Here is a 144,179-nt window from a genome sequence, read left to right as displayed (position 1 = left end):
ATGGAAATGTAAAATTTTGTTTGTTTTGTTTTGCTTAATGCAATTAATTTTTATAGTGGCTCTTACATAGTGATGTAAAACTGGAACCAAAGTTATGCCACTTCTGAAAAAAAAAAAACCCCTCATTTAAAAAAATGTGGTCAGAACACTTAACATAATATCTACTGTGGTAACAACTTTTTAAATGTTTATTGATTTTGAGAGAGATAGAGACAGTGCAAGCAAGGGAGGAGCAAGCAAGAGAGAGAGAGAGAGGGACAGAGAGAATCCCAAGCAGGTTCTATGCTGTCAGCACAGAGCCCGACATGGAACTCGACCTCAGGAACTGTGAGATCATGACCTGGCCAAAACCAAAAGTCAGGCACTTAACCAACTGAGCCACCCCAGGTGCCCCTACCCTGGTAACATTTTTTTAAGTGCATAATATAGGAGAACCATAGGCATTATGCTGAACAACAAATCCCTAGAACTTATCCATCTTATATAACTGAAACTTTATACCCAATGATTATCAGCTTCCCATTTCTTCTTCCCCCATCCCCTGGAAAACACTACTTTACTCTCAATATTTGTCCCTTCTGAAACTGGCTCATTTCACTTAGTGTACTGTCCTCAAGTTCCTACATGTTGTTGCATATAGCAAAATTTTCTTCTGTTCTAAGTCTAAATAAAATCCCATTGTCTATATATACTACATTTTCCCTATCCATTGAACTGCTGATGTACACTGAGGTTGTTTCCATAACTTGGCTATTGTGAATGATACTGAAATGAACATGATTATGTACATAATTCTTCAAGATCCAGATTTCAATTCTTTTGGATATGTGCCCAGAAATGGGATTGCTGAATCATAAGATCATTCTACTTTTAATTGTTGAGAAACCTCCATATTTTTTTCCATAGCAGTTACACCATTTTACATTCTCACCAACAGTGTACAAGTGTGAACTTTTCTCCACATCCTTGCCAACATCTGTGTTTTTGTTTTTGTTTTTGTTTTTGTTTTGATTATGGCCATTGTAACAGGTGTGAGATGATATCTCACTCTAGTTTTGATTTGCATTTCTTTGATGATTAGTGATATTGAAAATCTTTTTATGTACTTGTGGGCATTTATAGGTCTTCTCTAGAAAAATGTCCTATCCAAGTTCTTTGCTCATTTGTTAATCGGGCAATTCAGTTTTTGCTATTAAAAATGAATTTTAGGAGTTCCTTATATATTTTGGGTACTAAACCCGTATCAGATATATGGTTTGGAAATATTTTCTCCCATTCAGTAGATTGCTTTTCACTGAGTTGACAGTATCTTCTGCTATGCAGAGCTTTTTTTGTTTGATGCAGTCCCACTTACTTATTTTTGCTTTTTGTTGCTCGAGCTTTTGATATTATAGCAAAGAAATCATTGCCTAGACCGGTGCTATGAAGCTTTTCCCTTAGGTTGTCTTCTAAGGAGTTTTACAGTTTCAGATCTTAAGTTTTAATCTTTAATCCATTTTGACTTAACTCTTGTGTGTGGTGCAAGGTAAAATTCCAGCTTCATTCTTTTGCATGAAGATATTCAGTCATATACGACATCCCACCCAAAGCAGCAAAATACACATTTTTCTCAAGTATACACAGAACATCATCCAGGATAGATCACATGCTAGGTCACAAAACAAATCTTAACATATTTAAGAAGATTAAAACCATACTAGATATCTTTCCAAGCATAATGGAATGAAACCAGAAATCAATAACTTAAAACTGGAAAATTAGCAATTCACTTTAAATGATCTAATACACACTAAACTACACACTATAAAAATATTATTTTGATTACATTTTTAAGGAGAAAAGATTTTTGCCATCAAACACTTTTCTAAAGAAATATTTAAAATGTCTCTCAAACCTCTTTGTTTTTTGTTTTTTGTTTTTTGTTTTTTTTTCCATCTTGGCAAAATAAGCCATGTGGAAATAAAACCAACCTCACCCAGACAATCCAGTACCTGGGGTTTCCTAAGAAGTCTTCTTTAGGTAGAAACTTACACATCTGTTTTTCTCTTCTGTTTTACTCCTATCTTACTGGTGATTTATTCATAACTCTTTGTATTGATATCTTCTCATCTTCCTCACAACTAAATACTAGAGTATTTCAAAGTGAAGATGTTGGATTTTTCTATTTTTTTAGTCCAATTTGAGGACAAGAGAACCATAAACTCCACAAATTATAGAATTAGTGAAGAATATAATGCCTAAAGAATACATCTTGCAAAGAATAAGTCAATTATGGCCTATCTTCCATCCATCACTAACCACTATCAAGTTCCCTTCTTGCTTATAATAGCAGATAAAGTTTGATTACATTATGTTTAATGGGAAAAAAAAACTGTATATATTTACTTTCAAATTGTTCTCTTACATTATTCAATAGATGTAATTTTCTATTTGTGAAAATTGCTTGCCTAACTTTTTTGTTATGGAATGGAGAATTTTTTTTATTAAAATAAATGAAGAAAATGGGGTGCCTGTGAGGTTCAGTTGATTAAATGTTCAGTTGATTAAATGATTGGTATCGGCTCAGGTCATGATCTCACGGTTCATGAAATCAAGCCCCCGGGCAGGCTTTGCCCTGACAGCACAGAGCCTGCTTGGGATTTTCTCTCCACCACCCCTCCCCCCGCCCCTCCCTTTTCTCTCTCTCTCTCCCAAAATAAATAAACTTTAAAAAAGTGAAAATTAAAAAAAATAATGGAAAACATAAATCATTTTTTTATTTAACAACTTTTTAATTTAACATTGGTTTTCAGGAACAAATTAAAGTAATTGAAGAGTGAGTGGGCTGCATGTATAAGCATTAAGTGTGTAGATATTCATGGAAAGTTAAAAGCTTGAGCCAAAATGTATAGGTGGTAAAATACAAGCTCTATTTGGTCTTTCTTAGTTACTGCACTAACAGCTATTGCACAAAGGTCCTGTAATATAATGATGGCTATAAGATAATATAACTGCTCCATTTTAGACTTGTCAGAATCCTAAAGGCCAAGGTAAGAAATGTGAATTTTATTCTATAATCAATGCTAACATAAGGTTGAAACATAGAAAAGATGTTTGAAAAAGTTTATAATGCTAGCAAAATTTAGCAGATATTAAATATGAGCTAGAATTGGCCATATTTTATTATTTTTAATTCAGAAATATTTTTCTATGGTGTATTTTCCTTTTTATTATTTCATACTCTTTATTGATTATTTTCACAAATTATTTAATTATATATTTTTTCCAATGGTTTGCTGTTTTAGAAATGTTTTGCCAATTTATTCTGCTGCTGTCCCCAATTTTAGTCTTCTAAATAAAAAAGTAAATCTGAAACTTCAGAAGAACTTTTTCTCTCTTCATCTCAGATGTAATTAAATAGTTTTATTTTCAGCAGGAGCTCAAGTTAAATGTTCTTCCACACAATTGACAAAGCAAGTATGGTGCCTACTTCTCATTCCTTCAAAGAATCTGCTAAATTACCCTTAGCATCTCTTTGTTTAACTACATTCCCATGTATCCTATAGAGTTTATTTTCAAGGAACATTTGACAAGAAGTATTCTTTAATGTCTTGCTTGCTGCTCTTTTAGTAGTGTCAATCTTGAACTCCCACTGCCCCACAAATTGTATTTCTTCAGGCAAAGTGACTTTTTTAACTAATTCTCTTTTACTATGGAATAATTCAGGTAAGCAAAGACAGCATATAGAATGATAGGTACACTAGGTCATTAAGATATAGCGATCAACTATAAATTTGTATATATTTTAGAGAAATATATAAATAGATATGAGCAAAAGCATATTTGGGGCTATTTGGCAACTAAGATATGGCACTGAGGCTAAATTCCTAAACAAACATATATTAAAACTGATGTATTATATCTTTATTTTTTCTAGTATATTTTAGAAACTTTACAATTTATATCAGCTGTACATTTCAAAGTACTTAATGTTATATTGATATAATCTTAAAAAGCAGTATTTTTAAAGAATGCCATCATACCATCAAATGGAATGTTTAAAAAGATTTTCAGGTTAGAAAAAGAGTAGAGAGTAATAGTAAGAAAGTCTAATGCAAACATCTTTCCTATTGTATGCTTAATCAGAGGACTAGAAAGGTAACTAATCTCAAAATCAGTACTCACTCAAATTTATATTTTTTTGTTCTTTGTGATTTTTCTGAGTGAACACAAAGAACAGATTTCAATGATTGCACTTTTGTTTCTTTGTATGTTCTTTAATTCACCAAACAAAACTTTCTTAAATATATTAGATACCCTTACAGCGTTTGATAATAACTGTTACCATTAAAAATTGATATAATAGTAATAGTATAATTAATGACACATCACTGCCTTTTATCTGGTAATATAAGATATGAATATTGAACAATATAAGTTGTGGAAATTAATGGTAACTTATGTAATATGGAAGTCTCAAAAACAAAAAAAATTCTTGCTCACATCACAGTATCTTGCAGTTCAATAAGCACTCTTAGATGATTCTCTTCTCTTTTTTTAATGTTTATTTATTTCTGAGAAAGAGAGAGAGAGAGAGGGAGGAAGAGCATGCATGTGTGTGCACACAAGCGAAAAAGAGCAGGCAGAAAAGGAAACAAGGAATCCCAAGCAGGCTCCATGCTGTCAGCACAGAGACTGAGGTAGGGCTTAAACTCATGAACTGAGAGATGATGACTTGAGCTGAAACCAAGACTTGGGCCAAGAGCCATCCACGTGCCCCTAGATGATTCTCTTCTAATAGGGGTTTCAGGGCTCTTGTTCTTCGCATCATGTTACTCCACTATGTAGGAATCTTATGCTTCCAACCACAAGTGTGGAAGCATGAGCAGAATATTTCAATGTTAAGTCTTCAGGGAAGTACATCATGATCACATTTAAATGCAAGGGGGCTAGGAAATGTACTTTTCCTGTATGCTCTTGCAAAAAGTAGTGGTTTGGTGAAATCATTGTCACTTCTACAAAGTATATACTATTGTTGATATTACTCAGGCATTTTGTGTCAGGGGGTATGTGGACTCATTCTATGTATGTTCAGTACACTTTTAGTGTTCATTTATTTATATATAAACTTAACTGTATGTCTGTGCAGTCTCCTAGGAGCCAACAATGGTGGGGTGGGTGGAGACCCCTTCCAGGAACACAGAAATGAGAGCTCATGATCAGGCTATGTGACAGAAAAAGTAAGACCTAAGTAATGGTTCAAAAGGCAAGACTGGGTTAGAAGCAGAGATAAAGAAAGAGTAATATTCTACAAAAGATGCCAGTAAGGGCAGTCTTAACTGAAGGTATTTCCTGTGATTCTGAAAATTTTTAAGTCATTTTGAAGAGAAAACTGCAAACTAAAGAAAAGGACTCACTATGTAATTAGTCAGAAAGCTAAGTAAAAACAGAAAGTTACATGGCTTCTCCTATTGGAAATAAATAAGGGGACATATTTAAAAACCCTAATAATAATAATAAATATCATTATAATCAATATCTATGATTTTAGAGAAATCTTCAAGTATAATTGTATATAATAAATCCAGGAAAAAGGAGAAATGTATAGGAAATATGGAAAAAAAATAAATGGGCAAAGGGACCAATACTGAACAGTAGCACACTCTGCAAATCCTTACAGACATTTTATAAATTGCCTCTTAGGAATGATTTTTGGTAGTTATTAATTTTTTATAAGCAGATAGTAATAGTTATAATGGGTAGAGAAGGAAAAGGAGCTTTGATTTATCCAGAAATGTTTAATAATGAAACAATTGCCTAGCCATATTCTGGTAGTTTTTGGAAAACTGGGTGGATATATGAATTATTTGGTGATATAGTATTTTTGGTGCTGTATCTGTGTCTTGAAGAAATTCTTAAGGAAATAAGCAATTTTGTCTAGGTAGGTGCTCTGAATTCACACTTTAAGAAGGACTCTACTGCCCCAAGTTCATATCAGTAATAGATAGAATATTGAAAGAAATAATTGGGTTTACATCTGCTTAAATCAAGACAAATAAAAAAAAAATCACAGGCCAGAAACAGGAAGGAAACAAACAAAAAAAAAAATTAGAGGCAGGCAGGGCAACTAAAATACTTATCCTGTGGGGGGAAATGAGGACCAAGTGTGGCTATTTAGATGGAAGGCATGTGTCAGTCTTGCTAGCAAAATCCAGCTAATTTACTGAGGCTTGTTTATCCATGAAATAAACTCAGACTAGAGTAAATAAAGCTTATTTGAAGCTTCCTACTTATGGAAGAAAATGGAACCAAAGAGGTTTTCATGAAGGACCTGGACCACGTGATTATAATATGTCCAATCATATAATATGATGCATATATGATGCATCATATAATATGATCCACCAACTTAAGACTTGATTCTGCTTTTGAAATATGAGCTGTCCAGATGGACATTACTTTAAAATAAATAGTGATGGTGAAGTGAATGGAGAAGGATAGACAGAAAACAGTGAAAACAAATCAACAAGCCAATACTTGAAAGTCTTTGAGGAAATCTGATGCAGACATCATAGGCAAATATATGTATGAGGGATGAATTCATAAAAATAATAATAACAGAGTAACTTGGAATTTTCAAAGAAATAGAGAATGCCAACTCTAAAATGAATGAATATTATGAAACAATAACAAGCAAATATAAAATAAGGAGTGAACTGAAAAAGAGCTTATTTGAAGCCCTGAAAGTAATAAAACATTTATAATCATTGGGATGAAAATGCTCTAAGAAGCATAAACTGCAGACTTGACATGGCCAAACACAATTTAGGGCTCACCCAAAACTCAACTGAAAGAGAATATTGAATAAAATATACAAAATCTACGAGGTTGAAAAAAACTGATTGTTTACTATAAAGAAATAAATTCTGCTGCTAGTAACTCTCACGAGTGTAGTAGACCTAAGGATACAATGGAGTAATAGTCAAAACTCATGTAGAAATAAGTCTCCCTGGATTTCTATACCTACCTGCCTTATAAATCAGTAGTAAGGGTAAACTAAATACATTTTTCAGAAGTATACACTAATATATTTATTATTGTTTGCTAAAACTACTACCAAAGCATAAAACTCAAGATTAAAAAAAAAAGAGAGAGAGAAATGAATTTAGCAGCAGCAATGAGATGCAGGGAAAAATCAGGACACATACTGATGGAGCAAACTATAGAGGTCTGTGGAAATCAAAGATTATAATAAAAATTATTTTCTTTAGAATTATTCTGGAATTAAACTTCTAAATAAAACCAAAGTATTTTGGGAGAAAGAACCAGGTATTTATTGGGTATAATATGGTAAACTTAGTTGTTGTTGTTGTTGCTTTGTGCATAAAGAGGATTGAGATGCTAAATAGCTTATATTTGCTAGAAAAAAATATAAACATGTCCATTAATAAGTGCATTTTATACTTAATAAAAATCACTGAATTTCAAATTAGCATGTGAAGATGAGAATGTGAACATAACAGAAGAAAATAAAATGTTTTGCTATGGATATTACACTATGGAAATTTTACTCTGATTTGATGGTAAATGTAAGAAGCTCTCTACCCTAAAGATCTCCCACTGCTTTCTCAAGGAGGCTCTACAAATGATAATTCCTGGTTAGAGAACCTAGAATACTGGAAAAGGAAGGGGTTAGGGAGATAAAGGAAACAGTAAATCCTAGATGCCTCCTGAGACTAAGTGCATAGAGGACATTCTGGAACAGCCTCTACAATCTGGATACATTTAGGATGAGCTAGTTATACTGTTCTAGTCTCAAAGGTAGATTCTTAATTGATTTGAAATTTATTTTCTTTTGTAAAATATAAGATTCTAATGCTTTAAATTTCCTCCAAAACACTGCTTTGTTCTTTCATTCCTCTCCTTTTGTGACTCCAATACATGCGTAACACATACTGATAATGTTCCATAGCTTTTTTTTTTCTTTCTCCAATGTTTAAAAATTACAGTAAATACACATAACATGAAATTTATCATATTAAGCATTTTTAAGTGTACAGTTCAGTAGTATTAAATATATTCATAATGTTGTGCAACCATCACCACCACCTAACTCCAAATATCTTTTTAATTTTGTAACACTGAAATTTTATACCCATTTATAGTAACTCCCATTCCCTCCCAGTCCAGCCCCTGAAACTACCATTCTACTTGCTCTTTGATTTTGACTGCTATAACTACCTCATAAAAGTGTAATAATACAGTATTTTTTTGTGTGACTCACTTATTTCATTCAGCATAATGTCCTCAAGGTTCATCCATGTTATTACATATGTCAGAATCTTCTTCCTTTTTTAAGGCTGAATATTATCCCATTGCATTTATGTACTACATTTTGCTTATCCATTCATCTATTAATGAACACTTGAGTTGCTTCCACATTTTACCTATTTGAATAATGCTGCTATGAAAATGGGTGTAAAAATAATCTCCTTAAGACTCCATTTTCAATTATTTTATACCCAGAAGTATAATTGCTTGATCATATGCTAAGTTCTTTTTTTTTTAATTTTTAAGGAATGACCATAATGTTTTCCCATACATGCTGTACCATTTTACATTCTTCCCAACAGAGCCCAAGGGTTCCAATTTCTCTACATCCTCACCAACACTTGTTATTTTCTGATTTTTGTAATTTGAGTCTTCCTTTTTTGGTAGACTGTGTAGCTAAAAGGTTGCCAAACTTTTCAAAGAGCCAAATTTTGGTCTAATTATTTTTCTCTATTGCTTATATATTTTCTATTTTGGTTATCTCTGCTCTCATGTTTATTATTTATTTTCTTCTATTCGCTTTAGCTTTAGTACTTTTCTTTTCCTTTTTCAAATTAGGTTGTTGTTTGAAACCTTTTATGTCTTTTTAAAATAAGTGTCTATGATTATTAATCCTCCCCTTAACACTAGTTTTGCTGTTTTGCAGTTTTTGGAATGTTCTTATTTTTGTTTCCATTCATTTCTAAATATTTTCTAATTTCCCATGTGATTTCTTCTTTGATCCATTCGTTGTTAAAAAGTGTGCTATTTAATTTCCAGCAATTTGTGTATTTTCCAGTTTCACTTCTGTAATTGACTTCTAACTTCATTCTGTTGTGGTCAGAAAATATTCTTTGTATGATATCTAACTTTTTAAATCCATTGACACTAATCTATACAGGAAAATACTCCATGTGCACTTGAGAAGAATGTATATGCTACTGTTTGGGGGTAAAGTGTTCTATATATGTCTGCTAGGTAATTTATTGTCTGGTTGTTCTATCCATTTTTGACAGGGGCATTGAAGTCTCCAACTATTATTTTATTTTTAAGTTTATTTATGTATTTATTTATTTATTTATTTATTTATTTATTTATTTCGAGAGGGAGAGAGAGAGACACCAGCAGGGGAGTGGCAGAGAGAGAGAGAGAGAGAGAGAGAGAGAGAGAGAGACAGAATTCCAAGCAGGCTTTGCACTGCCACAGAGCCTGAGGCAGGCAGGGCTTGATCTCACAAACCAAGAGATCATGTCCTATGCTGGAATCAAGAATCAGATGTTTAAGAGACTGAGCCTCCCAGGCACCCCTCCAAATATTTTCAAAAACTTTTAAGTTTATTTATTTATTTTGAGAGAGAGAAAAAGAGAGAGCAGGGAAAGGGCAGAGAAAGAGGGAGAGAGAAAATCCCAAGCAGGCTCTGCACTGCTGGCACAGATGCTGATGTGGGGTTTGAACTCAAGAAACCATGAGATCATGACCTGAGCTGAAATCAAGAGTCTGACACTTAACTGACTGAGCCTCCCAGCTTCTCTCATTTAAAAAAAAATTAAACATTTATTTATTATTGAGAGACAGAGAGACACAGAGCATGAGCAGGGGAGGGGTAGAGAGAGGGGGAGACACAGAATCTGAAGTAGGCTCCAGGCTCCGAACTGTCAGCACAGAGCCTGATGCGGGGCTCGAAGTCACAAACTGAGATAATGACCTGAGCCGAAATGGGTTACTTAACTGACTGAGCCACCCAGGTGCCCCGTCATTTTTACTTCATACATTTTAATCATTTGCCACTAGGTACGTGAATGTTCATAATAGTTATATCTTCTTGGTGTGTTGACATATTTTCTTGCCCCTCCCTGGTGGCTGCAGAGCTGGCCTTTCTTTTGTGGCAGAAACCCAAGCTCAAGAATATTCCAGGTCTCTCCAAAAGAGCCTGATGACTTGTTTCTACTCCTTTACCCAAAGTAGCAGTGTATCTTTGTCTGGATACTGAGGACAGCAGAGTTTCATACTCTACTTCTTGATTCCAATAGGATTTTTAAAAATTTTCCTACCTTGACCTTAATCTTTCTCTTAGAAGTATCTTGTGGAGACCCATTGGAAAAAGCTTGAAATTGAGTGCAAATTCCTTTTGTGTGGGTGGCTCCAGCTATTCAAAATTGACATGCTTATCCATACTCAGTCCTGAAGAATTCATTAAAAACTTACCTTCTTTATTCTTACATGTTTTTTATGGTGGCCAGCACTTTCTCTCATGCCATGCCCAAAGTAAAAGTTTATATGCCCTGGCTGTCCTTGAAGGAGCTTGTCATTCTTGAGACATTAAGGTTGCCTCATAACCTGCATAACCTGAGTTTGTGATGGGCTCAAGAGACATTTTGGTTTTTTTAGAGCATTAGATTTTACCTGTTATTTCATTGGGAACAGAGTTCTTACGTGGCTTTGTATATCTGAAGAAAAGGCAGAAATACTTGTGTTTTTTTTTCTAATTAAATGAATAACAAAGGTGATTGACTAGTGGAAAAAACTTCCACTGCAAGACGAATAGTTATGAATAAGAAGGAGCTGGAAGTTACAATGTGTTATCCCACATTGGCTTCTTTAGGGTCCATGGACACTGAGTGCAAAATAGACATGACTTTCTTTATATCTTCAGTTTACCTTTTAACAACACTAAAGACATACATAAGAAGCAAAGGCAAAAAGGACTTTCTCCTCCTACAGCTTCAGGGAGAATCAATTTCAATAAGGGATGGGAAAATGTAGCATTTGATTTGATTTAAAGCAGAGCCTAAGGGGCTAACTTCAAGCCTAGTTTGAAGCCTCAAGTGATAAAGATTTATAGGAAAGCCATGAAGGTTATGAATACGCATCCATGCTATGAGAAAGTGAGATTATTTTAAAATTTTTGGCCAGTGTCAGGATGATATTGGTCCAATGTTCTATAGAAGCACAGCAGGAAATTAGATAGTACATATGCATGAGACATATCTCAAATCTGAAAAGGATCAAGTTTTTATTAATTTGCTTTGGAAGATGATCCAAAACTTGCTTTAATTTAATGGGATTAATAAGATGAGCCAGTGCTTAGAGGTAGAGGCAGAGATATGTCAAATATTTCTGTCTAGCATTTCTGGTACTATGAGCCTTGTTATTACATATATATCTATATATATCTATATATATATATATATATATATATATATATAATATATATGTGTCTATGTAAATATATTTGTGTATATATATGCATATATGTAAATATATGTGTATATATATGTATATATGTAAGATAATGTTATTGATTTAGAAATACATTTGCTAAGTTAGCAACTTTAGTAAAGAGAAGAGTTTCTATAGAAATATTTTTCTGTCTTCCCTTATACTCAATATGCATCTAAACAGGAAACAATGACCACAAGGCTTCAGTACAGTAAATGCTTTACCCTAGTTCATGTTATAAAGCGCTGATGGAACTTTCATGGTAAGAAGTTAGGCTTACCCAATATCCTCTGTGTGAGCCATGCAAAATGTTAGGATGGAAAGGAGGACAGCTAGAGTAGCTACTCTGCCAAGCTGGTGGTGGCAGTTCAGTGAAGAATAGCCAACAAAGTGACAATAAAGCACTGAACCCAGGACTAGTGGGAGGGCTTAGAATCAACCTATTACACCAGTGTAGGGCTTTCAGGAGCCTGGATATTAGTGGGGGCCAGACCCTGACCCAGGCTTCATGGTATGTTCCGCTATGGATTGGTGCCTGTAGCATGACAGAACCTCATCACATCCTGGTTCACCTCCATGCTCAGGAATTCTTTTGGTTGTACTACATAGCAATTTTAGTAGGGCATGGGGATGTCAAATCTTAGATTTTAAAGGATATCCTTTAGAACCCTCTGGAAATATAATTATATTTTGTCTTTAAAAAATTACTAAGGAAAGATGATTATGGAGATGGAAGGAGAAATCAATAAGTGAAGGAGACAATAAAAATAATTAGGTTGTAAGAATTCTGGGAAAGTTGGATAGCAGCTCTGTCCTAAATGTAGTGACTTTTGTACATATTTAGAAACTTGTGTGCCATATACATGTTTCTGATGAGGTAAAAAAAAATCTATCTTGTTTTTATTGTTGTGATTTCTAAAGCAGACTCAAAAATGCATAAAAAGACTAAATCAGTAGCAGAAACAGTAATTTTTGGCATCACAATCAAAACCACCTTGTCACCACAAGAACATATATAAGTATTCAACAAGTAAGCTGTTGGTTAGTTAAGAATGTGTTCCAATTCCTGAGTAAACCCAGTGTGAGAGAATGGATGGTAATAGACGAGCAAACATGAGGCAGCAAAGGAAGTTGAGGAACTGATTGATATTAACATCCTGATTTTCAAAAATAAGAACATAAAGTGGGAATTAGATAGAATGCTTTAGATTTTTAAAAGTAATATATAGGACAAGGCATCAAGATAGTAACAGGAAATTCTCTCTTAGAAGAAACAAGAAGGTGAATTTATTTATTTATTTTTTATTTTTCCACAATGACTCACAATTAAAAAATAATTGTTGCTGGAATCAAATGAAGAAGGTAAAATCATGTTGGAACAGAATAAGTGCATTTCTTGCAGTCCCTGTGGGACATCTATGATACTACTGCCTTGACTCTACCTACACACATGTTGAAGATATGTAATTTATTGGCAAAGTTCACCCATATGCCAATGCCAATGTAAAACACCACAGCTGTGCTCTGGAAGAAGTACATAAGACACAGTATACCAAGCATTCACCAGTTATAGGATATGGCAAAGAAAGTATTCAGCAAGCCTTATTAAAACAACTAGAGTATCTAGTTGATGTTCCAAGAAAGAATCATCTTCAACAACATTTGAGACGTAGTTCATACTGACCCAACAAACATCATGTCTTTGCATCTGGTGTTTTCAATACTTAGATTCTTTACCAAGAGGTAAAACAAAAAGAACCTCAAATTTGGAGTCCTATCAATTCTTCAGAAAAGCCAAAGGTGGTGCGGCTGGGGAAAGCTAGTAAAAGTAATGTTCTATTGAACATGATGGCAGTGAAGAAGAAGCATAACCATTGCATTACATAGAAGCCAGAATGTACTGAATTTGGCATGGTTTGTGGACCATTGCTTTTGGTGGTACTTTTGCATAGCCTGACTGTGAAAACTTGAATGTGTTCTAGCTGAAACAAGTAGTGCTGTTGTTCTTCAGTATTAAGCCTAGTTCAGAATGGATGAGTATGAAATAAATGTTAATGAGGATGTTTAGAAGTCAATAGCCATTGGAACCAGACACAAAAGCAGATCCAAGAGAGATTTGGTTCTTAAGGTAAAAACTGTTACGAGAAACAAAGTGTGAATTCTCTGATTCTAATGTTGAAGGCATAGAGGTTGTAAGAAGAAAAAAATGTAGTAGGAGAGAAAGAACCAGCCATCTTCAAAACTCCTCCAAAAGTAAATATCACTCTTGAGTTCAAGAGGAAGTAAGTTAGCCAATCAGCTCCTTCAAACAGACACTGTCGCACTTCTAACCTTATACATGGATTTTCCTTGTGTGCAATATCGTATTATCTCTACAATATAACATTAAAGGTATTGGATCTCCCTTGAACCACAAACCATGGTCAGAAGCCAGGGATTAGAATCATGCATAGTAGGCTAATCCTAGGTTAGACTGTACATATTACTTTAGCATCATATAGAAATATTCAGGTGATATCATGTGAACATTAATGTACGATGTCCAAACATAAAATGTACATTATTTTACTTCAGTTCTTTCAAGCTTTTTATTTTGAAATTATTTTAGACTTTTAAAGCTAGTTTTTTTAAAGATTTTTTTAAAGTTTATTTATTTTGAGAAAGACAGAGAATAAGTGGGGGAGGGGCAGAGAGAGAGGGAGACAGGATCTGCAGCAGACTCTGTGCTGAAAGCAGAGAGCCTGATGCGGGGCTCAAACTCGTGAACCCTGAGATCATGACCTGAGCCAAAGTCAGATGCTTAACCGACTGAGCCACCTGGCACCCCTAAAGCTGGGTTTTAATAAGATTCTTAGATTTGTTTTAAACGATGAAGATATTGCAATTACCCAGAAATCTTACTATTATGTCATTTTAGATGTGAGAAACTTATTTTATAATAAACAAACTATTAAGATAATGTACCTTTTGTAAAAAGCATTTTCCAAGTCCATGTACAATGGATCTCATATGTATAATAAACCTGTCTCACCTTTAGAAATGAAAAACATGTTTTCTTCCTTGAATTTCAGTCTTTTCCTTACATACCCATTTTTTAAGAGCAAGAAAATATTAAACTAAGAACCTATGTATTTATATATGTATGTATATATTTATTTATATTAATGTGATTTCTTCAAATGACTCTACAATCTCAGATTTTTCTGTGCATTTAGTTACATAATTGGCCGAAAAAGGAGAACAGATCCTTGGATAGAGGTACCAAAGGAGATTTTGTTCTAATTAGTTTTATATGCTGTTGGGAAAAGATAAGCTCTTGCTACTATTATTTTTCTTAAGGCAGAGAGATTAGGACACTAAACTAAAGCATCTTGTATGGTGCTATGCATCCAAACTGGTTAAACGGTGATTGGATTACACTGGAAAAAAAAAACATGAACTTTTCACACCTGTTTTCTTTTTTTCTCCTACTTTTTCCTACATATTCATTTCTTCAAGAAGCCAGAGAGCTTGCTCAAAACCTCAAGCAATTTTATTAAATTTTATATGTGACAACAATGTATAATATAACCTATCACTAGTTTTAGAGAACTGGGATCTGTTAGCAACACAACTGGAACAATTTGAGGTTTTTCAGATGTGATACAGTGATGATATGTCATGATTACATATTCTTAAAGATGTATGAGATGACAAACTCGTACTAAATTTGTTTTCTGCACCATAGTTAAATATATTTTACACATCAGACACATTTTACATAGGATTTGGAGGTTAATTTATTTAAATAGGTTTACTCCTGAAACACAGTAGCATTTTAAAATGTCAAATGTGATATGAAAAACAGCTTAGCAGTTTTCAGTGCAACATTTGCAATTTTTCTCTGAAGGAGTTATAGGTCATTAAACAGGCTTTCAGGGCCAACTGTTATTATCATTGAAAAAAAGGCATAAAATACACAGTGGTAGTACATCTCACGGTGTTAGAAATGAGGGTAATGCTACATTACTTGAGTAGATATATTTAAACAAACGTCAATCTCCATAAAACCTTATGTTCAAAGCTTCACTGGGAAAAGTATTAAGGAAGAAAACATAAGTCTTAGCATTTTACCTGTTCTGTAGTGTTAGTGATTTGATTAGTATTAAAAGTCATGCAAAAGATAAAATAATTGGATTTTTTTCTTTTTCAGAAGCACCTAAGACAGCGAGTATAGGTGTGGTCTGGGCATGAGAGGAACTCTAAAGTTTAGGATTCATTGGCAATAAATCTGCCATTAGCTGTATTTACCCCTCACCCAAATCCTCTTTATATCAGCCCAGGAAAGTGGACAGCTTTCATCCAGCTGACCAGCCATTGACTTTTACCAAGCCATTGGTAATATCTTTGGCCTCTGCTCTACCCTTCAAATTCCCTCAATACAGTTCACCTCTGTTCCCTAATTTAAATACTGTTTTAACTTCACTTTTGTGGCTTTACACTTTCAAGGTATTTTTATTTCGACCTCAATGACTAATCTTTGTCAGACACTTTGGATGATTTCTTCTCTATCTGAACTACAAATATAAGGGTCTTGGGGATTTATCCAGTACCATTCTTCCTTCTCCATCTTTATTTTCTCCCTTACTGATCCAGGCCCTTCACATGGTGTAACTAAAATTTATATGTGGATGATTCTTGAACTTTCATCTTCAGTCTCTAAATTCCAGGTTGATACATCTGTGTTCTTACCTGGTATCCCTAAGATTCATCTCAAACTTACTTTGTCTCTGGGTGACTTCTTGATAGCCTCACTCAAACATTTTTTTTCATTAGATTTGCTCTCTCATTAAATGGTTTGTTCACCTGTGAAATGAACAAACTAAATATCTAAGAGTAATCTGTCTTCTTCCTATAATCAATTCATCAATAATTTCTGTTTTGCCCCTTCCAAAATATTTTCCGATACCGCCCACTTTTCTCCACTTTCACTGTCATCCTCCCTTCCCCCAAATTCATCTTTCTTCCCTCAGGACTATTGTAACAGTGTTCTAATTGAGAACACTGTTTCTTTATTCTTCTTTTTTTAATGTTCATTTATTTATTTTTGAAAGAGAGAGAGAGAAAGAACTGGGTAAGGGCAGAGAGAGAGGGAGAATCCCAAGCAGGCTCTGTGTTGTTTGTGCAGAGCCTAGAGCAGGGCTTGATCTCACGAACTGTGAGATCATGATCTGAGTCAAAATCAAGAGCCGAATGGATGTTCAATGGACTCAGCTACCCAGGTGCCCCTAATTGAGACCCCTGTTTCATTCTTGACTGTCCTTTCCAATCCAAAATATTCTCTAAATTGAATATATCTTCTTAAGATACTCTATCAAGTGAACAAATAAACTGCATAAAACTCTTGCTTGGAAAAACACAAAGATGTCAGATATCTCAGGAAAGACAGTGCAGTGTATCCATTAGGTGAGAAACTCTAAATGGCAAAGCTGGCTGAAGACCAAGGGAAAGTGGAATGGTTAGTGAAAGATGCAGCATTAATCTCTACTATCGCTTTATGAATGGTTACAGAAACTAGGGCTATGATATCTACCTGTATGTCTAGATTGCTGGGTCACATTTAATTATATGTTTTAACTAGCTTTTTAAAAATTTTCTTGTTTCTTTAAATTCTAAAGAGTTCATTAATATTGGTAAAGTAACAATTTATTTGATAGGTTATCATAGAATGACATGTACTTTTGATAAAATAGAAAGAGACAGTAAAATAAAAATCCTGTATTCAAGCCAGATACAATAACACACTTTGCTTTATGTTATTTTCCTTTGGTCAGAGGGAATCATCTTTTTTTTGAATAATATATAATTACTGTATTGGTCTGTTAGGAGGAAACAGCATCCACACTCTGTTCCAGGAGTGCTTTAAAAAAGGGACTGTTTGTCAAAGAAATGACAAAATGTAGGGAACTCACAAGGGATAGTACTGTTAAGTATTTTGGGGCTACAACACCACCAGAGACAAAGGAAAGGGGGGAAAAAGGCAGCAATGACTGGAATACAGAAGGAAAAAATTGAGTTAAATTAGAGTTTCAAATGCAGAGTCAACTTTCAAATGAAAGATGGATCCAGCCTGGGGCCACCCCACAGGGAGGAGCAAGGAGAAGAAACATCTACTACCTCAGGCTCCTTCCCTTTGGCCTCCTGCCAGGACTCCCTGTTCAAGCAAACCTGAAATCAGACCAGGGAGCTGTTGTGGTCCCTCTAGGTCAGTCACTTGGACCAGAAGGCAGGATGCAGAGAACTGGAGAGCAGAATGGAAGGTTTCTGGAATGTGACATCATGTGAGCCTGGGGCATTTTGTGCTGTCAGAAAGTTAAATATTAAAGAACGTGTTGGGCGTGGGGGAGGACTATATGGGCCAGTGAACAGTTGCGATCAAATGCTTGTATTGTGTGTGGACACCAGCATCACTTTAACATCATTCCTATTTAGGAAGAAATTCTCCATACTGAATTCTGCCTGGCCAAGGGGAAAGCCATAAACTTGATTTCTCATCCTCATGTACCACTGAGGCACAGTCATGTGAAATAAGCATTGCTAGACAGATCACCCCATGTTCAACGTGGACTGTAGCAAAAACTGAAAAAGACAGTTCCTTGTGGAAGCAATTTCCTGTCAAACTCTTTTGGCAAAGACATCTGGCTTTTAGGGTTAGCAGAGTTAATAGAATGTCTGATGTTAGCTGCTGGGTTTGTGCCCATGGTCACAGCAGTGGGGTCTTCCCAGAGAAGAATCTACCATTTTTCATTGCTTCCGGCTGCATGGCCTCCTATGCTGACTTTTTCCCGCTGCTAGAGATTCTGGATCTCTTCTCTGATTAAACTACTTACTGTGTTACCATACTTATTATTTGCAGTTAAAATTCAGACTGATAGGGGCGCTTGGGTGGCGCAGTCGGTTGAGCGTCCGACTTCAGCCAGGTCACGATCTCGCGGTCCGTGAGTTCGAGCCCCGTGTCAGGCTCTGGGCTGATGGCTCGGAGCCTGGAGCCTGTTTCCGATTCTGTGTCTCCCTCTCTCTCTGCCCCTCCCCCCGTTCATGCTCTGTCTCTCTCTGTCCCAAAAGTAAATAAACGTTGAAAAAAAAAATAAAATAAAATTCAGACTGATATATCGTGATATCCTTTAAAAAGCTGCACATGAACAATACTAATTTAAAAACAAATTTCTGTTGATGGTCAATCAGGTAATTAAATGGTGCTACTACCATCTTTACCTATGAATTAAAATATTATGGAGTATTTATGAATTATGTATCTTTCAAGTAGAACAGATATAGTGTGGCAATAGATAATCAAGTTATAGAAAAATAACAAAAGGAAAATAACTAATACAATAACATTTGCATATATTTATGCATACGTATCAAAATAACTTTTTAATTAAAAGGTTAATAATATTTATTATTGGTTGGGAGAGTTTAATTTTTCTCTCCCTTGTTCTTTTTTATTTTATAATAAGCATCTATCATATTAAACCTGAGAATAGGACTGTCACAGTTTACCTTATATGCCAGTTTGATTGGGCCACAAGATGTCCGATACTTGGTCAAATATTATTCTTTGGTAAATCTGTGAGGGTGTTTCTGGATGAGATTAGCATTTGAGTCTGTAGGCTGAGATGCAGATTGCTCTTTCTAATGTGGGTGAGCTTTATTGAAGTAACTGAAGATTGAATTGAAAAAAAAATAAAAAGGTCTAAGAGGGTGCTCCTATTATTGGAGCTGGAAGGTAACTCTTTTCTTGTCTTCAGGCTCCTACTGAAACATCAGCTCTTCTTGGATCTTGACCCTGTCCACCTTAGGACTAGAATTTCAACATTTTCTCTACTGGTTCTCAGGTATTCAAATCCAGAATGGAACTGTATCATAAGCTCTCTGACTGCAGCTTGTTGATGGTAGATCTTGGGACTGATCAGCCTCCATAAATGCTTAAGCCATTCCATTAAATAAATAAATAAATAAATAAATAAATAAATAAATAAAAGATGATAGATGAAAGACGATAGATAGATGGATAGATAGGTAGATGATAGATAGATATAATGACAACTTAATAAGCTGAAAATAAAAGCATTTTTATTTATTAAAACCTCTGTCATAGTTTTTATTTTCCCTAATGATACTTTAAAATTCAGTTGCTATTTTATTAAAGATGTAAAATTTTACATACTACTATACTTTAAAATCTATTTTTTTTTCTAACCTCCCCATGATTAGTCTTCTTTCTGCTGTCATGAATTTGTGGACCTTTCACGGCCTTTCCAGAGCCCTTCCAGGCCATATTTCTATCATGTTATTTTATGTACACCACTGTTTTACATATATTTCAATCCATTATGTGACAGATTTTATGCACTATAAAACTTGCTTTTATACATATTTTAATATAGGCGCTTTTTAACATTTTTTTTAACGTTTATTCATTTTTGAGACAGACGAAGACAGAGTGCAAGGAGGGGTGGGGCAGAGAGAGAGGGAGACACAGAATCTGAAGCAGCCTCCAGGCTCTGAGCTGTCAGCACAGAGCCAAACGTGGGGCTTGAACTCACGAACTGTGAGATCATGACCTGAGCCTAAGTCAGACACCTAACTGACTGAGCTACCCAGGTAACCCAAAACTATGCTTTTTTTTTTTTTTAAGTTTATTTTTTTAGTTGAAAGAGAGAGTTGAGAGAGAGAGAGAGAGAGAGAGGACTAGAGGAAGAGAATCAGAAGGAGGCAACCCGGAGCCTGATGCAGGGCTCGAACTCATGAAACATGAGATCATGATCTGGTCTGAAATCGAGACATGACTCTGATCTGGAATCAAGAGTCAGCGGCCAGATTGACTAAGCCACCCAGGTACCCCCACAAATATATCTATGATTTTAAATATAAGTCAAATTATTTAATTCTAGTTGCTACTTTTTATTTCTATCATATGAATATGTAAATTTTTCTGAAGCTAGTAGTTTGGATTAGATTTCAGGTATACACAAAGGATAATTGCTTGATCAGAAGCTATACGATTTAGCTTCCATTTCAATTCTTACATAAGTGCTTATATCTACTTACATTTCTTCCATCTGCGCATGAGAGTTACTATTTCTACACAATTCTTATTAACTGATAGTTTCAAACATTATTTTTAGCTAATATTTAAAGAAGTGAATTGTTAATTCTTTTTATTTAAAAATTTTATTTTACTTATTATAGCAATACTGAGCATTATTTTAATATTCTCATGAGTTATTTGAAATTGCACTTCTGAAAATTGTTCATTCGTATTTATAGAAGATGCCTCTTGTATAGGTCACATCCCCTTGACTCCTCTCTGATTTCGGCACTGACAGGTGCAGTAGGAAGTTGTGTGCAAACTCACACAACCAGCAGCCAGTGTCCAACTGCAGTAATAGACTTTATGTCTTCTACCTCAGGCTTCCTAAAGGCCAGATGGAGTTTGCTCAAACTGTTCTCAAGCACTGCCCTGAAATGCTGGAGTTAATCCTCAGGGCCACTCTTCCTACAGTAGAAGTTAAGAACCAGTGCTGGAACTAGGATCCTCCAGCTTCCTGTCTTTTTGATAGGAAAAAAAAAAAAAAAAAAAAAAAAAAAAAAAAAAAAGGCAGACATTTTGTTTGCTTCTCAGTGGTTCCAGCAGTGTAGGCTTTGTCTATAGCATCAAACTTCATAACAGACTTCTACATTGGCTTCTCTTCCTTTCCTGTATCACTTTCCATGTTCCCTCACTCCTGTTTAGTGAGATTATCTCCCAAATAGAGTGCCTGACAGCAAAGTTCTTGGACCTTTGCTTTCAGGGTAAACCAAACTAAGAAATTATCTTCATGTAATCTAGTATTTTTTTACAGCTTTATTGAGGTATTATTGATACACAAAAAAACTGTATGTATATAATGTATACAATTTTATGATGTTGGATGTATGCATATAACCGTGATAGGTTCACCATAATTAAGTTAACAAACACCTCCAAAAGTGTCATTGTGTCTTTTACTTTTTGTTGTCTTTTTTTTTTTTTTAATGTTTATTTATTTTTGAGAGAGAGAGACACAGACAGAGTGTGAGTGGGGGAAAGGCAAAGAGAGAGGGAGACACAGAATCCCAAGCAGCTCCAGGCTCTGAGCTGTCACCACAGAGCGCCACGTGGGGCTCAAACTCACAAACCACAAGATTATGACCTGAACCGAAGTCAGACACTTAACCAACTGAGCCACCCAGGCGCCCAGTCTTTTTTCTTAATTATTGTTATAAGTTTTGAAAATATATTATACTTACTAACACTTTGTCATATATGTGGCAAATATTTTTTAGTCAGTGGATAAAATTGTTACTAGGATAATTCTATTCTTACAAAGTTATGTATGTGTATGTTACAATATATATGTATCAGATACACACATATATATGAATATAAATATAAAAGTACATGTATTATAGTCAAATGTGTCAGTCCTTAGCTTTATGTGTAGTATTTATGTCCTTTGGTCCCCAGCTTTATTGAGGTAGAATTGACATAAAATTACATATATTTAAATTATACAACATGATTTGATATCGTATACATGGCAAAATGGTTCCCACAATCACATTAATTAATATATCCATGAACTTGTGTTACATTTTTGTGTGTGTATGCAATGAAATGATCTACTATCTTCTCAAATTTCAAGGATACTGTACAGTATTATTAAATATAGTCACCATGTTTTACATTAGATAAAAAGTTATTTAAGTCAGTTTATATATTTGATCAATATATTCCCATTTCCTCCACTCTGCCTCATTCTCTAGCAACCACTATCCTACTATCAGTTATTCTTTCTTTCTTTCTTTCTTTCTTTCTTTCTTTCTTTCTTTCTTTCTTCTTTCTTTCTTTTGTTTTTAGATTCCAGAAATAAGTGAGATCATACAAAATTTATCTTTCTCTATCTGGCTTATTTCACTTAAAAAAATGTCCTCCAGGTTTATCTGTATTGTCACAGATGGCAAGATTTTCTTCTTTTTTATGGCTGAGTAATTTTCTATTTTCTATATTGATATAGATATAAGTCCTGATTCTTGCCAATCACAGGAAATTATTTCCTTTCTTTCTTGATTCATTTAAATCACATTCTCTTGGAATTTATGTCTTAACTGATGTATTTCCCAAGATTTTGACTCTAGGCTACTATGTTTCAACCCTATTCTCAGGCACATTATACTCCTTCGCAGTAATTGAACTTCTGACTATATCTGCCCTTACTACCACGGTCAGCAGCAGTACAGGAAGGTTCAACATTAAAGAACAAACAACCTAGAGGATCTAGGATCCAGAAATTTTCCCAGCCAAGTGGAGACAAATTATGCCTATAAATCTGGTCACAGATTTTTTTCACCAAAAAAAACTGAGGGGAAAAATGTCACCTTGAGTAGCATAGAAAAATCAAGTAGGATACTCTGTCCAGAATACTGAAGCTATCTCCTATTTCATTCTTCCTGCTTTTATTGCACCCTTTAATCCTTCTTTCATAATGCTACCAGTACTCCCATATCATGTCATCTTTCTCAAACCTTCATGCCAATATGCAGATAATCAACTATCTATTAAACCATACGTCTTGAAGACTCAGCCAAAGCTTACTGCCTAATCAATGTCTTCCTTGAGTACATTAAACAGTTTATACCATGCATTCTTTATCCTCTTTCATAGCATTTATCAAATGGTCTACTGTCCATCATAAATTCCCTTGTTCTCATTTTTCTGTAAGACATTGAGTTCTGACTCTTTAATAGCAGGGGCTGTTTATTAAATTCTATATCATATCTATTAAACATTTAATGAATAAATAAATATCGTAGATAAACAAAATCTAAAATTTAGGAGGTGAGAGTGTTGAAAAATGGGCACTGGTAGGTAAAACTGAAGTAGAATTTGAAACTAAGACAGAAGTTTCTTGTTTCTTTTTTTAATTTTTATTAGGTTTTTCATTTTAATTGCCGTATAGTTAACCTACAGTGTTATATTAGTTTCAGGGGTACAATACAGTGATTCAAACAATTCTATACATTATTACTCAGTGCTCACCATGACAAGTTTACACTTAATCCCCTTCACCTGTTTAATTCATCTCTCCCCCCCCCCCCCACCTCCAGAAGTTGTATGATTTACATAAAAATATCTCTGGCAATTCTGAATTATTTAAATAATCTACATGTACTAAATAGTAAAGTTTCCAAATCATAATTTTACATTTTAATTAGAGTGAATTATAATAAAATATAACAAAAATGTATGTAAGTTTTATCTTTAAGTCTATGTAGTAATGGGGGCACCTGGGTGGCTCAGTTGGTTAAGCAACCAACTTCAGCTCGGGTCATAATCTTGTGGTCTGTGAGTTCGAGCCCTGCGTCGGGCTCTGTGCTGACAGCTCAGAGCCTGGAGCCTGTTTCAGATTCTGTGTCTCCCTCTCTCTCTGACCCTCCCCCGTTCATGCTCTGTCTCTCTCTGTTTCAAAAATAAATAAATGTTTAAAAAACATCTATGTAGTAATGTTTATTATATAAATATTAGAGAAGTCAGTGACTCATTAAAAAGGAACAACACCAGAATCATAGGGGTCCCAGAAGAAAAAGAGAGAAAAATAGGGGTGTAAGGGTTATGTAAGCAAATCATAGTGGAAAACTTTCCTAACCTGGAGAAAGACACAGACATCAAAATTTAAGAAGCACAGAGGACTCCCATTAGATTCAAAAAAACTGACAATCAACAAGGCATATCATAGTCAAATTCACAAAATACTCAGTCAAGGAGAGTTTCATGAAAGCAATAAGGGAAAAAAAGTCCTTAACCTACAAGGGAAGACAGATCAGGTTTGCAGCAGACCTATCCACAGAAATTTGGCGGGCCAGAAAGGAGTGGCAGGATATACTCAATGTGCTGAATCAGAAAAATATGCAGCCAAGAATAATTTATCCAGCAAGGCTGTTATTCAAAATAGAAGGAAAGATAAAAAGTTTCCCAAACAACAATCAAAGGAGTTTGTGAGTACTAAACCAGCCCTGCAAGAAATTTTAAGGGTGATTTCCTGAGGGGAGAAAAGATGAAAAAAAAAAAAAAACAAATAAATAAAGATCAAAAGCAACAAAGACTAGAAAAGACCAGAAAACACCACCAGACACTCCAATTCTACAAGCAACATAATGTCAATAAATTCATATCTTTCAGTACTCACTCTAAATGTCAATGGACTCAATGCTCCAATCAAAAGACAAAAGGTAACAATGGATAAGAAAATAAGATCCATCTATATGCTGTTTACGAGAGACCCACTTTAGACTGAAAGAACCCTTCAGATTGAAAGTAAGGAGATGGAGACCCATCTCTCATTCTAATGGTCAACAAAAGAAAGCCAGGGTAGCCATACTTATATCAGACAATCTAGACTTTAAAATAAAGACTGCATCAAAAGATGCAGAAGGGCATTATATCATAATCAAGGGGTCTATCCACCAAGAAGACCTAACAGTTGTGAACATTTATGCACCAAGTGTGAAAGCACCCAAATATATAAATCAATTAATCACAAACATAAAGAAACTCATTGATAGTAATACCATAATAGTAGGAGACTTCAACACCCCACTCACAGCAATGGACAGATCATCTAATCAAAAAATCAACAAAGAAACAACGGCTTTGGATGACACACTGGATCAGATGGCTTATCAGTCATATTCAGAACATTTCATCCTGAAGCAGCAGAATATACATTCTTCTCCAGTGCACATGGAATTTTCTCCAAAATAGACCACATACCGGGACACAAATCAGCCCTCAACAAGCACAAAAAGATCAAGATCATACCATGCATATTTTCAGACCACAACACCATGAAACTCAAAATCAACCATAAGAAAAAATTTGGAAAGGTAACAAATATTGGAGACTGAAGAACATCTTACTAAAGAATGAATGGGCTAACCAATAATTTGAGAGGAAATTAAAAAGTTCATGAAAGCCAATGAAATGATAACACCACAAACCCAAACCTCTGGGATGCAGCAAAGGCAGTCATAAGAGGAAAGTATATAGCAATCCAGGCCTTCCTAAAGAAGGAAGAAAGATCTCAGATACACAACCTAACCTTATGCCTTAACAAACTGGAAAAAGAACAGCAAATAAAACCCAAAGCCAGCAGAAGACAGTAAATAAGATTAGAGCAGAAATTAATGCTGTTGAAACAGACAAATAAACAAAAACAGTAGAACAGATCAATGAAACCAGAATCTGGTTCTTCGAAAGAATTAACAAAATTGATAAACCACTAGTCAGTTTGATCAAAAAGAAAAAAGGTAAGGGCCCAAATAAATAAAATGGAGAATGAAAGAGGAGAGATCACAACCAACACAACAGAAATAAAAACAATAATAAGAGACTATTATGAGCAGTTATATGCCAATAAAATGGGTAATCTGTAAGAAATGGATAAATTCCTAGAAACATATACACTACCTAAACTGAAACAGGAAGAAATAGAGAATTTGAATACACCCATAACCAGTAAGAAAATTGAATTAGTAATCAAAAATATGCCAAAAAAACAACCATCCAGGGCCAGATGGCTTTCCAGAGGAATTCTACCAAACATTGAAGGAAGAGTTAACACTTATTTTCTTGAAGCTGTTCCAAAAAATAGAAATGGAAGGAAAACTTCCAAACTCTTTCTATGAATCCAGCATTACCTTGATTCCCAAACCAGACAGTTGCCCCACTATAAAGGAGAACTATACACCAATTTCCCTGCTGAACATGGATGCAAAATTCCTCAACAAGATATTAGCCAACCCGACCCAACAATACATTAAAAAAATTGTTTGCCACTACCAAGTGGGATTTATACCTGGGATGCAGGGCTGGTTCCATATAATCAATGTGATTCACCACATCAATAAAAGAAAGGACAAGAACCATATGATCCTCCCAATAGATGCAGAGAAAGCATTTGACAAAATACAGCATCCTTTCTTCATAAAATCCCTCAAGAAAGTAGGGATAGAAGGAGCATACCTTGAGATCATAAAAGCCATATATGAAAGATCCAACACTAATATCATCCTCAATGGGGAAAAACTGAGCTTTCCCCCTAAGGTCAGGAACAAGACAGGGATGACCACTCTTACCACTGTTATTCAACATAGTATTGGAAGTCTTAGCCTCTGGCATCAGACAACACAAAGAAATAAAAGGCATCCAAATTGGCCAAGAGGAGGTCAAACTTTCACTCTTCGCAGATGACATGATACTCTATGTGGAAAACCCAAAAGATTACACCAAATAACTACTAGAACTGATTCATGAATTCAGCAAAGTTGCAGGATACAAAATCAACATACAGAAATCTGTTGCATTCCTATACCAACAATGAAGCAGCAAAGATAGAAATCAAGGAACTGATCCCATTTACAGTTGCACCAAAAACCATAAAATACCTAGGAATAAATCTAACCAAAGAGGTGAAAAATCTATACACTGAAAACTATAGAAAGCTTATGAAAGAAATTGAAGACACAAAAAAAATGGAAAAAAGATTCCATGCTCCTGGATAGGAAGAACAAATATTGTTAATATGCTTGGCTCCTGGGTGACTCAGTAAGTTGAATGTCCGACTTCGGTTCGGGTCATGATCTCACAGTTCGTGAGTTCGAGCCCCACATCAGGCTCTGTGCTGACAGCTTAGAGCCTGGAGCCTGCTTCAGATTCTGTGTCTCCCTCTCTCTTGGCTCCTCCCCTGCTCACACGCTGTCTCTCCCTCAAAAATAAATAAAGATTTAAAAAATTAAAAATAAAATAATAAAATAAAATAAAATGTCAATACCACCCAAAGCAGTCTACATATTCAATGCAATCCTTATCCAAATAACACCAGCATTCTTCACAGAGCTAGAAAAAATAATCCTAAAATTTGTATGGAACCAGAAAAGACCCCAAATAGCCAAAGCAATCTTGAAAAAGAAAAGCAAAGCAGGAGGCATCGCAATCCCAGACTTCAATCTATACTACAAAGCTGTAATCATCAAGACAGTATGGTACTGGCACAAAAACAGACAACTCAAATCAAAGTAACAGAATAGAGAACCCAGAAATGGACCTACAAACATAAGGCCAAGGAATCTTTGACAAAGCAAGAGAGAATATCCAATGGAATAAAGACAGTCTCTTCAGCAAATGGTGCTGGGAAAACTGGACAGCGACATGCAGAAGAATGACCCTGCACCACTTTCTTACACCATACACAAAAATAAACTCAAAATGGATGAAAGGCCTCAATGTAAGACAGGAATCCATCAAAATCCTTGAGGAGAAAGCACACAAAAACCTCTCTGATCTTGCCCGCAGCAACTTCTTACTCAACACGTCTGCAAAGACAAGGGAAACAAAAGCAAAAATGAACTACTGGGACCTCATCAAAATAAAAAGCTTGTGCATAGCAAAGGAAACTATCAGCAAACAAAAAGGCGACCGACAGAATGGGAGAAGATATTTGGAAACAACATATCAGATAAAGGGTTAGTATCCAAAATGTATAACGAACTTATCAAACTCAACACCCAAAAAAACAAATAATCCAGTGAAGAAATGGGTAAAAGATATGAAAAGATACTTCTCCAAAGAAAACATCCAGATGGCCAACTGACACATGAAAAAATGTTCAACATCACTCATCATCAGGGAAATACAAATCAAAACCACAATGAGTTACCACTCTGTTTTAATGCTTTAATTGTGCAGGAAAACAAGCGTGAAAAATGCTCAAGAAATGAAACATTTTTACTGGTCCACAAAAGACCTTAGCCTCAATTCTGTCTTCCCTCCCCTCTTACTAAATCCTAATATAGTCTTGGCAAATTTGTGATCCCAGTCTTAGTGTTTATGCATCCTTACCACAATTAACACAATCTTACTTTTCCCACACCTGCAATAAATTGAACACTGAAAAACTCTCAGAACAAGATTTTGACTTTCTCCAATATATCCCATTAATACTTTAGGCAATTGGTTTCCTATAGAACACTCATCTTGACCTTTTCCATATTACAGCATTTATTTTTAATTTTTTAAATTTTATTTTTTAATTTTTTAAATGTTTATTGTCTAATATTTAATGTTTATTTATTCTTGAGGCAGAGCATGAGTGGGAGAGGGGTAGAGAGAGAGAGGGAGACACAGAATCTGAATTAGGCTCCAGGCTCTGAGCTGTCAGCACAAAGCTTGATGCAAGGCATGACAAGGAGCCGTGAGATTATGACCTGAGCTGAAGTTAGACGCTTAACCGACTGAGCCACCAAGGTGTCCTCCATATTATAGCATTTTAAATAAAGCTTGAATTAATAGTTTTGGTTGACTTTTCTTCTGCTACACAAGAGAAGCCTTTATAGGACCCCAATAGCCCTTTTCTTTTAATTTTAATTTTTTTTCAATTTTTTACACCACAGACCCACCATAAGAGCAGAAAACATTTTCTCCTCTTACTACCTACCATAATCTCAATCTTAAGAGTGTCCAATCAAGATGTGTGAACTCCACCAAGCTAAAAGAGATAAATAATGGTTAAAGACATCCAATGAATTTTGAAATGTAGACAGGTGAAACAAAATTGTTGGATGAAAAAGATAAATACATATACATATCATTTATGAAGATTTATATGCAGGAAAAAGTATGTCCTGAAAGTCAAGAACATATGTTCAAACCAAAGACAAATAAAAATAAATAATTTAACCAAAAAAGAAATATATACACTGTTGTAACTGGAATTAATTATATGAAATAGAAAATTTTAAAATGATCTCAAAAAAACAGAGGAAAAAAAGGGGGAATTATGAGAAAAGGGATACAAACGCAGCCAATAAACCCAAGGGCTCTCATTTGTGAAAACTAAATTTTCAAAAAGAAAAAAAAAGGCAGATAAAAAGTGAGGAAGAAAATTAGGAAATACTGGGAAGAAATATTCCTGAGTAGAGGGCAGACCTATGATTGAGGAATTAAGGAGATTATATAGTCATAAGCTGTATTTTTAAGAATGAATATTTATTTAGGCACAGTCTGTTTAAAACTCTTATTCCTAAGGAAAAAAAATCTTATAAGCCTTATAGAAGAAGAAAACTTTTTGTACAATAGGGAAAAATATATGATTGCATTTCTCATCTTGAATCTGAAAATTAGGTGAAAATAGAGGAGAATCTATACACTACTGAGAAAGAAATGACTGCAACCCTAGAATTCCATATCTAGCCTAGATATTCCTCTATCAGGGTGGATGGAATATAATGAGATCATCACAAAGACAGAGAATATCTGATCTAAGCGACTCCTCTGACAAAAATATTTGAGAAAAAGACTCTCATCAACAAATCACAGGAAATGCATTAAGGTAGAAGATGATGAAGACAAATGAGTAAAATTTCACTTAGTCCCAAACGGAGAACAGACACTTCTTAGTTCCCCACAACACAGCACACACTGGGTTAAAAGTATTTTCATGATTTGAAGGAATAAATGGAAAAGACAATGCAGTAAGTAATGCAGAATTACTATTTCTTCAGGGGTTCTTTAAAGACCAGCCCATTACCTCAATCATGACTTGACTCCATTTAACTAAGGAAATTTTAGTCCCCTAATTTGAAATTACCCAAAACTTTCCCATGAGATAGAGTTAGCTCAAACTGCCCCTGACACTAAATCTACCATTTTGTCCCTTATTTTTTTGCCTTAGTCCTGAGCACTTACTTTTGTAAATGGTTGAGTAGTGACACTTATTTTTTTTTCAGAAGGAGAACTCACCATCTCTCATGAAGATCTAGCTATAATACCTCAACCAAATAATCACACAACAATGTAATATTTATGTTTACTCCAAAATTTGAGTTATTTGGGCTTAAATACCACATTAAGTCTAGTTTTGGATTCAACAAATTCAGTCAATTTTCTCTTCAGTTTCTTCTCATCATATGTTGAGTTCTTGTCATCTAAAATCCCTTTTTGTGCTTGATCACTTGTGTTCTTGAATGGAATAAGTGGTTGGTATCAATTATCCCATTGTTTGAGAAAATCCTTAGGGAAGCCCAACTTCTGCGAGTGGTGCTAAAATACATGACTTACAATAATAGATGCCCTGAACTGAAAACATACTGTAGAACGTAAGACCCTATATATTTTGTGAGACAATGCTTCTGTAGACAAACATTAAAATAAGTCAGGAAATGAGGGATGGTCAGCCTGTCATGTTTTGATTCAGGAAGAAACACAGAGTGAAGACTTAGAGGGGCCTTTCCTCCCTGAGCTATGGGTGGCCAGAAGCTGGGAAAAATAATACTGTTAGAATTAGTTAAATTCCTCATATAATTAGGTGATTCAGTTTTCCACAAAGAAAATACATTTAAATTCAGTCTGCTTCTTGCCTTAAGAGTTCATTTTTAAAATTTCTTTTTGATGCATAGTAACATTAATCTCCTATAGAGACAAAATGCTTGTAGCATAATTTGAATACTAAACTATTAGTATCAGTAGGAACATGTCTTTCTGTCTTCCATAGTCTTTTTTCCTTGGGCATCACAAATATAAACCATCTGGTATGCCAGATGCTTGCTTTTCTCTTTATACATGCAGAAAGTGTAGGTGGAAGTCCTCCAAAATCCCAGACACTATTATCCATTTTGCTTATCATCATCATCATCATTATCCACTTCCCAGCATTTTAATAAATGATGCTGTTTATCTGGTTTGAAGTCTGTAAGATTTGTAGAGATTATTTACTTTTTTTCCACCTACAAGATGTCAGTGAAATTTTAGTTGGCCAGAAGTCTGGAATATTGTTTATAATCGTTGTGTTGTTTATAAGCTCCAACTTTATAGAGTGTGCTCCATTTTAAACTAAGTGTTGACTTAAATTTTACTGTAGTATTTATCAACCTGTCTCTGAACCAGGGTTTACTTTTATAAACCAAAAACAATTTGAACTCAATTATATATACTGTCAAATACTTGCCAAGTTTTATCCAAAGTAGACTGGGTTTTTCCTAATGCAGTTCATTATATCCAAATCTTTTGATCAAAAAAACAAGAGGTTTGTATGCGTGTGTGTGTTTGCCTGCATGCACGCATGTCCTTTCATGTGTACTAATGTGTGTGTGTACATGCAAGAGAAGAACATTTCCACAGTGGTGGGCATATCATAATTAAAAAAAACCTAGCAAAGCAATAATAGAAGGAGACACTAAGAACTTATAATACTTAGTGTGTCAGTATAACGCTGGTATTAAGAATTAAAATAACCCCAGGCTAGACAATGCATTTGCAGTAGAATAATTTAGCAAAAAAAAAAAAAGAACTATTTAGCAAAATATTTAGAGAGAGGCATTCTAGTAATACAGTACCTATTTGCATGTAAATGGCTAACTTAAGAAATCCCCTTTTTAATCATAAAGCCACATAAATATAGAACAGTACAGTAGTGAGTACTCACAGATTTTCAGATGGAGTTAAAATTTTAGGGAAGTAGGTTCACATCTAATACAAGAATTATGATTATCAACTCCTTTGTCATAGGGTATTATTAAGGCTAAATGAAATATTATATGTAAAACGACTGCCCTCCCCAGAAAACAGGTCAACAAGTACTTGTTGAGTTTGAAATAAATCTCTTGAAGTTGTTCTTTCAAAGATTTGTGAGATACCTAAGCTTGATACAAATCAAAAAATTAAAATTGCTATTTCATTAGAAATATGATTGCTGAAGTTTGTAACAAGACATAACATCTGTGTTTTAAGGACTAACCTCTGAAGGGTTATAGGTGTAAATAGAGAAGAATCAAAACATTGTTAATAAGATTAAGGATGATCAAAATAAAATAGATCCAGAAAGAAACAGTAGAAATACAAGAACTAAGAAAAAAAGAATTTTAATCTTAATGAGGGAAATCTCTGGCTTCACTTGTCTGTAATGACTGCATAACGGGTTGCTTCTAGGTGGTGGAGAAAGAGTAGCAGAGAGTATCATGCCTTGCATTCTGAAGTTACTACACATAAACACATAAAGTTATGCAAATGTGTTTGTGCGTTCTAAAATCACAGTGTTAGGAAAAATCAATTAATGTACCTTCCTTCCAAGTAGATTGCTATCCCTGCATGCAGAGTGTGGAGTTGCCAGAGTTTGTCTGGCAAAAGGTACTACCAGCACATTAGCTGGAAGAAAGGCTTCTTAACCCAGTCACACATGCTACTTAAAAACACATACCTACTGGGGAGGAGCCAAGATGGTGGAACAGCATGAAAGTTTTTTTGCATCTTGTGTCCATGAAATACAGCCAGATCACACTTAACCATCTTGCACACCTAGAAAACTGATTTGAGGATTAACACAACAATCTGCACAATCTGAACCACAGAACTCAGCAGGTGCTTGACGCGGAGAGGTGAACTGGGGGAGAGAGAAGCTGTGGAGGGCAGGGAGCTGGTTTTGCTTGTGGAGAGAGGATGGAGATGAAGGGGAGTACATGAAATGCACCCCTTCCCCCGCAAAAGCAGCTGGAGAGAAAGTAGAAATACCACATGCCATCCTTACATGCTAAGAAGATACCGCTCATCACCATCACTCTTGTGGGATTGTACAAGTCAACCAAAGAAAGTCAGTGGAACTTGATGACTTGGATGGACCACTTCAACCTGCACTTGGAATGTATTGTGAGCAACATTACCAAAGTAGTAGTTAAACTTAAATATCTGGATCAAGAGGAGGTGAGCCTGTTCACTTAAAATCTTAATGGGGCAAGGCAACCAGAGTCTCCACGTAGTTGATGGGGAAGAAGCCTGAATGGCCATGAAGCATTCCCCTATACCAGTGCTCATCAATTTGGCTAGTGAGTTTGATGATAGCATCCTCTTTAAAACCCATTTCCCCTTCATTTTCAGGTTCAAAGTTGTACACAAATCAGCCGCAGGGCTGATCTACTGTGGCACTTATGAGTGTGTATGAGGGAGAAGCTTCCATTGGGCTGACTGTCGTCTCCAGCTGGAAGCTCCTGGCTCATTTGTAGTTTAGGCTGATATTCTCTTGTAGGCTAAGATGAAGCTTGTATTATTTTTTCTTCCAGTCTGAGGGTGACTTCCAGCAGGATCCAGACTGTCTGGTTATGGTACTTCAGATGGGTTTGCACAAGTGCAGAAAGCTGGCTCACCTGTTGAACATGTTTACCTCATCAACATCTTGAGACTAATCAAATTTCTCCAGACTCTTGTGGAGCTCTTGATTTGGAATCTTGCTTTGTCATTTCTTCTTACACTCAAAGGCCAAGCTTTGACCCTCCAACCTCTGTACATGATGCTTAATTTTCCTTAGATCACTGTCATGAAGGTTCTGAAGGAGGTCAAGTTCCACCTGACTTCCATGCACAAAAAATCTTAAACCTCCAAAAGTTCTTGAATGACCTCCCGCCTTATCAATCGCTAGGCCAATGTTGCAATCATCTCTAAGCCCTCTTCCAGACTTGATCATGGCCTCTGCCAGCAGCACTTCTGCCTGGGAATACCCTGGCTTTCCCCTGGATGCAGAATTTTGACATGGTGTTGATCACAATAAGTTTATCTCTGGAAGCTGGGATGGCTTGAAGGTATTCAATCATTTCCATCATTATTTCCATCACAGCCCTGATCCACTTTCCTATTTCTTTGAAATCATCATCTAGCTTGGTTCCTTCTGCTCCTCCAAATTTCTCACTTTTTCAGTGGCTCTGTGAATTGCTTCTTGCACCCAGCCACTGCCTACCAACAAGTTGCCAGAGGACACATGGGCATAGGTGTGGGGGCAGGTGCTGGAAAGATTCTATGGAGTTGGACAGGAGGGCTGCACAGGGCCCTTCCACAGCTCATACCCCCACCATAGTTGTGGGTGTGGGGCACAGAGTGACATGCGACTTTGAATAATTTTAAATTTTAAACAAGCTAATATTTTTGTATTTATTTAATGAAATAAACTTATACAGAAATTACCCAAATTTATATATGCACAGAAGCTCAATATTTGTTGAGGTTCTACCACAGTATAGGAACTGAGTAGCTGTAAATTAATTTACACATAAGATCTCATTTAATCTTCAAAATAATATATGATTGGTTGTAAGAAATGGGATTTACAGATGTGTTAATTGGGGTTCCAAAAATTAAGTAACTTCTCCATGTCACAGGTAGAAAGTGAAGAAACTAAGAGACAAACCCAGGACTGTGTGGTTGTAAATCCTGTTTTATTTTATTTGTTTGTCTATACAAATCAATAACTTTCCTTTAAAAATTGCTGGAGGAGATATCTCATATCAAATACTCATATTTGATTACTGTGTAGAAAATCACAAATGACCATAACTCTGGCAGCAATAAGAAAGTACAAGATACATGGAAAATAATGCATTTGTTTAAAGTCATTGAAGGGGCGCCTTCAATGTCACTCAGTAAAGTGTCTGTCTTATTCTGCGGTTACAATCTCACAGTTCATGAGTTCGAGCCCCACATTGGGCTCTACACTGTCAGCACAGAGTCAACTTCAGATCCTCTGTCTCCCTCTCTCCTGCCCTTACCCTGCTCCCTCTCAATCTCTAAAAAATAAATAAAGATTAAAAAAATAATAAAGTTATGAAGAGTAGTAGATGCTATAGTTGGCTGCCATTTTTTTTAAAGAAAAAGGTAAGCAATTCAGCCAGAAAATCAGATTTATTAGGGAATAGCAGAAGAATTGCAATTCAGGATAAGCAAACTATGATGAACCATAAGGAAGTCCAGAGAACAAAGGAGAGCATCCTTTTATAGAGGAAAAGAGGAAGTTGGGGAGGAGGAGGGTTGTTTCAAAGAAAAGTTCATTGGAGGAAAATGAGAGTGAGAAATGGTGGTGGTCTCTCATTGGCTGCAGGCCAGGATAGCTGGCTATTGCAGGGTATCTACAGCTTGCTGTTGCCCTAAGAGTAAATCTTCCTTCTTCCTGCTGGACTATACAAGCTACATAGAGTAGTATATGCTTGACAGCCTGACTGCAATTTTGAGTTAGGTTTCCTTAACACATTTTCATATGGTTAGTAAATTAAGTTCCAGAGATGGATGAGCCATTTGTTAGGTGATCAAAGCTTGCAGTCACTTTTAAGTCTGGGAATAATTGCCTGGTCTGGGTAAAAGGGGAAGGAGGAGTGGGTTTGACACAGGCAGGCATATGTTATTGAGATGAGAAAATAATTGAAGTGTTAATGTTAGCATAGTTTGTATGATGAATTAAAATCTGGAACAAACCCAAATGCAAAAATAAGTTTATCAAGAAAAATGAAAAAGAAAAAAATGTAGGCCTAAATCCAGTTATGTCAACTTTTACATAAAATAGAGAATTAAAAGACAAAATTGTCATATTGAATAAAAAAAGCAAGATCCACATTAAATATAGACACATATTAAATATAGAGACCTAGAAACATTGACAGTCAAAGGAGGAAACAAATATACTGTACCAAGAAATGAAATATAAAACTTGAGGTGCCTATGTCAGTATCAGACAAAATAGGATTTCAATAATGAAATATTACCATAGATAGAAAGAGAAATTTCAAAATAATAAAAAGTCAATTTGGGGGCGCCTGGGTGGCGCAGTCGGTTAAGCGTCTGACTTCAGCCAGGTCACGATCTCGCGGTCCGTGAGTTCGAGCCCCGCGTCAGGCTCTGGGCTAATGGCTCAGAGCCTGGAGCCTGTTTCTGATTCTGTGTCTCCCTCTCTCTCTGCCCCTCCCCCGTTCATGCTCTGTCTCTCTCTGTCCCAAAAATAAATAAACGTTGAAAAAAAAAAAGTCAATTTGTTGGGTACATAATAATCACAATATGTGTGTATGTGGTTAATAATAGAGTTTCATAATAAATACAAATATTTGTATAAATAAAGTAGAATGAGAAATAGAAAAATACACAGTCATAGTTTGGGATTCTAACATGTTTCTCTCATTGTTTGATTGAAAAAAGTGTACAGGGGCACCTGGTGGCTCAGTCGGCTAAGCATCCAACTCTTGGTTTCAGTTCAGGTCATGATCTCATGGTTAGTGAGCACATGTGGGAGCTCTGCACTGACAGCATGGATCCTGCTTGGGATTCTCTCTCTCTCTCTCTCTCTCTCTCTCTCTCTCTCTCTCTCGTTCTCTCTCTCTGCTCCTCCCCTGCTCACTCTGTTTCTAGTTCACATGGACTTTTCCTAAAGATGTACTACCTGCTGGCCAATAAAGCAATTCATGATAATTTTCAACAACAGAATTAAAATAAAATTAATTCTTAGTAAAATATCCAGAAAAGCCACCAATGTTATAGCTAAACAACACATTTATAACTAATCCATTGTTCAAAAAAGAACCCATTCATTGTTCAAAGAATTGCAGGAATAATTGCAAACTCTTTCTACTAAATGATAAAGATAATATATAAACATATAAATGTATAAAGCAAGTACATGAAAACAAATTTACACTAACATTGGAAATCAAGAAATGAAGGCAGACAAATGGTAGATATTTTTTGAGGTTGATTCTATAAACAAGTCATGAAAAATTATACAACTCTAGCAAGTTAATATAAAAAAGAGAAAAGAAACAAAAATTGCTTATAAGAAGAATGAAATAGTAATATAAATCCTTCAGATTTTAAGTATAGGCAAAGAAAAATTTACAAATAACCTTAAATCAATAAATTTGACAACTTAAACTATATTGACACAGTCACTGAAAGAAATTTACAAATATTAACACACACTCCCAAATCAGAATAGCCTTATGTTGAAAAAAAAAAAATGAATGTGATTTAAAAGCAGCTACAAGAAAATGGTCTCTCAAGGAAAACTCCAGGGATAGATAGTTTTAATTATAAATTCTAACATGCATCAAAAAAAAAAAAAAGAAAAGAAAAAGTTTACACACTATTCTTAGAAAGTATAAGCAGAGAGCAAAGTTTTCTACTTGTTTACTTGTCTACTTGTTTACTTGTCTACTTGTTTACTTGTTTCTACTTGTTCTACTTGTTTATTGAAGCCAAAGCAACTATGATAACACAATTCAATAAAGATTTTATAAGAAAAAAATTACATAGCAAAATCCCCCATAATATAATGCAGAAATCTTTTACTAAAACATTATCAAATCACATTCATCAAGAAATTGGGGCTCCTGTGTTGCTCAGTCAGTTAAGCATCCAACTTCAGCTCAGGTCATGATCTCACAGCCTGTGAGTTCAAGCCCCACATTGGGCTCTGTGCTAACAGTTCAAAGCCTTGAGCCTGCTTTGGATTCTATGTCTCCCTCTCTCTCTCTCTGTCCCTCCCTCAATCCTGATCTCTCTCTCTCTCTTTCTCTCTCTCTCTTTCAAAAATGCATAAAACATTTAAAACATTAAAAAAATAAATAAAGAAAAATAATAATACACCAAGACTAACTGGGGGTTCATCCTGTGAATACAGATAAAATCCTGAACAAATTTTAGCAAAACATTTTTGACAATATATAAAAAGGATAATATAGTATAATCAAGCAGAGTTTATCCTGTGAGTATAAAATTGTTTTAACATAAACCAAACATTAATTTATGTTAATATTAACATAAAATATTTGAAATTAAAACTATGGAAGTTAATATCTATGCCAAAGAGAAAAAAGAAAATCTCAATAGATGTGGGAAAAAGCATTTGACAACTTTTTAATACCCATGCTTTGATAAAAACTAACAGCAAGCTAGAAATGTAAAAAAAAATTCCTAAATCCAATAAAGGGCACACACAAACACCTACATTTAACACCAAACATAAATCATGAAGTATTAGACCCTCTCCCTCTAAGGTCAGAAGCCAAATAAGGCTGTCCATTCTTCCCACTTCTATTCAGCATTGTACCTTCAGGTCCTGTTCATGCCATAAGGCATGAAGAAGGAACAAAAGACATAGATTGAGAAGAAAGAAAGAAAACAGGTTTTATTCACAAAAGGGAAGATGGCTCATATAGAAAATCCTAAAGAATATACAATTAGACTACTAAAACTAATAAGTGAATTTATCAAGGTCACAGATAAAAGATCAGTAAACAAAACTACATGCATTTCAATATATTAACAGCAGTTGTATTTATGCATACAAAAAGCAATTTATTTACATTAGTGACAAAAAGAAAATGGACATTAATTTAACAAAATATGTGAAATATCTCTGCATTGGAAATTATAAAACATTGCTGAGATATACAATGTCCATGGATTAGATGATGGAGTATTGTTAAAAACTCAATTCTCTGTAAATTGATGTACAGGTTTAATTTTAGCAATTCCAAACTAAATCTCTGAGGGCATGTTTAACGGAAATATTTGGGTGCTTTTAAAGTATACATGAAAATGTGAAAACTCAAGAGTCATGAAAACGTCTTGAAATAGAAAACCATGGTTAGAAGACCAACTCAATATATAATAAGAGGCAACAATTATCAAAACAGTATGGTATTTAAATATAAAAATATTTAAATGGAACAATGGAACAAAATAGAGTGTATAAAAATAGACCCACACTTTTATAATTAATTGATTTCCCATATATGCATCAAATTATTCAATAGAGGAAGAAAAGTTTTTCAATGATGGGTGTTAGAACTAGATAACTATGTTTAAATAAATGAATCTCAACCCCTATCTCACATGATAATAAAATTAATTTTAAAATACATCAAACATAACAACTAAAAATACAAATATCCTAGAAGAAAACATATGGGGATTATCTTCTCAACCATATGCATAGGGAAAATTTCTCAAGACACAGAAAGAAATAATAATTAAAGTAAATACAATGATAAATAAAATTTTAAAATAGTAAAAACATCAAAACAACATGAAGTACATTAAAAATGTTTTTGTTGTCTACTATGAAAATCATTTGAAGTAGTTCTAATAATTTGCGCAATTGGTTAATATAAAGAGCTATAAGCATTGATTCTTCTCTGTAAAAGAGCTTCAGAATACTAACAAGAAAATATTTAACTATAGTAACTCTTAAGTTCAAATGGTTACATCTATTCTAAAAAACTATGTATATTCCATTAGAAACCTAGCAGAATCTAGACAAAAAATATTAATAAGATTATTGATAGTGTCAATGATTTTATCTCTATTTCCTAAAATCTTCAATCAGATTTGAGTATATAATTGTTAGAATACTCATCTTGATGTTGATCTATACATACGGATCCTCTGTAGTTTATAAGTGTTTAACTTTCATACTTGGTACTCAGAGTAGAATGTGGTTTTACTTCTCCTGTGAGTTTCCCCTGTCAGAAATACATTATCCTCTCCAAAACTGTCAGGCAGAGTGCTATGATAATTAAAGATATCTTTTTTTCAGTTATATTATATGCAACAAACTCTATTGGAGAAAAAAAAAAACAGTACATAAGCGGTTCATGATACACAGGCTACATTTATCTAGAGGGGCTTTCTATTTTCCAGAATTATTAATTTAGAACTGTCCATTTATTACAAAATATCAAATTAATTTGTTAATTGAATGTTACCTTCAAATTTAAAACAATTACAAGGAAGGAAGGGAAGAGATCATACAATGGTTATGTCCAGCTGTTTTTTTTTTTTCATAGGAATCAATGTAAAAACCTTTAGTGTGGTGGTGACTAATAGCTTAGACACTGAAGCAGACTGCTACAGGCGAATCTAGACTAGTTATGTCAACTTAGACAAGTCATTTAGCCTCCCTGTCTCCGTTTCAAATCTATAAAATGTGAAAATAATAATGCCTATCTCATACATTTCTTGAGAGGATTAAATGGATTAATGTAAGTCAAGGTCTTAGAATAGTTCCTGAAGCAGAGAAAATGGCAAATGATTTTTCTTTTACTTTTAGTAACAAAAAAGCATGAACATATTTTTTTTCAATACGTGTGAGAAATATCTACATTTAGAAAACCTAAAATTTATCCTAAACACCTTGGCTATATAGATCAAATTACATAAAGATTAAAGGTATTTCTTGAATTAATAATTTGCATAATATAGTAATTTTTACATAAAAAGGTAAAGTAATAATGTTAAAATAGAGAAATCAATGTTTAAATAAAAAAATAACCAAATGACAATGGCCTCATCTGATAAAGAATATGCAAAATTCAAACCATCTCATAAACTCAATAGCATGAATATACTGGACATCATTTTAATTTTAATTTTGGGACTTAATTTTGTCATGCAAATAAATAATTTTGTGGTAACTTTTCTCAAGTTTGCTCAGACACACCAAGAATTTATTTAGTGAAACGAAGTCCAAACAATATGTTTTACAGAGTATTTACATATAGATGTATGCAACTGAGGCCAAAAATATATATATTTTTCATATTTATATTTATATGAAGAAAATACACTAATCAATCACTATAGTCATGGTTATAGAGGGAATATTGTAAGATTATTTTCACTATGGGAGATGTTATGTGATTTTACCCCTGAAATTCATTAGAACATGCTTTAAAAAAGTTGAAATATGGCAAGTGTCAATGAACAGCATTTAAAGGGAAGTGGATTTGAGTTCAAGACTAGGCAGAACAATATTACATGTGACAACAATTACTTCATTTACCTAACTAATGTTTGCAGTTGTTTTATTTGAGATAGTGAGATCACTTGTCAGAAAGTTTTGGAGGGTTTCACACACTTAGACGAAGGTGGGATTTAGCTAGATACCACTAATATTCTTTAAAGCAGTCTGTTCTGTAAATTTGGATGAACAATGAACACAATTACATTGTTAACATAGAGACAATTACTATAACTTATTTAAGGGAATATGACTTAGCATGTTTAATAACAAAAATAATAATGTCTTATTTCTGTTCCTATTACAAATTAGATAAAATGAACTGCATAGATATGTATTGAGGCTGCTACTGTTAAATCAAACAATAATAAAATTTTACTTGTATATTTATTTGTGTAAATACACCACAAGGGCCATTCAAGTACAGTGTGTGTGTTTGTATATATGTAAAATTATATATATATATATATATATATGTTAAACATATATATATATATATACATATATATTTTATATATATATATTATATATAATATATATATATATTAAATCCTTACATGCTACTAAGTATACATATATATATAATCACTACCCTATATTTCTTATAATAAGTTTACTATGGTACATTAGTATCCTGGTCTTTCCATAACCAAAAATGCATATAATTATTTCTCTTAGGCATTCTTTGGACTTTTTGACTGGCTGATTTGCTCCCTAGGTTTTCTCTATCCCACATTTGAGGCCATTTTTAATTGTTATTGAACAATCAAAGTCCTTACAAAAAAAAGAGTAAAGGAACATAATAAATGAACATTTTTTAACCAACAAATTAAGCTTTTGTGACCATCACACAAATTGGTCTCGCCACATGATTGTCACAGATACACCCTTTATAACATTATCCTGGGAGTGGAAATAGCAAGGAGACAACTATAACCACATAAAAGTGCTAAGTCAACAAATTGTACAAAGATTATGCCATTGGAGTGTTCCCAAATTTTCTCTTGAGGCATAAAACTCCAATAATATGTTATTTTCTGCTAAAAGATGGTAAATACTGAGAAAGAAAAAACAAAGCTATTGACATTTTCTCCTATCATCTATGTTATTCTTAGCATGAAATTAGAGTGGGATTGTTGTTGGAAAGTTATAATTTATTAAAAATATAAACAACAATGTGAAATCATCCAAGGTTCTACTATTCTGACATGGTTGTTTTTAACCATTTTTCTAATTTCCTTTCATAAATACTTATACTGTATATTATGTATTGCAGTGATCTCTTAACATCCTTAAGTTATCAGTTCTTTTTTTATGTAAATAACTGTCCATTAGAATTATTTTGACAGCAAAATGAAGATAATACCATTTAAGATTAGCCGTAATTACACTGCATATTCATAACCAATGTTAGTGCTTTAATAAGTTTTATAAATGTCCTTTATTCATTACACAAGTGTTTGTTGAGCACTGAGTGTGTACCAAGAAGGTACTAAGTTCAGGGAATTTCATGGCAATTAAGATAATTGCTAAGAGGGTAGCATAACTTTTATGTTAAAAGTTCTTATACACACAAAAATAATGATTATTTATTATAATAAATAAATAAAGTGGAATAAAACTTTTGGAGGTGAAGATATTTATGGCATAGATTGTGGTGATGGTTTCAAGGTATTCGCTTATCTCCAAACTCACCAAATTGTATACATTAAATATGTACAGCTTTTGTATGACAATCATACCACAATAAAGTGTTTTTTTTAAAAAAACACAAACGTGACTTTACTCTCATTGAGTTTATTGAATAATGAAAGATAAGACAAGTTATTTAGAAATTGCAATACAAAGTGACAAGGACTATGGAAAGATGAGCAGTATGTTGAACAAATAGAATGAATACTTTTATCTCTGCCCCCACATCCAAAACCCCTTTGAAATGATAAAAAGATTAAGAAAAACTCATTAGAGTACTGGGATGGGGCCATTAGTGAATGTGAGAAGTTAAAGTATTTGTAGAAAATACTAAGATGTTAGAGGAGAAGGGAAAAAGGAACCAAAAAAGAAACCAAAAGTCCAATCTAAAATTTGAAAAGATTTCTAAGAAATTGAACATCGTTCTCAACAGAGCCCAGAAAAAATTCCAAGTGTAAAGACAACAACAACAACAACAACAACAACAACAACAACTGTAACAACCAAAACAAGGTGCAGAATTAACCCAAAGGGATAAATATTAGGCTAATTAAGCTACTGCCTGAAAAGATATCTGGCAAATTATGCTTTATCAGGAACATTTAAAGCAGCAAGTTGGAAATTTATCCTGTAATAAGTCAACGGATCAATCAATAAAAAGTAATGCATTAGAAAAATTCAAATATCAGAGTGCCTGGCTGGCTCAGTCGGTTAAATATCTGACTTTGGCTCAGGTCATGATCTCGAGGTTCACGGGTTCAAGCCTCACGTCAGGCTCTCTGCTGACAACTCAGAGCCTGGAGCCTGATTCAGATTCTGTGTTTCCCTCTCTCTCTGCCCCTCTTTTGCTCATTCTCTGTCTCTCTCTGTCTCTCAAAAATAAATAAACATTTAAAAAATTAAAAATTCAAATATTTATCAGGTTGGAGACTGAATTGACAAATGATGGTATATCAATAAAAGGGGGTATTTTTCAGCAGTAAATAAAGACAAAATACTAAATGTAACAACATGACTGATCTCAAAAACAGGGGAGGGTGGGTGATGGGTATTGAGGAGAGCACCTTTTGGGATGAGCACTGGGTGTTGTACGGAAACCAATTTGACAATAAATTTCATATATTGAAAAAAAAAATCTCAAAAACATGTCCAATGGAAAAAAATAACAGAGTACATATGAAGTTAGAGACTAATTAAATTAATCTGAGGTGAAGATCACCAGTAGAGTGGCCACTTTGTTATGAAAGGAGATTGGGGAGGAAGGGTCCTGAGGGATATTTCTGAGGAGATAGAAATGTACATAAGTCTGTCAGTCACATAGGTATATGCATTTGTAAAACTCATTGAACAGTACACTTGGTTTATGTGTTTTACGGTACTTCAATTACACCAACAAATGAATAATAAACTCATCTTTCAATATGAAAAAACTTGGAAACTAATCAATTTAATCATGATATCTGGAAAAATATTGACAATCCTATCTAGCAACATAAAAATGAACTAAAGAAAGAGAATGGCGGGGCGCCTGGGTGGCGCAGTCGGTTAAGCGTCCGACTTCAGCCAGGTCACGATCTCACGGTCCGTGAGTTCCAGCCCCGCGTCAGGCTCTGGGCTGATGGCTCGGAGCCTGGAGCCTGTTTCCGATTCTGTGTCTCCCTCTCTCTCTGCCCCTCCCCCGTTCATGCTCTGTCTCTCTCTGTCCCAAAAATAAATAAAAAACGTTGAAAAAAAAAAAAAAGAGAATGGCAACCAGTTTAAGAAGCAACGGGAAGAAAATAAATTCTAATTAAGACTAAATAAATGTATAGTTCTTAATGTGCAATTTTATGATAATGTGACATATTAGGAAGAAGATACTGTAGTCATTAAAATTTTGTATACTGAACAGTTATGGTCATCAAATTCCAAAGAATAATTATGTAATGAGTTTTTTTCAACAAAATCAATAGGAAAAATTAATCAACAAGACTATATATTAAAAAATTCACTTAAACTATTTTCCAAAACCTGTCACATAGTTACATAATTGGACCTTGTATTAAGTCAAAATTTTGATAATTTACAAAACAAAATAAATACCATATAGCATAGTCATGGAGTACAAAACTCTTTCCCAGGCAAAATGCAAAATCATTTCAAAAGCCTTGAAGGAACATTAAAACTTCTGCCTGAGAAAAGACATTATAAATGAAGTTAAATGACAAGCAGAAGAGGGAGAATACATGTATTTTCTATGTACAATAAACAAAATGTCTTATCAATAATATACGAGGAACTCCTTTAGATCAGTAAAAAATATGATAAATAACAGAAATAGAAATAAATGATGAAAAGTATAAAAGAGGCTGTCCTGAAGAAAAAAGTAAATATATTTCATAGAGATGTATTAAAATATTATTAATTTCATGACAAAAAATGGGATCTTGTTCAAAATTTTCTGGGCTATTCTTAGCCCCTTAATCTGCAATATTAATTTTAGAATTAATGTGTTAAGTTCCACAAATTATATAATTATGTTTTGGGTTGAATTTGAATTATGGGTAACAGCATAATGTGGAAATAATTGACATCTGTACAATGTTAAGGCTTTATTCAGACTTTCTGACAGTGAACAAAAGTTTTCATTTTTATTTATATGTTTTTCTGACTTTTTTTATTATTTGCATTGACTTTTTAACTTACCACTTTTTAGATCTTTTAAATTATTTACGATTAGTGGTTAGTTGGCTCTGTTGGGATTTATTACTATGTGATCATATTTCATATAATATGTAAATAACAACTGTTTTACTCCTAGCTTATTAACCTTATTTATTCATCTTGCTGTTTTGCATTAGCAATAAATGAATAGTAGAACAATAATGAATAGTAACACTAGTAAGGGCAAATGTTGCCTTGATGCTGACTCTAACAGGAATGTACCAAATACTTTGTAGTATAGAGATTTAAGCTAACCCTCTACTTTAGAATTCATAAATATCTTCAAGAAGATATAAATACCATATTTTAATATCAGAATATTTTTAAAAATTATCTTGTATAATATTTTGAATTTTGAGAAAAAAATGACTATATTTGACACATCAGAACAGATATATGGCTTATTTTGTTTTAATTTTTCTTGTACTAAAAACACTGTAATCATTTATATGTCTAAGCAGATATTTGAGGTAGTGACAGCAACATGGTTTTGATTTATAACATATCATTCATTCTGTGCATATCAAATAGTTTTAGAATATTTTCATATAACAAGTATGACTCAAATATAAGTGAGAGGTAATATGTGTTCAAAAATAAAATAACTAATAAAGGGTTTTGATCATACAAAGAAAATTATAACACTATTTTTAAGTTTCTATATATAATACTATACTAAAACCACATTGGTAGATATGAATCTTACTGGGGTACCAAAGCAATTATAGAATAATGCACAGATAAAACAAAGCACTGTGATAAGTTATTGTGGGAAGTTATTGTGGATATAAGACTTGTGTTTCCAAATGGGTCAAAGATATTATGATGGCAATTTCTTATGTCTATATAACATATATTTATTAAATTATCAGTTCTTAATATTAAAATAAATATGTATCATTAAAGAACAATATGATTAAAGAGGCAGATATATTTATTTACTTATTTATTTGAGAAGCAGTGATTCTCTGCTGTAAAAGAATTAAAATGGATACTTTTCTGTTGATCAGAACGTGAAACTAAAGGGAGAGAAGTAAAATGAGAAATAACAATGGTTTTGCTCTGAGGGCTCCTAATTCTCCTGAAAAATGAGAAAAGAAATGGTAGAGTTATCTTTAAAGATGGGGTTATACTTCACTTATAAATGTTCATTATAAAAATATCTCTTTAAAAGTCAACAGAAAAGTAAAAAAATGGGAGAAATAATAAGCAATGAAAATACAGGTATCTCCCACGGATATAAGGTCACATTATACCACTCTGCCTTCACAAAAGACCTTCTTCAGTACAAGTTTTCCCTGCTATCTGAAATAAATCAAAAGGATAAAAGGCAAAAAGCAAAAATAGCTTTCAGAGTTTAGTTTGCAGTGAGCCATTACAGAGGCAGCCCGGACCCCAAGTAGTGAGAGTGGCGTCACCAAGTGCCTTCCCTGGGAACTACACTCAGCATCTCAGCATCAAGCTGCCAGAGTTTGAATGGTGTCCGTGAGCCTCTGTGCTTTATCTTGATTTATTTTATGCATCTGTTAGCAAGATGTGGCCTAACGGATCAGAAAAGTCTAAGAGACGTTAATTTTTCGCGCTTGGAATGCTCAAAACTTTTTCCATATAAATTAATGGTAATTGCTTCTTAATTTTACACCATTTCAGCTTAGAAAATTTTCATAAGAATGCTCTACTTTGAGATAGTGGGAAAAACTTGTAGTACATAAAAGTTTAGTATTCAGCACAACTGTAACAAATCAACGTGTAAAATAACATAAATAACCAAATAGGAAATCAGGCAGAAGAAACGTATTTCACATATTATGAATAGGATTGCCAATAATACTATAAGGGTGGATTCATTGATATGAAATTTGTTTTAGTTTACTTCATATTTATATGTAGGTTTCATGTGTATTAGTAATGCATGATCAGAATTAAAAATATATATTTGCTAGTATATCCATAATGAATGGTATTATAAATATAAATAGCACGACTTACACCATTTATTTTTCAGTTTCTTAAGAAGATTATTTAAAGTATTTTCTTGGAATAAGATTCAAAAAAGAAAGCCAGGCTGGGGCTCCTGGGTGGCTCAGTCAGTTAAGCATCTGACTTTGGCTCAGGTTATGATCTCATGGTTCTTGGGTTTGAGCCCCACATCAAGCTCTGTGCTGACAGCTCAGAGCCTGGAGCCTGCTTCTGATTCTGTATCTCCCTCTCTCTCTGTCCCTCCCCCATTTGTGCACCCTCTCTCTCTCTCAAAAATAAATAAACATTAAAAAATTAAAAAAAAAAGAAAGTCAGGCTGACCGAAGGTGAGCTCTACTAAATAAGGAAAAATTATGGTATTTATTCACAACCAGACTAATGAAAGTTTCTTTCATCTTAACCAAAATTAGATCATTGAAAAAATAAGTGAAATCGTTCTTTAAATTCAGAGAAGAATACTAGAAAAGGCAGAACATTAAGTCGATCAAATATTGTGTATAATTCTTTTCTAAATCAATTATTTTAAATAATTGTACAATATCCTATCAGGGATAATATCAGGGCAGATTTTTTCAAGATCCTAGATGATGCTCCTGCTTCTATTTTAGGCACTTCAGGTTTGATATGTACCCTGCAATAAGCAGGAGGCATAGGAGAATGGCCCTTGGAAGAGAAATTCCAGATTTCAGTTGTGAACATGATGAATTTGAGGTTCCTTCCTAATATCCAGAGAGTTGTGCCTAATGCATTATTCAATATTCCATTCCCAAATCTAGGAGAAGCTATAATGCAAAGGCAGATTTGGGAGGAGTTAAAAAAATGGATGAAAATTGAAGCCATGGAAATCAATGAGACAGCCCAGGAAATATTTGTGGTATTAAGATGAGGACTTAGCAGAGACATTTAGGAAATACAAATCAATGTTTGGGGGGAAAAAAAGAGGTTTTAAAAAATGTTTCTGCAAGGGGAGGAGCCAAGATAACAGAACAGCATGGAAGTTTTTGTGTGTTGCACATCCATGAAATACAGTCAGACCAACACTAAACCATCCTACACACCTAGAAAACTGATTGGAGGATTAATACAACAATCTGCACAACCTGAACCACAGAATTCCTCAGGTATGCGGGGCAGAGAGGTGAATTTGGGGAGCGAGAAGCCACGAAAGGAAGCAGAGAGGGGACAGAGACTGGGGAGGTGGGGAGAATATGGGAAAAGCACCCCTCCCCAAAAGCAGCTGGAGAGAAAGTGGAAAATTGGAAACAGCCACAGGGACTAAACTAAAAAGGGAGAAAGGAGAAAGGAGAAAGGAGAGGGTTTTAAATTCCGTTAAGACTGCAAACAAGGGGAGTGCAAAGGCTGCATCTCTTCAACTTGATACTTTGTGGTACTCTGGTGGGAAGGGTGAATCCCCAGGAACAGAGTGGGGTCCAGGAGGTTCTCAGGCCACACAGGGGAAAGCGGTTCCACTGATGGAAGGACATTTTGTAGAGACTGTTGAAAGCACCTGGTCCCAGCAGACCCCAGAAAATGGCCACATTCGCTGGTGCTGGAACAAGGTCCTTAAGGGTGAAGCCTGGTGTGTGTTGTGATTTTCCGTAATCCCTGAAACACTGCTGCTACACTATCTCGTGATTTTTTCTGGGGTGGGCTGGAACCTAGCCGCAGTCTCGGGGCACTGGCAGTAGCAGGGTCCAGCAAGCATTCCTGGGTACAGCCGACATTCGGCCATTGCTCATTCAGCCATTGCTCAGTGAGACCCTCCCACAGAGGGGTGGAACGAGTCAAAACCACAGTCCTTCAGAAGTAAGAACCCAGGGAAAACAGCCACATCTGAGACAAAACTCGGGAGAGAGGTACTGCCGGGGGCCTGGTCAAGGAGAGTGAAAAAGCAGGGAGTGAACTAGAGCTGAAGACAGAGGACAGGTGTTCGATTGTTGATCTGGAAGAACAGACTGGGTAGCTGGGTGGCGCCATTTTTTACCACTCCAGTACATGCGCATAGGCACCTACAAGCACCACAACAATCCACCCCAGTAGGCTGGCAGCGCCATCTAGTGGACAGCGGAGCTGTTACACTAAGCACTGCCCACCTGGGCCAACTTCTCTCTTCAAGAACCCAAGTGTCACTACTGGCTTAATTAATGGACTATAAAGAGCTACATAGCCTGACTTCAAGGGGAAAATGAAGTAATTTCAGTCCTACTTCAATCTGTTAGCAGGTTCATCTATTCAATTTTCTTTCTTCTTTTTTCTTTTTCTTTTTCTCTTTCATAATTCTTTTCTTTTTCTTGATTTAGTCTACTTCAGTGTATCACCATTTCAAATTTGCAAACAATTTCCTTTTTTTCTTTCTTTTTCTTTTTTCTCTTTTTCATTTCCTTTCTTTTTCTTGAATGCAGAAAGAGAAAAACTTCATTTTTACTTTCAATTTGTATTACAAATGTTTTTATTTAATTTTTATTACTATATTTTTTTGCTTTTATGTAAATTCTTTCAAATTCTATTTTACTTCCATCATTTTATTTTAATCTACTATAGTGTATTCACTTTTTCAAATTTTCAAATGATTTCTTTTTCTTTTCTTTATTCTTTTTTATCTTTTTTCTCTTTTTCATTTTTTTTTCTAAATACAGAAAAAGAAAAAAAATCATATTTTTTTAATTTTTATAAAATATGTTTCTTTAATTTTTTTCTACTATATTCTTTGCTTTTGTATATATTTTTTCAAATTCTATTTTACCTCCATCATCTCATTTTAGTCTACTTCAGTGTATTCATTTTTTCAAATTCTCAAATGATTACTTTTTTTCTCCCCCCCTTTTTTTTCTAATCTGTCAAACAACTTTCAACACCCAGACCAAAACACACCTAGGATCTAGTAGCATCTATTCGATTTGTGTGTGTGTGTGTGTGTGTGTGTGTGTGTGTGTTTAAGTTTAATTTTAATATTTTTTAATTTTAATTTTTTTATTTTCAAGTTTTCTACCACATTAATTCCTTTTTTCCTTTCCAAATGACAAAAATGAGGGAATTCACCCGAAAAGAAAGAGCATGAAGAAATGACAGCCAAGGATTTAACCAACACAGATACAAGCAAGAAGTCTGAACCAGAATTTAGAATCATGATAATAAGAATACTAGTTGGAGTCGAAAATAGATTAGAATCCCTTTCTGCAGAGATAAAAGAAGTAAAAAATACCCAGAGAAATTAAAAATGCTATAACTGAGCTCCAATCACGGATAGATGCAGAAACGGCAAGGATGGACAAGGCAGAACAGAGAATCAGCGATATAGAGGATAAACTTATAGAGAATAACAAAGCAGAAAAAAAGAGGGATATTAAGGCAAAAGAGCACAATTTAAGAATTAGAGAAATCAGTGACTCATTAAAAAGGAAGAACACCAGAATCATAGGGGTCCCAGAAGAGGAAGCGAGAGAAATAGGGGTAGAAGGGTTATGTAAGCAAATCATAGCAGAAAACTTTCCTCACCTGGGGAAAGACACAGATCAAAATCCAAGAAGCACAGAGAACCCCCATTAGATTCAACAAGAAGCAAACATCAACAAGACATATCATAGTCAAATTCATAAAATACACAGGCAAAGAGAGAATCATGAAAGCAGCAAGGGAAAAAAGCCCCTAACCTACAAGGGAAGACAGATCTGGTTTGCAGCAGACCTATCCACAGAAACTTGGCAGGCCAGAAAGTGGTGGCAGGATATACTCAATGTGCTGAATCAGAAAAATATGCAGCCAAGAATTCTTTATCCAGCAAGGCTGTCATTCAAAATACAAAGAGATATAAAAACTTTCCCAGACATACAAAAATTAAAAGTTTGTGACCACTAAACCAGCCCTGCAAGAAATTTTAAGAGGGACTTCCTGAGGGGAGAAAAGATGAAAATATATATATATATATATATATATATATATATATATATATATATACACCAAAAGCAACAAAGATTAGAAAGGACCAGAGAACACTACCAGAAACTCCAACTCTACAAACATCATAATGGCAATAAATTCATATCTTTCAGTACTCACTCTAAATGTCAGTGGACTCAATGCTCCAATCCAAAGACATAGGGTAACAGAATGGATAAGAAAACAAGATCCATCTATATGCTGTTTACAAGAGACCCACTTTAGACCTAAAGACACCTTCACATTGAAAGTAAGGGGATGGAGAACCATCTATCATTCTAATGGTCAACAAAAGAAAGCCGGAGACCCATACTTATATCAGACAATCTAGACTTTAAAATAAAGACTGTATCAAGAGATGCAGGAGGGCACTATATCATAATCAAGGGGACTATCCACCAAGAAGACCTAACAGTTGTAAACATTTATGCACCAAGTGTGAAAGCACCCAAATATATAAATCAATTAATCACAAATATAAAGAAACTCATCGATAGTAATACCATAATAGTAGGAGACTTCAACACCCCACTCACAGCAATGGACAGATCATCTTATCAAAAAATCAACAAGGAAACAATGGCTTTGGATGACACACTGGACCAGATGGACTTAACAGATATATTTGGAACATTTCATCCTAAAGCAGCAGAATATACATTCTTCTCCAGTGCACATGGAATGTTCTCCAGAATAGACTACATGCTGGGACACAAATCAGCCCTAAGTAAATACAAAAAGATTGAGATCATACTGTGCATATTTTCAGATCACAACACTATGAAACTAGAAATCAACCACAAGAAAAAATGTGGAAAGGTAACAAATACTTGGAGACTGAAGAACATCCAACTAAAGAATGAATGGGCTAACCAAGCAGTTAAAGAGGAAATTAAAAAGTATATGGAAGTCAATGAAAATGATAACACCACAACCCCAAACCTCTGGGATGCAGCAAAGGCAGTCATAAGAGGAAAGTATATAGCAATCCAGGCCTTCCTAAAGAAGGAAGAAGGATCTCAGATACACAACCTAACCTTATGCCTTAACGAACTGGAAAAAGAACAGCAAATAAAACCCAAAGCCAGCAGAAGAAATGGAATAGTAAAGATTATTTATATTAATGATATTGAAATCAATGCTATCTGAACCAAAAAACAGTAGAACAGATCAATGAAACCAGAAGCGGGTTCTTTGAAAGAAGTAAGAAAATTGATAAACCACTAGCCAGTTTGATCTAAAAGAAAAAGGTAAGGGCCCAAATAAATAAAATCAAGAATGAAAGAGGAGATATCACAACCAACACAACAGAAATGAAAACAATAATAAGAGAATATTATGAGCAATTATATGCCAATAAAATGGGTAATCTGGAAGAAATGGAAAAATTCCTAGAACATATACACTACCTAAACTGAAACAGGAAGAAATAGAAAATTTGAATACACCTGTAACCAGTAAGGAAATCAAATTAGTAATTAAAAATCTGCCAAAAAACAAGAGTCCATGGCCAGATGGCTTTCCAGGGGAATTCTACCAAACATTGAAGGAAGAGTTAACACCTACTGTCTTGAAGCTGTTCCAAAAAATATAAATGGAAGGAAAACTTCCAAACTCTTTCTATGAATCCAGCATTACCTTGATTCCAAACCAGACACTTACCCCACTAAAAAGGAGAACTATACACCAATTTCCCTGCTGAACATGGATACAAAAATCCTCAACAAGATATTAGCCAACTGGATCCAACAATACATTAAAATATTATTCACCACGACCAAGTGGGATTTATACCTGGGATGCAGGGCTGGTTCAATATCCACAAAACAATTAACATGATTCATCACATCAATAAAAGAAAGGACAAGAACCATATGATCCTCTCAATAGATGCAGAGAAAGCATTTGACAAAATACAGCATCCTTTCTTGATAAAATCCCTCAAGAAAGTAGTGATACAAGGAGCATACCTCGAGATCATAAAAGTCATATATGAATGACCCAACGCTAATATCATCCTCAATGGGGAAAATCTGAGAGCTTTCCCCCTAAGATCAGGGGCAAGACAGGGATGTTCACTCTCACCACTGTTATTCAACATAGTATTGGAAGTCTTAGCCTCTGCCGTCAGACGACACAAAGAAATAAAAGGCATCCAAATTGGCCAGAGGGAGGTCAGACTTCCACTCTTCACAGATGACATGATACTCTATATGGAGAACCCAAAAGATTCCACTAAAAAACTGCTAGAACTGATTCATGAATTCAGCAAATTTGCAGCATATAAAATCAATGCACAGAAATCGGTTGCATTCCTATACACCAACAATGAAACGACAGAAGGAGAAATCAAGGAATTGATCCCATTTACAGTTGCACAAAAAAACATAAAATACCTAGGAATAAATCTCACCAAAGAGGTGAAAAATCTATATACTGAAAACTATAGAAAGCTTATGAAAGAAACTGAAGAAGACACAAAAAAATGGAAAAAGATTCCATGCTCCTGGATAGGAAGAACATATTGTTAAAATGTCGATACTACCCAAAGCAATCTACATATTCAATGCAATCCCTATCAAAGTAACACCAGCATTCTTCACGGAGCTAGAAAAAAATAATCCTAAAATTTGTATGGAACCTAAAAAGGCCCCAAATAGCCAAAGCAATCTTGAAAAAGAAAACCAAAGCAGGAGGCATCACAATACCATACTTCAAGCTATACTACAAAGCTGTAATCATCAAGACAGTATGGTACTGGCACAAGAACAGATACTCAGATCGATGTAACAGAATAGAGAACCCAGAAATGGACACACAAACATATGGCCATCTAATCTTTGACAAAGCAGGAAAGAATATCCAACGGAATAAAGACAGTCTCCTCAGCAAGTGGTGCTGGGAAAACTGGACAGCGACATGCAGAAGAATGACGCTGGACCACTTTCTTACACCATACACAAAAATAAACTCAAAATGGATGAAAGACCTCAATGTAAGACAGGAAGCCAACAGAATACTCGAGGAGAAAGCACGAAAAACTTCTTTGATCTTGCCCACAGCAGCTTCTTACTCAACATGTCTCTGGAGACAAGGGAAACAAAAGCAAAAATGAACTACCGGGACCTCATCAAAATAAAAGGCTTCTGCACAGTGAAGGGAACAATCAGCAAAACTAAAAGGCAACCAACAGAATGGGAGAATATATTTGCAAATGACATATCGGATAAAGGGTTAGTTTCCAAAATGTACAAAGAACCTATCAAACTCAACACCCAAAAAACAAATAATCCAGTGAAGAAATGGGCAAAAGACATGAATAGACACTTCTCCAAAGAAGACATCCAAGTGGCCAACTGACACATGAAAAAATGCTCAACATCACTCATCATCAGGGAAATACAAATCAAAGCCACAATGAGATACCACCTTACACCTGTCAGAATAGCTAACATTAACAACTCAGGAAACAATAGATACTGGTGAGGATGCAGAGAAAGAGGATCTCTTTTGCATTGTTGGTGGGGATGTAAGCTGGTGCAGACACTCTGGAAAACAGTATGTAGGTTCCTAAAAAAACTAAAAATAGAACTACCCTATGACCCAGCAATTGCACTACTAGGCATTTATCCACGGGATACAGGGGTGCTGTTTCGAAGGGACACATGCACCTCCATGTTTATAGCAGCACTATCAACAATAGCCAAAGTATGGAAAGAGCCCAATGTCCATCGATGGATGAATGGATAAACAATGGATAAAGAAGATATGATGGATGATAAAGAAGATATGATGTATACATGTATACAATGGAGTATTTCTCGGCAATCAAAAAGAATGGAATTTTGCCATTTGCAACTACGTGGATGGAACTAGAGGGTATTATGCTAAGTGAAACGAGTAAGTCAGAGAAAGACAAAAATCATATGACTTCACTCATATGAGGACTTTAAGAGAAAAACAGTTGAAAATAAGGGAAGGGAAACAAAAATAATATACAAATGGGGAGGGAGACAAAAAGGAAGAGACTCTTAAATATGAAGAACAAACTGAGGGTTACTGGAGGGGTCGTGGGAGGGGGGGATGGGCTTAATGGGTAAGGAGCATTAAGCAATCTACTCCTGAAATCATTATTTCACTATATGCTAACCAAGTTGGATGTAAATTATAAAAAATAAAAAATAAAATAAAAAAAATGTTTCTGCAAGAGTGGCCAGAAATGTAAAGAGAAAGCAGGGTGTGTGTGTGTGTGTGTGTGTGTGTGTGTGTGTGTGTCCGTGTGTGCATGTTCTCACTTGAAGCAAATGAAAAGTAGTGTACATGGCTAGTGTGCTAAACTATACCACGCAGCAAAGTGGCTATAAAATGAAGGAGGGGGTTTGACAGCTTGCCAGATGGGCCTGCACAATAGGTAGTTATCTAGGGAGAGGCAGTATTTACTTTTTCTATTGATGAAACAATCTGAATATTCTCAAATACTTACCAAAAAAAAAAATCAAGAAGAGAAGAAGGGAATAAAGGTAAAAGTGTGCCAGTAAAGAAATCCCTGGGAAGACAGAAAAGCATTGAATCAGGACAGAGATGAGGAAATTAGATTTTAGTTGCAGGAAAAACTCATCCATTTGTGTATTTTTCCCTTTTCTTTCTTCTGTTGTTTGTTGTTGTTTGTTTTACTTTTTCTTTTTTTTTTAATTTTGTCTTTATTTATTTATTTATTTTGTCTTTTTGAGGAAGTTGATCCAGTGTCTATCTAATGCATTTCCTCTCTGACATGAGAACAAAGATCATCTGAGAGTGAGGGGATTAAATGGAATTTAACAGGATTGGAAAAGGAGTGAAAGAGCTATCAGGGCAATAGAAAATAAACCACAATAGGGGACTTAGGATTTCCAGGTGGTGGGGAAGTGTGGTTTGATACCATGGTCTCCAGAATGTAATGAAGAAATGAAGACCCCAATTCCATTGCCTGCACATATGTGAGCAGTGAGTACTGAGAACTAAATTACCGGAGAGATCAGTTCTTTATTTAGTTGCAATATGGTCCTACATTAAACTTTATGTTACTTTTTTTATTATCCACTAAGTATTCACAATATCCAATGACAATATAATCTGAAAGTGGAAAAAAAAATTAAACAATAAAAGCTATTTTTATCAGCAAGTAGCTACATAAATGTCATAAAGTTCCTTTTCACTTTCTAAAAATTCAATTCTCCCCTATCAGCTTGTGCCATTCCTAAATCCTTTTAGAATAGTTGCTATATTTTTTTACTTAGTATTCACTTACAATTATGTGTATATAGAGATATTCACAGACATATCATATATAAAAAGACATCTCAGAAAAGACCAATTTTATCTTCTTATATGTTTAGACACTTTGATATGCATACACTTTCCAGTTTTTCAACAGTCTTTGTTGTAGAATCTATTTGTATACTCCATGTTTTTTCCAAATATTTTACTATGAGAAAGTTTTGTAATCTTAACATCTGTTCAATTAAAAAAAAACTCATGTGTTATAATATGCTGTACCTGTACATCAAAACTACACTATATAAAAAAGAATTTGCATACTTAGAAACAAATTAGCTGTTCTATTAAACTACTGGAATGTGAAATTTCAACAGGTGATACAAAGAATGTCTTGCTATACAAACATTTCTAGAAAACAAAGTATTTACTTCCTCTAACTGCAGGTGAAGGTATTTAGAATGAAGAATAAGAAGCAAAGCTTCTAACTGAATTTTCCATTTATAGTCTACAAATTTAAATTTAAATTTTCCGGTAGATAGAATTAGATAAAGCTTACAGTAAATAAAAGCAAGGTGTGTTTTTGAGTCTAAAGTTAAGATGAAGAAGCACTTTAACCATTGCAAAGTAACATTGGAAATGCACAAAAACAGAAATAAATGTGTATACAGTAATAGGTGATATATAGCAACAAGCATGATCTTCAGAATTAAACTGTTAAAAATTTTTTTAATGTTTATTTATTTTTGAGAGAGAGACAGAGTGAGTGGGGGCGGGGTAGTGAGAGAGGGAGACATAGAATCCAAAACAGGCTCCAGGCTCTGAGCCATCAGCACAGAGCTTGAGGCCAGGCTCAAACTTATGAGCCATGAGATCTTGACCTGAGCTGAAGTCAGATGCTCAACCTACTGAGCCACCCACGCACTCCCAGAATTAAACTCTTGAGATATAGTTTCACTAGAAAGTAAAATAAGTGTTCTTACATTTGGGTTCCCCAAAACAATTTCATACAACACTTATTTATATGAATAATTTAAGGAACTGTAGAAGACAAATGATATATGTGGCATAAGAATTATGCTTAAAATATTCAAAAAAATTTCTTAAGAGTTCAATATTCAATAATTTGATTCACTAAATGAATCAGTGTCTGTAGGATTTCACAATTGATAACAACAACAATAAAAAAGATCTGAAAGGCAATGTTATATTAAAAACATTCCAGATCTATTTTGAAAAATCAGGTCTATCTTTTAATCCAGATAATTAAAGTCAACTTCTAGATCATAGTGTCCCTCCAAAATATTTTGTTTATTGATTAAATCTGTCTTTATCAACTTCTATAATATGGACCACTATATTCTATGTACCATATGAAAAGATGGAAATACTGAGAATAGTTCTTACCCATATATTGCACTCTAATTCTCTCAGAAACATATACTCTGTAATAAGAAAACAAGTTTCATGGTAGGGATTTGTACATAGGTATTTGTATGGATGTGGGGAGAGGTATTCATAGTAGACTTACACTACAATACCATTTACAGTAAGTCTAAGAGAATTTTCCAGAATAGATTATATTGGCCTGTACTTTTAGAGTTAGCCCCCCTGTGGAGATGGAAGTTGACGGATATAGAACATACAATGCTATAGAGACAGAAAAGTTCTTGATAAGGTATCCTTGGTTAGTTATAAATGCATATGTCTGGAACATTAGAAATGCAGGCTAATGTGAGGAAACTCCATTGACTAGTGATGAATCAATATGAAGTATTAAATTCTGGTTAATTAAATTTTTTAAAGTTTATTTATTTATTTTGAGAGAGAGAGCAAGCATGAGTGGGGGAGAGGCAGAAAGAGGGGTAGAGAGAGAATCCCAAGCAGACTCTGAGCTTTGGAGTGAAGCCCAACACAGGCCTTGATTCCACAAAGTGTGAGATCATGACCTGAGTAGAAGTCTAGAGTCAGATACTTAACTGATTGAGCCATTCATGCCCCTCTGGTTTATTAAAAAATTGTTTAAAAATTTAGAACACGAGGGGCGCCTGTGTGGCTCAGTGGTTAAGCATCAGGCTCTTGGTTTCCACTTGGCTCATGATCTCACGGTTTGTGAGTTTGAGCCCCACATCAGGCTCCAGTCTGACAGTGCAGAGCCTGCTTAGAATTGTCTCTCTCCCTCTCTCCCTGCCCCTCCTCCACTCATTCTCATTCTCCCTTTCTCTCAAAAAAAAAAAGAACGTTAAAAAAATCTAAAAAAACCTAGAGGGTATTTTTTGTTTTGAAATAATCATAAATACGCCGGAATCTGCAAACATAGTACAGAGAATCCTGTTGACCTATCTCCATTCTTTCTCTAATAGTGCCATCTCACATAACTATTTCACAAAAAGAAAATAAGGAAATTGATATTGGTAGAATACTGTTAGACTACAGATTATATTCATGTATCAACAGCTTTTACACGCACTTATTTGAGTTTATGTGTGTGTAATTCTATGAAACTTTCCCATATATCGATTTGGTTTACCACCACCACAACCAAGAAACAGCACTTCATCATCTCAAAGAAACTCCTTTATACTACCTCTTTGTAGTAACACCAACCCTACTCTTCTTAAACTATTTACATTAACAGCTAATCTGTTTTCCATCCCTATGTTGGCTTAAAAACTTGATATAAATGAAATGTATAGTATGCAGCCTTTTGAGACTGGCATTTCTACTCATCCTGGGTCCTTTAAGATCCATGGAGGTGATTGTATGTGTCAACAGTTCATTCCTTTTTACTCCTGTGTAATATTTATGGTATAGATACACCATGGTTTGTTAAACCATTTTAGTTGAAGAACAACAGGGTTATTTACAATTTTGGGTTGCAAATAAACCTTCCATGAACATCCATATACAATTTTTGTGTGTGAACATAAGGCTTCATTTCTCTGAGATAAATCCCAGGAATAGGACTGCTAGGTCATATAGTAAGTGCATTTTAGTTTTACAAGAGATTGCCCAAATACTGTCTGTTATACCATTATACAGTCTTATCAGCAATTTATGAGAAATTCAATATATCCTTTACCTGGCCAACATTCAGTATTATCATTATCTCATTAACGTAATCTTTCGAATATGCCATGATTTTAATTTTCATTTCCTTAATGCTTAATGATATTGAATATATTCATATGCTTACTTGCTATCAGTATGTCATCTTTGGTGAAATATCTGCTCACAGTATTTGTCTACTTTTAATTGAATTTCTTGTTTTTTTTTTCTAAGTTTCAAGTTTTTTAAATATTAAAGATGTTTATTTTCTGTCCTGTAGGTGGTTTGCAAATATTTCCTCCCAGTTGTATCTTGTTTTTCCATCTTCTCAACAGGGTATTTCATGGAGCATGCATTTTAAATTTTGATGAAGTGTAACTTATCAATATTTTCTTTTACAGATCATGAGATGCCATGCTTAATATTTGTTGAAATGTCACCCATACTTCACTTAATTGTCTTTGTAAATTGCCAAAATCCAATTGTGAATACTTGTGTGGGTCTATTTCTAGTTTTTCTGCTCCTTCTTTGATCTCTGTGTCTATCCATTTTCTTTTTTTTTTTAATTTTTTTTAACGTTTTATTTTTATTTTTGGGACAGAGAGAGACAGAGCATGAACGGGGGAGGGGCAGAGAGAGGGGGAGGCACAGAATTGGAAACAGGCTCCAGGCTCCGAGCCATCAGCCCAGAGCCTGACGCAGGGCTCGAACTCGCGGACCGCGAGATCGTGACCTGGCTGAAGTTGGACGCTTAACCGACTGCGCCACCCAGGCGCCCCGTGTCTATCCATTTTCAATACCACCCTGTCTTGATTGTTGCAGATACCTAGTATTACTAAAATTAGATAGTTTCCTCTCACACTTTTTTTTAAACAATTGTCCTAGGTATTCTAGTATATTTTAATTTCCATGTCAAGTTTAGAATATGTTTATATATTGAAAAAAAAAACCAACTTTGCTGGGATTCTAATAGTCATTGTGCCCATCTGAAATATGAGTCTGGGGGACAATTGACATATTAACTATATCACGTCTCCCAAATCATGAGCACAATATGTGTCTTCCTTTATTAACTTTTTTGGTGATTTTTCTGCATACAAATTCTGTACATGTTTTGTTAGATTTACATCTGAGTATTTCATGTCCTTTGAAACAATTTTAAATGGTAAAGTATTTTAAATATTGGTTTCCAAAAGTTCATTTTTAGTACATGGAAACACAACTGATTCTTGCGTGTTTTTATTATGTCCTGTGACTTTGTTGAATTAGATTATTACTTCTAGATTGTAAGTTCCTCATGATTTTCTATATCAATTGATGTGATCAGTAGCTTATCAGTTTGGTTGATAATATTGATTGATTTTGAATATTTAAAGAATCTTGCATTTCTGGAATAAATCACACCTGGTCAGGGAGTATAATTATTATATATAATATATTTATTTTCTTTTATATGTTCTAAAGAAAAAATGTTTTTGAAAAAACATCCTTCAATACAAAAGCTTTCTTAATATTATTTATTACTTAGGAATCTTTAATGTATTTGTTTTAATCAATGAAGTCTTGCTTTCAATATTATTTGTATGAATGGAATTTACTAAGCTTCTCAAAAAGTAGCTAGATATCCTATGTGTTGACATATGTTTTAAAAGTTTGAATACCTTCTATAGTATTTAAAAATGCTCTGTGTGATCCATCCATACGTCTTCTTGTGTTAAATTTAAATAAAAATATGTGATTCCGTATTTAAACTCTTCCTTCTTTAAAGGATTATTAAAATAATTTCCATTTTCTGAGTGTGAGAATGTTTGCTTGCATTTATCAATTAATGATGATAATGATATTTAAATAGTATTCCAATGATTTTTTTTTTTTTGGTAATACATTTAGTAGGAGATGCCTAGCTTATGTGTTAGTTAACAGAATCCCCATGTAGGTCAATGGCTAAAGCATTGGAAAAGATTTAGATTATTTTGCTTTAATTATTTTGCTTTTAATATACAGGCCTATTTGCCAGCAACAAAGGGGTAGTTACTATTGGTAACATAAAATTGGTAGTTCCAATTTATAACATGAGGAAAGCAATGCCCCAAAAAGCTAATTAATTTTCTATTTTATGATGAAATTTGTAATGAAACCCATGTTTGCCAAACTCACTTTCTACTTCCTTTATTAAAAGAAAAGTATTATAATTCAACTTGTTATAGCACAATTATAACATTTCCTTAGTGTCTCAGAATGATGTAATCATTTTAGGCTGTTGTATTAGTAATTTATTGCCATAATATTGCTCTGTGAAAAGGCACCACAAAACTGGGTATTTTAAGCAATAATTCACTGTTCTTGGTATGTTAAAAATTAGCCTGTGGGAAAGGGTTCTTACTGTAGCTGCTGGTCTCCCTTAAGCACTGCTAATGAAGCTAGGTGGCTTTGCCTCTGGGAGTCCTATGGTTCTTGGCTGGGTTACCTCAGCTCTCTTCCATGTGGTATTTATCCTACAGCTACACAGTACTGGCTTACTTTCATGAATAAGACAAAGGTCTAGGAGAAAGTGTATAAAATCCTGTTGAGGCTTAGTTTCAGAAATAACACTGACAAAAAAGTCATCTGGCTATTTCAGATTCATGAGTGAAGATATAGACTCTGCTCTTTGATAAGGGAATCTGAAAAGATATACTTAAAATGAATGTAGAAATGTGTAGAGAATTTGGGCAATATTCAATCATAGCTGACATAATTATGAGGCAGGGAAACTGAAGGAACCCCATGAGTGAAAATAAGCTTTTTGTTTGTTTGTTTTTGTTTTGTTGCTTCCTATCCAGTTTCTATTCTTCCCAGGGCTTGCACTCCAACCCCACTCTACACATGCTTTGAAATACAAATAACATGTTTTCCTCGTAAGGAACCAAGAGATAATGGTATCTTTGGAGGCTTCCAGCACTATACAGAACATCTAAGGTGTGACCAGGCAGGGTCTTCATAAAAGTTCTCTAAGACCACTGACTCCAACCACCTTGATACCAAATCCCCTGGTTTCAGGGAATTAGTGACTTATGAAGGACACCTGGACCCTCTCCTTATTCTGCCCAATTCCTGGATGCCTAAGAGGACATGTGCACCAGACCACAATTGCCAGTAAAAACCCCAGACCTCAAGCAAGACAGACTCATGCTATTTTCCTTTCCAAGTCTCTTGGATGCTCTCTCCTTATCCATCTCTCTCTCTCCCTCTGTCTCTCCATATATGAAGATATATATATATATATATATATATATATATATATACACACACACACACACATGTATACATATATACATGTATATATATGTATATATGTATGTATATGTGTGTGTATATATATGCATATATGTATATGTATGTAAATCTCTGTGAGATTTACAAACTGCTGGTTCACGTTTGATTTCTATCTTGCTTGAAGCCAAGGACTTCTGGCTAGGTCTTCAGGACCCCCTCTGGGTCCTCAGACCGGCCTGCCTGCATCAATTATACCATATCTCAAGTTATTTATTTCCAAATTTCATTTCACACTTAAAATTTAGAGTCATATGCACTCTTGTTAAATAATTAGTCACACTTTTTATCAAAAGCTAAAAGTAAGAAAACAGTAAATGTTTTATGACTTTATTTTTATGAATCAGATAATTGTATAACTTTGTATTTTACTGGAGAAATTGGAATATTTCCATCTTGATTTTTGTGGACTCTTTACCACCACCACCACCACCACCATCATCATTTTTCTACCCATAATGTACAGGGAAGTCATTTGTTATTTCCCCTAAGAAAATTAACTTTTATCAAGTATCATCAAACATATTTTACCATTATTAATTCTGCTGATCTTTAAGCTGTACCAAAGAGAAATAAGACAAAAGAGCCTAGGCATCAGGGACTTCCAAATCTATGTTTGAACCTCAACTTCTTATAGTGTTTTTGTTTTTGTTTTTATGTCTATTTATTTATTTATGTAGAGTGTATGGGAGGGGCAGAGAGAAAGGATGAGAGAGCATCACAAGCAGGCTCTGCTCTGTCAGCACAGAGACCCATGCAGGGCTTGATTCCATGAACCTTGAGATGATGACCTGAGTCCTGATGTCCAACCAACTGAGCCACCCAGGTACCCCTCTTATACTGGTTTTGATATTGGTAAAGCATTTTTCTGTTTGAGGGGTTTTTTTTTAATGTAGGCTCCATGCCCAGCACAAAGCTCAACAAGAGACTTGAACTTAAGACCCTGAGATCAAGACCTGAACTGAGATCAAGAGTCCAACCCTTAACCAACAGAGCCACCCAGGTGCCCCTCTCTGTGAGATTTACAAACTGAAGCAATTCTCAATCTTCTGTTTATAATTTTTAAGGGTTGAAATTTAAATATAGGTTCTCCTAATACACAATCTTTGAATACATGCTCTCTGCAGTATTTGAGTTGCATTTATTACTTGTGATTTTTTTGCTTGTTTTCCAATCTGTACTGCACTGCTGGGAAAACTTTGATTCTTTCTTGAATCTACTGAGAATTATGGCAGTTCAAATACTGAGAATGAACTGAAAAGAATTCTCATCTCCAATTGTATTAACAGCTTGCCACTTTTACTGATTAACTGTACATTGCCCAGTATGTGCCAGCTACTTAAGAATTTATATAAATGATCATTTTTTTCCTGTTTTTGTGATGCAAAAGGATGACTTAAACTTGGATTGCTGACATCCATTTCAAAGACAATTATGTTGAAAAGCACATTACCAGCCACCGGGCTAGATAGAATCAGACCACTCCCCTCTGCCTGAGTTTCTTTTGTTTTAGAAAATATGGTTGATTTCAATTACTCATCTTTGGGAGCACTTGTCTTTTCTGTTTCCTTCACTTTAAATCACCACTTTTATGTTTTAAATCTTATGATGTTCTTATGTTTTAAATACACCAATAAAGAATGAGCCTGTGAAATCGGAGGCCCCTACCCTTGAGCCCAATAAAAACAGAAACCCTGTGCATGAGCTTTCTTGCTTTCTTTCTCTCTTTCTACCCGCCCCCCCCCACCAGAGAGCCTCAGGTGTATTGTGTAATTTCCAGGTCTTGTAGCTAATAAACATTTATTTTTTCAAAGTTTCCTGATGGCTGTTGCTGAAGGGCATCTTGCAAGCAAGCAAGGTAGGAACCCCAAGAGTCAGTCCAGTGGTTCTAACATTGGTTCGGAAAGAGATGTCTGTAGGAAGCTCAACGTAAGCCAGGTGAATGCTTTCAGGCATTTCTAGCTGGTAGCATTACCGTCAATAGGCCAAAACCAGCACAAAACAGTTGTGTGCATTGGGAATTATATGTGTCTCCTAGAATAAATTATTTCAATAACATCAACAGATAAAGGTTGGTATTTTTCTCCCGTAAAGGAATTACAAAGTGGGGAGACTATCATAGCTGTTATGGAAGGTCTGTGGTATCAACATTCCAGTTTCCTGTTGCACACGCATCATTTTAAGTGTGTTATTCTACTGTCAAGCTCATCTTATGTTCATGTGTTTTCCTGTGCAGCTTCAGTCATCATCTCTATGCTTCAAACAAAAACAGAAATAAGACAGCTTTTGAAAATGCTCATGAAAAAAAGTCATCTTTATTTAAAGGACTTTCTTGGAAAACCAACCCAGTAATTTTCCTTATATCCAATTGAGCTTACCAATCTTCAAATAAAACTAAGAAATGAGGCAAACATCTGGCAATAAGTCATTCAGAGTTCTGATTCTAGAGAAGTTAGGGGGAAAAATGGGTGTTGGATAAGTACTTTGTGCTCCAAATACCAATTAACCATACTGTGTTCAGTATGATCCTATTGAACCCATGTGAGAGATTCTAGTGAGAGTAAATATGTTTGTATGTCAAAATGACACACAACACAACTTTCAGGATTGTGACTGGGAAGTGGGCATTAAATTAGACTAGTGTGTAAGTGGTATTAATTGAGTAGTAGGGTAGTACAACAACTACATAACCACAGGAGGCATTTCCAAATCCATCTGATTCAATTCAATGAAAATTAAAGTCTAAATCATTTTCATTCTACCCCTAGAGAAGTTTGTCATGAGTGAAACAAAGATGGGAGGTGAACATTTGAGCAGAACAGAGGTTATAAGCAGTGTAATAAAAGGAAAGAAAAACTAAGTTCACCTGGTTCTCTAGATAATATAACTGAAATGTGGCTAGGCACTGAGAATTAGCAGATATTTGGGGAAATAACAAAAGGAACAAGAACTAATCTTCAAATATTTGCCCTTAGGAAATTTCTGACATGTTCATATACATATATATGAAGCTTACTTCTTCTGAATAAGAAATAATTTCACACACACACACACACAGACACACACATACACACAGTCACACAAATCTCATATCATTTTAACACATCTATGATAAAATGTAGTTGTTGAGTAGATCAGCTTTGTCTTGGATTGTTACTAAAAGTTGAAGATTCTCGATTGCTGACATTTTCAAAGTGAAAACTAGTAAATATGTCTTGTACCAGACAGAGGCTCTCTCCAGCTTGTTATTATGATCTGCTAACCCATAGTGAGCATACACACTGAGCAGTGAAACCAAGAACTGAATTTGCTCTTAATTACCTGTCTGTTTTATTTATTCTTCTAAGAGAGATCAAGTCTGGAAGCTCCCTATAGGTCTTTTCTTTAATCATTAAGCATTTCAAGGAGCAGTTGCTTTATATTAAAAGTTCAATAGGGCATAACTATTTCTCCTCATCTTCTGAAGTGAAATAATTCACTCTTGTTCAGGTGTTATATGAGACACCATTTCATTTGAAGAGGCAGAGGAAATTAATGAGTTTGAAGGCAATTGAGCTACATTTTCAAATAGTAAAAGCAATGAAGTAGACATATATTGTTTATTTTCTACTCTAAAGGCCATATAATTGTACTAGACATTGGTCTATAAGGAAATAAAACCATGTTGCAGCAACTTTCAGGTCAACAAACATTCAGACCACCAAAATATTGAAGGCAGAACTTGGCTGCACCCAGAATTCAAAGATAGGAAGTAGGAAAAACTAACACCTTGGATTTCAAAATAGCTTAATGAAAATGATAAAGCTAAAGTGTAAATAATTTATTTTTAATTTAAAAAAAAAGTAGAAGAGGGGCACCTGGGTGGCTCAGTCAGCAGAGCATCCAACTTCAGATCAGGTCATGATCTCTCGGTTTGTGAGTTTGAGCCCTGCATCAGGCTCACTGCCGTCAGCACAGAGCCTACTTCAGATCCTTTGTCTCCCTCTCTCTCTGCCCCTCCCCTGCTCATGCTCTGTCTCTGTCTCTAAAAAATAAACATTAAAAAAAGTAGAAGAGAACAAAAAAAATTTCAGAAGTCACTTTGAAAGGCATTATCTATGTAGCATATATCCAGCGAGAATCTTAACCTAGAGGTAGGCAATATTTGGTTTTCCCAGAGCAAGAATAATGAAATCTTCATTCAATTAAACTTAACTAAAAGTAGTCATTCTCTAAATATGTGTTGTTTATTAAAATATTTTTAATTGAGGAAAAAAGAACACAACAAAATGTCTCAAAGATCTAACTAAAGGTCTTTGAAGGTGAGTTTTAAGTTTCTAAAATTGACTAATCATGATTAATTATACTAATGAATAGATATTTTTCCAAAAAAGAAATACAGATGGCCAACAGACACATGAAAAGATGTTCAATGTCACTAATCACCAGGGAAATGCAAATCAAAACTGTAATGAGTTTTCATCTGTCAGAATGGCTAAAAAATAATAATAATAAAAAGACAAAAAATAACAAGTGTTGGGGAGGATGTGGAGAAGAAGGAATCATTGTGCAATGTTGGTGAAAATGTAGACTGATACAGCCACTGTGGAAACAGTATGGAGGTTACTCAAAAAATTATAAATAAAAATATCATACGAACTCCACTACTAGGTATTCATTGAAAGAATACAAAAACACTAATTTAGAAAGCTATATGCATCCTTATATTTATTGCAGCATTGTTTTACAATAACCAAGCAACCTAAGTAACCTAAGGGTCCATGAAGGAATAATGGAGATGTCACACACACACACACACACACACACACACACACACACACACACTGGAATATTTCAGGGGCGCCTGGGTGGCTCAGTCAGTTAAGTGTCCGACTTTGGCTCAGGGCATGATCACTCACAGTTTGTGAGTTTGAGCCCCACTTTGAGCTCTGTGCTGACAGCTTGGAGCCTGGAGCCTGCTTCAGATTCTGTGTCTCCCTTTCTCTCTACCGTCCCCTGCTCATGCTGTGTCTTCCTCCGCCCCCGCCCCCAAACATAAATAAACATTAAAAAAATTCAAAATTCAAAATAGAGTATTATGCAGCCATAAAAATGATGAGGTCTTGCCATTTGTAACAATATGGATGGACATAGAAGGTATTATGCTAAGTAAAATAGGTAAGACTGAGAAAAACAAATACAATAATTCACTCATATGTGTAATCTAAAAAAATGTAAAAACAAACAAAAAGCAGAATCACCTCTAAAAATATAGAAAACAAATATGATATTTGCCAGAGGGAGGTAGGGAGATGGGCAAAATGGGTGCAAGGGAATAGGAGATATAGACTTCCAGTTATGGAATAAATGAGTCATGGGAATAAAAGGTACAGCATAGGGCATATAGTCAATAATATTGTAATAGTGTCATATAGCGACAGGTGGCAGTTACACTTGCAGTGAACACAGCATAACACATAGAGATGTTGAATCATTGTGTTTCACAGCTGAAACTATTGTAACAGTGTGTGTCAACTGTACTCAAATAAAACATTTTTAAATACACAACTATTCTACTGATTTGCAGACTGTATTTAATAATTTCTACTATATAAAGTTTAAAAAGTTCCCCAAATACATAACTCTTTAATGTTGTCATACTGAGTTTCTGTGTATATTTGTATTGTGTGTGTATGTGTGTGTGTGTTTCCAAATTCTTCTAAAATTCTTTAGTAACTATAGTTTTCAAGAAGTCCTGGGAACAATTTTTTGTGATCTCGGAAGGTTTTTATAGTATTTCTTTTGTTTAAATTTTCATGATACAAAAGAAGTTTTGTAACTAATTTACGATTAAATTAGTTTTCTTAAAACTCTTAAAATGGGTTTTATATTAGTAACGTTTTTGGTTTGTTTCTTTAATTAATAAACTATCTCTAAAGTACTTTACATTTATAGAACAACTGAGTGGAAAGTATAGAGAGTTCATATATACCCCCCATATCACCCCATTCTCCAGTTTCCCCTATTATTAACATCTTGCTTTTGTGTGGAACATTTGTTACAATAGAAGGGCCAATATTGATATATGATTATTTACTACTGTCCATAGTTTTCATTAGAGTTCACCCTGTGTTGTGCATTCTAACGGTTTGAACAAATATATAGGATCATATGTCCACTAATTTGAGTATCATACAGAATAATTTGTCCAAAAAAATCCTTTTGCTTTTTCCTTTCTCTGAACTATTAGAAACCACTGATCTTTTCACAGTCTCCATTGTTTTGCCTTTTATCAGAATATCAAATAGTTCAAATCTGTAGTAAATTTTAAGGAAAAAAAAACAACTAAAGTTGAAAAGTGGTAAAGAGACTTAATCTTTGTGTCAGTAAATCTTTGTGTCTTTAGTAAATTTTGAGGAAAAAAAAAAACACCTAAAGTTGAAAAGTGGCAAAGAGACAATCTCTGTGCCAATATTATTCTGTTAATGATTGGTTAAGATAACTTTTGTCTCTGATTCAATCACAGAATATTAACAGACTTGTTTGAGTATTGCTGTATTTGAGTGTTGTGTTTTGAGTATCACTGTGTTTGTGTGTGTGTTTGCATGTGTGTGTGTATATATACACAGACATATATAATGTGACTTTATATTTATATTGATTATATATAATCATACATATTTAAATTATATATAAACAAATATATATAAATAACAAATATATATAAGTAAATAAACATATATATATAATTATATATTTATATATTTTAAATGTATTTTAAGACATTATATAAGTATATACAACATTCTATATTCTTTATATATTAAAAAATGTGATGATATCTTTCATTAAAACCTGGAATTTATTGCTTCAATTATGTAAAATAGCATATCCATTGCAATGCACATGAATTACAGTGTTAAACATATAGAGATCTGTTGCTGTTATATTATAGTTAAATCTCTACTCTTTGATTATTTACTTATCTGTAAAATGGCATCAGTGGACTAGAGGATTCCTGACCCTTCATCCATATTTCAAATTTCAGGATTTTATTTCTTTCCTATTTATCCTCTTTTTTTTCTCATGCAATATGTGATAAAAAGAGTGAAACTCTAATAATTTTTTTGTATTGCTATATCTAAAGGTAGCTTTGTCTATAATTTAAATTGTTTTGTTTATTTATTTATTTTGAGAGAAAGAGTGCACACAAAAGGGGGGAGGGGCAGAGAGAGAGGGAGAGAGAGAGAATCCCAAGCAGGGTCCATGTTGTCAGCAGAGAGTCTAATGTGGAGCTTGATCCCATGAACCATGGGATCATGACCTGAGGAAAAACCAAGAGTTGGACACTTAATAGACTGGGCTACCCAGGTGCCCTCTATGATTTTTAAGTCTTAGATCAAAGTTACTTCAGAGTATTTAGTAGAGAGAGCCCATTCTTGCATGTCTGAAAGAATACAAGTTATAAAATTCATGAAAAATTTTAGTTACCTTAGGAAATTATCTTAGTTTATCTATGAGTAAATATCAACCTTTATATTGCACTTGTATCTTAGTGTGCACTTTTTTAAAGTATTATTTTTTCAAAATAAGACATTTATCCATTTTAACCGATAATGAAATTTTAAAATAACCAACAGCAGAAACAAATCAGAATAACAAAAGGCAGAAATCTGAAAATGAATATTTCTACATTTCTTTCTGTATTATATGACAATTTTCAGTCATTTATATTTACCCTTAGGAGCTTTTCTTTTTTTGAATGTTTATAGCTATTTTTTTATATACTCTACCATCTGTTTAATCAAGGATACAGGCAAGAAGAGGTTTATTCTCAGTAAGGTGGATGAGGTGTGCCCTATTGAATTATTATTTACTTAGTAAATAAGTGTATAACACACATTATCAGCTTATAAAAGAAAATAGAAATGCTGGCTTATGATGCGTTTTTGGCTTTCATATACTTAAAATTTCAGTCCATGAATCTGTGGATTCTACAACACCCCTAACCACCATCACCCCCCAAAAAATCTCATCCTATAGCTCTGGGGTCAAACTCAGGCAGTCAGTATGGTTGACAAAGGAATTTTGAAAGATACACTGAAGGCAGGAATCAGAAAATCTGGAGCTTTAGTCACATTTTTCTTAGGCTAGATGTGTGCTATCTCATCAAATCTCTCAATGTCTCTAATTCTATTTTACGTATAAGATGAAAAGGATTTGCTAATCAGTCTTAAAGTCCACTAAGCATTTTTTTAATGAATCTCTAATGTTAGCATCTCAAGGATATTAGGGAAATGGAAGAAAAGAACATAGATTTGGGGGAGAAAATATTGCTGAGTAAAAGCTTATAAAATGTCAGCTATTGTTTTAAATGTTTTACATTAGTTAATCCATTTTATTGTTACAAAAATCTAAAATGAAAGAAAAGGTTATTTTTTCCACATTGTACAAATAAAACAACTAAAGAAGACATAAATTAATTAATGTAACCAAAGAGATACAACTATTGAAGGAGACAGCCAAGATTTTAACCCACCTGTCTGAATCAAGAACTGTACCTTACACTCTAAAATACCGCACACATCAAATGTTCAGTGCAGATTTCTTATCTTTATTGTTAATGCTTATAGCATTAACTTCTGCCATTTCAGCGATCAACTTAGTACTTTGAGATGTATGGAATCTGAAGTCTGACAACTTTATCCTAGATTTGCTCAAGAAATTTTAACAAAGTCTGCTCTAATCAGACCTATATACCATATAAAAGTATTCTCAAAACATAATCTACAGCCTGCATTAGTATAAATTTGAGTGTGTTAAAATGCAGATTTTTGGAACACAGCCTACACACACTGAATAATTATTGAGAAACAAAGTCAAGAAATGAATAATTTAACCGTCACAATTATCACTGCTGTAGGCGAAGTGAAGAATTCCTTAGTTTTCATTGTTTATTTCAGGCAATCATAATAATTTCAAATACCAAGATCCCAAGATATAAATAAAAAAATGCAGTCATCCAGCCGAGCAGGCAATCAGAGAGCCATCCAACCATCCATTCATTCAAAAAAACCTACATTGACTTTTTACTACGTGACAGATGTTACACTAGTAGCTGGAGAGAGGGGTTTAGCCTCTGTGGAGATTACTCTAATATGATAAACAAACAAACAAACAAACAAATAAAGAAGGAACCAAGCCAAACCTTTCTGAAAGTATTTTGGTGGAAAGATGTAGTGGAAAAGAGAACAGTCCTTCATTATTAAACATCTATTCTTCTAATATTTCAGTGCCTGATGTGCCAAGTTCTGAATGGAGTACAAAATGATTTTTACCAATTACTTTAAATGAGGTGAATTGTTTGACTCTCGTTGTTGCAGAAAGCAAAACAATCACAAGATTTCAATCCTGAATTTCCCATATATTAACTTAAGATCTGAGACGTCAGTTTTATCTGTAATACAGACGTAGTTGAACATTTTCTATCTACATCAAAGACTTGTTATACTATGCAATCGAAGAACTATTTATGAATAGATATAGAAAATAGGATAGCCTAAAGACATTTTGTTAGCATTATCGATAATGATTATTAATAAAATACATTTCTCACGTTACAAAGAACTTAGGTAAAACATGTTTCTTATGCTCAGATTTCTAAGGCCCAGAATATAAGAAAATAAGGGGAATCTACTTTGAAGCAGTGCTTTCCAAAATATTATATATATATTTCTACTGCTATTATCTTGCTACAAAGGTCTACATTTGTATAGTTAATGTAGTTCAATGTATTAATAAAATTAAAAATAGTTAATGTGTTTCATGATGCATATCTTTCCTTGACTTGATATAGTTGTGGTAATAATTTTCTCTTACCATGTTAAATCTAAAGTCAATATTAATCAAAACTGAGATGAGGGGCGCCTGGGTGGCTCAGTTGGTTAAGCGGCCGACTTCGGCTCAGGTCATGATTTCACGGTCCGTGAGTTCGAGCCCGCGTGGGGCTCTGTGCTGACAGCTCTGAGCCTGGAGCCTGTTTCGGATTCTGTGTCTCCCTCTCTCTGACCCTCCCCCGTTCATGCTCTGTCTCCCTCTGTCTCAAAAATAAATAAACGTTAAAAAAAATTAAAAAAAAATCTAAACTGAGATGAGAGTCTTATAACAATAAAGGTGGCTAATGTCAAGGGTAGTACTTACAGCATCCATTTTGAATGTGGCAATTTTAGTTATACTAGCTAAATCTCTGCTTGGTGTAAGTGGTTAAAAACAAAGGGAAATGGACAGCCAGCATGGTACTATATGAACAAATTTAAAATGAAAAGAAACTGTAAACAAGTGTTTAAAATGAATACTTAGAAAAATAAACATTCTGATCTATTTTAACAGTCACACCTCACTGTAGCCATGGCAATAAACTCCTCTATGTTATTGAGCAGCTTGAAATTCAGAATTAAACAGAGAATAGAACAAGTGCAAAAGAATGCTCTGTAAATCTATCAGGAGTCAAACCTTGGCACTGCTTGTATGGGCAATCATCAAAGAACAGTGTCTTAAATATAAATTGGGGCAACATTGTACTGCTGCTTTTATTTATAGATGAAACTCTTCTCAACTGTGTTCCCTGAGCTCTTTGCCTTATCCTGAACTTGTTTCACGTTCTTTTCCCTGGTGAAGTTCTGTATGATTTGGCTTTGTGAGAGTTTTCCTCTTTCCTTGCGTTGAACCCGCCGAATATAATGTAGCACAGAGTTGTAGACTGATGAGGCCTCACACCAGGGAGGGCAGTTATCTATGGGTATCCCTTAGAGCAAACCATAAGAAAAAATAATAGGTCATACTTTCCATCCTGGTATGTAAAGATTGTCAATTGTCAATCTTAATTTCATATTACTTTCCATTCTTCCAGAAATCTTAGTTTTTAGTTTTGTGTTTTTATTTTCCATTCATCATAATCACTATGAAAATATCTTATTATGTAGTATCCTAATACATAGTGGGTTTTGTCATTTTATGTTGGTAACATTTTATGTTAAGATGAGTTGACCTTTGGAAGATTTTTTTCCCCTATCATTTCTTAAATAATGGTAAATAACTTAGAAGCAAAATGTAGTGCTCATTAGGCAGTATCTATTAGCAGACTGGTAAAAATTGACAAATTCCAGGATTATTTGCCATCTCCAATTAATCAATCCCCAAGAGTAACTTCACTCTTTTCTCATGGACTGTGAGCTTTGGGCAGTTTATCAAGTGGAGCTTTCATGGTCCCAATTCTATTTCTCACTGTTTTTTTCTCAGCTTATCAGTCAGGCGTGATAGTTCCTCCAGGTGCTCTTGTAAGTCTAACAGATCACCATCATCACTGTCATTTATTGACTGCCAGATAAATACTTTGCAGAGCATGGTGTAAACTGCTTCTCTGGGAAATCTACCTCCACATATAAATACATCTTTCTTTTCTAAAGTGACACTCCACTATGTGCTACTAAGCAACAGCTCTCTCTCTGACAGATCTAGTGTTCTTTTACTTTTTTCATGGGTCATGTAACCAAGACTTGGGACAAACTTTTATGCTTTTTGATTGAAAGATGCTTTTAAGGACACAGAATTTGAGACTCCACAAACTGAAAAAAATCACCTAGTCAACAAAAGTAATACATTACCTAAATTTTTAGTAGAAAAGTGTGGGCAACAGTGAGACCATGCAAATCTCAGTTATTATGGAGTGAACTTACTAAACCTATTTTCCATATTGTGACCTTGCATGTGCTCAATGTCAATATCATCTGTTCCCTCCAGGGAGTGCGCAAATAGCACTGTTGTTTTGCTGCTTGGCAAGATTTATTCCCTCCTGTGCTAGTTAGCAATGTACAACCAGACTCTGCTATTTTGGTTCTGGTGTTTCCGAAGTTGACCTGGAAAAATTAGTTTTATTTATATTTGATTGTTACGATGATTATCATAGAATCAATACATATCTAGCTATGTGAACACTATTTCTTTTCTCAACTGGAGTCCCTAACTAAAATAATAAATTAAAATAAAAATAAAACAGAACAAAAGTTTCAGAAATATTTTGCAGAAAAAAACAAGGAGTTAGCCAATCAATGGACTTAATTAAGAAATATTACCTAAGCAGATTTGAATATTTGAAAAGGGATGTCAGAGAAAACTTATGGATTTGAGCACCACAACAAAGTAATAGATAGGCCAGGTCAGTTTGCACTGAATACCAGCTTAAGTAAGTATCTAAACACTTCAAATAAAAATAGATCTGACTTTCTATGGAGGAAAATAAAATTACCTTAAAAAGTTAAAATCCATAGCTAAGAGTAGGACAATCTATACTGTCTTCTATTGACCATGCTTTTGTGTAATTTCAAGTTCTCTGAAGACAAAAATTATCATTTGGTCTATATTTCACATTTCCATGTGGGTATGGAATATCTGAACTTTTGATAATTTCCCAGGGAATATAATGTATATTTTATGCACTAATTGATAAGTTATTTGATTTTATTAATTTTTGTAAATCTCTCATTCCAATCACCCTTCAATTCTATAATGCCATATCGTTCTAGTTTTACCTATGATCTTAATATTTCTTCTTTATCTCTTTCATTTGTTCCTTTGCCAGTTTAGGTTCCCATCCCTACATTAAACACTTATGCAAATTTGGTCGAGTGGCAGATATGGTTGGGACTCCACATCCCTTCAACATTCAGGGTATCTATCCATGCCTGCAGCTTTATTCTGCAGCACCTGCAATACTGGCCCTGAGGATGATCTCTGGCCACAGGGTTGTTCTCCAGCAGCAGCATGAGGCATGTCAGAAAAGCCAGACAATCAACATTCTTAGAAACAGTCCTCAACAAATGACAGGTAGGTATGGTGGACACATAACCCAGCTTCCTTGTCCTTTGGGAGGATAGGAGCAGGGTGTACCAATTCTGAGGCATATTATAGCCTACCCTGGTAATATGTTCATTAGCCCAGACTATATTGACTTCTTTTCCTTTCCTCCTCTGTATCATCTCCTTACCAGTGCTTCATGAGATCACCTTCCAAATAAACTATTTGCACTCAAATATATTTACTCAACCTCTGCTTCTTGGGTTACTCAAACCAAAGCTATATTATTTGAATTCCTTCATGTTCAATTTACTTACCACAGAAAATATTGAACTGCAGGATTTTTGTGAGCATACTGAAATAAACTATGTGAAGCATTTTACATAATAACTATTTTGAGCACAAAAATACTATTTCCTTTCTTTTCTTTCACCACAAATAATATCAGCTTACCTCAAATCATCTAGGTATCAATTCAAATACAAATTCATATAAAATCAAAATAAAATTCAAATACAAATGATGGCATTTTCATGATTTCTCCCATGCTGCAACGTTCTCAAAAAGCATAGGCTGGTAGACTATCGACCAAATGTGGCCTACAGACATGGTCAGTTTAGTTGTTACAGTAAAGGTTAGCCCAGCATTATAAGCTATAATTTTGTACCAACATTTAAGATGAGGAAATTTTATGATTAAAAGACCAGACTCCTGGCTTACCTTGAAAAACAAACAAACAAACAAACAAACAAACAAACAAACAACAGAAGATAGAGAAACTTGAGGCTGGATTTGTATATTGCCAGAGTCAGCGAGCATTAATAGATAATCACTTCCTTTGGATAGAGCATATGCTGTGCTATTATCTTTTTAGCAATAATAGTGTATATCAATTATTACTCATAGTAACATTTACATTATTTTCCTTAAGAAAAGTTCGGAATAAAGTGAAATGTTTCCTGCCGTTGTGTCTGTATCCAAGGAGAGAAAACAAAGAAAAACAGACTGATAATGTTATTTTTCGAACAAACGTGTCAAGTTTGTTAATTTATGGAAGTGAAAGTGAATTATATGCTTTTAATTTGCTAACTACACCCTACCTCCTTCAGTTATGCTTGAAAGTTTATGAACCAAAGTCTGAAGAGGGAAATTCCAGACTTCTCAGCCTTATAGTAACAGACTCCACATATAGGAATCTGTACATCTTAATCCATTGCTCTTAAGTAGCTTTTCTACAATTAGAAAAGTATACTTGTTCATCCTTCTTTTGTAAATATACTTCTCAGAAGTTATGATATACCTATGTGTATGCATTTCCCTCCATCACATTCTTTTTTTCAAGCTTATAATCAACTAATCCAATCAAAGCAACAAAGTTTTATGGTGCTTCCTCCCTTTTATACTTGTGTTCGCTATATTATTTAAGATTAGTTAACATTAGTTAAGAGTTTGAAGCATTGTAAACATGAGATCCCTAAAACACAGTGACTTAAAGATGCTAAAATCTAGTTCTCACATGTACTAGCCTCAAAGTAAGTAGTCTGAATAGGCTGGACATCTTTACAAAGTCACTCAATGATGCAGTTCCTTCAGTGTTTTTCCTCTATCATTTACTAAGATTTTTGTTTTCATCTTCATGGTCACATCACAGTTTCCAACATCTAAGTTACTGGAAGAGAAAAGACTATAGAGGAACCCATACCCATGGTGGGTTAATGCTGAAAGTGACTTATTTAACTTCTGTTTATATTTCATGACAAGAAGTTAGTAATGTGACTGCACCTTCCTGAAAGAAGGACCTAAAGTGTACTTTCAATATGGGTGTCTGTATGGTCAGCTACAGTTCTGTCCTATAGAGAAGGAGTAGAAAGATTTTGATGTCAACCTAGTTCTCTCTACCATTGTCACATTATTTCTCATACCAGGTGTGTTCCTCTTGTTCCTTTCTTTCTGTAATTCCAACCTATTTTTCATGATCCAATTTGAATAATACCTGCCCCTTAAGTCTCCCTAGTTGGATTTGCTTGCATTTATTTGACCTTAGATTGTGATTATTGGCCACATCATCTGATAAATAAATGTGTTGAGAACTTACAATGTGCCCAAATATGTCAATTCCTGAAAATAAAAGATAAAGCAGAGATCCAAGGTTTAATATCAAGGGATTACAATTCAATCTACACATTTGAAATTGTTATAATTTTTCATTAACTTCTTATGGGTTCATGACTTATTTCAACAAATTAAGTACTTTGCTTTTAAAGAAAGTAAAACACCACCTGCTGCATTATTTTACCCTTATCTGGCACAAAGTCTTACAGTAGAGCTAAATATTTTTATTTAAATGTAGGTTTGGGGAATCCCCTCCTCTCATTCTACTGTATATCTTTAACTGTCTTTTTACAGTGGTATTTTAGGTAAAATATGTGAAAGTACACTTGGAATTTAAGGGTTTAAACATGAGTTTTAAATTATATATTAAAGACATTGTATGGTGGTAGCTTAGTCTGGGAATCAGATTATGAGATATTTCACAAGACTATTCCTAGACTGATGATTTTGAAAATTTTCATATGTGAACTTAATATTGTTGTTTTTGTACTTTTTTAATTTTTTAATGTTTGTTTATTTTTGAGAGAGAGACAGAACCTGAGTTGGGGAGGGACAGAGAGAGTTGGAGACACAGAACCTGAAGCTAGTTCCAGGCTCTGAGCTGTCAGCACAGAGCCCAATGAGGGGCTGGAACTCACAAACCACGAGATGATGACCTGAGCCCAAGTCGGATGCCTAACAAACTGAGCCACCCAGGTGCCCCTTCTGACTTTTTTAAGGTTTATTTATTTATTTTGAGTGATAAGAGAGACAACACACATGCTCAGGAGGGGTAGCAAGAGAGAGGGAGAGAGAGAAGGTTGGAGAGGGAGAGAGTGAGGGAGAGAGAGGGGGAAGGAGAGAATCTCATGCAGGCTCTGTGCTGTCAGTGCAGAGGCTGACATGGGGCTTGATCTCACAAACCATGAGATCATGACCTGAGCTGAAACCAAGAGTTGGACGCTTAACTCACTGAGCCACCCACATGCCCATGTTAATATTTTTAGGAGAAATAATTTGCTTTTATTTGCAATAAAGACAGCAATATTCCTTTGCCTTCTAAACCTTTAGTAAAATGTCTCCAGAAACAATTATCAAACTTAAATTTAAAAAAAAATGTTTATTTACTTATTTTGAGAGAGACAGAGAGCATGAGTGGAAGAAGGACAGAGAGAGACATAGCATTGGAAGCAGGTTCCAGTTCACTGAGCTATCAGCACAGAGCACAACACTGGGCCTGAACCCACAAACTGCAAGACTATGACCTGAGCCAAAGTTGGATGATCAACGACTGAGCTACCCATGCATCCCTAAACTTTTAGACGTTTATAGCTAGTGAAGTTGTTGGTGTTTCCTGAAGGTGTAGTGGTTTAGAACTACATCCTGTTCTTCCTTAAATTATCAAGAGTTTAAAGAATGCCCTTAAATCATAAACACAAAGGAACTTAACTTTTACAACTTAAGAATGCTGATTATAAGAATAAACAAGACACATCAAGAACCAAAAATAAATGTAAAATATCTGTGGTAGGAATTCTGAGTGACTACAGATAATGTTGGTATCACAGTAAATACTTCTTCAAAATTTCCTCCTCAACTGATAAAAAATAACCTCACACCTATGGAAATTTTATAGAAAATCACACCATAAGCATTGTTTGAGGACAGAATGCTGAGGCTGCAAAATTGTGTATAAAAGGGATATATTTGGACAAGGTTAAATAAGAAAATAACATAAAATGCCACAACATCATAAAATCAAAAAAACCCAGAAAAAAACTAAAGTCCTTAGTAAACTAATACAGAAAATCATGAAACAAAGTTGCTTACATGTCAATTAAAGGAAATTGATCCTATAAAAGATATAAAAAATATAACGGGTTCATGAAAGTAAGGGAAACTATATTAATACTTTAAAAAATTACTATAGTGAAAAAGCATTTGAGATACAAAAAAAAACTAATCAGAAATTCAAAGTAAAACTTAGAAATGGACAAAAAGGAGAAAAATGGAAGAAATGAAAACTTATCTCATAAATATTCTATTACAACGTTCCCAAAACAGAATAAATCCAAATAAAAATTTAATAAAGAATATTGTAAAAAACAGGAAAACAACCAAGAGAATAAAAATGACATAAAGAAGTAAAGAGTCAGAAACTAGTGAACATGGAAGATAAAGAAATACAACTTATTGGAGTGTCTGAAGATCTTACTAGTTGACTGAAAATGTTATCTGAGAATAATCAACTCCAAGAGATATTCTAGTAAACCTATTAAATATCAAAGACAAAGATTAAATCCTCAAAGTTTCCAGGAAAAAATCAAATCAAATAACTTACAAAGATAAGCTAATTAGCCTAGCCTCACACTGTTTACAAGCAACATATAAAAGGAAACGAGGCAGAATTTTTTTTAAACACTCTGTGAAATGTTTATGTATCAAGAAATGTTATGTATATAAATTGAATTAGAAATAAAAGGGAGGACATTACGAGTGATGCTATAGAAATACATAGGATCATAAAAGACTACTATGAACAATTGTATGCCCACAAATTGGACAACCTAGAAGAAACGGATAAATTCCTAGAAACATACAGCCCACCAAGATTAAATCGTGATGAAATAGAAAATCTGTGCAGACTGATTACTAGTAAGGAGATTGAATCAGTAATCAAACACTTCCCAACAACCCGAAGTCCAGGACTAGATGCCTTCACTGGTGAATTTTACCAAGTAACAATAAAAATAAATTAAAAAGTATTCATGAGAATATATTATTTAGATTTTGCTTTTTGATAAACCACCTCCAAATAGCATTTATTTGGCTCATGATTCCATGGTGCAACATTGTAGTTCAGGTTCAGCTAGTGGTCCTTATGTTGTTGGATGGACACAGTTTTGTGTTTTAATCACTTTCTGATAATCAGGTGGCTGCTGCTCTGGTTGGTGGTGGATTCCTAAAATTGGACAGTTTGTGTCTTATCCACATGAGTTTTAATTTTCCAGCAAGTTGGCTCAGGCTTGGTCACATGGTAGTAGTAGAGTTCAAAGAGACAGAGTAGAATCATAAAAGCCTTTTTCTACCCTAACTGCGAGCTAACACACTGTCATCGATGCCACTTTCTGTTTCCAAAAGCGAATCATGAAACTAACTCAGATTCTGGGTGCGGAGGGAGAACACCCACCTCTTGATGGAAAGATCTATGAAATCACATTACAAGTGCCATGGACCTAGGGAGGAGTGGAAATTACAGCTATCTTTTCATTCTATTGGATAGGACACTAAAGCAATATTTTTAGGATGTATTCAATATTTTAGTGCTATATCTACTTATTCATGCATACATTCAACAAATATTAGTGAGTCTTTGTTACATTCCAAACAATATTCTTGCCTAGTAAAAGAATTGTTGGTAAACTACAAACAGTTTTCTGTCAAAGCTATAAATATTAAAGGGAAATTCAGACAGATTTGCTTACCTAAAATTTTAAACATCTGTGTTACACAACTTCTGATGCCTCTCAGGGAGATCCCTGCCTCCTGATATTCATTCCCTTCTCTAGCAGTGTGTATAATCTCTTCTCTAGCAGTGTGAGCTGGCCCTAGTGACTTGCTTCAAAGGAATAGTAATGGCAAAAATAATGTCATGTCACCTTTGAGATTAGGCTACAAAAAGACTCTGGCTTTGCCTTGCCCACCATCTCTTGCTTTCTCACTTGCACACTCAAAGGGAAGTTATCACCAAGTGAGGTGACTCATGGAGAGAACCCCAAGTCATAGAAGGCCTCTAGTCAGCAGCCAGTGTAAAATGGAAGTCTTCTATCCAACAATGTGGATAGAACTGAATCTTGCTAACAATCTTGCAAAAGAGTATAGAAGTAGGTCCTCTCTGAGTTTTTCCTGAAGATAAAACTGTGGCCCTAGCCATCACCTTGATTTGAGCCTTGTATGAGAACCTGGATCAGTGGACCAACTGAACTGTGTCCAGACTCCTGACCCAGAGAAACTGAGAGACTATTACTCTTTTTGTTTATTTGTTTTAAGCCACTAAGTTTTGAGGCAATATATTACACAGAATTGGATAAATTAATAGAACATCTATAAGGCATAACACATTATAAAAATGTAAGATTCAAGATACCATAACACATTTTTAAAACAGTGACTGACCAGAATTAAATATTTGCAACACATATAACAAAAAAGTATTCACATATATAATAACACATTTTTGAAAACTGCTAATTAATTCTTAAGGGATAATTAACAAAAGATGAACAAATTGACAAAGAAAAATATAAGAAGATATGTACACCAAGGATAATCCATAAAAGATAAAACCTGGATAAAGTACTAGAGAACTGGACTTATACCATTCATTGCTCATTGCTCATGGGAATATATGTAGTAATATCCTTTTGGAAGGTGATTTAGTCATATCTGTGTCATCCCTGATTTACAATGCTGATTCTAAAACTGTAACTACAAAATATTGTGAAAGTTTATGTATAAACGAATGTTCAGTACAGAATTATTTGTATAACAAAATATAGATAGCAGAATTCTTTGTATAACAAAATATAGAAGGACTAATTGTCCTTCCACTGATAAATGGTTTTAAATAAGTAAGGGCATATTTATATAGTGGAATGAATATTCTGTCACTATCAAATACTGACTTATAATGTGGATAGGTTATTATGTGAAAAGAATCAGTTCCAGATATTTAATTCAAGGTAGTATGTGATGTGTCACAAGAAAAACAAAAATGCCACAGAAAAAAGTTTATATTGCTAGTTGGAATACATTTTTTCTTGGGCACTTAGATAACACTGCATCTATAACATTTTTTTTTCTGCCCTCTGAAACTCTTCATTATCTACATGGAGCAGTAAGACAGAAATATTAGGTGGAAAAGTGTTTCATGAAACAATAATCTTACATCTTAATATGAATTTCTAAACACATTTTAAAAATCTTATTGAAAGCAATTCACGATAACATATAAACACTTTTTAAACAAAATTATTACCATGTAATAACCTTCTGATGAGATAAATTTCCTGCTATTTTATAAGTGGATAATTCTATACATGTAGTGACATTGAAAGCCCCTGTAGAAAACAGGCAAAGGATTTTTCATTTTGACAAAAGTAATTCTCTTCATTTATAATGGAAGAGAATCATCATTTTCTCAAAAGAGTTATAAAGATTTCCCACAAAGCATGTGTCCTCTCTATGTTCATTTACTTCCTGAGTGACACAGAAAATGGAAAATGAAGGTCTTATCTATGAATGTTAACTTAATCAGTTACTAAATAGTTATAGCAATCTAATACTAATTTTATCCATATGGAAAGAATAAAATGGACCATTTAAATAATTATATGTGTAATTCATTCTCATCTTACTTCAGTTGCAATAAGTGATTGGAAGTAGTCTGACAACAGGTAATACAAAAATAATTTCTGTCCATGAAACAGATTTTGAGACTTTTTTTCTTCAGAAACAGGTTTACCACTTTAATTACACTTTGCTAATGCATATTTTACAATTAATTTTAATCCTCCAAATACCTGTCAGCTGATAGGAGGAAACAAAGTCAAAAGTTCATATGGTGTTGCCATTTTTAAATAGGAATAATTTTTAGTTTTCTCACATAACACTAAAAGTGGATGAATCACGTGTAGAAAAATTGAGTCAACTTAGCCATGTAATTATTTATAAGGTGCATCTTTTTTTCTTTTAATAAGATGCACTTTAAAGAATGTGAAAAGATGCTACCCTTTTCCCACTCAAGGGACATACTGAAGAGAATGACTGGCAGTTTTGGGAATTAGTAGAAGACAGTATGGCTGAAGTGGTACAATGTGGAGACCAGGAGAGGTAAGGTAAGAGAGGTAATGGCTCCAGATCATAAATCACATTAGCGATCTTGGACTTTTCCTTTCAGTGAGATGGGAAGACTTTGAAGGGTTCTGCGCAGAGGAATGACGTAATCTGGCTTACACTGGGGTCTCTGGAATTTGTTCTGTAAGAAACTGTGTGGCAAGAGCAGAAGCAGGAAGACCAGGTAAGGGGTGTGAGAAATAGAATATATATAGGTCTTTGACCCTGATTCTCTAAACAGAGTTCCCAAAACGTGTGTAATTTCCTAAGTGGGAAGAGTGATAGAAGCATCTTTTGTTTTAATGACGTGACTCTGGATGGGCTGCTGGATAATCACCAGAGAGACTAAACCATGATTAGAAGCCTGGAATTTTCAACTCCACCCCTCTATTCTCCAGAAAGGGAAGAGGGGCTAGAAATGGAGTTAATTGATCATGCCTATATGAGGAAGCCTCCATAAAATCCCAATAGTGAGGAACTCCAGGTGGGCAAACCCACTCACACCACAACTCCATAGGGTTGGAGGCTCCTGCACTTGGACCCTTCCAGAGTTCAACCTATGTATCACTTTATCTGGCTGTTCATTTGTATCTTTTATCATATTCTTTAATAAATTGGTAAATGTAAGTAAATATTCCCCTGAGTTCTGTGAGCTACTCCAGCAAAGTAATTGAACCTGAGGAAAGAGTTAGATAGAAGTACAGGTGATAACCTAGGTTTGCAACTGGATCCAAAGTAGGGGTGGGGATGTCAACAATGAGACCCCTTGACCCCATGGGCTCAGGAATGACTCCGGAACTCAGGGAAAATCTAGAAGATTCTGCTTGTCAGTTTTATCTTTTAGAAACTAACAAATTGCTGGAACAGGAAAATAAACATTTGAGGACCCATCACCTGCACAGATGAATCAGAAAGTTCAAGACAGTTACTTCAGTTTCCTTATAATGTTAAAAACCCCTGTGAATGTCCCTCTTAGGCCCCAATAAAAGGAGCCTGCTTATCCCTGTTGGGAAGTCACAGCTTTGAAACCTATTTCCTATGATCTCCTTATTTGCTGCAAATAAAGATGACTTTGTGAAGCAACTCCACTTGGTACAGTCTCTGTCTATAACTCTCTAAAAAGCAGACCTGCTTTGGTCTAGCAACAGTTGGGAAGAGCCTTGAGGGGCTGAGTCCTTACTGGTGGGATCTGATACCATATCTGGGCAGTGTCTGTACAGAGATATTGTAGGATGTTTGTCTGGTGCCTGAGACCTGCTTATTGTTGAGGGAAAAAATCCACACACATTTGGTGACCAGAAATGTCAGAAGTAAAGTGTCCTGTGTGAGGGTAAAGGAAGACTCACAGGATAAAGAAACACAGTAGAAAAGAACTGATTTGTTTTTCTTGCTTCCTATACAGAAAGGAAAACTGAGTTTTTCCACTTAAGAGGCTATTGTGTTAACCCAGGTAAAAAGAGAAATGGCAGAGTAGGTCTGGGTAGTAACAGTTAAAGTTAAAGAGAGTAACATTCTCTCTCTATGTTTTCAAAGTAGGTTATCCAGATTGCTGAGGGAGTATGGTCTCTTATTATTGAACTCACACTTGTTATGTGTACTTAAAAGTAGAAAATATTAGGATCCACAGTTGGCAAGGACATTGACCTGCAGAGAGTGACAATAACAGTAAAGTTAGCCTTAACAATGAGTAATAGGCAAGCACATGAAATTCCTGGATGTTTCAAATTTGGGGAAATGTTAAGACCAGGATTTCAAATGGGTGCTAGGGGTCACTGAAAGTAAAACAATGAGACTACAAAATTATAATAGGGCATGGAAAAATGAAACGTTCAAAAAAAAAGCAGAGAGAAAAAAAGTATTTGCACCTGCAGAAAGATAACCTGGAGGCTCCAGCAGCAGCAGAGAGTAGATTAGGAGGCATATGATCAGTATCATGATGACTAGCAAGATGACTGTAGGTATGTGTATGATGTAGAAACCTAGTCAGATTTTCAAGGTGAATTTGAAGTAATAAAAATCACCATTAGTATCCCCACTCAACAAAGAGTGGAATACTTAGCAGTATGACAAATTTAGGGATTAGGCAATGAGGTAAGGGAAAAACTACTAAGATTGGAGTATGTGGGGGATATATTACAAAGACAAAGGCAAAGGTTCCATGAATTTGTAAAAGGATGCAAAAACCAGGAAAGAGGCAGAGATCCTGGGAAAAATGAAATTATCATCCTAGAGGTCTTTGATTTTGTGAAACTGAACAGGCTGGACCACGGAAATAAAGGATGAGGACAGAATTTAGGTAAGGGCAAGTAGCTACTTTATGATGGTGTGGGGAACACAGGGGCAGACACTGATGGTACAGAAGTTTTCCATGTACATGTGGATAAAACATCCAGCTAATTAAACATCTGAAAAAAATAAGTAAAGAGAATACAGAAAATGTTATTTTCATATCACTTACAAACAGGCAAAATTGAAGTTACATATAGAAAGTAACAAAATCACTTGTTTATTTGCTTCTAAATTGAAAAAAAAAAAGAGAGGAAACGTTAACGGTCTTCTATTTTTTCATTCATTTTTATTTTGTTATGTAGAAATATCCTTTTTAAAAACTAAATTGTAAATGAAATATATGAAGAAAGATGAAAGAAGTATTCTGGTTGAAGCAGGCATATAGGAAAATGAGAGTCATATCTCCTCTGTCTTCTGTTTTTTTTTCCTTGGGGTGACTGGAGGCTACTCCCTGGGCCCTCAGAATTGCTAGAATATACATTAAAAGCATCATATGTAGTCATCATGGTAATAATGTATTATAATGAGTTGGCAGTATTTGAATATGTTTTCTTCGTGAATATTTAATACTTTAATTGCAGAAAGAAAAGAAGAAAGAGCATGAAGTAAACATTTGCTTTATTTCTGCTATGGACCATGCACCCACATTTGAAGTAGGTAATAGGTTAGCACATGATCAACATTATCCTGTTATGTCCCTGTTTCTTTGAGCACCAGATGTAGTTGCCTTGCATTTAAGAATCTCTTATTAAAATTAGACATATTTAGACACCAGAGTCTTCAAAGTGGGGTAGTATTAGAGGAACAAAGCAACTAGACCAATAGAGATCAAATTCTATCTAGAACATAAATTTATTGAGTTAAATACTAAGTGGCATCTCACACAGTGTTGAAATCAATCTGTTTGCCCATCTTTCATATTCTCTCCTTTTCAAGCACGTGGTTAAACTTGTATGAATAGAATGATCTTGTAATACGAGTCTTCTGAAATTTAGGTAACCACACTTCTACTTTATAAAGTAAATGAAAAAAAAACTGCCTATTTTAATCATATGTTCTATCTCTATACCTCAAATATGGTGGTTTGAAACTAATTAACACAATTTTAGAACTCGTTAAACATGCATATGCTGTATGTGTGACGTAGCATGGGTGGGTGGGTGTGTATACACATATTTACTTTGAAGTCTCAGTGAACCAGAAGTTTTTGACAAAATAACTAAAAATGGAACTAGGCAGAACTTAGGTTAAGTGACTAGAAATTCATAAACTTGCAAATGAGGACAATGCTGGTATCTGAATTAATAGGGGAAAAAAGGAACAGCCTATTTTTAATTATCACCTCTCTGGTATAATCTTCTTTTACAGATTCAGTTTAATGACTCACTGTATTTAAAACAAGCTTTTGTCTTCTTATTTTTCTTTGCTTTTATGAAATCTGCTCATTTCAATAGCTATTTCCACCATTTAAAAAATTTACTTTACACTTCTTTCATTCATCTTTATCTCTTGTTGCCTCATTGGTATATTCTATTTCCTAGATCACCTTCGTTTAACTATTCTATTGTTCAAGAAAAGCCTGAGTCAAAATATCACATAATATACTTTTCTATCTCTAGATCATCCTTGTGTCTTTATTTTTCTTATTTTTTTAATTTGTAAAATAATACACTACTTTATTTTTAGTTTGAGCTTCAACACCGTCAAATTGGTAAGCAGTCAGAATTGTTAGTTCAACTAAGAGCTGTTAACAGCCCAGCACTTGTTGAAACAACACTTTAAAAAAAAACTTCAACTATGATGAGTGATACACATTTGAATATATTGTTTTACCTCATGTGAAACCTCATCTCAAAATCTAGGTTTTCAGTTTGATATTCATAAGACTCAAGTACATTTTTTATAAATAGAAGTATATTTTTGTTAATTATTTCACCTTTAGGTTAATGTATATATACAACAATCTTCCTCTAAAAATTTAACATTGAAAGGCTTATAACATCAAGTTAAGCACAAATTGCTTCAGGTTTCAAGTTCAAGCACAATGGCTTTAATTCACTATTATTCCTGGAAGGCTAGTGTTTGATCTGTTCACTGAAAGTAGAGTTTTCGCAGAACAAATGAATCCCAGACAACACAGAATCCTTAGGGTAGCTGAGACGTTCAGCATGCCCCAGAGAGTTTATGCCAACTCAAACCAAGATGTCTCTCTCCCTTTCCTGGTAACCTTGTTCTCAAACCCGAGTTTCATATTCTTATGTGAAAACAAACAAACAAAGGAAACCTCATTTAAAATGGAGTTGGTGAGCCCCAAAGGGAAAGTTCTTACTCATCGCAACTCACATAACCAGCAGGAAAAACGGAAGGGTGGATACTTTCTTCAAGGTGGATACTTTTCACATGGGAATTTATCTCCTGCCTTTAAGGAAGGGAGATCCTTCCCTGACCCAACAACATACTAACCACAGCCTGAAGGCAATGAGAAATTTTCATAGCATCAAACTTTTGTTCTTCTTCAATAAACTTTGTTTAGAATAACCCTCCCCATTTTCCCCCTAATAAAACAGTTCTTTTGTCTCTTCAGACTGGCCTGTGGTTCACCATAGCTTGCTTGTCCTGATTGTAATTCCTCTGCTCTTCCCAACTAAACTTTTGTTTCTTTCTTTCTTTCTTTCTTTCTTTTTTGTTTTTTTTTTTTGTTTTTGTGGTTTGTTTTGTTTTGTTTTGTTTTGTTTTGTTTTGTTTTGTTTTACTTAAATGAAATAGCTCTTGACTCTGTTTAAAGTTAACACTTGTCTCATACTCTCATTAACAACTGCTTTTGGTCTTCTGAGCTATTCTCACACTAGTCTGCCCTCTGACAAAACTTTTCACTGTGCCCTTTATTTCATGGTACATATACTTTCTACCTCTTCAAACGTTTACCTGAACAGTCCTTTAATCTTTTTGCCTTACTGAACAAAAAATGAGGTTTTAAAGGAATTATTACTTTCTTTCCCACACTCCTATACAGCTGATACTCACTGTCCTTCTTATATTCAAATACCCCTTTGCCCTTCTGTGCAACATCATTTTGCTTTGACACCAACTCCATTCATGTTACAACACTTCTTGTAACTACAAACAATGAATCTCCCATTCATAGCCTCTCATCTACCAGAGACTTTGAAATTAGCTCAGGTGCTTCCAAACCAGGTCTTCTATTTTTCTTGGTGAAAGTATTCTCAATATATAATCCATTCAGAATTTGTTCAAATTCTCTCACCCTCTGCCTCTCTTTCTGGTAGTCCTGAATTTTAACTACCTTTACCTAAATTCCACCTATCCATTCACTCCAACGGTCATATCCAGGATGTGTCTTCACTGATAGTTGTTCCAAATCTGTGATCTCAAATTTAAACATCTCTTCCTTTTTTTACACAATTACTATTCTTCCATCCCAGTAATTCCATCTGCCTTTCTCTTTTTTTTTAACCTTCTCAGAATTACAACTCACTGTTATATAGAGATGATAATTCTCCTTCATATGGATCGTTAGATGCAATGCAGTCCAAATGAAAATTCCACTTTTTCTTTCTTTCTTTCTTTTTTTTTTTTTTTTTGGTTAGAATTGATAACATTGAATTGCTTATATAATTGTATGGAAATATAGAGATGAATACAAAATAAATGCAATATTTAAAACAGTGCAGTAGTGGCACAAAAATATACAAAGCAGACAAGTAATCAAACCAAATTGAAAATCTTTAAAGAGATTCATGAATATAAACATATTATTTATAGTAAAATGGCACTACAGAACAATTGGCAAAATATACACATTTCAATAAATGTAGTTGAAATCCAGATAGAAAAACATAGACTTCACTTTCATGCCATGCCCCTAGATTAGTAAAGCCTTGAGTATCGTATGAAAAACAAATACTGATTGATTGTATTTTTATCCAGAGTTTATAGTTCTTCTGTGTGTGAAAGACGGTATGAAAGGAACTTACTCTGGGGAAGCTGGGTGGTTCAGTTGGTTTAGCTCTTGATTTCAGCTGAGGTCATGATCCTAGGGTCATGGAATTAAACCTCATGTCAGACTTCATGCTGAGCTTGGAGCCTGCTTATGATATTCTCTCTCTCTCTCTCTCTCTCTCTCTCTCTCTCTCTCTCTCTCTCTCTCTCTCTTTCTCTCCCTCCCTCTGCCCCTATCCCCAGCTTGTGATCTCTCTCTCTCTCAAAATGAAAAGAAAAAAAATGTGTATAAAATAAAGGAATTTACTCAACTATTGGGAAAATGTTCTCTCTTCAAATTTTATGCTGCCCTATTATTTCTCCCTTATGCTTTCTTTTTGTCCTCTCTTCTCCAGTTACATGTTTCACATTTGATCTTGATTCACAGATCTCAAGCTTTTTTTTCTTTTCCTTCCTCCCTTCCTCCCTCCTCTCTCTTTTCTTTTCTTTTCTTTTCTTTTCTTTTCTTTTCTTTTCTTTTCTTTTCTTTTCTTTTCTTTTCTTTTCTTTTCTTTTCTTTTCTTTCTTTCTTTCTTTCTTTCTTTCTTTCTTTCTTTCTTTCTTTCTTTCTTTCTTTCTTTTTCTTTCTTTCTTTCTTCTTTCCTTCTCTTTTCTTCTCTCCTCTCCTCTTCAATTTTTTTTTCATTTTTCATTTTCTCTATTCTTCTCCAGTCTTCTGATAAAACCATCAAAATATCTTCATTTCTGTTACTGCAACATTTCTACTTCTATTGGGCTCCTTTTAATTTTTCTATCTTTTTTCCTGCAATTTTCCATTTGTTCATACATTTTTCATGCCTTTTCCACTATATCCTTTGGCAGATTTTTCATACTTAAAAGAAAATCCCTGTCTGATTATTCTAACATATGTGAGCTCTCTCAGTCTGATCTTTTTGAGTATTTTAATCTCTTAACAGTGTCAATTTTTTTTTTGCCTCTTCTATGTCTTGCAGCTTTTATTTTTTAACTAAACATTAGCAATTGTGTGAAAAGGGACTATATAGGCTATTGAGACCAATAATTCAGTGAAAGACATGCCTCTTCTGTCAGGCTAGTCTGTATTTTTAACTGGGAACAAGATTTTTGTTGCTTTAATGGATTCAGTTCATCACAGGCTTATTTGAGGGCAAAATAGGATTAAAAAAAATCCACTCTTTTAGCAGGACTCAGACTATGTGTGTCCACAGACTTTTATTATATATAAAAGATGTGTGGATTGCACACAAAAGTTATCAAGTCCTACTCAACTGAACCTAGGTAAGGCGTGGAAGGTCTCTCTTAGCTCTTCTGTTCCACCTAGCTGCATAGTGACACTGCTTTATACCAGTTTCCATTCTTATTTTCCTATAACATATTACCCATGCAACACAAAGAGTGATCTTTTTTGCTTGTAATATCAGGTCCTCTGCCTGGAATATTCTTTCTTTAATTATTTATGTAACTAATTCCCCACCTCCTTCAAGTTTTGGCTTAAATGTTGTATCAATAAGAGCTCACCTGATCATCTATTTAAAATTGCAAGTACTCCCAACCTCCACTGATATTGCTCTCCTTGTTTTTTTTCCCCCTTAACTGTTTTCATCTTCTAACATTCTTACATGGTGCTTATTTATTAATTATATACATTGCATATCTTTGGTGTGCTCTCACTGGAAAGCAGCTCCATGAAGGTAGGCATCATTGTCTCCCTTGTTTACTGATACATTATAAGCATCTAGAAGAATGCCTGACACATAGTAGGCTCTCAATAAACGTTAAATGAATGAATGAATGAATGATGAATGCATTGCTATATAATGAGGAAATATTTGGTAAACAGAATCCCTCTGAGACAGAAGTTAAAATTCTGATATTTATAAAATTATTTAGCATACATCATCTTTAAAGCAAAGGATTTGAGGCTCAGAGAGGTCGGGGAAAATTGGGAACTATAATTCATAAAAGAACTAAAAGATCCATGTACATTTGGGTCTCAATATTAATTTTATAAGATTTATTTTTTAAATAAAATTGCTAGCTTAGTATCTATCATACTAGTTGAATGTAGAGGATGTATTAATTTCACCACAAATGTATGCATTAGTATATCAAAATAAGGATGCATATATGTATATATGTGTGAGTAACATAAAAGTAATAGTGAAATTAATTGTTGAACAATTAAAATAAAAAACAAAAAAACAATTAATGTTATTTCATGATTGTGTCTTCTATTAAATAATCAGAACCTTTTAACAAGTTTTGCAGTTTTGTGATTACTAAAATTTTCTGGTATTTAGAACATAAGATAATTTATATTTTAATTATTTTAATGTTTATTTATTTTTGAGAGAGAGACACGGAGCATGAGTTGGGGAGGGGCAGAGAGAGGGAGACACTGAATCCAAAGCAGGCCCCAGGCTCTGAGCTGTCAGCACAGAGCCTGATGCAGGGCTAAAACCCACAAACTTAAGATAATGACCTGACCCTATGTCAGATGCTCAACTGACTTAGCCACCCAGGTGCCCTGATAATTTATATTTTAAAAATAAGATGCTGTTGGACTCTGTGCTGACAGCTCAGAGCCTGGTGCCTGCTTCAGATTCTGTGTCCTTCCCCTCTCTCTGCCCCACCCCTGCTTGTGCTCTGTCTCTCTAAAATGAATAAACATTAAAAAAAATTTCTAAAAATAAAAAATAAATAAGATGCTGGACTTTTAATCTTTTTTGTGATATATTTTAGTGTTGGCAACAGGAATGACAGATGGGCTTTTAAATGGAAAAAAAACACAAAACTTCCTTGCTATTTTACATTTAATCTTCATTTATTTAATTAAATCTCTCTTATCATTTAAAATTAAATTTTATTTATACTGATTTACCTTTATAAAGTCTGATCCCAACTTTTATTTTGTGTAAAGTTAATCTTAGACAAAGCTAAAGAAAAAAAGAATCATACAATATATGGAAGCCATTCATTTTACTCCATTGCTAGAAATAGTGCAACAATTTGGCACCTAAGTTCTACCACTGTTCCCATGTAGATGTTTCAGAAATAACATTTTATTCTGAATTGATACAACTGCTTGAAGGTAAAATAGCAACATAAGTAATGTTCAGATATATTTTAGAGAACTTTCTGTGTCAAAGATAATAGAAATGAGAAGATTCTGATTTTTTATATATTGTCTGATTGCATAGGAGTAGAGGTTATTTGATATAAACAGCTTCTCTTTTCAGAAGATGTTATTTTAAGAGTTTTGGGATTTTTCAGTACACAATTACACACACAATTACACTAGTCACACAATTACACGAGTCACACAATTAGACGATAGAAAATTTATTAGAAAACAAATTAGTGTCTCAGATTCTTGTGTATAAGTATACTTTTTCATGAAATTTAATTGTATATTTGTGTAAATTAAAAATAATTGTTTACCACAATACATTTTTACTTCCTTCTTTTTTTTTATTTTTTGCTATTTTACCTGAAGACAGACTAGTTTTAACATTCAATAACAAAAGCAATATAATTCATTCATATGTGCTCCTTGTATCTGTGCTTTTGCTATTTTCATTACCCAGAGATTGAAATCATTAGAAATAAGCTAAATAATTTAAAAATAATTTGAACAAGGGGAAATAACAGGGAGAATGATAGGGAGAATAACAGGGAGAATGATAACAAGTTCAAATATTTTAAATATTTATAAATATATATAAATATATATATATAAATATATATAATATATATAATATATAATATATATAAATATATAAATATATATAATATATAAATATTATATATTTATATATTTTTATATTTTATATATTTTATATATTTATATATTTATATATATAAAAATATATATAAATATAAATACATAAATATATAAATATATATATTATATTTATATTTATATAAATATATATATTTATATAAATATAAATATAATATATATATTTATATATATAAATATAATATATATATAAGCTTATATTTAAAAGCTTATATATTGCTTTTGTATATGAAGAATATCCTTATTTTAAGCAACCAAAATACATTGTGATGGATTTGGGCAACCAGTTAAAACCAGTCTTAAAAAATTTGCTAATTGTTATGGTCATCCTCTGGAGAAAGCTGAACACCGAAGTCTACTTTTAATCATATAATGGAATATTCATGTCTGTTCTTTCATTCTCCTTCTCTCCAGATTCCTACTTACAGTGATAGGGAATAATATCCTTCTCTTATGAGGGTTGTACCCAGAAAGATAAACACAGTTATAATCATATAAGCATCAGCCTACAATTCTGCTGCATTAGAGAGAGTAGCCTCTTAATACTTTATGGTCATTCTGATTGGAGACGGGGAATAAAAAAGTGACACATCAGCTTTAGTCCCTAGTTGTTTTCCTGCCATACACACTGATTGTGAAAGGAAAACATAGTTTCTGTTAACAGAATGTAATTAAAATTTTTTGAAATATTACTTGACCTACTTTTAGGAAAAAAAAAACAGTACTATTTATAATTTTTATAGGCTAGAAGTTTTTACAAGTTGGATTTCAATAAAGACAGATGGCTTTTTAACAAGTGCCTCCTACATCAACGCCCTGTGGTATTATAGGAAATAAGTCATGATTAAATTTTGTTTCATTCTTAATGTTCACAATAAGTGTTAGAATTAGAAATTTGACTACTGGAGATTTTTTTAAATTTCTTAATTAATTGCAGAGTATATACTCAATGATGGTGATTATTGGGATAATATAATTAAAAACAAGACAAGATCTCTTTTCAACCCAGAAAATCTCCCCACAAAGGTAGAAGAGAAAGGAAACAGGTTTATTATTGAATAAGCATTAAACCAGCAGGCGATGTGCATCATAGTCAATCTGCTAAGCGATTGCAAAGACAGAAAGAAATTTCACCATTTTGCATAGCCAAGCAGATACAACACATGTTGCCAATATGGGTTGCCATCACATACATGTTCTCAAGTTAAACAATAACTAGTCCTCAAGCAAAATGACATGAAGCACCATTTGTCATAGGCAGTTCATCCTAAGTTCACTTGATAAGTGCAGTGACCATCTGCATTAGCTAATTGGCTTTATCCAAAGGAAAGTCAACTTGTCCTATGTTTATGACAAGAGGTAATTTTGCAACTTGGAGCAAGGCCCTGCAGACCTAGGCTCCTATTTTTCCACAGAAACTTGGAGATGGGGTGCTGTGTTCCTTATGAGTACATTTCAAAAAGAGAATTCCGAGGTCCTTCAGAAAAACATCCCCTAAAACTGGGAAGAGTCATATTTAACTTTTAAAAAGAGTTACAAAAATTTCTTTTTTTTTTTTGTGGAATTTTTTTTAATGTTTATTTATTTTTGAGACAGAGAGAGACAGAGCATGAACGGGGGAGGAGCAGAGAGAGAGGGAGACAACAGAATCGGAAGCAGGCTCCAGGCTCTGAGCCATCAGCCCAGAGCGCGACGCGAGTCTCGAACTCACGGACTGCGAGATCGTGACCTGGGCTGAAGTCGGACACTTAACCGACTGAGCCACCCAGGCGCCCCACAAAAATGTCAAAGATACAAAGAAAGAATACAATCACATATTTTTGAAGTAAGTGCTCTAAGAAAAAGGAAAGTGGGAAAGTCTCTTCCTTTATTTTCAGCAGGGAGAAGTAAGGCTCTTGTTTGAACTTCTATTTGCCCAATTCATTTAGTCTACCTGCAAGTTTACTTTCAAAATTAAAATCCAAATGTAAACACACACACACACACACACACACACACACACACACACACACACACAGACACACACACACAGAGACATACACAAATATACATGTTGTATGTATATTATTAAGACTGTGTGTAGTGTGGGTTTAACATCCAGAGTTAAACTATGCTCATTTTCCTATTTCAGTTGTACACATCTTTTATTTTATTACTTTTTAATGCTTATTTATTTTCTTGAGAGAGACAGAGAGACAGAGAGAGACAGTGACAGAGTGTGAGTGGGGGAGGGGCAGAGAGAGGGAGACACAGAACCCTAAGCAGGCTCCAGGCTCTGAGCTGTCAGCACAGAGCTCGACATGGGGCTCAAACCCAGAAACTGTGAGATCTTGATCTGAGCCAAAGTCTGACGCTTAAACTACTGAACCACCCAGGCACCCTTACACTTTTATTTTATTTTATTTTATTTTATTTTATTTTATTTTATTATTTTAGTTTAGTTTAGTTTAGTTTAGTTTATTATTTTATATTATATTATTTTATTTTATATGAAATTTATTGTCAAATTGGTTTCCATACAACACCCAGTGCTCATACCAACAGGTGCCCTCCTCAATACCCATCACCCACCTTCCCCTCCCTCCCACCCTCCATCAACCCTCAGTTTTTTCTCAGTTTTTAAGAGTCTCTTATATTTTGGCTCCCTCCCTCTCTAACCTTTTTTTTTTCCCTTCCTCTCCCCCATGGTCTTCTGTTAAGTTTCTCAGGATCCACATAAGAGTGAAAACATATGGTATCTGTCTCACATCTTTTATTTTAAAGATGGATGTAAATTTTTTTCTTGAGGCTGCCAACAATGAAGAAGAACAGATACTCCTGGGTCATTCTTTCTTTTGCCTCTATACAACCTTCAATTCTAGGGCATCCAAATGCTAAACTCAACCCTCTTGTATCATGCCAGGAGGGTAGTTAAAACTTTAACTGCTTATCAACACTCATTTTAATGCATGCCATTCCAAATGTTTTCAGGAGTTGCAATATTATTTGGCCCATTATATTATCATTTTAGCTATTCATGCTGGGTTTGAATTAATAAGTATTTTCATTTAGATATTTTACAGGAGTACTTTAATGGAGTTTTCAAAGCCAAAATAGGTTGTATGCAATGATCCTTTCAGTTTTTCCTTGGCACCAATTTCCCATTCCATTGCTTCAGAATAACATAGTATTTGCGTAATGGCTTACTACTGTACCATTTTACTATTTTACAGCTAAGGAATTTAACTTTAGCTCTATAATTTTGGTTCTGTCAAGATTGCAACTGTTTCTTCATCTCCTGGCATTGATTCTGGCAATTCCAATTAAACATGTTTGTTTTATGCAAGACTTCCTTTAAGGACATCCTTTCAAGTAGTAAATTGTTTTTTTTTTTTTTCTATGAGTAATGAAAAGGATACTATTGCTTAATTCCTCACGATTCTCTCAATCTCTCTCTTATTCTTTTTCCCTCTCCCTCTCCACACCTTCTCCCTTCCCTTCTCCCTCTTTGTCTTTCTCTCCTCCTCTTTGTCTTTTCCTCCCTCCTTCTTCCACCTCCCTCTTTAAATATTTTGTTTGCATTTTATTTCTGATTTTCTATATCCAATTTCTGATTTTTAAATATTTAAGACATGATTTGAAGTCGAAGCATCCACATCAAAGGAAACATTGAAAACTAAAAATACTCATATTAAAACATAGCTTATAACGCTTATGAACTACACAAGATGCAACATATAATACAACAAAAACATCTAAGAAAAAAAATCAGTAATACTATGAAACCCTTTCCAATTATTTTACCCCCCAACTTCCCAAAAGTAACTGCTAAAAAGATACTATTTATCATTCTCCTTGAATGTCTTTACATTTTCTTGCTTCTATAAATGATTGTCAAAACATGTGCATACATATAAAATTATTCAATCTCTGAATTTTTTTCTGTCTCTTGTTTGAAATATTTTATACTTAATACCGTGAGAATCATCCAATTATAAACTTATAAAACAAATGATCTAACATATTTCTTTTTGTTGCTCAATGGAAACCTATTAAATAGCTATGTAGCATATAATTAGCATTACAAGAGAATTTAGGACCCTTCCAGTGTTTGTTGTTACATGAATGATACCATTAACATTTTTGTACATTTTATTCTATATATCTGTAAGGGTCTTGATATAAAAATCATTAAAATTGATAAAGAAGGTTAAATCTTTTTCAATTCTAGAATATAGGTGAATCTAACATATTTTTCTCTGTATCTCTGTATACTTTTTAGAGTAGTTTTAGGTTCACAGAAAATTCAACAGCGGTACTGAGATTTTCACATATAGCCCTGCCCCTACTCATTCATAGCATCTCAGCATTATCAGTGTCCCCCACCAGAGTAGTAGTTGTTACATTTGATGAACCTATACTGACACCTCATTTTCAGTCAAACTCCATAGTTTACATTAGGGTTCACTCTTGGTGTACATTGCATGGATTTAGACAAATGTGTAATGATACATATTCACCATTAGAATATCATACAGAGTGGTTTCAATGCCTTAAAATATCTATGCACTACCTATTCCTCCCTATGTCCCCCAACACCCGTCACCACTGATATTTTTACTGTCTACATAGTTCTGCCTTTTCCAGAATATCATATGGTTGGAATCATACAGTATGTAGCCTTCTCATGTTGGCTTCTTTCACATAGTTTTATGCATTTAACTTAATAGCCTGATAGTACTGAATAATATTCCATTGTCAGGAAGTACCAACCAAATTTTCTTAAGCCATTTATCTACTACAGGACATTTTGGATGCTTACAGGTTTAGGCAAGTATAAATAAATCTGCTAAAAACATCTGTGTGCAGGATTTTGTGTGGACATACGTTTTCAACTCTTTTGAATAAATAACAAAAAGTATGATTGATGGATCATATAAGAATATATTTAGTTTTGGGGTGCCTGGGTGGCTTAGTTGGTTAGTGACTGACTCTTGGTTTCAGCTCAGGTCATGATCTCACGGTTCATGAGTTTGAACCCGGCCTCGGGCTCTGCAGCTGGCAGTGCGGAGCCTGCTTGATTTCTCTTTCTCCTTCTCTCTCTGCCCCTCCACTGATTGTGCTGTCTCTGTCTCTCTCACAATAAATAAATAAGCTTAAAAAAAATTACATTTGGTTTTGTAAGAAACTGGTAAGCTGTCTCCCAAAGTTGCTGTACCATTTTAAATTACCACCAGTAATGAATGAGTATACCTGTTGCTACACATGCTCTCCAGGTTTTGATGTTGTCAGTGTTCTGGAATCTGGCCTTTCTAGTAAATGTGTAGTGGTATCTCCTTTCTGTTTGGATTGTATATCTCTGATGACATATGATGGGTAGGATATTTTCAAATGCTTATTTCTAACTGCATATACTTTTTTGGTGAGGTGTCTGTTAAAGTCCTTGGCCCAATTTTTAGTCATGTTGTTTTTTATTGTTGACTTTAAGTATGTATACATAAGAGCTCATTATCAGCTGTGTCTTTTTCACATATTTTCTCCCAGGCTGTGGGTTTTCATTCTCTTGGCACTGTCTTTAGCAGAGCAGAAGTTTTTAATTTTAACCAAGTCAAAATGATCAATTATTTCTTTCATTGATCATGACTTTGGTTTGTATCTAAATGCCAAAGGCCATCTAGGTTTTCTCCTATGTTTCCTTCTAAGAGATTTATAATTTTGCATATAACATTTAGGTATGTGATACATACTAAGTTAATTTTTGTAAAGTAGTATAAATTCTGTGTCTAGATACAGATGTGTGTGTGTGTGTGTGTGTGTGTGTGTGTGTGTGGTTTTATTTATTTAATTATTTTGCATGTAAATATCTGGTTGTTCTAGCAACTTTGTTGAAAAAAATCTTTGCTCCTTTGTATTGCCTTTGCTCCTTTGTCAAAGATCAATTTACTATATTTATATACTATATTTATATGAGTCTTCTTCTGGGCTCTTTACTTTGTTCCATTGATCTGTTTGTCTATTCTTTTGCCAATACCATATTGCCTTGATTTCTAAAACTTTATAGTGAGACTTAAAGTTTGGTAGTGTCAGTTTCCAATTTTGTGCTTCTCCTTCAATATTGTTTTGGCCATTCTGTATCTTTTGACTCATAATCAGTGAAATACAAATAAAAATTACAATGAGATATCACATCACACCCGTCAGACTGGCTACAATAAAAAACACTAGAAACAACAGGTTTCAGCAAGGGTGTGGAGAAAGGGGAACCCTCCTGCACTGTTGGTTGGAATGCAATCTGGTGCAGCCAGTCTTGAAAACAGTATGGAGGTTCCTCAAAACGTTAAAAAGAGAACTATCCATTTAAATTTAGAATCAGTTTGTTGATAACTGCGAGATAACTTGCTGTGATTTTCATTGTAATTACATTAAATCTATAGATCAAGAGGGGAAGAAGCATTATCTTGGCAAAATTGAATATTTCCGCACACAAACATGGAATATCTTTGAATTTATTTAGTCCTTAAGTTATATCTTTCATCAGAGTTTTATAGTTTTCCTCATATACATGTTATGCATATTTTCTTAGATTTACACATAAGTATTTCATTTTTGGCAGTACTAATGTAAATATGTTTTTAATTTAAAATTATTCTTGTTCACTGTTGATATATAGAAAATCAACTGATTTTGTATATTTGCCTTGCATCCTTCAACCTTGCTATAATCACTTATTAGTTCAAGGAGAATTTTTGTTGATTCTTTCAGGTTTTCTACATAGATAGATGATCATGCTGTCTGATAACAAAGAGTTTTATTTCTTCCTCCCTGAACTATATACTTTTTATTCCTTTCCTTGTTTTATTGCACTAGCTAAGACTTTCAGTTCAATGTTGAAAAGCAGCAGTTAGAAGGGTCATTTTGGTCTCGTTCCTAAACTTAGTGTGAAAACATCAAGCTTCTCAGCATTAAGTTTGTTAGGTGTAGTTTTTGGTAGATACTCTTTATCAAGTTGAAGCAGCTAAGATCTAGTTCTAGTTTACTGAGAGTTTTTAACCTGAATCGGCCTTGAATATTATCAAATGGTTTTCCATGTCTGCTGATCAGATCATGGTATTTTTCTTTGTTAGCCTGTAAATGTGATGGGTGCCTAAAAAAAGTCCACTCATTTTTGGTATATAATACATTTACATATATTGTTGGATTTTGTTTGCTAATTTTGTTGAGAATTTTTGCATCTATATTCATGAGAGGTATTGGTCTGTAATAGTCTTTGTTTTTGTAATTTCTCTGTTTTTGATATTAGAGTAATGTTGGACTGATAGAATGAGTTAACAAATATTTCCTCTGCTTCAATAATCTGAAGAAGACTGTATAGAATTTGTATGATTTCTTCCTTAAATTTTTGGTTTAACCCATTTGAGTGAATCCATCTGAGTGAACCCATCTGGGCCTGGTGCTTTCTGTTTTGGAAGGTTATTAATTGTTGATTCAATGTCTTTAATAGACAGGCTTTGTCAAATTGTGTGTTTCTTTTTGCTTGAGTTTTGGCAGGTTGTGTCTTTAAAGAAATTGATTTATTTCATCTGTTTTATCAAATTATGAGTCTTAAGAGTTGTTCATAGTATTATTTTATTATCCTTTTAATGTTCATGGATATGTCATGATGTCTTCTCTTCCATTTTTGATATTAGTAATCTGTGTCCTCTTTTTTTTCTTGGCTGTCTGGCTAGATGCTTATTAATTTTATCATTATTTTCAAAGAAACAGCTTTTGGTTGTTGCTATTTACTCAACTGATTTACCTTTTCAATTCCACTGATTTCAGTTCTAATTGTTATTATTTCTTCCTTTCTGGTTACTTTGGATTTAATATTATATTCTTTTTCTGGTTTTCTAAGATGGAAGTTTAGATTATTAATTCCAAATATTTCTTCTTTCTAATAAATTTATTCACTGCAATAAATTTCCCTCTAAACACTGGTTTTCCTGCATCCCACACAGTTTGATAAGTTAAATTTTCATTTTCATTTATTTCAAAATATTTCAAAAATTTCTTTGAGATTTCTTCTTTGAGCCATTTATTAATAAGTGTGTTGCTTAATCTCTAAACATTTGGGGACTTTCTACTTAACTTTCTGTTACTGAGTTCTAGTTTAATATCACTGTGGTCTGAGAGCAGACATTATTTCAAATTTGTTGGGGTGTGTTAATATGTTTCACAAAATTGTGGTCTTAGTAAATCTTCCACTTGAATTTTGGAATAGTGTGCACTCTGTAGTAGTTGGATGAAGTACTCTATAGATATCAATTATTTCCACTTGATTGATGTTTTTGTTGAACTCAACAATCTCCTCAATGATGTTCTGCCTGCTGAATCTCTCCATTTCTGATAGAGGAGTGTTGAAGTCTCCAACTATAATAGTGGATTTATCTATTTCTCCTTACAGGTGTATAAGTTTTTTCTTCATGTATTGTGATGCTGTTTTAGGCATATTCCCATAAGGTTCATTATATATTCTTGCAGGCTTGATCATTTTATCTTAAATAATAAATCCCTTTATCCTTGATAACTTTCCTTATTCTTAAGTCCACCTTGCCTAAAATTAATATAGCTACATCTGCTTTCTTTTGGTTAGTTTTTGTATGGTATATTTTTCTCCATCCATTTACTTTTAATATTTATTTGTCTTTATATTTAAAGTGAGTGTTTGGTAGACAACATATAGTTGTGTCTTGTTTTTTTATCCTGTTTAAGAATCTTTTATATGGTGCATTTAATTTTTTTTAATGTTTACTTATTTTTGAGAGACAGAGAGAGACAGAGCGTGAGCAGGGGAGGGGCATAAAGAGCAGGAGACACGGAATCCCAAGCAGGCTCCAGGCTCTGAGCTGTTAGCACAGAGCCCGATGTGGGGCTCGAATTCACAGACTGTGAAATCATGACCTGAGCTTAAGTAGGACACTTAACTGACTGAACCACCCAGGTGCCCCTATTTGGTGCATTTAGACCACTGGTGTTTAAAGAAATTATTGGTATAGTTGGATTAACCTCTACTATATTTGTTCCTATTTTCTATCTGTTGCCCTTGTTCTTTGCTTTCCACTCATTTTCTGCCTTTGTGGTTTTAACTGAACATCTTATATAATTCTATTTTCTTTCCCTTTTTAGCGGATACCATTCTAACATAAAGCTTAGTGAAAACTGTCAAAATAAAGTTTTGAAGCAGTTGTAAAAATATAGCTAGATATTCCTTTCCAAGGGCATCTCAAATGATTTTTCTTTAAGGGTTTAATTATGCTAGCGGTTACATTTGTTATGTTTTTAATTATAACTTTATATTTTTACTGTGAATATTCCCCCCATTATTTATTAGACTGAGCTATGTGTTTATGTCCTGGGGGATTCTGGATTATGCTGAACGGCATGTGAGGCATTCTTCAGTGAGCAGCATGACTTTCGGTGGGAGTGTTTAATGGGTAATACACAATCTTTCTCTCCATGTTTTCCGATTCTTTCTCAAGGCAACACAGTTGTTATTTGTTTGGTGATCTCTGTCATATGACCAATGTTCACTGTTTTTAAAAATTATATAACCTTTGTATAGAATGGCTTCTAGCTTGTCCTGTCAAAGGGGTATGTAGCAGTTTCATACTAAACAAAACGTTTTCCTTATCCATACATCAGGTCATCGCTTACATTTTGTCTCCACACAGAATGAAAGTTGAACCACCTAGTGTCTAAGGATCTCTGGGTAAGGCATATCTTTGGTTTGAAATATTGGTAATTATCAATCTGTATCCATATTCAGCTTTTTCATTCCATGCACCACAGTATCTAAATTTATCTTTTTAAAATGTCTAGATTTAATGCTTGTACTTTCTTGTTTGAAATCCATAAATGGCTCTTGGTGTTTTCTTGTTCTTGCTTTAATTTAATTTAATTTAATTTAATTTAATTTAATTTAGATAGCTTTAACATTACTGTGGCTTTCCAGGCTCCCAGGATCTAGTCCCCACCTAGTTTTCCAACCTCATCTACAATACTCTTACTCTCTTCCTATTAGAATCTAAGCCCTAGCCACTGCAATCTTCCCTGACTACTTGAAATCAACAGAACCCCTTAATTTTTTTTAGTTGTTGTTATGTTTTTTCATTATTTTCTGTCTGAGGTGATTTTAAGTACTTATTCTTGCTAAATCTTGCTCATTCTCTAAATCTACACTTCATATTATTTTTTATTCAGGAAAATCCTTCTGATCCCACAGAAGAGGCTGTGCATTATTATAGAATGCTATATTTCTTCACTGTGGCATATACATGATTTTAATTATCTGTTTAATATCTATTTTCTCTAAGAGTGCCCAAAATCCATAAAAGCAGGGACCATATTGGAACTTTGTATCTATGTCATCATAGTGTTTTGCCTAGTGCTTGGCTCATGGTAGATGCTCAAAAATGGCAATATATGTGTAAACAAATGGATAAATGAGTCTCTAGAATAACACTGCACTGAGGAAAAAAACTATTTGAAATCCATTTTTAAAAAAGGCAATCAAAATATTAAAATTATATCATTGATAATGAACATTTATATAAAGAAGAAAATCATTTAGCATATTTTTTCCCAATGAGTAAGGATAGGTAATTTATTAATGGTTTATTTTCCTTTCTTTTTTATTTTTTTAATTTTTATTTATTTAATTTTATTTTTATTTACTTAAATCCAAGTTAGTTGACATATGGTGTAAAAATGATTTTAGGAATAGAATTTAGTGATTCATCACTTACATATAACATCCAGTGCTCATCCCAACAAGTGCTCTTCTTAATGCCCAATGCCCATTTAACCCATCCCCACCCAATACCTCACCAGCAACCCTCAGCTTGTTCTTTGTATTTAAGAATCTCTTATGGTTTGTCTCCCTCTCTGTTATTTTTCTTAAATTTTTTAAAAGTTTATTCATTTTTGAGAGAGAGAGAGAGAGAGAGAGAGGGAGAGGGAGAGAGAGAGAGAGAGAGAGAGAGAGAGAGAGAGAGACCATGAGTGGGGGAGGGGCAGAGAGAGAGGAAGACACAGAATCCAAAGCAGGCTCCACGCTGCTCTGAGCTATCAGCACAGAGCCTGACCCGGGACTCGAACTTACCAACTGTGACATCATGACCTGAGCTAAAGTCAGACATTTAACCGAATGAGCCACTCAGGTGCCCCTGTGTTAGTCCTTTTATGAAAACAAGTTATTTTAGCTTTAGTACATTAATTTTCTAATGACATTGATTAAATACTGCCATAAACAAATTATTTCAATATCCAAAGCTGGTAAAATATTTGAATTGTTTGTGCAACCTGAAAAAATTAAACTATGACATATTTTGGGATAAATGCAAATGTAGTGTCACCTTACGACTCATACATGAAATAATGCATATTATTGAATTATGCCTTCTATCCCATAGAAGTGATCCAAATTGCAAAGTAGGACCACTTTTATTTTTTAGGTCTCTCTGTGAAACACTTCAATAAAGAAAGAAAATAGCAATAACATTGAAAATGAGAAATGATCTATATCCATGCTAAGATATGATAGTCTATAATGATAAATATATATTTATATTCTGTCAAAACATTGATCACATATAAATATATGGATCCCAACTGTGTTTTACAGTATTGAGCTTTTATAAAAGCAATTTTTTTCTCTTAATATTCATGAAAATATATAGTAGATTCAGGTGAATGTATTCGGGCATCTTAGATACCTTCCTTCTAACCTATTACAGAGAATATAAAAAACACATGGTAAATCAGATGGGAAAAAAAAAAAACAAAATACACTTAACTCTGTAGAGATGTAGAGATTGCAGGTGCAGTAATATTTTTATACACATTTTTATTGGTAATATAAATTTAGTACAACCTCTTTTAAGGAAATATGTTGATGCATATTCAGGATCTTAGAGTGAAAAATCACAACTTTAAGTTATATAAAATTCTGTCAATATTAAGTTTCTGTCAATCTTAAAACCTATGTAAATGAATGTTCATTGCAACATTGTTTACAACAGCAAACAATGGAAATAATTTGCATGTCCAAAATTTTCAACATGATAAAAATATGTTTCCAACATAGGAAAAAAACCCTAGCATGCTGTTTAAAGAAAAAAAATATTTATAATATGGTGTTAAATGTATTCAAACATATATCTGAAATGTATTTTATTACAATGTGTATGCATATAAAAATATTTTATGGCAATTGTATAATTTGTTCAAAGGTAATAGTTGTGTGTGTTGTGTTTCCTGTGGTTAAATACGTTCTTTAAATTTGCTACAATGAACATGTATTAATTTAATTTAAAGAAGGAACTACTCTGTATGATGGCATTTTAGTTAGCCATCAAAAGGAATGAAGTATGGACACAGGCTACAACATGGAGAGATGTTGAAAACATTAAGCTAAGTAAAATAAGCCAGATGCAAAAGGACAGATGTTGTATGATTACACTGATATGAGGTACCTAGATTAGGCAAATTCATAGACCAGAAGTTATCAGAAGCTAAGAGAAGGGGAGAAATTGGGAGTTCCTCTTAATCGGCACAGAGTTTCTGTTTGGGGTAGTAAAATGCTTTGGAAATAGATGGTGGTGATGGTTGCACAATACTGTGAATGTAATTAATGCCACTGAATTGTACACTTAAAAGTGGTTAAGTAACAACAACAACAAAGGAATTACTAATTTCTAAAATATATTATCCAGTTAATTGTGCTCACACGTGTATCTTGTCCATTCAAACATTAATTATGATCTTGAAGGGTACTAAAGGAATAATTTTATTTCATGGTTAGATATAGAAATCTTGGAGCACCTGGGTAGCTCAGTAGGTTGAGCGTCCAACTTTGGCTCAAGTCATAACCTTGCAGTTTGTGAGTTCGGGCCCCACGTCGGGCTCTGTGCTTACAGCTCAGAGCATGGAGCCTGTGTGTCTCCCTCTCTCTGCCCCTCCCCTGCTCGCACTCAGTCTCTCTCTGTCTCTCAAAAAGTAAAATAAAATGTTAAAAAATAAAAAAGGAAATATTTTCTTTACTAAAACTGTTTTGATACATGGTATCTTTTTTCTCTAACCAATCAGGAGAAAACAAAAAACAAAAAACTAACAACACTTTCCAAAGTGGAAACCTTACCACCAAGAATACTTTCAAGAAATAAAAATACTTTTCCTGAATAACTCAATTTTACATTTCAGTAAAGTATAGATTATGAAGTTGATAAAGTGTCATTCATAAGTATTAATAATGTAGAGGATGACTAAAATTAAGGGGAATGTTTTCGAACAATGTTTATTCCCAAGATATTTGCCATATGAAAAAAAAAATTAAAGGAAAATATGTAAAAACCAAAGATGAAGGAGCCAAAGAAAAACTGTATTATCTGATCTGGTGTTACATTAGAGTTTAGGTTAAAATCACATTTTATCATATTCATAAATAATATCACAGTTAAATTACATTTAATCCTCCTTTGACCTTGTTTCTCTAGAATTTCCCATTTAGGTATGCCATTCCAAGAAGAACACATTCATGAGACTTTTTAAGTGAAAGTGTCTTAAGAATTAATGTCTTCATGCAGAAAAAGCATTTGACAAAGTACAACATCTATTAATGATAAAAACCCTCAAAAGGGTAGGTTTAGGGGAACATACCTTGCCATAATAAAGGCCATATATGAAAAACCAAAGCTATCATATACTCAATGGTGAAAAACTGAGAGCTTTTCCCTAAGATTGGGAACAAGGCAAGGATGAGCACTCTCACCTCTTTTATTCAACATAGTACTGGAAGTCCTAGTTATAGCAATCAGATAAGAAAAATACATGAAAGTCATCCAAATTGGAAGGGAGAAGTAAAACTATCACTATTTGCAGATGACATTATGCAATATATAGAAAAAACCCTAAAGACTCTACCCAAAAACTACTAGAACTGATAAAAGAAGTCATTAAGATCACAGGATATTCAGAAATCTGTTGTATTTCTATGAACTAATATTATGAAGTAGCAGAAAGAGAAATTTAAAAAACCCCAAACATCCATTTACAATTGCACCAAAAACAATAAAATAACTAGGAAGAAGTTTCACCAAGGAGATGAAAGACCTGAACACCAAAAACTAAAACATTGCTGAAAGAAATTGAATATATACAAATGGAAAGATATTCCATGCTCATGGATTGGAAGAACAAATATTGCTAAAATATTTATACTATCCAAAAGAAATCTACAGATTTAATGCAATCCCTATTCAAATACCAACAGTATTTTTCACAGAACTAGAACAAATAATCCTAAAATTTGTTTGGAATCACAAAAGACCATTAATAGCCAAAGCAATCTTGAAAAAGAAAAACAAAACTGGAGTAATATCACAATTCCAGATTTCAAGATACACTACAAACCTGTAGTAATCAAAGCAGTATGGTATCAGCATAAAAATAGATACATAGGTCGACGGAACAGAATAGAGAGCCTAGAAATAAACCCATGATTATATGCTCATTTAATCTCTGACAAAAGAAGCAAGAATATGCAACAGGAAAAAGTTTCTTCAACAAATGGTGTTGGGAAAACTAGACGAAAGAATAAAACTGGCCACTGTCTCACACAAAAATAAACTAAACATGGATTAAAAACCTAAATTTAAGAAATGAAACCATTGAAATCCTAGAATAGAGCATAGGCAGTAATTTCTCTGGCATTGGCTATAGCAACATTTTTCTAGATATGTCTCCTGCAGTAGGAGAAACAAAAGTAAAAATAACCATTGGGACTACATCAAAATAAGAAGATTTTGCACAGCAAAGAAAACAACCAACAAAACTAAAGACAACCTACTGAATGTAAGAAGATATTTGCAAATGGTATACCTGATAAGGGGTTAATATTCAAAATATATAAAGAACATACACAATTGAACACTCAAAAACAACCCAATTAAAAAAGGGCAGAAGAGGGGTGCCTGCATGGCTCAGTCAGTTAAGCATCTGACTCTTGATTTCAACTCATGTCATTATCTCAGGGTTCCTGGGTTTCAGCCATAGGTTGGGCTTTATGCCAACAGTGTGTAGCCTGCTTGAGATCCCCTCTCTCCTCTTTCTTCACCTTTCCCCCACTCATGCACACACTCCCTCTCTCTCAAAATAAATAAATAAACTTAAAAAATAGAATTACCATATGATCCAGTAAATCCAACACTGGGTATTTACCCAAAGAACATGAAAACACTAATTGAAAACAATAAATGCCCCCCTATGGTTATTGCAGCATTTTTTTTACAATTGCCAAATTATGGAAGCAGCCAAAATGTCCATTGATAAATGAATAAATGAAGATGTGGTGTGTGTGTGTGTGTGTGTGTATATATATATATATATATATATATATATATATATATACACATACACAATGTAATATTACTCAGCCACGAAAAGAATGAAATCTTGTCATTTGTAGCAATATGGATGATTTTATTTTTTTTATTTTTTTTTTTAACGTTTATTTATTTTTGGGACAGAGAGAGACAGAGCATGAACGGGGGAGGGGCAGAGAGAGAGGGAGACACAGAATCTGAAACAGGCTCCAGGCTCCGAGCCATCAGCCCAGAGCCCGACCGCGGGGCTGGAACTCACGGACTGCGAGATCGTGACCTGGCTGAAGTCCGACGCTCAACCGACTGCGCCACCCAGGCGCCCTGCAATATGGATGATTTTAGAAGGTATAATACTAAAGAAAATACCTCAGAGAAAGACAAATACCATATTATTTTACATATACGTGCAATTTAAGAAATAAATGAACAAAGAACAAAGAGATAAAAAACAGATTTTAAAAAATGTTTTTTATTTATTTTTGAGAGAAAGAGAGAGAGACAGACAGAGCATGATCAGGGGAGGGGCAGAGAGAGAGAGGGAGATACAGAATCTGAATCAGGCTCACGAATTGTGAGATCACAACTTGAGCCAAAGTCAGATGCTTAACCGACTGAGCCACCCAGGAGTCAAACTAGACTGTTAATTATAGAGAACAAACTAGTGGTTACCAGAAGGGAGGAGGGTAGAGGGATGGGTGAAATAGGTGATGGGGATTAATGTTACACTTATTGTGCTGAGCAGAGTAATGTACAGAGTTGTTGAATCAGTATATTACACACCTGAAATTAATATAACACTGGATGTTAATTATACTGGAATTAAAATTTTAAGAAAAGAATTAATGTCTTTAATCAATACACAATTTTTTTATACCATCATATTCATTCTAAACTTTTAAGGTTGTCTTTTCTGACAATGATTAAATTTTAATTACTATTTTCTCAGTTGTTACCTTATTTTGAAATTCTGATCCGCATCAATTGCTATTATTATATAATTTTTCTTTTAGACTAGCTTTTCAGTATTGTTTTCTAACTTTGATTAAAAGTAACTTGGTTCCATGGGGCGCTTGCGTGGCTCAGTTGGTTGGGCGTGGGACTTCAGCTCAGGTCATGATCTTGCAGTCCCTGAGTTTGAGCCCCATGTCAGGCTTTGCGCTGACAGCTCAGATCCTGGAGCCTGCTTCAGATTGTCTCCCTTCTCTCTCTGCCCCTCCCCCCACTTGCACTCTCTCTCTCTCTCTCAAAAAAAAAAAAAAAAAAAAAAGTATCTCGGGTCCAGATAAGACACAGCTGGGGAGGGAAAAAAAAATGGCTGTTATCTTGTGAACGAGTACTGATACTTGTGAGGAAATAAAAAAGGACCCTTCCTGCAGGTAAACTGTGAAGTTCCTACCTCAACATAAACTATGCTGAAGCAAGTCACATTGCAACCATAAAAATGACTAGACATCTCCCTCTTCTGACTAGCTTTTTTAACAATGACAACTTTGGCCATACTTAATCCTTTTTGCTCTAGATTAAGATAATAATAAAATACCTAATCACCAAATTTCCATCAGTCCTTAACCACATCAAGGCACTGGATGTGTTTTCCTTTATCTATACAACTTAGAATGACTCTGCAAAACCACAAATCCTTAAGAAGCCCTTCCTCTGTTTATTGAGATACATCCACCATTCCTCTATAATTAGTAAATACATCTTTTGTTTTAACTAAGAGTGTTCCTGGAGGTCTTTGTTCAGTGAGTTTACAACATGTGTAAATTGTTTTTAGGATATCCCTATAAAATTTTAATTTTTGCCATTACCAATGAAAATTCCACACATTTACAATTATTCTAGCTAATTATATTATTAAAATAATATTTATTTCATATTTTAACTATCAGAGTATCTTACAGAATCTTTTAAGCTATTCTCACATTCATTTTGTTGAATTGCCTACTGTTTTACATAGTCATAAACTTTAGTGGCAAAGCCAACAATTGCTCTCGTGTCATGGTCCATGTTTGTGATAAATATGACATTAAAATATATATTACTTATAATAAAATATTTCATTTTACTGTTATGTTTTAGGTGCAAATTTTAAGATAATGCATACAATTAAAAGAAATATATCTTCTTCATTAGGTTCTGTTCTTTGTTGCTCTGAACAAATAAATGCCTAACTCAGTATAATTTTTATTGTAGAAATGGGTTTATTAAAATAAGTTTAATTTTAGCTCAAGTAATTATTCTGTATTAGATATTAAGCTAACTTTATAATCTCAGATGTACTAAAATGCATCAGGTTCTGTCTTTCATTGGCTATATAAATAATTTTTACCCCAGTAGTAAATATTCTCTTACTTTGATAAAATTTGCAACTTTTCCCTTATAATTTTGTAAGGCATAGAATTTAGTCTATGGAATAGATTCCATCAGTCTTTATTAGTTTTCCTTTTTTTAAGTTTCTTTTTTACTAGTCCACTTTCTATTTTTTTTAATGTTTTATTTATTTTTGAGATAGTGAAATTCAGAGCATGAGCAGGGGAGGGGCAGAGAGAGAGGGAGACAAAGAATCTATCAGCAAGAGCCATACACAGGGCTCTAACCCATGAACTGTGATATCATGACCTGAGTCGAAGTGACTCAGTTGGACACTTAACTGACTGAGCCACCCAGGTGCCCCTATTTTGTTTTTAAATAAACTTTTTTATTTTGGAAAATTATAAGTTGATTGAAAAGTATTGAATATAGTACAACAAACTTCCATGTATCTCAAACCAGTTTCTTTTGTAATATCATGTTACATTAGTATGGTATGTCTGTTACAATTAATGAACACACTGATACATTAATATTAATGAAAACTCACAGTTTATTTATATTTCATTAGTTTTTATTTGATGTTATTTTTCTGTTTCTGGATCTAGTTTAGAACACCATATTCCATTTAGTAGCCATGTCTCTTTTTTTTTTTTTAATTTTTTTTTTAACGTTTATTTATTTCTGAGACAGAGAGAGACAGAGCATGAATGCGGGAGGGTCAGAGAGAGGGAGACACAGAATAGGAAACAGGCTCCAGGTTCTGAGCTGTTGGCACAGAGCCTGATGTGGGACTTGAACTCACGGACCGCGAGATCATGACCTGAGCCGAAGTCGGCCGCTTAACCGACTGAGCCATCCAGGCGCCCCTAGTAGCCATGTCTCTTTAGCTCCTGTTGTCTATGGTAGCTTCTCAGACTTTCTTTCTTTTTTTTTTCATGACCTTTAGAATTTTGAGGAGTACTCATTAGGTATTTTGTAAAGTAGCCCCCAAACTTGGATTTTTATGAAGTTTTTCTCATGAATAGACTGCAGTTACTGTGTTAAGTTAGAAAACTCACCAAAATACAATGCTATTTTCATCACATCATACCAAGGGTGCATACTATCAAAAGGATTTACTCTGTTGCATTGAACTTGACCTGGCACAGGTAGTGTTTCTCAAAGTTCCATTGAAAGTGTATTCAGTTTATTCCATTTTTCAAATCACACTCTTTGGAATAGGTGAGGGTATTCTCTACTTCCTTGAAAACAGAATATACAGATAAATTGTTTGGAATCCTTTTGCACAGAATATTTGTCTACTCTTCCCCACTTAATCATTTATTTTTTCAATCATTAACATCAGCTCAGACTCATGGTTATTTATTTTGTTTTTCCAGCTATAATCCAATAATACCTTATTTCTATTGTAGCTCAAATGTCCCAGCTTTGGCCATTGGGACCTCCTTCAGTTGGCTCTTGTCTCCTTTTGTCATATCCCTATGTGTGTGTGAGTGTGTATGCACACTGACTTTCTGATACCACAAAAATGTTCTAGTCTCATTGTGGATATATATTCTCCTAGTCCTAGAACCAGCCATTTCTCCAAGGAGGTTCCTTTTACTGGAGAATGGTAGTAGAAACCAATACATGAGTGCTAGGTGTGCTCATCGCTTACTGACTCTCACGTAAGTATATGAAGATGTCAATATATATGAAATAAATATTTGAAAAGTTGTTATACATCTGTATCAATATTAAGTAAACATGAGTTCACACTGACATCTGAAACTCTAAGTCATTATTACATAGGAAACTCTAGCTTCTTCACTTTATCTGTAATCTCCTGTTCCAACACTGGGAAGCCTGGCTTTCACTATTTTTTATCAACATATTTAATTATTCAATGCTAATGTATATGTTTATCGTATTAGAACTGTCAGAATTGTTAACCCACACCCCATGGGAAACAAAGTTAGCAACTAAGGAATACTTTTTATGTATGGTATCTTTTATCTTTCAGATTCCACTGACATTCAAAGTTCCTTAGGTCAGCAGCTTTCCCTCCCATCTTATCAGTAAGATTATTTCAAACATTTGTAATACAGTTACATTGTTTTGTCATATTCTGCATTTCATCCCGAGACTCTCTGGCCTTTAAATTATTTTAATGAACTTTTAAAATAAACTTGAATATGCTAAGAATTTACTCCCAGTGCTATAAAGTTCTCCAAGTTTAGAGAAATTCAGTATGTCATATATCCATTGCTATAGAATCATACACAATAGTTTCACACCTGAAAACAATCCCTGAGCTTCACCCATTATGTGCTTCTCCCTAATACTAAACCCCAAATCACACTGACTATTTTATTATAGCTATAGTTTTGCCTTTTCCAGGATGTCAACCAATTGTAATCTGCAGTATGTAGCCTTTTCAGAATGGCTTCTTTCACTTAGAAATACGCATTTAAAATTCATCTATTTTTTAATAGCTTGTTAGCTCATTTCCACCATTTGTTTATTCATCACCTGTTGAAGGAAATATTGACTGCTTCAAGTTGGCATCTATGAATAAAACTCTTATAAACATCAGCATGTAAGTTTCTGAGTGGACATAAGTTTTAAAGTCAGTTAGGTAAATACAAGGAGTACAACAGCTGGATCACATGACAGGACATTGTTTAGCTTTTAGGAAACTAGCAAACCTTCTTCTAAAGTGGTATTCCATTTTGCATTACAGCCAAGAATTAAGGAGAGTTCCTGTTGCTCTGAATCTTTTCCAGGAACTGATATTTTCAGGGTTTTGAATTTTAATCATTCCAATAGATGTGTAGTAGAACCTCACTGTTTTATGTGAATTTCTCAAATACTTCATTTAATATCTCGAGACAAAATAGCCTTCTCAATTAAAAATCTTAATGAGGGGCGCCTGGGTGGCTCAGTCGGTTGAGCGGCCGACCTCGGCTCAGGTCATGATCTCGCGGTCCGTGAGTTCGAGCCCCGCGTGGGGCTCTGTGCTGACAGCTCAGAACCTGGAGCCTGTTTCAGATTCTGTGTCTCCCTCTCTCTGACCCTCCCCTGTTCATGCTCTGTCTCTCTCTGTCTCAAAAAAATAAATAAACGTTAAAAAAATAAAATAAAAAAATAAAAATCTTAATGAATGTTACATTCTATAAGATTTTGTTACATATTTGATATTACTTTCTTCATCTATCATTTTATACATAATTATTGTGGCTTAGCACTGTAAAACAGGAATAAACAGTGGTGGTTTGAATAAACAGAAGAGATGGCTCAGGATTGGAGTGGCAAGGGGTTGAGTAATGTTCTATAGGCATAATGATAACATACAATTAAACATCGGGATGTGAGATGGACACAACACTGGCAGAATCAGTGGACTGGTCATATGTTACGATCTGGCAAGTATTTAGATATCAGAATGACTAAAAACATATGAAGCTACCCCAGTTATGAAAATGTATAATGTTAACCCAATCGTAGAGTATTATTTTGTCTTCTAAAATTGAGTAGGGTTCTGAAAAAAGTACATAAGAACTAGTGAAATATTCAGATATAGAAGAAGCTAAGTAGACTTTTTTCTAAGGTAAGATGCTAGTTTCTTTTTGAAGAAACATACTGTTACAAAATATAGTACTAGGAAAATAACTAGTGATATAACAATGGTTTAGAGTTTTGTACGTTTAGAGTTGGAAAAGTAAAGTTATTTTCCTGAAGATATTTCAACAATAAAAATTTCATGTGGCTACCACATAAATAGAAAACCTGAATCTAAAGCACAACTGGTGTTTGATAATGAATGGCCATTGCTTAAGAGTAACAATTTTTTCCTATAATATCACCATTTAAGACTAGCATCAACACAGTTCTATACACTTAACCACCTTTATGATCCACTGTTATGACAAATAAAGCATATGGCCCCTTCATCAGAACAGCAGGCTCTCATAAACAGTATAGTAACAGGATTTTTATTTATTTTCCCCAAAACCACAAACTAGAAAAAATTATAAATGATAATTGATAAAAGTGGAAAATATTATAAATGTTTGGAAAGTTGTTATAAACAGTGGAAAACTGTTAAAAACAATATTTGTATACATAATTGATATTGTATTAATCAACAAAGGAAATAACAATCCTTGAAGACTAGTCCTGGGTAAGTTATCAAATCAAAAAGTAAAATTGCTCTTATAATTGGATAGATTTTTTTTCAATTAACGTAAATATCAGAGTAATGACTGTGAATATCTATTACCGGCAAAGGGCCACTAGACATCATTTAAACATTTATCATGTATGTAAAAACATGATATGTTTAAAGGATTAATGGAAGATGAAAAATCATCATTAGAGAATCAGTTTAGTTGCTAGAAAATGTGTCCAGGACAATCAAACTCTCTGAGTTTTACCGATTTATTCTCTTTTTGTAAATTGAGAAAATGAATAAAATCCATGGCTCAAGAGAAGAAGGAACAAATAGGATAAAGGAGGACTCTCGTATTTTACAGAAATAATTCTACTGAAGGCAGTCTGCTCTTTATCACTCAGCTGAATGAGAATAACTGAGGAAAAATCCTGTGTAAGTACAATAAAGAATGATGTCTGCTGAGGCTTCAGTGACTAAGATCAAACTGTGATGATTCACTGAAACCATGTAATGAAGAGAAGTGATCAGAAATTATTATCCACAAAGGGGGGTACATTTTAATAATTTATTTTATGTTGTTTAAATAGGAGAAAGATAAATTTCTCAGGTCTTTTTAGAAAATTCATTTGAATTTTCTTTTTAGTTAGTAAAGCAATCTATCCTAAAATGATATTTTTATTAGATCACTTTCTAGGTTCCAGATAATGCTAAAATCTTCGAATATTTCCTTCAATTATGTTTAGATAATTGTGGTTTCTTAAGTTTATCTATCATTTATCCATCCTTCCTCTATGTTTACCTGATTGCTATAACAAGTAACTTTTACTAAAATTAGAAATTATTAATAATCATTACATTAATTGTATGGAATCCATCACATGGATTCTCTCACAGTATTATGTAGTAGTATTGAATATGTAGTCAAAAATCCTGTACAATAAAAACATTAATGAAGCTAAAATAATGTACAGAATTATATTTTCCAATGAGACTCACAGAGACTGGAGATCTCATTCACTATGAAGCTTACAAGCAATTTTAAAGACACAAGCAAATGTGGAGTAGTTGAAGAATGCCAGCCAGCACATCACATTAAAACTCAAACTGGCCACGATGTGCCATATGAAGTCTCTGAGTAATGTATGGTGTCACAAATATTTATATGGAAAACAACTGTTTCAGTTATGAGCTATCTCACTTTTTACTATAATAGTTACATAGTTTACATTATATTTTCCAGGGTGCCTTAATAATCTACAGAGCCCAGTTTGTTGACAAAGCAATTCCAAAGATACCAAAAATTATAATAATTCTTGCTAGCAAGTATCATTGTTGTGTTTGCAAGAGGTGTGTCTTTGGTATGTTTACATGGAGATTCAACAGGTCATCATTCTTCTTTCCTTCTCATTGGTACACTCCCCTTGTAAAAAGAAAGAATGGATTGCAAGAATGTTGCTATTTTCTTTTCGTTAACATTGTGCATGTACCTTAGATTTACCAATTCACCTTCCTTAAAATCAATCACATCAAGCATGTGCAATGCCCAAGGGCTAAAAATGCCAGCAAAGAAACATCGCTAAAAACATTCAAATCCACATATTAATTTGTAGTTTAACCATGTGTTTACAATTGCCAATTCTTACTTCTGCTTTGTCTTGACCCATGTTTAGTTAGCTTTTATCTCCCCTATATGTCCCTAAACTTTGGCTTACCTTCAAGCCTGAGAAAGTGCTAAAATGCCCACCCTCCACATACATTAATAAATCCCAAGAATCAGCTTACCACAGAAAAGCAAATTTCTTGTTTAACCATACAATCATACTATCTGCTCATTCTGCCTTTTATGCCCAACTTTCCTTTCTGCTTTACACTGTTTGATTTAGAAGTGCTCATAGATTTCTGAGATCAGATTGTTCTCATTGCAACAGCTTTTCTTGAAGGAAAAACTCTAAGTCCATATTTGTTTCACTTGACAGTTTCTACTTGAAAATTTCATCTGCTGTTTTTGCCAAATTATTCAGTTTTTACAATGGAATTTTAAATCGTTAAGCTATGTCACAAGTGTCTAAGTATTTTTGTTTCATGGTAGAATTCAAAAACACTGGTTTCTGAAGTCAGACCTCCTAATTTCAAATATCAGCTAGCCACTTACTTGGGCAGATCACTTTATGCTCATTGAGAATTCTCCTTATCTGACTAATGAAAAGAGAGATTTACAATCCCTTATATATTTGGTATGATGTTTAAATGAAATAATATTTTTAAAATGATCAGATTACCAGAGGATGGCCACATTTGCTGGTGTTGGAATAAGGTCATGAAGGGCGAAGCCTGGTGCCAGATGTGTGTTGTGATTTTCCATAATCCCTGAAACGTTGCTGCTACATTATCTCGTGAACATTTTCGAGGGAGGGCTGGCACATGGCCACAGTCTCTGGGCATCGGCAGCAGCATGGTCCCGTGAACTTTTCTGGGTGTGGCTGGCATTTAGCCATTGCTCGGTGAGACCCTCTTCAGAGGGATGGAAGGGGTCAAAGCCGCAGCGCCTCAGAAGTAAGGGGCCAGGGAAAACAGCCACATCTGAGACAAAACTTGTGAGAGAGGTAATACATGGGGCTTAGTCACGGACAGTGGAAAAGCAGGGAGTGGACAAAAGCTGAAGACAAAGAACAGGTGTGTGATTGCTGATCAAGGAGAGAGAGCAGAGTTCCAATACTATGAAGCCAGCATTAACTTGATTCCAAAACCAAACAGCTACCCCACTAAAAAGGAGAACTATAGACCAATTTCCCTGATGAACGTGGGTGCAAAAATACTTAACAATATATTAGCCAACCAGATCCAACAACACATAAAAAATTATTCACCATGACCAAGTGGGATTTATACCTGGCATGCAGGTCTGGTTCAATAACCACAAAACAATTAACATGATTCATCACATCAATAAAGGAAAGGACAAGAACCATATGATCCTCTCGATAGATGCAGAGAAAGCATTTGACAAAATACAGCACCTTTCTTGAAAAAAAATCCCTCAAGAAAGTAGGGTTAGAATGATCATACCTCGAGATCATAAAAGCCATATATGAAAGACCCAATGCTAATATCATCCTCAATGGGGGAAAAACTGAGAGCTTTCCCCCTAAGGTCAGGAACAAGACAGGGATATCCACTCTAGCCACTGTTATTCAACATAGTATTGAAAGTCTTAGCCTCTGCCATCAGACGACACAAAGAAATAAAAGTCATCCAAATTGGCCAGCAGGAGGTCAAACTTTCATGACACGCTATATAGAAAACCCAAAAGATTACACCAAATAACTGCTAGAAGTGATTAATGAATTCAGCAAAGTTGCAGGATATAAAGTCAATGCACAGAAATCAGTTGCATTCCTATACACCAACAATGAAGCGACAGAAAGAGAAATCAAGGAATTGATTCCATTTACAGTTCCACAAAAAAACATAAAATCCTAGGATAAATCTAACCAAAGAGGTGAAAAAATCTATACACTGAAAACTATAGAAAGCTTATTAAAGAAATTAAAGAAGACACAAAACTTGGAAAAATATTCCATGTTCCTGGATAGGAAGAACAAATATTGTTAAAATGTCGATACTACCCAAAGCAATCTACATATTCAATGCAATCCCTATCAAAGTAACACCAGCATTCTTCACAGAGCTACAACAAATAATCCCCAAATTTGTATGGAACCAGAAAAGACCCCGAATAACCAAAGCGATCTTGAAAAAGAAAACCAAAGCAGGAGGCATCACAATCCCAGACTTCAAGCTATACTACAAAGCTGTCATCATAAAGACAGTATGGTACTGGCACAAGAACAGACACTCAGATCAATGGAATAAAAGAGAGAAACCAGAAATGGGCCCACAAACATATGGCCAACTAATCTTTGACAAAGCAGGAAAGAATGTCCAATGGAACAAAGACAGTCTCTTCAGCAAGTGGTGCTGGGAAAACTGGACAGCGACATGCAGAAGAATGAACCTGGGCCACTTTGTAACACCATACACAAAAATAAACTCAAAATGGATGAAAAACCTCAATGTAAGACAGGAAGCCATCAAATCCTTGAGGAGATAGCACGCAAAAAACTCATTGATCTTGCCCGCAGCAACTTCTTACCCAACACATCTCCAAAGGCAAGGGAAACAAGAGCAAAAATGAACTGTTGGGATCTCATCAAAATAAAAAGCTTGTGCACAGCAAAGGAAACTATCAGCAAACTAAAAGGCAACTGACAGAATGGGAGAAGATATTTGCAAACAACATATCAGATAAAGGGTTAGTATCCAAAATGTATAAAGAACTTATCAAACTCAACACCTGAAAAACAAATAATCCAGTGAAGAAATGGGCAAAAGACATGAAAAGACACTTCTCCAAAGAAGACATCCAGATGGCCAACTGACACATGAAAAAATGCTCAACATCACTCATCATCAGAGAAATACAAATCAAAACCACACTGAGATACCACCTTACACCTGTCAGAATGGCTTACATTAACAACTCAGGCAACACCAGATGTTGGTGAGGATGTGGAGAAAGAGGATCTCTTTTGCATTTTTGGTGGGAATGCATGCGAGTGCAACCACTCTGGAAAATAGTATAGAGGTTCCTCAAAAAATTAAAAATAGAACTTCCCTAAGACCCAGAAATTGTACTACTAGGTATTTATCCAAGGGATACAGGTGTGCTGTATCCAAGGGACATATGCACCCCAATGTTTATAGCAGCACTATCAACAATAGCCAAAGTACAGGAAGAGACCAAATGTCCATCGATGGATGAATGGATAAAGAAGATGTGGTATATATGTGTACACACACACACACACACACACACACACACACACACACACACAATGGAGTATTACTCGGCAATCAAAAAGAATGAAATCTTGCCATTTTCAACTATTTGGATGGAACTGTAGTGTATTATGCTAAGTGAAATTAGTCATTGAAAGACTAATATCATATGACTTCACTCATGAGGACTTGAAGAGACAAAACAGATGAACATAAGGGAAGGGAAACATAATATAAAAACAGGGAAGGGGACAAAACATAAGAGACTCATAATATGGAGAACAATCAAAGGGTTACTGGAGAGGTTTTGGGAGTGGGGATGGGCTAAATGGGTAAGGGGCTTTAAGGAATCTACTCCTGAAATCATTGCTGCACTATATGCTAACTAACTTGGATGTAAACTTAAAAAAAAAAGCAGAGCTAAATTAAAAATAGATCTATTTATATAAAATCAATGCTGCAAGTTTGTTAAAAATTATTTGAAAAAATGACTGTGTAAAGAAGTACCTTTTGGTGATGATGTTGCCACATATCTCAAACTATTCTATTAGAAACAATGGCAGTAATCTTTAGCTTTGGTTTCACGACTCACTTAACAGTATCTGGCACAGATTTCCAGTGAGCTTGATGTATTAATGGCATAATTTAATAGTGGATAAATTTATCTTGCAGATCCTTTTCCATGGAACCTCTTTCACAAAGATTTTAACCTGTTTGCCTCCCACTATTTGGTATCTTAAAAAAAAAAAGTTCTCATTGCCCTTCTGAGGCTGTCCTGATATTAAAACAAGATTACTCTCTGGAAAGATGATTTTCCAGGGCTTGAAGACCACTTTAATTCTCTGCCACCTAAAGAATACTACTTTACTTTCCCTGATGGCCATCACCATGATATCAAACGTGATAAAAGTAGGAAGAGGTATAAAACTAAAGACATAGACATGTTTATTTGTGGTATTGGTATTTGAAACACCAAATATTGTCTTTTGAGTTTATTACACTAGTCAAATTAAGATTATAAATAATGTCTTTTCCCATAAATAAGTTGTGTATTTTAAAATTTGTGCCTAATATACAAACTATTTATTTTCGGTGATTATTAATACAATGAATTAATCTTTTGTTGCCCAATAGCAGCCTCCTGGTGACTCTGTAAATATTAAGTGAGAAAATATAAAATATATTCAAAATACACAGTTTAAAAGTTATGATACTGAACTATTAGAATCATGATAATAAAATATGTTTGTTCTTCCCTACAAGAAAATAGTGTTTAATGTTATCAGCTCCTGTATTTTAAACTCTTCTCCTTCAAAGACTTTTCACACAAATACAAAACATGAAAACCATTTGCATACAGTACCAATTTGTGACTTAGTTTGTATATGAATAATAAAAAAACATTAAAGAAGTTTTTCAGAAATTTAAGTATTTTTTATTAAATTTGACTTTAGATTTATTTCTCCTAGTAGATCAATGAAAAATATCCTTTGTATATATAGTCACATTTGCAAGCCTATCTATTATTATAATTATATCTATATGTCAATAACCATTTTGTACTAAATATATAATTGATTCAAATATATACCATCTGACAACCTCTCCAGTTCAAGGTTTTCTTTTATGTGTAATTCCTACACGTGTGGTATTTCAACTATAAAATAGTGTTCAGACCCAACTATATATTAAGATGCTTAACTTTTAGTATCTGTAGCTTTCATATTAAAGCATCACAGTCCGTAGGAAACTATGCCAGTACAACCTTGAGTATAAAACAAAGAATAGAACTATGCCCATGAGAGACTTGGAAACCAAAACAGATTGTCATTAACACCCCAATTCAATATGACATTTGGTTAATGCTCAAGGTTTACTTTCTAGGAAAACGTGAGACAATTTATACATAGAAAATTATTTTATAATTATCTTAGTCTAACCCATAATGCAATTTCTATATGGTATAATGGTGGCAAAATTGGATGATGATTAAAAAATCTATAATAATAATATCAATGATCAAATGTATTGGGCGATTGAGCTTAAACTTCCACAGATAGTCTCCCTATGGAAGCTAGTTAGTCAGTGAAGGAACTAGGTTTAGTTAACAATTAGTTACAGGTTGGAGAATTAGAAAAAGTCTATGGCACATGTACCCATGCTTCTGGATAGGAAAACCTGTTAAACTGAGTGTGTAAGTTTCCGTAAAATTAAAATAACTACTGGGTTTTGTGTCCATGCATCTCTTAACTAAGTATATAGAACATTATGATAGTTACACCACAATATGGGGTTCATTATCCACAGGAGCAACTTAAATTATGTTTGTTTTCAGTGACCACAGAGTACAGTGCTACCTGTAGGTTATTTCGTAAATGTATATGTTAGGTCTCATCAGAGGCAAGTGAATATGCATAGGTAATGCAAATACAACAATAAATATCAAAAGATCTTTCTCAATATTGGTAAGAATTATTTCAGGGAAAATTTTTTTTCCTTTTCTTTTCTTTCTTTTTTTTTAAAGTCAGCATTTCTTTTAGTTTTTATTTTGTTTCCATCTGGAGAGGCATACTTAACCACCCATTTTGGGTCAATGCATGCTTTTTCCTATCTTTGTTCCCTAGCATGCAGTCTAACTACCTAACTCTGTTTTATTCATTTTGTTAAAGCTGTGTTACATGTACTGGCTAATTACCATTTTTTCTCTTTCGTGTGAAATAATTTTCTTTCTTAGTGGCCAAACTAGAGCAGCACACTCTTTCCTCATGTATGTGGCTCTTTTAAAAGTAAATTCTTCTTGACCTTGGAGTCTAGACAAATGCTAATATTGGTACTCTAAACATGTTGTAATCTGAGTTATAGAAATGTGTAAATTGATGCAAATTCCCCAAAGAACATAATACATTGAGCAGCAAGAGGGAAAAGTGGAGTAAATGACAGAAAATAAGGATGAAAAAATTCAGATATGTTGGGACAAAAGAAGAAGAAAATCATAAGATAGAAGGGAAAAAATCAGGGGAAAGAGACAAGATAGAAAAGAGAGTTTGGAAGACAGGTGTATTTGATGTATTCAGAATAAGAATAAAAATGATTTCCTTTTACTGAACATAAATAAAATCACATGCAGTAACTGTCCTGCAGCAGGAGAATTATAATTCACAGAAGGATGTAAAAAGATCAAAATATAAGTAGCTCAACAAGGCATAAATCAAGACACATATACTATGAGGCTCTAGAGAACGAGGAGTGACAATAACTTAATTATTTGAGAGTTTAGAGAACCATTAGCTCAGTCTTCCTTGCAAGAGTAAATACTATGTTTGCTCAGAGAAGCAAGCAGTATAGTTGACTTCAGGAAGTTTTTGGTTCCTTAGACATGGATATTATGAGTTTTAGAAAGAAGAAAAAGTTTGCCAATAAATTTGGAGTAGTAAATTAACATTTAGGAAGAAGAAAACCCAAACACTTAGGCTAGGGTGATAGCCACTGTTCAAGTTCACTTCTGAATGTGACTGTCAATGTACTCCCTATGGCCTCTGGTGGGAAAAAAAAAACAGAAACAAAAAAACTACATCCAAGTCTGGAGAGATCACTATAAAGGCTGACAGTGCTAACAGAACTAATGTCTAATAGGAATCAAGTGTGAGGGGCAAAGCAGTGTTTCTATGAGGTTATTTATACAAAATATATGCTAAACAATGACAATCACATTGTAATTTAAAAGAGCAAAAATAATATGAATAGCAGAGTGCAGACTGAATAATAAATAACAGCATATCAGTAGATGTCAAAGTACTATAGACTTCATTTTTGTCCCTAAAGGAAGTCAGTGTAGTTATTGAGTTATGGCAGTGTAAGCTAGTGAGGAGTTAGATGTTTAAGAATAGTAACAGTGAGTAGAAAGTCCTAAGATGCCTATTGTGTTTTTTTCCCACATTTAACATCTCTAATACTAGAGTACATTGTTCCTTGATACCTACCTTACAGTTGTTGCTTAGACAACAATCATGGAATTTTCATTGCCTGTTCATGCATGCACTTGATTGTTTGCCCTGCTGGCATAATAGTACAAGTGAAACTCCTTGTTATAAAAGTCAAGATATTATTCAAGAAACACTTGGGGAAAATATGAATATTAATTGTTGTCTGAAAACCTTTTATTAAACCTTCCAGTAAGATCAAGTAAGCGATAGCATCAAAATATGCAGAGAGAGCATCTTGGAAATTATCTTGAGGGAAAAGTACTATTATAGGAAATACTGCATCACTAGGAAAGCATTGAAAATTATACCCTGTGCATAAACATATATCAGTGTTTCTTAAGTCAAAAGGTGATCCAAAAGAGTCAGACTCTAAACATGTAGAAGTATTAAGAATATCCAAACAAATACATTTTTGTTACATTATCCTTTTTTATATGTATACAAATTAGTATTATAAAACTTTGTTGATTCTAAGAGTTCATCCAATGAGCATAAAATTTCTAACTTATAAAAGAGAATACATTGACAGTATTTTTTAAATTTATTTTATATCGGTTCATGAGAGAGGGAAAGTGTAACAATTCATGGTGGCTTAAATTTGATGAAAACATGGTATTTGAGGGGACTATATGAATAATGTGGAGGGTCCACAATGATTGTTGGAATAAACAAGGAGATATGGAGAAAAGAGAAGTCACTCTTTATTAGCCAAAGTGTAGCAGAGAAGACAACCTCCACAGAAAGTGCTTCAGAGTGATTAAGCACAGAGGAGATTTTATAGAGTTTTGGGGGGACAGAGATACCCTGAAGACATATGGCAACAATTCTGAGAGAACAACAAATGTTAAGAAGTACCAACAACAAAATCTCCTGACCTTGGTGAGCATCCTTATGAAGAAAATTTTGAATTCTCTATCAAGTAAATCACATACCTCACTTTCATTTGAGTCAGTTTCTGGAAATTTATCCAGAATTGTTCCTTTGTTTGGACCATATGTCCTGATTTCTTTATATTTCTTGATTCTTTTGTTTGGTGTCTGTCCAAAAAACAAAACAGCCACCTGTCCCAGTCTTCATGAACTGACCTCATACATGACCTCATACATGAACTGACCTCTTACCTCTCACTAATCAACCTCGTTAGAGATTCTGAAAGCCTTTCAAACTTTCATGGTAGTTCAACCCACTTTCTCTGTTTTTAGTGGTCCCCAGGTGTCTAGAATACACTGGATTTAATCAGTGCTCTGACCTAAGTGGAACTAAAACCACTTCTTTGGGCATTCTCCAGAAAAGTTAGATCATGGGAGAATCCATCCAACTAGTTGCCTCCCCAGGGAAAATCTGGGGTCTGGTAGGGTTTTTTTTTTTTTTTTTTTTTTTTTTTTTTTTTGCCTGTTTTCTCTGTGCTAAGCCAATGAAAGGGGCTATCACAAGCTGCATGCTAGATCAAACTGTCATCTTTGTTTCTCACTCACTTCCAGATGGCTAGAGTATGCCAGGTCTTCTTAGCTCTCCAAGACAATCAAAACAGAAGACGGTCCTTTGGGAAGCCCCCCAAAAGTTGGGGCATTCCATGTATGGTGCAACTCTCTCCCACCCCAGGGAAAAACTGGGAGCTGGGTTTATTTATCCACTTGCTTTATGCTAATCTGGTGGGAGTGGCTATGGTGAATGTCAGCTCAAGTTCCATTTCTGTTCTTAGGAGCTCCCAGATGGATAGATTACGCTGGGTCCTGTCTGCACTCTGACACAAGCCAGACTGCAACCAGTCCGTTGAGTAGACCATGGCAAACTTAGAATGTTCAAAGCACAAATTCTCCCCAGGAAGAGAGATAGAACTTTTGTGTTCCAGGGACATGTGTGTTTACAGCTTCCTAAATATTGTAAATGGCCCTCCAAAATGATTGTGCCAATTAACTTTTCCTCTAGTATCATCACACTACTTCAACTTCCATATCACCAGGTTGGCCCCATTGGTTTCTGTAGGACCAGTCCCCTCATTTTCTTCTTCATTAATATCTTGGCTATTTCTGGCCATTTTTCTTTCCACATAAATTTTTTGAGTAGCTTACCCAGTTCAAAAAAATAAATAAAAGAGACCATTGGATTCTTGATTGGGATTACATTAAATTCCACTTACATCAAGTATCTAAAATAGTCAAGGGGCACCTGGGTGGCTCAGTCGGTTGAACGACTGACTTGGGCTCAGGTCATGATCTCACAGTTTGTGAGTTGGAGCCCCGCCTCGGGGTCTGTGCTGATAGCTTGGAGCCTGGAGCCTAGTGCAGATTCTGTGTCTCCCTCTCTCTCTCTCTCTCTGCCCCTCCCCCACTCATGCTCTGTCTCTCTGTGTCTCAGAAATAAACATTAAAAAAAAATTTTTTTTAAGTCAAATTCATAGAATCAGAGAATAGAATGATGGTTTCCAGGGGCTGAGGGGAGGGGGAAATGGAGAGTTGTTTTCTATAAGGCATAAAATTTCATTTATCTTAGATAAATAATAAGTTCTAGAGATCTATGGTACAACATAATGCCTATAGTTAATAATATAACAAAATTTAAGAGAGTATATATCATGTTAGTGCTTACCACAATAAAAAAGGAAATATTAAAAATAACTTGTTTTCATATATATGAAATACAAATATACATACATCACACACACACTCTATTCTTAAAGAATTGTTATATTCATTTTGGAAAACTTCATAAGTGATCTGACATTCACCTGCAATCAAGAATCTTGTATGATAAGGTTAACTTGAATTTTCTCCTTAATCTGTTGTATATCTAATATGCTTATCTTTGATCTTTTTCTTCCTTTTACTGGCATTTCTTGCTTTGTTCTCCTTCTTTGGATTTTTGTAAAAGATGCATTCACCTTCGTTTTCATTTAATTTTTGACTATGCTTTCTCCTGCATCTTTGTTGTCATATTCCCGATGTCTCTTTGTGGTTTTCTTTTTATCTAAAAATTCTATTCCGTTCAGCTTTTAATCTTTTAAACCTATGCTACCAACGCTCTCTCTTTTATCTTCTCTTGGTGTCCCTTTTTGTTGTGGCTCTTGATCTTTTGGTTTAGTTTCCCACTTTATCAAAAATAACTCACTGTCCTGCTTTGTTTTATGATTAAGAATCTTAGATGAAATTTATTTTATAATAATTAGATGAAAGTTATTACATATATAAAAATGTTTGATGACATGCTAATTCATTACTTTAATGTCAGATTCAATTTAATTATGAGATATTCTGTGTTGATTGAAATATTTCACATTAATAACAAACCTGTCTCCCATAATAAAAATATAAAGATTCCCCCAAAGCACAACTATAACAACCAGCTAATAGTTGTCTATACTGTGTAAAAAAAAAGGGAAAGAATTATTCTCTTTGTTCACATAAAATTTACTTTTTATTTCTTTATAATTTTGTACATATATATATTTAATACCTTCAATAGCTCTGATGGCAATATTAAAAAAAATAATTCATAACTGTATGGAGCGACATTGCTAAATTGTAGTAATTGAATGTAGTAATAGTAAACCAAAAATCATTTAAGACACAGAAACTTCAAACATTGCTAGACGCAGAGGGAGCTAAGTTGGAAAATGTTAAAAAAAAAAAAAAGCATTGTAAGTGAGTAGAAGTGCAGGTTACCTCTTTTGGCATTAAGTCCTTTGAAACTCAACATCAAAAACTATAATATCAATCAAGCAGGGCTTCTTTTTCCTATAGATTTTTCTTATAATTTATAATTTATATATGTGTATGTATATATACTTATACATTTTTACAGTTACCTTTTGCTAACCAAAGTGTACTAAATGATTTTTTTTTGTATTGTCTTCAAATTTAAACCATATTTACACCATGGCTGAAAACCTCCACAGAGACTTCTCTGTGCTGTGTTCTGATACCTGAAGATGAATAAAGCAAAGTGATTTGACTTAATACTATATGCTTATACTGTGCTGAGTGCTCTTTATGTGTTAATTCATAAGATCCTCATCCTTACTGCAATATTGTTAATATTCAGTTGACCAAAATATATTTCTCATATGTATTTAGTCTTCATTACAATTCCTGGTTCACAGCTCCCAAAACCCTTGGAATCTTCTAAGTGATAAGAGAATGGGGAGCACTTTTTGTCTTTAGTTCAGGAAAACATTTCAGAGCCATAAAGGTGAAATGGGTGTGTGGTTATTCATAACAAGCCCCTAACACTAGTAAGCTTTTATGTTAATGAAGGTGACTTTTGGAAAGCTCCAAGGATGGGGGCTGGTTGCCAGGGAGACCATCTGTGAACTAAAGGGTTGAGAATTTCATTCCCACCTCCTGATTTCTAGAGAGTAGGGAGGGGCTCAAGGTAGAATCAACCACCAATGGCTAAGGTATTAATCAATCATCACTATGTAATGAAGCCTTCATAGAAATCCAAAAGTAGGGGGTTTATAGAACTTCCAGGTTTGGGGAACCAGAATGCTTCCATGTGCTACTGTGTCATGTCATAAACCCCAGGAAGATAGATTCTTCTTCATGTGAGACCTCACCCTATGTATTTCTTCATTTGAGCATTGATTCCTGTCCTTTAATATTCGTTGTAGTAAATTAGTAATCTAATAAATAAATGAGTTTCCTAAATTCTGTGAGCTGCTCTAGCAAACAAATCTAACCCAAGGAGGGGGGCTGCGGCAACTTCTGATTTATAACCACTTGGTCAGGAGTATGGGTAGCAACATGGACTTGTGATTGGCATCCTGACTTGAAGGGAGTTCTTGGATCTCTAATTTGTAGCCAGTTGGTGGCAAGCATAGGTAACAACCTGGATTTGAAACTGGCATCTGAAGTAGGGGCAGTCTTGTTTGCCCGAGGCCTTTACCTGTGGACTTTAATGCTAGTTCCAGGTAGATAAAGCCAGAATTAAGTTGAATAGAGGTGAACTGGTATCTAAGAATTCTTTGTTGGTGTGGGGAAACCCCTCTTCACACATTGGAATTGGGTCCAGGATTTCAAATTACTTACTCTTCCTATCTCTAACTAATTTTTGATCAACTTCTATGTGTGTAAGCTCTTATCATCTATAAATCAATTATAGTTACAGAGAATACTTATATAAGGATTTTTTTAAATGTATTGTGCAGCTATCTAATATTGATATAGGGGAAAAAACAAAATTTAGAACCAAACCATTTATGGACATTTTGATCTTAACTGATCAATTCATGCTGGCTGGAACTAACTCTCTGAACTGATTGTTTTACTTAATGTTGGCTTCTAAGAGTTGAAGATGGAACAATGCAACTTTTCCTACTTCCTTAATTCTAAGCAAAGGGGATTCCTGGAGTAGATGACAGCCATATTTTAATGAGTCTTTCACTACTTGCAGTTATACAAAGAACTAAATAGAGTATGCAGAGATAAATTGCTCTCAATTATAGATAATTAAATATCAGGGAGGAGGCAAAGGAAGTGTCTCTAATAAAAGGAAAAAAGAAAACCCTAAGAGTCAGAGAATGGCAGAGAAACAGGAGGAGAGAGGAGAAGCTTAGAGAAACCATGGTCTACACGAAAATTCTTCGTCCTTTGTTGTTGTTCCTGTCTATTAAATGTAAATGTCTCTGTGTCCCTAACTTTCAGTAGAGTGTGCTACCATAGTCTGCTACACGGTCTTTATTCATCGGTTTGCTTTTGGTGGAATTTAAAGAAAAGCCATAGTCTCATTTCGGTAATGGAATTACCTGGAACACAAGACTTGCTCCAGATACAGATATAATATAAAAATCAAATTAACATTACAGAGTCATGCATTCTTGTGTATATGTGATAAAAAATAATAACAACAGCAAAACAAGCAAACAAAAATCAAAACAAACAAACAAAAAAAACCCCATAACATCCTCAAATACCTTCCATACACCACCAGTCTCTGAAGAGATTAGGGAATTAAGACAATTAGGAATTTACAACAGGAATGAGGTGTGATTTAAAGTATTCAGTTTGGGGCACCTGGATGGCTTAGTTGGTTAAACTTCTAACTCTTGACTTGGTCTCAGGTCATGATTTCATAGTTCCTGAGATGGAGCCCCACCTCCAGCTCTACCCTGATAGTGCTGCAGAGACTGCTTGAGATTCTCTGTCTGTCCATCTGTCCTTCTTTCTCTGCCCCTCCCCCACTTGCACTCTCACTCATGTGTGCTCTCTCTCTCAAAAAAAAAAAAACTTTAAAGTATCTGTTTTGAACTATCAAAGGTAACTTCATTAGAAACATTGAAAATATATTATGTGTGTTATATATTTTACTGTTAGCTACTATATTTAAAATACTGAATATGTTATAGTACGTCCAAATTACATGGGGCTTTGCAGAGGCTTGATATGTGGTTTTATCTTTACACTGAGCACAATAGAAATCCCTTGAAGTAAGGTAAGCAGGGGACATTTGTATTTGACTTGAAGTTTTGACAGAGCACAGACTTAAACACTGATTTCAAGGAAAGTCAGACTGGCTCTGAGAGTGCAGCAAAGTATTATTATATTAGTTGAGGTTGAGAATAATAGAGGCTGAGACTACTTTGATGAAATTGCTAAATTTCCACTATACATAGGTGTGTGTTTATGTGTATGTATGTGTATCTGTGTGTAATGGGTGTAAAGACTGCTAGGTAGGAAGGATTGGTAGAATCAGTGGACATTTAGAAAAAAAAGTACATGGAAATAAAACTTTAAAGATAACAGGGACTGGGGTGCCTGCGTGGCTCAGTAGGTTAAGCATCCGACTTCGGCTCAGGTCATGATCTCATAGTCCGTGAGTTCAAGCCCCACGTCAAGCTCTGTGCTAACAGCTCAGAGCCTGGAGCCTGCTTCAGATTCTGTGTCTCCCTCCCTCTTTGTCCCTCCCCTGCTCATGCTCTGTCTCTCTGTCTCAAAAATAAAAAAAATAAAAATAAAATAAAAATAAATAAATAAAGATAACAGGGACTTCCAGTGAATGGATAAAACAACTGAGGTACATTCATATAGCGAATGCTATTCAGTGATAAACAGAAATAAACTATAAATCTTTACAAAAACTTGGATGATTCTTAAGTGCATATCATTAAGTGAAATAAGTCTGTATAGGCTATATTTTTATAATATCATTTACACATTTTGGAAAAGGTAAAAGTATTGAGACAGAAGATGCATCAATGGTTGTCCAGGGTTTTTAGAAGTGAGATTAAATAAATGAAGCACAAAAAAATTTTATTAGGGCAGTGAAACTATTCTGTGTGACATAAGGATAGTTATTAAAAGGAAAAATGTATTTTTTTCATATTGAGTGTATTTTTATATGGAAAATGGTGAACATATGACATTACACGTTTTCCCAAACCCTTAGAATCATACAGAACACAAAGTGAACCTTAATGTATGTGAATTTTAAAACATCAATAGGAGATCAGGGAGTCCCACGATCCACAGGAAACTATATAAAAATTTTTTTGATGTTTTAAACAAGTGTGAAAAAGCTGCACTGGTGGGAGAAGACAAAAAGGTGCTGATCTAAGTCTTTGGGAATTACTGTTGTCTAACAGACTATAGGCAAAAAGAGTGGGCATAAACACTGTACTTTAGATGATAAAGTAGCTTCTCATGGGGATATGGGTCAGCAACTTTAAAGCCACTGTAAATTAATATTGGCTTCTAACAATTTAAGTAAATGGATGTCTGATTGTTGCAGACAGGTTTCTAACTGTTGGGGTGGAAGTTTACAGATAAGCAACAAGAGGAGGCTAGAATGAACCAAGAGGTTATGGATTAAAATTGGAAACAACAGAATGAATGGTATTTGGCTAAATATAGATAAAAATGGTTACATATAGAAATATTTATAATTACTTATATAACCACTGATTATAAAACACAAATATATTTCCTTGCTCTGTCAGATAAAAGCATCTGGAAACAAAGATACTCCAGTAGTACAAGCATAGTTAGTGCCCATATATTAGCTTCTGATAACATTCTTCAATATGAGAACAAGAAATTTCTAGATAAATCAATGATTATAAGACCAGGGAAACAGACAATTTGGGCCTGGATATCTTATAGTTCCAGAAAGTAGGAAAGTACTAAAACAAACAATAACAACCAAAAAAGGGACTATAATTTAGGAAAAAGTCAAAAGTATACAGGATCCACCCGAAAGAGAGTTCAATGGGAAAGTCAGAACTATTTAAGGAAAAACAAAGATTGTATTGGATTATAACCTAGTGTAGAATATAAGTATCCATGAATTCATAATGATATAAACAAATGATTGAGTAATAAGTGAGAGAGAAGAGATAAATTTACAATGCAGAATAATTCCAAATAATTTATTGTCCACATTTAAGGAAATTGATGATAATGTCCCATTCAAGAAGGGGCTGCACATAAGTGACTTCCTTCCAAAAAGTAAAGTATGGAAAGAGAAGGAAAAGAGTAACATTATGGTGGAGAAACCTGAAAACACGCTGTCAGGCAGTTAATCAAGTGTAACATCAACAGTGATAGGTCACTTTGATATTATGTATCCTCTATAAGTATGTACCATAGTAATATAAGATGTTAATAACTGCTGAAAGTGGATGTGAGGTAGATGGTAATTCTCTGTACTATTTTGAAATTTTACTGTAAATCTAAAACATAAAGGTTATTAGAATAATAATGATGTTGATGATGATGATGCTTGCAGATTTAATACCTAAATGTTTACCTCTCTATTTTCTATTTCCTGAAAAATATGGAATTCTGTTCCATGAAAACTTAGAGAATATATTAGACTCATTTCTGGCTTCATTTCTTCTCCTATAGCAGGGTGCTTGACTTCCTCTTCCTGTTGTTTACAGACCTCTTTGCCTTATAAAATTCGAACTATGCAATCTCCCGATCTTCCTCCTCTTTTCTATAGACTGGAAGCTAACTTCTAAAAGGAAAAATAATCACAACACCAAGATGATAAGTAAGACATTTTGACCTGACCTCCATATCATTTTGGTCCCAGATAACTTCCAGTACTTTAGCATGAAGTCTAATTGGATATAATTCATCCCTCTGTATCTTTCATAACATTTATGCTTTTCTGTAGCCTTTGGATTAGGAGTGCCTCCTTCTCAAAGCCATTGTTTTCATGCCTGCACAGATTTCTTTTCTTCCTAATTTCCTCAGATATCTATTTCATCAAAATCTCTTCTATCTCCCATGTAGTCAACTAGTTTTTCTACTTACTATTTCTTCAATTTATAACATCATCCAAAGACATTTATCCAATAAAATAACCAAACAATAGCAATGATAAACACATATATTATCTCCACTTCTCATTTCCTTTTCATTGGTTGTCTTACTGCATTTTGCCTTTCCTGAAGAAAAAATGACAATGTTGTTGCCTTTGCCATCATTTGTCTCTAAAGTTCTAAGGTCAATGACTAATATATTTTTTTTATTTTAATTGCTCTGAGACTTATGGTACTGTTTCTATTCCCACTTTAAACTCTTTTCCCTGTCACTTATTTGGCATTATTTATTAATTCACCTTCATAATAATTGTGATGGTGGGCATAAAAATTAGGGCAGGGGGAGCCTGGGTGGCTCAGTCAACTAAGCATCCAATTTTGGCTCAGGTCATGATCTCGTGGCTGGGCTCGTGAGGTTGAGCCCTGTGTTGGGCTCTGTGCTGATAGCTCTGAGCCTGGAACCTGCTTTGGATTCTGTGTCTCCCTCTCTGTCTGACCCTCCTTTGCTCACTCTCTCTCTGTCTCTCTCTCTGTCTCTCTCTCTGTCTCTCTCTCTCTCTCTCTCTCACACACACACACACACACACACACACACACACACACACACACCAATAATAGACATTAAAAAAAAAAAAACAAAACTAACGTTTCTGCCCCTGGATGCTGCTGAGTAAGCATCGTTAAAGTCTCTCCCCTGCCCCAACTGCTGTCATGTCTAAGTCAGAGACTCCTAAAGATGCTGAACAGCTGTAGAAGTTTTTCATCAGAGGTTTAAGCTTTGAAGCAACCAATGCAAGTCTGAGGAGCGATTTTGAGCAATGGGGAATGCTTACGGACAGTGTGGTAATGACAGTTCCAAACGCCAAGTGCTCCAGAGGCTTTGGGTTTGTCACCTATGCTACTGTGGATGAGGTGGATGCAGCCATGAATGCAGGGCCACACAAGGTGGATGGAAGAGTTGTAGAACCAAAGAGGGCTGTCTCCAGAGAAGATTCTCAAAGACCTGGTGCCCACTTAACTAAGAAAAAAAATTTTGAAGGTGGAATTAAAGAAGACACCGAAGAACATCATCTGAGAGACTATTTTGAACAGTATGGGAAAACCGAAGTGATTGAAATCAAGACTGACCAAGGCAGTGGCAAAAGACAGGCTTTACTTTTGTAACATTTGATGACCGTGAATTTGTAGACAAGACTATCATTCAAAAACACCATACTGTGAATGGCCACAACTGTGAAGTAAGGGAAGTTCTATCTAGGCAAGAGATGGCTGGTGATTCATCCAGCCAAGGAGGTCAAAGTGGTTCTGGAAGCTTTGGTGGTGGCTTTGGAGGTGGTTTTGGTGGGAGTGACGACCTTGGTCGTGGAAGAAACATCAGTAGGCGAGGTGGCTTTGGTGGCAGTCAAGGTGCTGGTGAATAATGGTGGCAGTGGGGATGGCTATAACAGATTTGGTAATGATGGAAGCAACTTTGGAAGTGGTGAAGCTGTAATGATTTTCGCAATTACAACAATCAATCTTCAAATTTTGGACCCATTAAAGGAGGAAATTTTGGAGGCAGAAGCTCTGGCTCCTATGGTGGTGGAGGCCAACACTTTGCCAAACCACAAAACCAAGGTGGTTACGGCAGTTCCAGCAGCAGCAGTAGCTATGGCAGTGACAGAAGATTTAAATACCGGCAGGAAACAAAGCTTAGGAGGAGAGGAGAGCCAGAGAAGTGACAGAGAAAGCACAGGTTATAACACATTTGTCAACTCAGCCAAGCACAGTGGTGGCAGGGCCTAGCTGCTAAAAAGAAGACATGTTTTAGACAAAACTCATGTGTATGGGCAAAAAACTCGAGGGCTGAATTTGTGACTAATTGTATAACAGGTTTAGTTTCTGTTCAATGGAAAGTGTAAAGCATTCCAACAAAGGGTTTTAATGTAGATTTTTTTGCTCCCATGCTGTTGATTGCTAAATGTAACAGTCTGATCATGACTCTGAATAAATGTGCCTTTTTAAATAAATAAATAAATAAATAAATAAATAAATAAATAAATAATAAATACAAATTTAAAAATCAGGGTAGGATAATAGAAAGTGATTAAACAGAATTTTAGAATAGATGGTAAAAATATAATTCTCTCAGGTGTAAATTTGAGCAAAGATTAAGCCATACAATGATATGAAGATATGTGAGAGGGCTATTTAGGGCATACCATACAGGAGGTGCTAAAGTACTGAAGCAGGACCAAATCTGGAATAATCTACTAATAAACAACAAGACGGCCAATGTTGTCACGGTTCATGAGCTAGAGTCAGGCACAGGATAAAGGGACAAAAGATCAGAGAGATATAAAGGGACCAGATGATTGGTGGGACTTTACATGGCAAGAACATAATAGTTTATTGTATTTTAAATGTGATGGAGATAGAATTCTTTTAAAAGATAATCTAAGCTATATACAAAATTGACTGTAGTGAGATGAAAAATAGAGACAGAGATTTGGTTGGAGGCCATTGCTATAGCCTAGCTGAGATGATGGTAGTGAGGTAGAGAAACTGAGATATTCCTAGCTTCATAATTTAAGAAATGTGCATGTTAAAAGTATTTATTTTTTAATTCATAGTAAATTTTTAAAGACTCGATGGACAAATACACATTAAACAAACTGTATAATATTTTACCACTATAGATACAAGTAGAAATATGGCAGAATTAAAAAATGAAACTGAATTATATATTATATTTTGTGCACATAAAATATTTTTGTATAATACCATAGGAATTTTTCCTCCAAATATAAGCTAACAAACTTTCCTAATGTAGACAACCACTATGCTAATGTATACTGTGTATACTAATGTTTACTATGCCTGTTTCAGTATTGCTTATAATTAACTGGCATGTTAAAAAGTATCTTAGGATAAATCAATTTGAACCATTATATGAAAGTGTCCATTGTCAAATGCAAGAAATTTATCTGTAAATACAAACATTTCAAATAATATGATTATTCAGAAACAAAGGAAATAGAATAAGAACATTTTTGCCTTCACAGTGTAATACAAAATGAAAATTGAAGAACATCTTTTACTTTCAAAAATCTTTGCACTGATAAAATTATATCACCTAATGATTTGTTTTTCTGTTAATGTGAAATGGGTTAATATTTTCTTGATAACTTATAAACTTTCTTTTTCTATTAGGTTTTTCTTTTATTACAAAGAAGCTAACAGCAGGTGAAATTTTTCAAAGTAAATATATGAACACAAGAACTTTTTTTTTTGTATTTCTTTTTTTCTCTCTCACAAACTACCATCCTAGTGGGAAACTTTTATGAATTTTTCAATTAATCTTTTCAGAATTATTTGATTTCTTCTATTTCAAAGAAGACTTCCTCACCCGTCATTATTTAAGAAATATAAACCAAGGGACTTTATTAAATTTTAGCTTTAGCACTGCAGGAATGTACCTTGTATTGATTTGGAGTTTGAGTAATAGGAATGTGATGCGTTAGAACATTGTTGTAGGGGTCATGATGCGAGAGGAGTTGGTAAAACAATATTAAGTCCTCAACTTTCCTGTATTATTTCAAAGTTTATATATATTTTTGGTAATCTCTACACCCAACACAGGGCCTAAACCCATGGCCCGGGGATCAAGTTTTGCATGCTCTTCTGAGTGAGCCAGCCAGGTACCCCTCCTACGTTGTTTCAGAAAAAAAAAAAAAAAAGAAGAAGAAGAAAAAAGAAAGAAAAACAAAAAACATCTAGTATTCTATCTTTTACCTCCTATTTAATATACATACATGCATTCATGCATATATATATATATTTTTCTTTCATAACTGAAAAGTATGGTAACTATGCTAGTGAAGAAAATGTAGCTACCTTTCCCATTGCATTCCCCTTGTTACATCCTGCTTCATGCTTTTCTGATCTCTCCACTGAACAGTAAATTCTGACCTAAGGAATCCTTTGTCCACCAGATACCAGGTATACCGCTATAGGTTTGAGTAATTTTGAAAGATACTTAATTTCAGTCTTTTAGGATTTAATTTAATGAAAACCAATAAACCCAATAAATCCTATGCTGGGAACTGACTCTAAAATATTTGATTTTATGAAGGGGAAATTCTCTACAGCAAAGACTCTCCTAAGCATCTTAGACGTTTCTTACATTCAGTTTATCATTAATAAATAATCTCATTTATGTGCTAACACTTTTATTTTATGAAGACTTATTGGAAACACAAATATTCATTAATCTGAATTTAAAGAAGTATTGTCAAGATTTTATTTTATTTTATTTTTTTTGGTTTACATTATTTTCAGCATCAGGTCATGGTATAGATTTATTGTTCAAATTGAGTTCATTGAACTGTAAAGTGTGGGTGTGTATTTGAGAGCTGTTAGAAAAGGCTTTCTGCATAAATGCCTGTAGGAGCAATCTGTTCATGTTCAAAATAGCATTCCCTTTTCTCTTCTCCTATTTTCCACATATTCTGTGCTTTATTTCTTTCAATATCACTCATTCAAAATATAAGGATTATTTCACAATTCTCAAGAGAATTTCTTCAACACTTTACTACTTTCACTGGCCTTGTTAGCTATATTATTTCCTATCATAACTCATCTGAATATTGATTTACTTCTAAATTTGAATTTTAGCACCTGAGTTTGCCAAAGAAATGTTTTATCTGAGAATTTATTTACTGGATTCTTGATACAGGTCAAACAGTAAACATGCTACTTTTGTGTAGTTGGTGTCATGAACATTTTATAAACTTCTATTATATAAAAATCATACAATAAACACATTGAAATGGCCTGGAATTTGATAATTCACGTAAGCAATAGGTAAAATCATCAATCCTACAGGTAAAATTAAAATAAATATTTGGCTGACTATAAAAAAAATCTATGCAGTGATACTAATTCCCTTGGTAAAAACTCCATTCACACTGCAGACCACATTTTGGTAAATTGCACCACTCTCTCTTACTTGCTCAGTCAAAACCTCTTTGTCATTCCAAATACCTATGTCACTTTGCCTCAACCATAATACCTAAACCACCAATATTGCTGCCCTTGCAACATTCATTCAACTGTTTACTTTCCTCTATCTCCTGTACACCAATCCATGCTGCAATCATTTCCCACTGAGACATTTAAAAAACTCTTCTAATTGATCTCTTTCTTACAATGTTGCTGTACCACAACACACTTTCCAAATATCAGGCAGAATGATCTCCAGATCAAATTAAAATTATTAAAAAGGTGATTGATTCTTAGTTTCCTTCTCAAATGTCATCACATAGAGGTGGTCTGTTTGTCTACCCAGTATAAAATTGTCCTCCCACTTTTATTTTCTAATACACATGTTAATGAGTCAAGAGTACATTGTTTCTCAGTCTTATATACTTAGTTTATTAAAAGATAATTTTCCATAAAAGTTAAAATCATTACTCTTATACAAATATAAAAATGAACATAAACTAAAGATTTTTGATTATACTCATCAATAGAAGGAAATAGAAGTTGTAACTGCTTCAAAAGAGAATCTGAAGAACAGATACATTTATTGTTCAGTAATATTTGAACAAACATGGAAATGGAGACAAAACTGGTTTCCCATAGGGTGATTGGACAGGTACATCTTTTTCAGTTACCTACTGGTAATAAAGACGCAAAAGAGCTTGTAAAAAAAAGAAAAGGAAAGGAAAGGAAAGGAAAGGAAAGGAAAGGAAAGGAAAGGAAAGAAAAAAGAAAATCTATGCAAAAGGATAGAATCACCTAACCTGAAAGTGTGTGTTGAGTATAGAAATGCATAGGTTTCAATGAAGCACAAATTTCTCCCTATACCAAAATAATGCCTCATCAATAGCTGGCACACACAAAATACCACGACTTTTTGAGAGATTTCTTCTCTTATGGGATAGTCTAAAATTTATTCAATATTTGCAATATCTTTGGTCATTTACAGTGATGAGATGACTTATAAATATTTTTTTCCATTTAAGTTCTTTTGAAAAAGAAAAAAAACAAGTTTTGTAAACTTACATTAAACCAACTATGAACCATATCAGATAATTTAGAAACTGAAATAGTCTTTATGAGTAATTTAGTGTAATTGTTCTTTTGTCAGAAAAGTGTTAACTTACAACTAGTTACACAGGTGTTATATTTATGTCCATACTTGTACCTTGTAAAATGAATAACCGAATGATATTTACACTATTAGACATTTCAATTTTTGATCAGCTATAATAGTTATCCTATTAAAAAACTGTCAGGCATTTACATAATTCATTTATTTTATATATTAATGAAACATATCCCTAAGCATCATGTTATGTGAGCTGCTGAATTAACCAATCATGGAACTTTCTTACTTCTGAATTTGCTGTTATGTAACCCAATATCATATTGGATTTGTTCACTGAGGTTTTTATTTTTTGCTACTTTACTTCCACTCTACACCATCATAATTATTATATCATTTAACACAGATATGATACATTCATGCCATGAGATATAATGTGGAAATATAAGTGAATGGAAGAAAAAAAAAACATGACAATGACAGATTCAAAGATATACAAATATGGCTTTTGTCTCCTAATTAGCCTTCCAAAAGTGGAAATAATCATAAAAGTTAGAATTTGAATATCTATTGTGCTAAATAAGATTTCCAACCTAATTCTTAATCTAACTTGATGGAAAATGATTTGCCCAAAGTCATATGGGCTTTCTTTTTTTTTTTTTAAGTTTATTTATTTTTGAGACAGAGAGAGACAGAGCATGAATGGGGGAGGAGCAGAGAGAGAGGGAGACACAGAATTGGAAGCAGGCTCCATGCTCTGAGCCATCAGCCCAGAGCCCGACACGGGGCTCGAACTCACGAACCGCGAGATCGCGATCTGAGCTGAAGTCGGACGCTTAACTGACTGAGCCACCCAGGCGCCCCTTTATGGGCTCCCTTTGATGGAACAGATACATAAACTCATACATGTTTGGCTCATACCTTCTCTGGCCTTAACTTTTCATTTAACACACTGAGAAATATTTACAGCATTTGAAAAAAGTCTTGAATGATGGACTAACTTTCAACAGATTTCAGTGAAAGAGTGGGGTATTATTTAGATCACAATACTATAACTAGCTGTAAAATTTTTGGTCTGTCCTTAGCTCTTTTAATATTTGCTCCATAAATAGATAAAACTGCCAATTTCATCTCTGTCCAGACAGGTATTATATATAAACCCTGTTCTCAGAGTTTATAAACCTAATGCTTACAAAGCAGTTTTTAAAAAAAAGTTGCATTGTGTTGATGATTTGTGAGAACAAAATAGTCTTAATTGTTAGAGTGTATTTTTTTTCAACGTTTTTTTTGTTTTGTTTTGTTTTGTTATTTATTTTTGGGACAGAGAGAGACAGAGCATGAACGGGGGAGGGGCAGAGAGAGAGGGAGACACAGAACCGGAAACAGGCTCCAGGCTCTGAGCCATCAGCCCAGAGCCTGACGCGGGACTCGAACTCATGGACCGCGAGATCGTGACCTGGCTGAAGTCGGACGCTTAACCGACTGCGCCACCCAGCCGCCCCTTAAAGTGTATTTTTAATAAAAGATATACCATGATTACTCTTCAAACTAAATGAACTCATGACAATTATCATATTCAACTCATTAATTGAGGTGGGAATTAGCAAGATGTTAAAATTACCTCAGGGAGCATTTGAAAAAGTAGATACATATAAGGCAATTTACTAGATTGCTGAATTAGATTAAAAACTGGTTAATGTCTAACAAAGCCACAAAATATAACCTGAAAAGTATTTTGTTTTAGTGAAAATAAATTATTTTTAAATCTATAGGACGAAAAGCTATACATAATAGCCCAGACAATAGAAAGTCAAGTCCAGAATGCACTTAAAACCACTAGTATTCTCTTTTGCCTATTTCTAAGTTTTGGATAATTTTTATGACTTATTCTAATAACAGTTCATAAATAAGTTGCTATCTGTTATTTCAGTCATAATGTCTGCAGAGTGGCTCTTTGTGTCTGCCAGGTAAACTTAGACTCATACTTCAAAACATCTCTCCTGCATTTTACCTTCTCAATGAATCTTTCCCAGAAACCTATCCCACCTCTACCTTCAGCATGATAGTTTGAGGTACTTCTTTGTGTTTCCATAACAATTGTTGGATGCTTTTATTTTACATTTATGTTAAAATTCGTTAAAAACAAATTATACCTTATTTATCATGTATTTCCAGCATTACATAGGTCTGCCACATTATGGTACAATTTGGGATTCCAAACAAAACATTTCAGTCATTGAAGTTCTATGGTAGACAATAAATAGTTGCACACAGGCACTTTACTTCAAATCATAGACATTTGAGAAAATATATTAAATACAAGAGCCCAGAATAATAAATATAATCTGATAGCATTTTGGAAGAGAAGTAAGTTGTGACCCAGAATGGTAAAGGGAGTCACAAAGTCAGTTAAGAGTAGAAGAGACAGATCTAGGATATGAAGCCAAAAACTAGCATAGTATCTATATTTAAGGGGCACATAATCAGTAGAAAAAAATAAATAAGCTAGATATGCCAGTAGTCTTAAAATTCAGTATTCTCTTCATTCCACTTTAATAATTCAAATAAGGTATATTGGAAAGGTGATATTTAACTTTTTATTTCCTAAACTGAATTGCATTATTAAAACAATAAGGGGGGGTTCTTTTAAAATATAACTAGATTTCCTATATTTATCTATTTTTGTGTTTAGGTTTACTTTTTCATAAGTTATTTCCCAAATAATATTTTTATTTAGATTTTATAAGGTATACAAAAAATAAGTAAACCATTTTATGGAGCGCCTGGGTGATTCAGTCAGTTAAGCATCTGATTTTGGCTCATCTCATGATCTCACAGCTTGTGAATTCGAGCCCTACTTCAGGCTCTGTGCTGACAGCTCAGAGCCTGGAGCCTGCTTCAGATTCTGTGTCTCCCTCTCTGTCTGCCCCTTCCCTGGCTGTGCTCTGTCTCTCTCTCTCTCAAAAATAATAAATGTTAAAAAAAAAGCAAAATAAAATAAGTAAACCATTTTAGCCACATAAAAAGGTATCAATATTGCACAAGTATGAATATCCATCTATAATTAAAGAACTAAATAATCTCATATATTAATTTTGTATCTGCTGATTGACAGTGTGTGTTATATATCTCTATAACACACTGTGTTGCCACTGACTCATGTGTGATTTCTTTACATACAAATTCTAAAAAAGGTACAATAATATGTTAAACGTTTATTCTCTTAGTTGTCCACGTAATTTTAAAGTACACTTTGCTTTCATTGATTTATTGCAGCTTCAATAAGATTAATTGACAAGGGAGGTCCTGTGAGGAATAACATTAATCTAAGTTCAAGAGATACCAGTTCCACCTCCCTGAAATACCCATGATTAGATTTTTTCTTGGGGATTATCATATTATTTAAAGACAACAATTGATTTACTTGACCTGTAAGACGCTAACTTTCAACCATTAACATAGATTAGATTAATAGAATAATTGAACCCTAACAGAAATCGTTAGCGAAGACAAACAAACAAAAACACACTGATGTAGATAGTGACATGCTGGGGAAGAGAAGTGGGGAGGGAAAAAAGTTGAATAATCGCATAAGAAGTGCAATGCCATCAATGATTATATTGTAATACTGTCACTGTTCTAAGTAGTTTACATATATAAACTTAACTAACATGGTGTCATATATTTTGAACTGTTTTATAGAAATTATTAAACATATGTGACATAAAAAAAATTCAGAACAGAGAAATTAGGTATAGGGTTTAAAATAATTTTTCATTAAAACCAACCAATACACATTAGAAATTATATTATTAATAATAATACTAATTTCAAGTGTGAACTATCTTGAATAAACGTAGTAATATTAGGCACAATTGTAAGATAAAATAAATTATATTTAATACATGTAGCAGTATTTTTATGTGAAATAATTGTGAAGTTACAGTGAAACTGAATCATTTACATATTGCTAGTAGGAACGTGAAACAGCACAGCCACTCTGAAAAACAATTTGGCACATTCTTAAGAAAACTAAACATACAGCTACCATTCAACCCAGCTATAATACTCTTGGGCATTGTTCCAGAAAAATGAAAACTTATATTGACATAAAAACTTAAACAAAAATATTCATAGCAGCTTTATTCATAATGTCCCAGAT

At 34.3% G+C, this 144,179-nt stretch overlaps 2 pseudogenes; one reads left to right on the top strand and one right to left on the bottom strand.

Annotated features, from left to right (window-relative positions):
- Positions 1 to 33,003: 33,003 nt before the first annotated feature.
- On the bottom strand, positions 33,004 to 118,337 carry LOC101090187 (annotated as a pseudogene).
- Positions 118,338 to 134,637: 16,300 nt separating this feature from the next.
- Positions 134,638 to 135,647, top strand: LOC101089190 (annotated as a pseudogene).
- Positions 135,648 to 144,179: the final 8,532 nt, after the last annotated feature.

The sequence above is a fragment of the Felis catus genome, chromosome B2 (genome assembly GCF_018350175.1).
Source record: "Felis catus isolate Fca126 chromosome B2, F.catus_Fca126_mat1.0, whole genome shotgun sequence".
Taxonomy (NCBI): Eukaryota; Metazoa; Chordata; class Mammalia; order Carnivora; family Felidae; genus Felis; species Felis catus.
This window is presented reverse-complemented; position numbering and strand designations above follow the sequence as displayed.